The 108,501-nt window shown below is 41.8% G+C and overlaps 2 protein-coding genes across 9 annotated transcripts in view; one reads left to right on the top strand and one right to left on the bottom strand.

Annotated features, from left to right (window-relative positions):
* mocs1 (molybdenum cofactor synthesis 1) overlaps window positions 1-5,848 on the top strand; it is an 11,333-nt gene extending 5,485 nt beyond the window's left edge. Inside the window, exons 5-11 of one of the 2 annotated variants that reach the window (XM_020085180.2) lie at window positions 277-338; window positions 1,884-1,995; window positions 2,278-2,390; window positions 2,569-2,679; window positions 2,777-2,897; window positions 2,996-3,058; window positions 3,352-5,848. In XM_020085180.2, the coding sequence (XP_019940739.2) occupies window positions 277-338; window positions 1,884-1,995; window positions 2,278-2,390; window positions 2,569-2,679; window positions 2,777-2,897; window positions 2,996-3,051 (575 nt within the window). In that variant the 3' untranslated portion in view covers window positions 3,052-3,058; window positions 3,352-5,848. The remainder of the gene's footprint in view (window positions 1-276; window positions 339-1,883; window positions 1,996-2,277; window positions 2,391-2,568; window positions 2,680-2,776; window positions 2,898-2,995; window positions 3,059-3,351) is intronic. The other variant, XM_020085178.2, reaches the window with a different exon arrangement.
* Window positions 5,849-7,194: 1,346 nt separating this feature from the next.
* daam2 (dishevelled associated activator of morphogenesis 2) lies at window positions 7,195-106,364 on the bottom strand. 7 transcript variants are annotated; one of them, XM_069535310.1, is made up of 27 exons: window positions 106,199-106,348; window positions 67,988-68,273; window positions 58,215-58,304; window positions 48,974-49,048; window positions 44,991-45,085; window positions 37,163-37,496; window positions 36,483-36,593; window positions 35,951-36,054; window positions 35,203-35,269; window positions 34,928-35,045; window positions 34,657-34,795; window positions 31,978-32,001; window positions 31,425-31,483; window positions 31,067-31,251; window positions 30,349-30,648; window positions 29,975-30,082; window positions 27,860-27,889; window positions 25,908-26,014; window positions 24,145-24,229; window positions 23,523-23,629; window positions 22,244-22,332; window positions 19,726-19,894; window positions 18,796-18,903; window positions 18,520-18,580; window positions 18,137-18,268; window positions 12,033-12,203; window positions 7,195-11,785 (listed from the first exon to the last, which is right to left on the bottom strand). In XM_069535310.1, the coding sequence occupies exons 2-27, from the start codon at window positions 68,153-68,155 to the stop codon at window positions 11,573-11,575; spliced, it is 3,249 nt and encodes a 1,082-aa protein (XP_069391411.1). In that variant the 5' UTR covers window positions 68,156-68,273; window positions 106,199-106,348; the 3' UTR covers window positions 7,195-11,572. The 7 variants fall into 7 exon arrangements, with proteins under 7 accessions (XP_069391411.1, XP_019940663.1, XP_019940664.1 ...); XM_020085104.2 differs by lacking the exon at window positions 106,199-106,348 and adding an exon at window positions 81,824-82,092; XM_020085105.2 differs by lacking the exon at window positions 31,978-32,001 and having other exon boundaries at window positions 106,199-106,333.
* Between the last annotated feature and the right edge of the window lie 2,137 nt (window positions 106,365-108,501).

Genomic DNA, 108,501 nt, shown 5'->3' with positions numbered 1-108,501 from the left:
GCAAATCACTTTTTCACCTATGATGTGATAAGATGGGTAAACTGACACCACTCTTGTTTCAAATGATAGAATTTCACAACTCTTTATTGACCTTTCAAAAGCTTTTGTTGTAGTTGATAATCTATTGCTCTTAAGAAACCTTCACACATTTGCATACTTGTATATAATTCTTTCCAGTTTTTTTTTTTCAAATTTGAAGAGGCTAAAGTATAATAATATGTTGGGTGCGTAGTGTTGATTTCTTGTCTGAGATAATTTCTGTTTTTTCCCCCTCAGGGTTCCACAAGGTTATGGAGGGCATTGATAAGGCCATTGAAATGGGCTACAACCCTGTCAAGGTATCTCATTTATCTTTGCAGCTTTGCTGATACCTGTTTACTTTTTACCCCCCCACAGTATTAACTTTTACTAATGATTTCACTAAATCTTCCTTGCTCGTCTATTCTGATGACATGATCCAGAACTGATGTGAATCCTCACATCGTCTGAGCTCCTGATTTCTTCTCTGTAACATCTGTCCAGTCAGGAGTCACAATAAACAACAAACATAATGAACTCAGAGTAACAATATCACAATATCATCATCACAACTAAATACAAGTATATACGTTTTTTCAACCCCCCGACTTCAGTCCTGTTTATTTTAGTTTAATTTTCAGTTAAATCTGTTTTGTTATTTCCTGTGATTAGGTGATGATAACAAATAAATGTTTCCTCTGTATGAAATGAAACCATCTTAGGACGTGCCGTTCTGTTGTAGACAGGAAACTTTATTAGAACTGTCAACACACAGCCTACAGCACAGAGTACCATTCCCATTCATAGTCACACACACAGGAGGGAGGGGAAACCATGACAATCTGTCCTCTCTTTTCTTAGTTCTGTTTTTAACTGATCCTTTTTAATGTCAGTTTGTATATTTTGTTTTTAATGATTTTTAAAAAAGATTTACAACATGAACAAATGTTTTAGGATCACAGAAGCTCAATTGAAAAAAGAAAATGTGAGCAAGTACTATTTTTACTGAAAAGTTAATACTGTCTCGATAATTCTCAGAAGCTACAGTGAAGCTCTTTATTATCCGAATTATAGTTTTTATAATTTATTATTTGTCTTGAGGAAAAAATGGCTGTTACTTCTCCTTGATTGTAAACTGCTGTGGCAGCAGTATGGTTAAAAGAATGCTGGTGTAACATTTTATCCATGTCCTTGACACTTTGCCCACAAACCTTGGAGTCACTTGGCTGCTTTCTGATTTACTGTCTGTCACAAATCATATCTTGACAATATTGCACCGTGCATTAAAGAAATGTTAAGACAAACAAACTAATGAACAAACTTACATCTAAACAGACTTGAGCATTGGAGAAAACATTCAGCGAGCATCTTCTCATTTTTAACCAGGACTGAGCGTCACTTTCACCAGTTAAAACAGACAGTGGTGTGCTTCACTCATGTTAAGTCCGTCAGTAAGACTGGCCTTAAAGTAAACTTTGTGTTTGTGTGGTCTCATCTCGCCACTGTCAGAGTTTGCAAATTGTTTGTGAGGGAAGATTCTTTACGCTGTAACATCACTGTACCACCACAGGTATTTCTCTATGTCTAACAAATCAAGTCTTATTTAAGGCTGCGGAAAGGAAAGACAATGAGATATCAGTGACATCATTCAGCTCTCTGGTGTATTTTGGTAAAATCTTGTAACAACTACAGGCCATTTTAAGTAATTGATACTTTAATTTCAATGAAGTCATTTTACTTGTGCAGGTGCTAAAATATCTCGGCACTGTGGGATTTGACCTTGCAGCTGAGACACAACAGGTTTCTAAGGACTGGCTGAGCAGCTGAGTGATATGTGGCTTATTGTTGTGTGCTGCCCTCTGCAGGTCAACTGCGTGGTCATGCGAGGCGTCAATGAGGACGAGCTGCTAGATTTTGTGGCGCTGACAGAAAAGAAGCCTCTGGAGGTGCGCTTCATCGAGTACATGCCCTTCGATGGTGGGTGCTTACTTCATACTGTTTTACTCCACAGGTCACAATATGTACAGGCTTCTATTACTGGGCTGAACATGATTTATATTTACTGCTTTGACATTCAAGGGAATTTGAATATGGGAATTTTGCAACGATAAATATAGAATAATTCTGCCTACAGAGCTGCTACAACAGATTTGTTCACAGTGTGTGTTCTATGCTGGCTGTAAAGTTATTGTAAGATATTGCAGCTTGTGCTATGCTACACGCTACACTGACCCCCACTGCCTCGTCCCCTCTCTGCAGGCAACAAGTGGAACTTTAAGAAGATGGTGAGTTATCAGGAGATGCTGGACCGCATTAAGCAGCAGTGGCCCAAACTGGAAATGCTTCAAACTGGACACACAGACACTGCCAAGGTCAGTGAATACAACTGTTTTGCAGATTAGTAGGAATTTAGTTCATCATGGCATGAATTCCACAAGTTAGAAATAATTACTTTTGAGATTCTGCCTTCAGATTTCTGAAAATATTCTGTGGTATTTTATCAGCTGACATAAGAATGATTGTTAACCATGTTTCTATGTCTTGTATCAGACATTTAAAGTAGAAGGCTTCAAAGGCCAAGTGGGCTTCATCACCTCCATGTCTGAACATTTCTGTGGCTCCTGCAACCGCCTGCGCATCACTGCAGATGGGAACCTCAAGGTAAAGCTGAAGTGCTTCTCCATTGAGCTGATGGTAAAGTTTGTTTTTCTGTTCAAGCGTCTTATAGCTACACTCATCGCTGTTTGTCTTCTCTAAGGTGTGTTTGTTTGGCAACTCTGAGGTGTCTCTTAGAGATGTCCTGCGTTCTGGAGCCTCACATGAGGAGCTACTGCAAATCATCGGAGCAGCAGTGGGCAGGAAGAAGAAACAGCACGCAGGTAGATTTGTGTAAAGTTCATTGATACATAGCACATCAATAGTGTACCTACAGATTACTGAAGAGTGTGAAGTCATCTCTTCCTGTTTGTCTTTTTAGGCATGTTCAGTATCTCCCAGATGAAGAACAGGCCTATGATCCTCATTGGTGGGTGACATGGCTGTACGTACAAATGTCACACACTCACTCTGTTCTCTCCCTACTCACTTATCATTACAGTTGGGTATCATTCGGGTGATTGACAATTAAACAGTTAACAAATTCAAGTGTACTTAAAGGTACAGTGTGTAGAATTTAGTGACATCTAGTGGTGAAATTGCATGTTGCAGCTGAATACCTCACCTCCCCCTCCCCCTATTTTATCATTGACATGCCAGCACCACTGTACATTTATTTAAATATGAATGTTGTTTGTTGTTTAGCAGTTTCCTTGACTGATGCTCTTTTTCCAACAGAGACTTTGACAGAGTCTCTGACGAACTCACATGACAGTCAGAGGGCGTCCTCCATTGTTCTCCAGCTCGCAAACGACACACTCCCCTCTCAAGCAACGGCTCCTCACAAAGCTCTTCCAGGCAGCAGAGTCCTGAGTAGAGAGCGGTTTTTGTGCCTTTCAGATCGCATCGCTTCAACACCAGCAGACAATGTTGGCTGCTCTAGAACCTTAACAAGTGGGGGAACCCATTTGTGGAGAGAGAAAGAAAAACCTAATGTGACAGACAACCTCCACAGTGTAGCACCGCACCACCGCACCACACGCACAACTGTCACAGGCAACATTGATGAAGACTGTCTCAGGTACGCACAAGCCAGGGGTCCTAAAGCTTTGAAGAGCCACGTACACAGGACCACAGGAATATCGATTTTTTGCACATTGATGAATCCCAAAATAAATCTTAACCATCGCAGTGTTCGACTGTGCCTCAATCACAACTCCAGCCAAGACCCCAGCGCCAAACTCAGACAATCTGTGAGTGGTCAGAACAACACTCACCTGGATGGAACCACAGAGGCCCAGCTGACGCACACAGACGCCCAGGGCCGAGCCACCATGGTGAACGTTGGGGGGAAACTTCCCACACGTCGAACAGCCACGGCACGCGCCACTGTCGTCTTAGGTCCCACTGCTTTCCGGCTGCTTCAAGATAACCAGCTGGCGAAGGGTGACGCCTTGTCTGTGGCGCAGTTGGCCGGCATCATGGCTTCCAAGCAGACGTCAGCCCTCATCCCGCTCTGCCACCCGCTCCCTTTAGACCACACCTCTGTCACCTTTGACCTGAAGGAGCTGCAGAACGCCGCGGTCATCACAGCAATGTGTAGCACCACAGGCAGGACCGGAGTCGAGATGGAGGCTTTGACGGCTGTGTCCGTGGCTGCGCTGACCATCTATGACATGTGCAAGGCAGTCAGCCATGACATCATCATCACAGATGTGAAACTGGTCAGTAAGACGGGCGGGAAGAGGGACTTTCATCGACAGCCTTGACCACCTCCTCCAACAGTGAATCTGACGCAGGAAAGAAGCTTCAAAACGATTGAATTTTCACTGGGATCATAATAGCTTTATAAGAAATAAAATGAATGCCATGAAAATTATTTGAAATAGTCTCAAAGAAATGCCACATTCAATATTTTTGCCTCCATCTGCTAAACTCTGCCTATAGCTCACTGGAGAACCAGTCATATTGGACCAGTTTAGTTATTAGATCTTACACTTACCATGGACTGTGTCTAAAGAGGGACATCGCGTCACCACTTCTTCCCACTAAGCAGAAATAAAGTTAAAACATCCCAAATACGAACATCACCATGTTGCACATTTGTAGTCGGGATGGTAGCAAGGTCTTGCTGATACACAAACTCCACCAATCACGAGTCAGTCCCAGCTGTCAGTCATGATGTTGGCCTGTTTTCATAATAACTAAGTCAAACCAAACTTAGCAAAAGAAAATGCACTTGAACAAACATCAGTGTAATTAGAACTTAACTTTGACTTCAGTTTGGTTCACACCCCATCCACTAACATGGAGGAGGCATGGTTTATCACTTATACTGCAGACAGCCACTAGAGGGCGATGAAGATGCTTTGGCTTCACTTTTGGGGAGCTGTGATGTCGTCCGCCTTTATACACAGTCCATGCTCTTCTCACACTAAATGACTCATGTTATTCAAACAGTATTACTTTTATCATGTATCTAACAGTGTTAAGCTAATAATTCCAGTGTCATACATGAGATAATATTTATTTTAATACATTAACTGTGCAACAGGTGGAGGGTTTAGAATAGATGTAGGGCTGCAATGTTTCTGTTTGACTCTAGAGGGCAGTGTAGTATCGCTTTAAAAAGCCTCTGGGAGGTTTTCAGTGAAGAAAAACGACATGAATGTTGAAGATGATTTAATTATGGAGGTCGACAAAGAATGAAGTAACAACAGAGTTATGAGAGATGTTTCTGTGTCCTGGCTGTTTTTCTCAGGTTTGTGTCAAACATGTCTTCCTCTCAGTAGCTGCTGGAATTAACAGAATGTTTTTGTGACTTAATTAATTTGTATACGTGACATGAATCTTCTCAGTTTTTGTCCGTGACACTAATCCGTAAAGAAATTGTCTCAACTTGAGCATTTAATCAAATGTCATTCTATTTCTTTGTGTCATTCTACCTCTGTAGTAAAATGTTAATGACTAATATGACAAATAACCAATTACACTGCCTAAGAGAGAGTGTAATTAATGTTGTTTGTTGATTTAATATTGGCTCAGCATGTATAGTATAATGATATGAAAATGAGTGAACAGCCTGATGCAGCATGTCACTTTCATTTTGTCACAGTTACTGTAGAAAGTGCAGAACTCAATATTGCAATTTTTGTATTATAGCTTTATTGCTTCCAGCTCACTTAAATAGACCGCTCTGTTTTGAAAGAATTAAATACAAACTGTAAGCCACTGACTGCTTGTTGAGCATTTATGTAGCATCTTCTAACATCAATTATTCTACTGTTTCCTATATGATGACTTTACTTCGAACACTGCATCTTTAAGATGAGAATTGTGTGACCCCACGAGTGTCCAGCATGTCCAACACTCACCTGAAAGTAACCACAGCAGCACACTCAGTTTATCAACAAATGAAATCATTAAGTCTTTAGATATTTATTTCAGTTGAAAACTCATTGTTTTAGTTTAAATATATATTTGAAGACTTGTTGATTTATCTAAAACTAGTTAGATAGAAAACCTCCTGAATCACTGACTGGTTGCTATCATAGGTGAAGTCACCTGGCTGGAGGAGAAAGACAGCGGTGATCTGATGTCCTCTCTGGTGATTCTTTATTTTAACACTCAGGCTTGAATGATAGTGTTGAAAGGTCAATTTATGTTAAACTAACCTGTCTAAATGTTGCTGCTTGTTCTCACTTTCCTGGGATTATACCCCTTTTATATATATATATATATAAATTATTCAGTAACTTCTCATACTGTCCATCCCTCTGTTGTCCATGGTGGAGGTTTATTCAACCATCTCTTACAGTACACATGTAAAACAGTTTGTCATTCTCTGAAATATCAAATTCTTAACCTGACTATAGGTATGATTAAATTACATCTGGAGTAAGTTTTTGTCAGTGTTGAACTCCATGACAACATCTTTACCTCAGGGGACATATAGGTAAAATAAAAATACATAAATAGGCACATATGGTGTTTTAGATTATCCATTTAAAGTTGACAGCAGAAAAAAAGTCACACCATATTTTACTCGAACCTCAGGTTCAAGAAAGACGTGTCCGATGTTGCATACTACATCCAATAACCTACAGTTTATTCTCCATTATATGTAAGGTCATTTACATTAGCATATATTAAAACATATTTATAATATAACCGAATGTTCAGTATGATCATATTGTATGATCAAATCATCAAACACATTGTAGTGCCACAATGTCTCACAATATTTTTAATTCCAGTACATGTATTATTGTGTAATATAAAATATATAATAAACATTTTTGATAATAATATAATTTACTTTAACCAATGTTATCAAAATAATTGAATTATTTCTGTTGATGAACTCATCAATTAATCAACCATAGTTCCAGCACCATTATAGATTAGACTGGGCCATCACTACACTGAACTCAACACATCATATCAATGCTATTTGTTTCCATAGCACAGAATATCTAAGTTTATACTTTAGTATATTTTTATATATTGTTTTTTATTAAGTGTTATATATACACATATCATTGAGTTGTGGTGATAGTGAATGAAAAAATAAACGATCACTTGTAAGGGACAAAACTTTATTGTAACCCTACAAAAAGACACAGGGTGAGAAAAAAATACAAAACAAAAATAAAATTATGGAAATGAATAAAAAAAAAAAAGATTCTCATTCTTATACAAGTCTCAAAACTATCCATCATACACGGACCACAGTTTAATTATTCATATTCATATTTTTAATATAACATTTTGTTGTAATGCTGTGTGTACATACAAAATATAGCAAACTAAATAAGGCAAATAAATAGAGGTACAATATACAGGAAAATGGAACATTCCTCAACGTTTTAATATCTTTTTTTTTTTTTTTTTAATCAATCGTATATCAAACATCAAGCATGGTGTACAAAATGTTTTTTTCCAACTGTACATCTTTCTGTGTAGGATACTTTTTTTCCCAACCATAAAAATACTGACTCCTCACAATTATACAACCTCTAAAAAGTGGGTGCAACTTTTTTCTCAGGCAGAACAGATTGTGTAACGGGTGCGTTCCATGTCGTAGGCAATCCTCGATCAAAGTCAACACGCCACATCACGTTTCCTCAGGCATGCAGGTCAATGCCAAGTGTCGGATTGGACAGAAATGTGGTGGTGACAGAGACCAACGCCCGAACCCACCATTTTGTCTTAATTCTACAAAGTGGGTGACAGACAGGCGAGGATTTTAAACTTAACGGAGGAGTGTCACCTCTTCCCACAAATCCCATCTCTGCCATCCGACAGACTACTGATGTGTTTCCAGCGGCCCAGCCGGGGTCCCCTACACCTCACGTGCCCTTTTTCTTTTTTCTCTACCTCCACTCTTCAGTTGCACCCCTCATTCTTTCCGAGGTGTCTCAGCCCTCAACATGGCGCTGCTAATGGAAATGTCCCATAATAAAAAAGTGCATTGAACAAGCTACTAATTTCATTCCTCTGATTTCCATCTTTACACTCCAAAAAAAAAAAAAAAAATCAGCCAGTCAATGGCCAAATAAAACATCCAAACATGTAACAACACAAACATGTAATAATACTGACAATGTTGCGATACCCCTCAGTAAATAGTCTGCACTAGGATACGGGTTAAAGCTCTGGATTAGGGAGTTTAAAGGGCCTGGGATACCAACTCTGATTAATTTGAAAAGACAAAGGAGCAGAGGTTAGAAAATAGAAGAGCTCAAATATACATGAGATGCTGGTTAAAGAATAAGCATTCAAACGACATTTCCCCCCTGTTCATACTCTACAGGGGCTTTTCTGATTTCCGTTTAAAGTGTCAGAGGTTTTAGTCTTTTTGGTTTCCTGGTTAATCTCTGAAGTTTGTGGAGGACATGGCAGCTCAAAGATCCTCTACACAGTGCCTCACATCATCTTTACAGCCTCACACCATCGTCTCTCTCCTGCAGTTTGACTAAATGTGTAGAATAAACTTGAGATGGGAGATAACTGCTGATGCTGCATCTCTGGGACAGGACTCAGTTAAAGCTTTAGTGCAGTGAGAGGGGTTTTCTCTGAACAGGTTCTGGATGAAATGGCAGCCATACTGAAGAACACCAGATGGGTTATTACGGACACATGGGAGTTTTAGTTTCCTAGAGTCGGGTAGTGTCGCACTCGATGGAAGCCACAAGATGGCACCAGTTCATAAATGTTTTTTAAAAGCCACTGGCACTAAAACAAGAGTGGGAATGAACATGTGAAACAGCGTCAGAGGCACTTAAAGGTGAAACAGTTACAAAGAACAGAAAATAACTGGGATAGTCATTATGAGAGATACATATAAATACATAAGGAAAGTGGGTGATAAGGATGATGTCAGTTAATGAGAAATGCTACAAATTAAAAAAACAGCTCCATTTCTTTGGAAATGTCTCGTTCTTGTGTCTTGTAACTTCTGAAAATGCAAAATATGATTGTGGTATTAAGTGCAATGGGAAAAATGTCTATTTTAAGATGGTGGTGAGTGGGTTTTACTCGAATTTTTCAAAGCCTATGACAATAAAATATATTTTTAGCATTCAAATAAACTGAACCAAGGGTTGTTCTTCAAATCATTTTAAATGAATCTATATGACAAACAGGGACAAGCCAAAACATGAAGAAACATGAGGATTTAAACATGTTATCAATTATTATATCACACGTGTGACAGGCCACCAGAGGAGACTCTTGAACATCTCATGTTTAGCCCTATAGTGAACTACATTAAACATACATGTCAGCATGAGGAGGAAATGACTAGAATAGTCCATCTAAGATTAAAAAGGGTGATAATCACTATATTTCATTTGATCTTAAACCCTTTAACTGCTAACATGTAGATGTAGGTTCATACGTGGTGTATGTTTCTGGTTTTAAACTGATCCTTCCTTTCATTCCATGTCCCTTAATGCAGTCTGAGCCCATCAGCTTACTTATCCTCCTAAGCACCGGGAGCAGGAAGACGTCCGACCCACATCAGAGGGCTCGCCCCACGGTTTAGACGCTTCCAGCCCTTCTCTGCAGCACGTTACTCTTATGTCCATTTAAATATTTTTCTGAGGTAACCACATACATTCCAGCCTCCTTCATGCCTACTGCTAAAGTCTTACTGCTGTATATAAACATTAAGCTGGAAGTAGCATGTGAGGCTTTTCCTCAGTTGTTGTAGAAATGAACCCATGCTAGAAAGAGCGTCTAACCAGATGTACACAAACGTGAAAGAAGCTGGAAGGACAGATGTTGCGTGTGAATTTCTCTGAGGCTGAAGAACCCTGAACACTGCCACGAGCCACAATGAAGAATGTCTACAGGCTGTAAGTGCTTCTGTTGTTCCCTGACTTTGCAGTAACAGACTGAATACGCGGGGCGGTCTGATATCACAACGTCAACTCAAATACAAACACAGATACTGTGTGATGGTGACTGAGCGATCATGCTCTCCTTAAAAGTGAGGGTGACAATCCTGAACTGGACTCATGGCTCTGTGCAGGACCACACGTTTTAGCACCAGTGAAACAGATCCCACACACACTGTACACGAGAGCTGCTGTGTACACACAGTCAATGTGAACCAGACAGAGGCGCAAGCAGAGAGCATTGTGATCTAACTGCAGATTGATCCTGTGAGTTCCTTCATGAACTTTGTTGTCGATAAAGTAAATGTGAGTACAGAGGGGACACGGAGGGTCGGCACGTGGAAAAGCTACAGTGCAAACAAAACGTACGTGTGAAAAGGACGAGCGATTATCTTTCTGTTTTTTTACATAAAGCGCAAAATGTATAGAAATTCACTTCAACAGCAATGTGAACTTGCAACACCAACAAATAATGCATCGTGTGTACAAAACCCCAGAAAATGCCATGAAAAACATAAAAAACCTCTACATCTTTGCAATTAGCTTGTCTGCATCTAAATATAAATATATATATCAAGGTCTAATTGCAGTATGTGTTCGTATTAATACATTTACACGTGCTTTTTCTCTTTGCTTTGGCACTGCATCATGCCAGAACAAACGTTGAAATCACTGAAGAGTGTTGGGTGAGACTCGACCCTCGTGGCACAGTCATGTTTTTTATTTTTCGGGTGGATCGGGCGGAGAAGAGTCGTCTCCTCTGAAGTTGCAACTTGGGGATGATTCGTGCAGTACATCCTGCCTGGGAATGTGCTGGGTTGAATTCTCTGTTTTAGAGCCATCACCTCACCACCTCATGTCCATTCTCCACTCTTTCAGAAGCCTATGAAGCATTCTGGCATTTGGAGACCTCCATGTCCTTCTTTGTAGAAAATGAAGTCCATGAAAATCCGTTCTGTGGCAAAAACTCTCTTTTCCGGGGGACACTTGAAGCAGCCATGACTGTGGAGGTTTATTCCCCCTTTCTTCCACCTTCTTGGTCTGTCTTTTTTTCTGACAGTCCTTTTCTCTTTGTCTCGTATCTATGTACAGTGTGACTAGCGGATCCCAATGTTTAAGAGCTAGGAAGCAAAAAGACGGGGCAGCTCCAAAGATGTTACTGAGGAACACTGCAGGGTTTGCCAAGGGAAAAGAAAAAGAGTGTGTGAGAAACAGAGTGAAGGACACAGTGTTAAAAGGACATGGTCATGAGACGTGGGATAATGTGTCACAGTGGTCTGTCCGTCCATTCCATCCAAGTCCATTGTCCGTCGTCCAGCTCAGGAGATCACACAACTTCCAGGACTAACAGGTTAGAAATAGCTTTACAAGACCAATCAGAGGAGATCCTTCAAAAAATGGCGTGGCCGTCCATACACGTCCAGTCCAGCCATTATTTACATCCTCTCCAGCGTCACTGTTCAGAGGACCTGGACTAAAGGTGCTAACAGATCTACGCCACGGCAGAATTTAGGTGTCTAGTGTTTTTTTTTTTTTGTCCCCTTCTTTTTCCCAGCCTAGTAGTTGACCTTGGTGACGGCTCGCTCACGGCCACCTCCCTCCACCAGCTGGTTTACTGAGCGCTTGCGGTTGCGCTTGAACTTGTTCAGGTCCTTGTCGAAGACCTCGCCAGAACGCAAGGCCGAGACCAGGTCGTCGAACTCGCCGCCGACCTCGTCTGAGGCTCCGGACTTCTTTGCCCGTCGTTCCCGCTCCCTCTGCTCTTTGAGCTGGAAAAGATAAACACGTGTCACACGTTTCCGTTTTGGGTTTCAGCACCAAAGGCTATCATAAAAACTTAACAACAACCTGACGTACAATAACAGCACGCAAAAATGATGATGCAAAACAATGTGACGCACATCAACGCAACGTACAACAAGCCGAGATACAACAATACACCGTACAACAACGCAACTACAACGTGACGTACAATGCAACGTACAACAAGGTCTAGCATTTGTATGCGTATCTCACCATGGCCTCCATCCGTGCCCGCCGCTCCTCCTCGTCCTTGCGTCGCTGCATGTTCTCCAGGTCTTGCCGTGCTTCACCAAATGACTGTAGGAAAGTGTCGAAGATCCCGAAGAACTCATCAGGCTGCATCCTCCCCTCATCCTCCCCAAAGTGCTTCAGAGATTTGGTGAACTAAGCAGAACAAACAACAACATGCATTTTATTATTATATTTTGATACGAGGTGACCTGTACACATCTATCGATAGAGAAACATTCACATGGCTAAAACATGCACAACAACTTTTATTGTATTTGACTCTGTGTTTTTTAGATTTTTCTTGAGGTGTGCACTGCATAAGTGTGTCTTTGCGCAAATTCATATGCTGGCAAGCATACTTGACGTTCCCCCCCACAATACAGAGAGACAGTAGAGACACACGCACGCACACACACAAGGTAAAAAACTGACTGCATGATTTGACCACCGTATGTCCACCCTCTTCTCTTCAAGCTGTTCAGTGTTATGTGCCAGGACGACGCCTGCAGCCAAACCTCCTCTACATTCCAACACACCAAGCTTTGTACTGCAGTATACAGCACAACACACATGGACCCAGTCAATATCCTCACATATAACACAATACTGTATAACATTGTTATTTAAATCAAAGGTCCAAGTTAGTTTCACTGTCTCATTAAAAGACTCCAGCAGGACATGAGGACAGATTAGCAACTCAGGTGACAGAACAATTCTGCCCTTTTCAAAGTGCATGATTATTAATGCTGATTATAGAGCTTTACTTATTATTTCTATTAGAAGCAGCACCGTCATTACTTTTCTCCTTATTGCAGCTTGTATATTCGAATGCATATGTTGCATATATATTGGCATTTTAGTTGATATGGTGACATGGTGTTAGTGAACAATCCAGCAGACCCACAAGAACATGAGCTTTCATGTGATGGATGTAAATCCATTTTTACTTTTGCTCTGTCTTGTTCTCCACCAAAGACTAAGTTCAACAGATACTTAATAACAATTGTCAACTGTTCAGTGCTGTGCAGGTAACAAACAGTGGGTTCACTGACTAACTGGTGATAGCAGGGGTGGATCCAGGGGCCAGGCCAGGGAGGGCACTGGCCCCTAATTGAAAGTTGATTGGGCCCCTGAAGTGCCCCTGTCCTGTCTCAAGAATCTGATGTGTGTCTTTGCTCAATGTTATAGAGCTAGCAGTAAACAAGCAATGACTTGAATATGTGCCTTACTAAATCAGGAAGTGTCCATGGAGGTTGGACATATAATTAGCCCCTCTGTGTAAATTGTGTCCCCCTCTATGGCCTCTCATTTAGAAAAATCCTAAATCTGCCCTGTAATTGTGATTCTCTATTAACCACTGTAAAATAAAACTTTCAGTAGAGCTGAAAATATCACAAGTGAAACAAGCAGTGAATAAAAATGAAAATGTGATGACCCTTCACATGTACATTAATGTGCCCTGCAATCCAAGAATTATTGTTGACATGAAAACAAGTCTTCCAGTGAGCAGGCTGCAGCGTCTGCTCTGTTCTCATCGTATGTGGGCGTAAGTGACAGAAAACATCATATCACTCCAGTTTATATGAGGAGAGTAAACTGTATGTGGTCCTAGTGTTGTGATATGAAGGACTTGGGGTTCGCTCTTTTCTGAGGAATCAAAACCATCCTGTTATTATGGGCTGGTCACCCCGGCAACCTCCACCATCATCATCCCTCTATCTCTCTCCTGTAATTATGTGTCTGGTCAAATCTGTTTCCTCTCGTCCCCTCGGGTCTGTGCTATATGAGTAAAAACACACACACAGACACACAAACATACACAAAAAATTGGAACGGGAAAGTCACACACACATCAACCTCACCTCACACAGACACACAAACACCTCAATGCTCTCTGAGAGGCTAATGATATTTTCTCTTATTTCTCATATTTTTTAATCCTGACAGTTGAGGTGAGACATTTTCTGAAGATTTAAAGTTGTCAGAAATCTACAGATTTTTACAAACTGTTTGAGATTCTCAGAACTCATCGTGAAACACGGACTCACTCAGCATATATGTTCAGTTTAATCATCATCGTTTCACCGAACTAGCCGATAATTTGTACAACTTTAGGTCTCCTTTAAATCATATTACTTACTTTGCAGAATAATTGTGTCTGGTCCGAATGTGAAATCTTATTATTGTAATTTTTAAATTGCATAAAAAATTTAAATTTACATTTATTAAACTAAATTGCATCTTTATATTAACAAAATGGAGCTCGTTCTTTTTTTATCCAGTAGAAAGTATAGAGACCAGCTGTCCTCAGACAATCACTGTGTTTTTTCATTTAATGTGATCCCTCATCATCCATAGACACTAATCCAGTGAAGAGCAGAAAAAATATATTAAGCTCTTCTTAGCCCCACACCTGTGAGGTGAAAGGTTCAATGGAAGTGGGAAATCACTCTTTTGCTGCTGAGCTACAAATAAACACATGAACATTTCATATTTGAAGACAATTTCTGTGCAGACTTGCTCAGATGCTGATGTAGAAAAGAATGTAATAATCAACTGAGACTCCATGTGTTGGGTTAAGGTAAAAATCAGATATTCAATTGAGGTGAACAAACTTTTTAGCAGATTTAATTAAAGTTTCTGCACACTGCCCATTTGCTATAATTATGATTAGTTCCATAAAGTGTTTCCAAAAGCAAAACCACAGCAGTGGGCAAGACACTGAACCCCAGTTTGCTGTGGTAGGTAGATCTAGAGAAGTACAATATAAAGCTGTCATGTCATTTACCATGTTTTCAGCCTAAATGTGCCCTGATATCCTTCTCTTGAGTGTGTGGATCACAGTGGACATTTAGGATAAAAACATGTTGTGTGGATGAGGCCATATCGAGCTGCATTTGAATGTCGGGGCTTACAGACACTTGGATGACACCACAGGAGCAGTATGGAGGCATTTTATGTTGTTTTTCTGTTTGAAGGACACAAACACTTCACCCACCCCCACTTGGATTCGCTACAAGGAGTTCTTGACATGCACACTGTTAGTTTTGTCCTTGTCACTCATCTTGCTGCTACCTTGCAGTTGCTGTTGCCAGGATGCTGTGATTGTGTGGTACTTGTGCAGTATGCGAAAAGATAACCTTTAATTGTAGCTCTATTTGCAGTAAGAACCAAATAACCCCCGCATTCCAAACACACAGAACCCACACACGTGTGTCTATTTATCACCTGCCTTGTGTTATATGACCAATCACCAACATTTTACTGGCCCCTTGTGGCGTGGCATAGCAATATAGAAATAATATAACCCACAAAATAAACAGTCTTAACAAAACTAAAACAAACCCATATTGGCTCCAACAGTGACCAATGTCAATGTCCCCATTCTGATATTTATTACCTCGTCTGCTCTCTGAAAAAAGTACCAGTCAGACTCATGATTTAACTTTCTAGCACTTCAGTTTTTATTTCCTGGAATCAGACAATGCGTTCTTGTCAAATGACATCACTGCTGGGGCACCCACTCGTCCCTCATCCGGAGACTGGAGCCCTCCTGCAGCGACCACCCTTTGCTCTTTACCAATTTCACTACCCTGTCAGTAAAGACAAACAGCCCACAAAAATATGTTTATAAGAAAAGTCAATCCCTGTTTTTTGATAGATTCAAATGCACTCAAATCAGGCTGCATTTACAACTGCATAATCCTGCAATGATTACATTACTTTGACGATAATAAAAGCTGAAGTGGATTAACTCTGGTATCAGGGGCGGAATAGTATCTGTAACTCACAGATCAAATAAAAGTAACTCTGCTACATGCCTGTTTAAACTATATATATATATATATATATAAGGCCTCGTAAATAAGCGGTTAACTTACTCAAACAAATATTGTCATCGTAATTAAAGTAAAATAATGGGTCTGTAAGGAGGGAAAACACAAACAATACCACAGTGATGTGACGTGAACGCAGCAAAACACGCAGCGACACTTGTCTGACTGATGAAAGTGCACAGGCAGATTGATGATACACTATTTGAAGATGTTCTATATTTAAATTATTGACTAGATCTGGATTTTTTCTTATGCAGCATTTACCACTGCTGCTCATAACTCTCCCTCTCATCTTCATCTTTCTCCTTGATCAGCACATGTGGGACGGTGAAGCGCTCCCTGTTCTGTGTGGAACTCAGCTGTGTTGCTCATGGATAGAGAAAAGATTAAATCCTGTGTTGTCTGTGAACATGTTGATGTGAGGATTGTGTGCGAATGTGTTGTGAAGAATAAATCCAACCAATCTCTCTGGATGAAAGAAAAAAAAATCCCCTCACGCCTCTGGAAATCGCTGTCCCAATAACCCACATGACCGCGGACAACTGTAATCCTTTGTAATGTATGTAGTAGTGTCTGGCAAGGGTGTGTGTCTCTCTTACACGCACACACACAGATTTGTTGCCATGGAGCTTCATGAGCCTCAGCGGAGTGCCTGCTCTGTTTAGTCATCCTCCTCCTGCACACCCACACTTCCATATTTGTATTCCACTGGAAACCTAACAGAGCGTCAAAGAGCCTCGACAAGCACTGAGTTAATGCGTCACGCTGCCCATTTACCAACCACACACACACACACACACACACACACACACACACACACACACACACACACACACACACACACACACACACACACACACACACACACACACACATAGTTGTGCTAAAGAAAAGTGTTTGTTCGGCGTCTGGGCCGGCGAACACAGGTTCTTTTGTTTTACAGCAGTAACCGGTGCCCTGCTCCTCCAGCTCTTTTTCCTGTGACGTCCCGACTGACCTGTTTTCCCTCCGATTTTTCACCGACCTCCTCCTTGAACAAATAATTAAGAAGAGGGGAGGCGCTGCACAGTAAACCAGTGGCCCTGTCCTCCCTTCTCTCTTTCTCACAATCTGTTTATCCTTTAGAAGCAGTTTGGGTGTGCAGCATCGTTATGTCAATTATTTTGGAAACACGACATGCCTCATTATAAAGTATTAAAATATAATAGTGCAACTATTGAACACAGTCTGCAGGATTCAATAGCTTCTACTGCTTCAGCACCACAATACTAAATGTGCAACAGAGCACTGAAGACTTGGATATTCAATAACATGTTTGCATAAATCTTTTCATCGCTGTCTTACTTTGGGATTCCCACAGTCCCAATGATGTCTTCAGCTGACATGCTTCCTATAATACATCATTACACGAGCCAGCAGGGTTCAAAGGTTTTGTCCCAGTTGTGCAAAAAAGTAGAGCGCAGATTTAAAACCGTAACTTCTAAAACACAAAAAGTATATGTGGGGGGGGGGGATCCAGGGTCATCTGTCAGTGCTGTGTTTCACCAGCGCTGCTGAACTCATCACAACATGCGAAGAAGAACGTCCAGAGGTTTCACAGGGTTCCCCTTCAGTACTTTGTCACTTCTCTGTGTCAGTCCGACATGAAGGTTTGGCAGGGACTATGCATTAGAGCCACCCACATGGACATATGATTTTCTCTCAGGCTACATCCATACGTTTCATATGATGACAGCATTTTGGCTCCAAATGAGTTTTAATCCCTGTCAGTGCAAACACGCCTGAAAACGCATATCACATTATTTCACATACACTGGACATGCACGTGCAGCTTGTCTCCTTCACGAAACAGTTGTATCGTTGTAAGATACAGAATTTAGCTGCAGAACAGCTGTTAACAAAGACAACAGGGTCAGCTATGCTTGTAATTGATTATGCATGTTGCGTTCTACACTGGAAGCCCAGGCTGAAGGGATGTCATGTGATAGGAGCCTGACAAATCAGGGAAGACTACACATCATGAACGAAAAGACCCAATCAGTAAGTAGTTGTGTCATCATTGTTTTTAAATATCTTTATTTCTGCCCTTCCAGAGTTAAACCGTGTGTTAGAATTTTCAAAGTGGCTCTAAAACTCGAGCAGAGTAGTGTGGACACAAGTTGTATCCATAACAGATTTAATGCATTCTCAACACATAGTGGTATGAATGCAGCCTCGTGTTCACACTTGAGAGGTCACACTGGAACCTACCTTGTCCTTAGCTTCACTCAGCTGGTCCTCCAGTTCAGAGAAACTGAAGCCTGCCACCGTGATGAAGTCACCGATCACAGCCACAAACTTATCCCCACGTTCCCTTGTCCGGCTCTGCTGGTAGTGCAGCTCCTGGAGGTGGACAAGCGGACAAGGGTGTTATTCATTTCAGTGTTCCGTGAAGTGCAATGCGTGCACATTTGTTTCTGTGTGTGGCGGCAAAGCCAATGTGACATTTGCTGTTCCATGTCACGCTGCGTGGAACGATACCAGCGTTTAAAACACTTCACCCTGCCGTCTGTCTCTGCCCAGCTCCAAAACATAATGACAGACGAGAGAAGAGCCACAGGGAGGGAACATGACACAAACACACAACAACTCACCGCCTCCAGAGCCTTTAGTCCACTTCTAATATTGTGCACTTCTTTTTCCAACTCCGCCAAACTAAGAGAAAGACAGAAAAAGGTATTTACTATATTTACTGAACTTTATTATATTCTAATGCACTTCCCTTTGAGTGCTGTGATATATACATCTTTATATAGGTCTAATCATGTGTGAACTATTGCCAATACAGCAGAGGGCTGAGAGATACACAGGAGTAGTGAAAGTTTATTGTGACCTCATCCCTACAGTGGAATGCTGTGCACTGCACTCACTTGACTTTGGCAGCCTCTGATAAGCTGCTGAGGTCCTGCTGGATGTGCAGCGTGTCCGGGTAGTTCTTCTCAAAGATCATGATCAGGTAGTGCAACATGGTGATGTTCCTGGTCAATCACAAGTAAAGACGTCAATGCAGAGTCAAGCAAACTTTACCTAGAAAGTTAGCGAGGGAACATTATTCATGAAGAGGGGCAAAAACACATTTCAACAGGGCTCTTTCTCAAAATCTGCTGGTTTTGATTTGTAGTTGTTGTGTGTCTCTTTATTTATGGGCTTATGACAAAGACACTACATGTCACACCAGTGAATTGCAGTAACTCCAGTAACAGTTTAAATAACACTGATCGAGTTGCAGCCCGTTTCATTATTCACATGCTGGCAAATTTGAGCAGAAAGTAATCCTGCAACATCAGCTGCTCGGAGTACTGAACCCATGAATGTATAGACTGCAATTAATTGGATTTAGGATACTTTAATACAGAAAAAAATATATATTTCCTAATTTTGATGTAAGATTTTGAGAATCATGAGTCATGAGACAAAAAGGGGAGTTTTTAGGTTTTAGATTATCTGTGAATTAGAGGGATTAAGCAAAAACTACTGAATGGATTGACAGGAAACTTTGTGGAAAGGATTTGGTATGGGTCAGGGAAAAAACATTAGATGATGATGTGGATTTGGATCAGGGAGTAGATCCACCTTTATTTAACATTGCAAGATTTCTCAGAGAATATATCATATCAAAAACTTTAAGGAGAGGAGAAGATATGCTCTGTACTGAGTGACTAGTTCTAGTTTTTTATGTTTTCAAATGTACTGGCAGCTGCTGTCTACAACAGAGATTAAATAAACTGAGAATATAGCACTGTAAATAGTATCTGCTTATTTTTATAGTACAGAATATATTGAGTCCCCCTGTGACCTACCTGTCTATGCTGGACTTTGTGTCTGCGATCTTGTTGAGGCTGGAGATCTTGAAGCCGAAGGCATTGCCTCTCTGGCCCTTGTTCATGAAGTTGCCGAAGGCCAGCACCACCTCCAGGATCTGAGTCAGGCGCTTGCTCTGAACCACCTCCTTGGATGCGTTCAGGATGGCTGGAGAAAAATATTTGGAGAGTGTGAAACAGCTGGAAAGATCATATAGTTGGTGTGGGATATGTATGCACTTTGAGAAGCCTGTCACTTAAACTTTCATCTTGCATAACAAGCTGGCCTTTCTCCACTCCTTGTCATGGTTTCAACCCATCATGGACTCACATGAAACTTAAGGCTCAGTGGTCTGTGGCCTTAAAGTTCTCATCCCATCCTTCATTTTTAAAACACCCCTGTGATGATTGATCAATATTCCCCACAACGACTGGGCAGCTCAGTGGGGAAACCCATCAAGTTCTTCCATCTACCCATAAAACAGCAGGGGGAGGGCAATATTCCAAACGCAATCCCCCGCTGTCCACTCCTTCACCCCCTGAGAACGCACTGGTCTGGCAGAGAGCAGGTGCTTCCCGCTCTCCGTGGAGGAAATCGCGGCGTGAATGTGAAAATCATTAACAGAATCCATATTGTTATTGTTACAGTCCTTTCTGCTGTAATAAAACATGGGAACTAGTCTCCTGGCTCTGCTGGTCGTATTCTGTTGGATGCGGACAGGCTTGGCCAGACCATCTACTGAAATACGTCTTTTGAACATATTGGGTGGTCCAGAGAAACGTACGCTCATCCAAAGTATATTTCAAAGTAAGATGAATAATAGATGAAGATGAGAACTCTACTGTATTATGGGCACTGATGAAGAGTCTGGGAACATTTTGGATCCAACAACACGTTTTCTGGAATCAATACTCAAACTCAATGGATTACGCTGGCACAAAACAAAAAAAGTTGTGCTCATCAGTGCCCAGAAAGACATTAACCCACAAGAGACGTGACTTTCAAGTAGCTGTGGCTCAGACAGACACTTCGACAGCTCGGGGGAACACAAGTGTAATGCACACATGTCTCACTGGAAGCATTTTCCCCTCAGACTTTGAAGTGAGCAGCAGTGTTTACGAGAGAGGCTCTCCCCCTCTCAACATGGGCCAGCTTTCCAAAACAGCCTCCCTGGTAACCTGGAAGCTGCGCTGGCGGGGGAAAAACTGCAGAAGGCCAATATACAGTTGGCCACCAGCTCTCACTGTGCACACACACATATACACGTGCACGCTTCACACACAGAAGGGATTTCACGAGGCACTGGGAAAAGCATTGGTCAGAGTGTTCGAAGGTGATGACATTTTTAGTGTTTGAGCCTTCTTCTTTTTGTTTGTTTGTTATTCTTGTTTCTTGGAGTGTAACTCTGTGCAGAATTGATCTGGTCTGACCTCCTAACATGTTCTTATCTTCTTTCTCCAACTGCGTGTATAACTGCTTTGAGACATGTGCCGAAGTCAGGACATTTTCCTGAAAATTTCCAGAGGCTGAACAACAACTGCACAAGTGAGCTGCTCCGGACGTGTTCCAGAACTTTTCCTAAAATGTGAGACCATATCAGAATAAAGCAGAAAAATGTCTGGGAAATTCAGTGGGTGGGTGAACGTGTTGATGGTGTTTCTGACACAAGTATACAAATATCTCAGGATGGAAACGAGGAGCCATACATAGAAGACAACGACGAAGATGACAGCTCATGAAGCCAACAAGATTTAAAAGCTTTCGATGTGCCTTAAACAAAAACATGTGATTTCCACAGCGGAATCCATAAGTCACGTCCTGCCTCCTGCATGCTCTACTCAGATGCCATCCCTCACCTGAATGTTCCGGACATTTTTCTGTTGTTGTGAACACATCATGACTTGGACAATCTCCTGCTGCGTTCTTCATATGCGAAACACAAATCCAATTTTCTGGACATTTTCTGGAGTTCACGTCAGAAAGTTTATGCAGTATTTAAGAACAGTTCTGATCTGAGAGCTAATATTTATTGACTTTTCTGCCCACTAAAAAGAAAAGCACTTCTTAATCACGACAAATTCCACAAATACACCCAAACCAACGCTTCCTTTTTTTCAAAACATGCTGTTTGCTCCACCATTATCCACTCAATCATTTTCCCATTGGCTCATACTCAAGATCCTTTTTAGCCATTGGTCACAAAGGTACAGCTTCATCTTGTGAAAAGGGGAAATATATATGTATCAACACCTTTTGTTCATAAGTGAGTCTTTCCTGCAGCAAGACACTAGATGTGGAGTCAAAATAAAAGATAGTGGGTGTGTTCATGATATGTATTTAGCAGTTCTTGGACAAAAATAAAGCTCTATGTCACAGGGATGTAAGCTATATCAGGCTTTGGCATAAAATACTTGTTATTATGATAGTTGTTGGTTTTGGTCTTTTCCTGGATTTGTTGACATTGAAATCACAGAGAGTTCACCTCTGCTTCCTCTGTCTTTCAGTGTTTGTCCTTACCTTCAACTTTAGGCTTTGTTTCACCCAGACGTTCTGCAAACTTCTTCTTAAAGAACAGAGCCTGCAGTCTCTGCTGGTAGTGGTCAATTCTGATGAAGAGAAGAAAGGAAGCAAGAGGAAGGAGAAAGTGGGGGGAAACATGAAGGGAGGTGAGTTACATGTGTCCCCAGGGGAGTGTCGGTTCAAAGCTCCAAGTCAATCAGTCGTACAAAACTCCCTCTTTCTGTTTTCACAGGCCTGTTGTCATCCAATAGGCTGCCATCAAGCTGGGCAGTTAACAAATGGGTTTGTTAAACTTGTTCAGAAGTTCACCAAAGAGGAAGTGGGTAGTTCAAAGAGGGACCAGGGATATTAAATGGAGTTAAAAAAAGAAGGAAACAACTAATTCTCAAATGCATTACCTCAGACCAAAGGATATGTGGTCAAAAGGAAAGGAAGGGGACAGGGTCATATTTAAGAGGAGGAAATGAAAAGGTTCAATTATCTTGCAGAAACAGCAGATTCTCAAAGATGGTTTGATTTAAAATGTCTCTGCTCTCTGATGTGACTGCAGCCACAACTTCTTTTCTCAGCTTAATGATGAATCACCCTGAAGTTCAAGGCCTGTTCTTGAGTCCAAACTCCCCTCGCTGCTTCAAAAGCTCAATCTTATCGAACAGACGTCACACTCTTCAACATTTCAGGATCTATTTGTGCTCGACTGGTTGATGTCCTGATTTGGCAGGACCATCAAAATTCTCAGTGTTGGACTCGTTCATTTTAACTACACGCCACAAGATTGCTGGACACTGATGCAGACACTGACTTTATGAAACCGATCATTTTTATTCATCACCATGTCCCCCTTTCTTACAAATCCAACACCATAAGAGTTTGTGTAGTTTCTGAGCAGCTTCATAGACCATCAGTGTTTCCAATTAATTATTTAGACTGTTGTGGCCGACTTTATTCTGATTTTCCTGCCACAGTTTCATAATGTTTCATAAGTGTTTTGCTCTATTGATTCCTTATAGAGCTTTCCGCAAGCTAGTTGCCTAACGCTCAAGTTTTTACCGTCCACACAGACAGTCAGACCTCATAGTTTTAGCCACAGCTGTGTATGAACCCGCAGGTGGCATCAATGCAGTTCTCTCATTCACTCTCTAGTCTATATACCTGACACTCTGGCTCTGTCAGAGCAAACTTCATGTGTGTGCATGTGCATCCATGCTACTGCCGAAGACTGAATCAATCCTGTGGGAAACTCTGGATCATCACACAGTAATGTAGTCCTGCATACCTGCTCATTTCAAAGAGGAAGCGATCAGCCCGGGCCATGCGCTCCAACTCATGTTTGTGCTCCTCCAGCAAGTCTATGTCGCTTTTCTCAGGGATAAACTTCAGCAGCTGCAAATAGACAAAGATACTGTTAATACAAATGTTAAAACTGTTTTTTTCCAGGACAAACAAAAATAAATTCAAAAGATTCCAAACCCTGAAAATGTTTTCTGTTTCCTTGTCAGGAATTATGGCACCTAAACTGGACCTGCTGTAAATTGCATCAAAACCCATTAAAGATATTTTGGGGTATTTTAGATTTTATTGATAGGACAGCATAAGTGTGAAATGGGGAGAGAGAGTGGGGAGGACATGTAGGTCGGATCCGAACCTGCAGCAGCTGCAGGAGTGCTCAAGTCTCCGCATATGGGATGCCCACTAGCTCATCTGGTAGAGCAGATGCCCCATATACGAAGGCCTGAGCCCTCATGCAGCATTTTTATAAATACAAAATTTAGTTTCTTGTCCTTTATCAAATCAAATCCATACACACCGTCAGCCAGTAATAATCGACCTGTTCCTGCCTGCTGCTACACTGCTACCTCACAAATGTCCACTATCATCCATCAAACACAGAACAGTACCTGCTCCAGCATATCTTTGGCCAGCTCCTCTCTCTCATCCATCTCCAGGATTGCCCTCTTAATCTCTTCATTGCTCATTTTTAACCTGCAAAAGGGAAAAACATGTTTATTTAAAGTTGTTTTAATTACAATCGTTGTTTTAATGTGAATAAACACCACACAACAGATTCTAAATCACCATTGAGTAGGAGTCTAATGCTCTGATTAGCTGCTCTGGCCCATTGTCAGCCCCAGGAGCACTGCCAGCTGGTATCAATGCATCTGATCAGTTTTAAGTGTGCTGGGTTGTGATCAATAACAACATTGTTAGTCTGTGCATGAGTCTTATTGACCCACCACTGACCCCATTAGGGTCTGGTGTGTACCCCGGGGTCATTTTCTATTGATTGGAAAGTGAGTTGAGGGACCACGTATCAGAGAGGTCTCAGGACGCCTCTTTATTGATTTATAATGAGGGGGAGCCTCTTTGGACCATCAGCTAGTGGGAGATGGTTTGTTCTCGAGTAAATGGAACAATTGATTCCACTTCAGATATAGTGGAACTCTGCGTCCCTCTGGAAAGGGGTCAATTTTATGCATCTTAATTGATTTCATATGGCTTCATGTGAAACTTCTAAAACAGACAAAAGCCTTGTTGAAATCCGAGCACTGAACTTCCTGAGATGCATTCTCTCCTGGGCCATGTTTTCTGTCTGTTATAAAACAGACAGGATGGTAATTCACTTACAAAGACAGATGTCCTAGTGTGTCTATTAAAAACACACTTCCTGTACCAGACGCGCTGAACACCTGCCTCAAGCTGCTCCACATCCAGCTACCACTCAGCCTCCTGATCATAACACTGCAGTGCCACATATTTCATAACAGCCTGTGCTGGGGCAGTTTCACCAGAGTTATACTCTAAGTAGTGCAGTGTTCAATCTGAACCTGCCTGTTTGGAATGGGCTGTGTCAATGCTGTGGAGCTACTTCAGAATTATTCCTTGTAATTAATGATTCCTCCTCAAACAGTTCTACAAAATACTGTCACCGTTGATTGTTTGTGTGCAGGATGTTGTTTGCAGAGCTTTTTATAAACTGGTGCAGACCTTTGTGTTCATCCTACCTGGTTTAGTTGAAGTGAAGTTTTAGAGTCAATTAATTTGCTTTATCACCAGTGTGGCTCATACATAAGTTTGAATTATTTACTGCACTTCTGTTATTCTTTCATAGCAATTGACACAATCTTCAGACCCGAGTTCACAGCTTTTCAAAATAAAAGCTTTGTAATTCAGCTAAATCGAAAACATTGCATTAATGTTTCAGTAACATTATGGTTTTACTTTGAATATTCTACAGAGACAGGGGTTCCATGAATGTTTTCCCATGATGGAGATCATGACCATCAACCCTTGTGAATGTCTGTGTCAGTCCGATGAAATAAAAACAATGTGGCGGCTATGTTGAGGTTGTGGTTCAACAACAGTTGCTGATCACTGCTGTAGTCTATCCAAGGATATAGAAGAAGACATGTTCAAGTCGGTCCACAGACTGAAGGCACACTGCACCGCCCCCCAATAACTGCTACAGAGAACTGGTTGCCTGTTTATTTACGCTTCGTAATTGCATCAAATTCAGCACTGCACTTCCCACATGTCAAGATTGCGCGATGTGTTTTAACATGTGGAATAAGTAAGTAGATGGACAGGATCACATCCCCACAGCTGTTGCGCTGCACTGTGCGTACAATACAGCATCATCAATCTTCCTGACTGGGAGCCTTACTTCGAAAGCAGGATGACACAATTCTGTGCACGTCTCCCGTCGATGACTGACAGCTCCTTGACCTTCCGTGTGCTGACGTATATGTCGTCCATAGAGCCCGTCTCCTTCTGCAGAGAAATAAAAAAGACAGAGACACATTAACTTTGTGACACAGCTGCATTTATGTGCTCATATAAAATGCAAAGCCAGCACAGCAAGACCTATCCTCCTCACATCTGTTTGTCATCTTTACCTCGATGACATGACCGCCTTCTAAGCATTTAACATTGTGTTAATTTGGAGCATATTACATAAAAAAACTCAAACAGAACCATGGCCAGTACTTATAGTTTGATCGCTGCCTCACAGTTGATATAAAGTGCAGACAAAAAGCCTTCGATGCAGCCAAATACCTCACTTGGCCTCAGGGCAAGTTCCCTGACCTGTTTTTGCACTGAATGCGACTGTCAAGTGTTATGCATCAATTCTCAGAGGCTGCAATGCACGTCTCATTAAAAGTTATAAACCCTGGACTGGGTTTATAGGAAAACACATTTTATAAATTTGTGGAAATTAGAAAAAAAAAACGATGCAAGAAGATCTAAAGCAGGTCTTCAGTCTTTTGGTCAGTCATCCCAGCAAACACAATGCAGACATACAGACAGGCAAGCTGCACACAAATGTAGTAAATTATAAATCCACAAGGGGAAAGAATACACGTCTGAGAAAAAAAAAATGGCTGGAGCTGCACGTTAAACACATTCTATTAATGGTGCGAGCCAGACTGCTGCCTGCCAGAAAATGTCCATTTTGAGGTTGCTGGGTATGACGTATGTAAAACAGATGCGGCTTGTAAAGAAAGTGTCCTTTTTCCGTGCCAGTGTTGGCCAACAGTACCTGGCGGCAGACTGGGGTTGGCACTGGGTAAGGGGGTGCAACTCCCATTCACTGTAACAGCCAAGGCCCTACTTGCCCACATGCTAAAGGCAACTTTGCCAACTTGTGTGTCGCATGTGAACTTAGTTCAATATAACCAAAGACAAGCACTTTCATCCTCAGTTACACTGTGCCCAACTGCTTTTTTCTCTCAGGAGACGACATGAATGTAAGATACATTTAAATTCAGCATCGTCCTGCTTCGTTCATCATGATCAATTATGACAATTAAAAGCAATGAAAGATAATGATGGTAATCATCACCATATCTAAGTTGGAAATGAAGATGAAAATGAACGATGAGGAAATTATGATGATTAATGCTCCATTTACATTTGGATTGTGTGAACCTAAACAAAGGCAAAGTGTCTAAGCTCTAAGGCTTTGTTCATTTGCTTTATATTTTACACTGTTAGTTTATTAAGTGGTGAAAATGACCATTATGTTTTCATTACCATCTGTTAACAGAATTACACAAAAATACACAACTGACTTGGGTTGGAAGGGTTGAGTATTGGCTAAGAAAGAACCCATTCAATTTTGGAGCTGATCTGATTGAGGCATATTCAGGATTTTTTATTTAATTTCTTGACCACTGCAGGAAGATAAGGCAGAGATCTTGATGAAAAAAGTCAGGCACACTTAGATGAATGATATCTTCTATCTCTAAGTTGCTTATGTAAATGATAGAACAGAGCAACTTTAGTTTTCATTTGGAGTCTAAACCAATGTTCACATTTGTACTTTAACTCATCACCAGCTTGTCATTAGGTTTGTCTGGTGTTGGGCTGGTTGTGAAATGAAGGTTCATCTGAGCTTTTTTGCAGAAAACAGCCGCCTGCTGCTGGAAGCAGTGAGACTGAAGAGTTTTTAGATTTAAAACCAGGAAACATTGAGCTGAAAGATGTTGAGATGCTCTGCAGAGCTGAGGAGGAACTGCTGATGGATAAAGAAATAAAGAACTGAACTGCTGGCTGACATTACAGAGGAGAAGATGATAGACCATGAGAAACGTTGCCAGAAGACCTTTAACTTACCTGTTTGAAGGATTGGTTAGTGAGCAGGTCCTACCAGGGCAGTCGGAGCGAGCGAAGAGACACAAGAAAAAAAATCCAAAACACATGCAAAGATTAGCACTTCAAGCAGAAAAAGGTGGTGGCTATAGAGCAAAGAAGAATAACTATGCATACTACAAGCTGAGGCTGGGAAGCCCACAGTGAGAAAAACAATAATCATGTGCCGTCCAAGTCATCAGGAGCTCATGAAACTTACACTCAAATATCTCTGTGTTGCAGAGGTGAAAAAGCTTTCTGCCCTGTTATGATTTATTTTGCTGATTACATCTACATCTGTCTTGACATGCAAAAACAAGAGCATGAAAAATGAGCGATGTAACTAATCCTACAGAGGCCGAATGTAAACAAAAGCCTATTTTTTGAGAGAAAGACCAATGACATGCTTTAAAAAAAAGGGGGGGGGGGGGGGCATGACATGTATAAACAATACTGTCCGGTTTAACTGAATGTCGCTCTTGCCAAATGGAACTGACATGTCAAAGCCAGGAAGATCTTGGGTTTTTATGTGGCGACATCCACAAAGATCTGCATTTAACCGCTTGGCCAGTGCCAATAAAAACCTGCCCCATATAAATAAATAGCTGCAGTATATCACTGTCGGCAACTGCCTCAAATGACCCATTACTCTTAAATAAAAGCCTGCAAAGAATAGTTGTTCTTTCAGCTGTCAGGGGACTTTTAAGCAAGGCAGTTAATGCTTTACACAGGAACAGGTACAATGCTTTTACAGGGATTGTATATTACTCATCAAACGGCGATTACTAGGAATAAATTAGGGTGCATCAAGATTCCACTTATGCAATCGCACCCAATATATAATCATATGACAAGTGGTGTGTAATTAATTTGTAGCACAGAGAGAAGTAATTGCTATGTGCTGTATGGTGTTGCCCCAAAGGCATTCATACCGCAATTATCCTATTAATGCACACGCTTCAGGACAAGGTTTCCTGTATCAACGCTGCTTGTGACTTTCAGCAGTGTTGTTGCTTTGACTCATGAGCCCCATGAAGACCCGCTCAGTCCACCAGTTCACACACAAAGCTGTGCAGATACAAGGGCAAAGCTTGAGCTCTGTGGCATCTCTACAGTAAAGCACTCAGCAGTGAACAGCTGCCCGTGTTAGCCCAGAGCTGGACCCCCTGGCATTCCACATCCCCATCTGCCCACACATACACACTCACTCACTCACTCACTCACTCACTCACTCACTGCATTTACATGAGCACTACTATCCTGGATATGAGGCTTATCCTGGTTTTGATCATATTCAGAATATGGTGTTATGGTTATTCATATCCCTGTGTACATGATAAATACAAGTATCCCAGTTACATATTACTGTCTGTTATTTGAGCAGGTGCCTATGATGTTTAATATTACCATCAACGTAAACACAAGGCAGCACGGTGGTGCAGTGGTGAGCCATAAACGAAAAGGTTTTCATTCAAATTCCAGATTGGATGTAGCCTTTCAGTGTGGAATTTGCATGTTCTCCCCATGTCTGCCTGGGTTATCTCTAGATACCCTAGCTTCCTCACACCGCCTGCAGACATGCAGGTTGGGGTTAGGTTAATTGGGTTCATTTTAGTGTTAAGTAACAGCAAATGGTGATAAAATGTGTGAGTAGTGCATCCTTTAACCAGATGTGTGTCACAGTTGACCCGTTCATGAGCCTGAAGGAAAGCAACAGTATGAGCACCAGTTCCGTTACTGTGTGGCAACAGTGTTGGACAAACTGGACAGTTTAGCTGTAGTCAGGCCTGTGCAGATAGTTGGCAGTATTCAGAAATCAGGATAAGATGTATACATGCACAAGAACCCCATTTACTTACAGATACTTAAAATCTGGTTTCTCATATCATGATAAAACAAAAGAACGGGATACTTCAAAAACCAGGATAATAAACAGGATACTTGTGAGCATGTAAACCCAGTCACTTACACATACACACACATTAAAATAATTCAAATAAAAAACATATTCAAACTTGAAACTTAAAATGCAGCTCTAACAGTTATTCAAACAGCCATTATAATGGATTTCTGTTTCTAGTGTTTCTAACAAATCCGAACCTGCTGTCTCTGATAGGCTGAAAACATCTTCTCTATGTCCTTGAGGTCGAGAATCTTGAAAGCTCTCACGTCATCAATGTCATTCCAGATGGTGCCATTGATCATGTTCTGGAAACAGGTTAAAGGGACAAAAGAGAATTACATTCAAACACTGATTAACACTGACGAAGAAACGTCTCAGTTCCCATATTTATACACATCAGGGATGAACAGATGATTTTGTTGGGTAATCAATAACATTTCTATATATAACCATGCCACCATAACATCTGTAAAGTCCTCATAAAGTAGTTTTTTTAAATTTAATTATTTTATGTTTTGTACAGTCAAGTCTTTCATACAGAAATAATTGTAATATAGATGTTCCATCTCACCTCTCCTAGTTTGGACCAGTTGAAGGACTTCAGCGGGTGAGAAGGCTGAGGGATGGACTTGGAGTGCAGTGTGGACGCTGAGTTGAAGGAGGAAGGAATAGGAGGAGGTGGGATCCCAAACATAGGAGGGGCTCCCGGTGGTGGAGGTGGGGCACCAGGTGGCGGCGGAGGCGGTGGAGGAGGCGGGCAACTGAACGGTAGAGGAGGAGGTGGCGGAGGGAAGCCACCAGTCATAGGTGGTGGAGGGGGTGGGACGGGCCCGCCGGGAGGGGGGGGAGCCGGGAAAGACACGCTGCCACCCTGTCGCAGGGGAGACGGACAAAAAAAGATATTATAGTCATTACAAATGTATGTTTTAAATAAAAATACATGACATTTTTGTACAGTGCAACTTTCAACAAGTGCATTAGGAAAACAGGAAGATGGCATCAAAAATAAGTTTATCCATCCTATATCAACAGCTAAAAGCAAGTACAGATTACTGGGAGTTAGGTAAAAAGACGGATTCTCTTTGGGTAACTCTGCAGAAGTGGAAAAATTCTAAATATAATAATAATATATTTAATCAATTAAATTCAATATCAATGGTTATTATTAAAATATAATACAATAAAATACTTAAAAATGAGCATATATATGATTACAGAGCAGAATAATACTTGGTTGTAAATGGTTTTGTGTCATATTGTAAGACAGTATAAAAAGCAGCACTGCTCACAGATATGTCATTGATGCGTGACGATAGATCCAGAACTTGTTCCTTGGCTGAGCGCAGCTCCACACCCTCACGCAGTAGCTTGTCCTTCATCTTGTTCAAAGTCTTCATCATATCCTCCTTTTCTTGGGTCTTGGTATCACACTCCCGCTCCTTCTTCTCTAATTTAGCCAGCAGCTCTACATGATCTGAAAGGAAACAATGGCACAGAAATGTGTTCATGCAGATTCATATCGGTACTGTACATACAGAAAAGCAGGTAATGATTTGGAGGCAAAATGTATTTGAGATACTGACTAACGGAGATACAATGCATTTTCTCTCTTAACCTGCAGAGTGCAGTGTATCAAACAGGTTTTACCTTTCCTGAACTTTTCTGCCTGGTCTCGCCACTGTTTCACCTCATTCTCATTGACCAACCTGTGGAGCAGGCAGACAAAAATAAGAAGCAAGAACAGATAAACAGAGCACAGCCTTGCACAAAATGCTTGCAACTGCAGTCCAACCAAGTCAAGCCTCCACATTTTGAGGAAATTGAATCATTGGATTTGAAAACCATTTGTCTTTATTTTGGTAAGAGAGGGTCAGATTCATGCGCAACATTGACTGGGTTGATACAGTTTGTTCTTTTAAGCCGCACAGTGTAACATTAGTGCTAAAATAAATCCTGCGTGGCTGAAATCAATTCAGTTATGAAGGCTGGCTTTTAGTTCTGCCAGAGTATTGAAGTTAAACAGGGTTACGCTGACGTTGTGTTATTGCTGAAATGTAGTAGTGACAAATGAGTGTTTTAGATAATGAAGTAATCAGAAAGGGAAAACCATGAAGACCATATACAAGCTGAATGAAAGAACAGTGAAAAATGGGATGTTTTTGAGAAATTAATTTAGATGAATACAGTGGAAAGTGAAAACCTTGTGCATCGGTGGTTGCCATAGCTGGAGTGGAGAGAATAGACATGTTTCAGTGTCACTAAGCAGAGAGTATAAACAAACAATAGGAAAGAGAGTGAGAGGAGGAACTACAAAGACGGAATAGAGCTCAGTAGGATGCCAATGAGGATCAAGTTACACGGGGAAATCCACCAGGCCATTTAAAGGTAAATTGGTCATTAATCAGTTGCTCTAAGTGCTTGCGTTAGTGAACAGGACAGTTTGAACTTGATTACAAAGTCAGAACTGTTTTAATTACAGCTCCAGCAACGATCAATGGATGCATCTCATTCAAACTAAAAGACACAATGACTTTATTGTTGAGAAGTCAAATAAATACCTTCACATAGCTGTGGAAAGAATATGATTTGTACAAGAGTGTTAATTTTGGGTCAAGCACACGTGTGAATGGTCAGAGTCGTCATGGTAACCGCAGATGATGAATGACTTTGTCTCCCAGTTGTTTTAACAGTTGTTTTAGGGCCCCACCCCCCACCCAACTACATTCTCTCTCCCTATGAACTGCGGCACGAGACTGTACGTTTTCACCCGTGAACAGTCTGGGCCTCCGGCACAGAGCCAACACAATGAGGAAATCTCAGTTTATGCACTATTTTTCCAGGCACAATATAGTCAAGGAGAGTTTATGGAAACACAACCATTCTTTGGCAGTAATGTAAAGCGAGGGCTAGGTTTTGACCGCTGTGATGGATCTGCGATGGACACTAATGGACGTCCAGGCGGGCGTAGATGCAGGTTCGTTTTCTGCACACTGTGGAAAGAATTATGCTGGAGTGTGCTGATTGCACAAACAATGGAGGCTGAATTAGCGAACAAAGTAGTAGTATGCTGGGGCCAAGTTTTACCAGGCTACATATTTTATGGTGATTTCACCACTGAGACTAAACACATTTATCACTGATCTGCAAAGTTGAGCAGAAATAACAAGAATGAGCAGAGTGGAAGAGAAAGGAGATGGTGAAAGAATGAAGAATGACAGCATGTTGACAAAAAGAAACTGAGTTCCATTGGTTGAAGAAACACTAACTGTGGTTTATGGACAAAGCTCTGGATACCATCCTTTAACACTACCTAATATCTTTAAATATTCATATATATATTCATAGAGAATCTGTCGGCAAGAAACAACATTTTGGGGCTGGAATCCTTCTGGTTTCCATTTATAGTTTGACAAATCAGGTTTGAGCAGTCTGTGGTCGCCCAAAGGGAAACAGTGTGTGGTGGGAAGCAAAAGAGGTGGAACATATTGACCAAAATGCATCAGCTATCTGACTTTTTTCTTTTATCTGCATTCATATGAAGATAGCTGTTAATCTAAACCCAAGTCACTTAAGTTTAATGCAGAGAAACATTTGCCTCAGACTGTAAACAGTGTACAGTGCGTACAGACACTAGAACAATACAGGTACTTAGAACAATATCCTTTTGATTTCCTGCTTCCGCTCTCACGCCATTTCACATTGCATCATTGCCTACTCAGATTCTGCACACGACTCCTTGCTGCCACCTTCACCAAACCTCCACCTTGCTGCACACTCCCTGCCTCCACCTCTGTCATGGATAAAACAGCTCGAAAATCAAGTCTTATTACAAATGATTACTGGTTTACTGTAAATGTTTCCTGACAACGAAGCTCTGAAGCATCACTCATTTATTCCACTGCCTCTTTGCCCTCGAGCAGAGCCTCAATCATTCTGACATAAAAGTGCATAATGCTGCTATCAGGCTTGTGCTTGATCCAAGTTAGAAATTATGCTGATTGGACGCATTAACCACAGGATCTTTCCATGAATGAGAGTGTGTTTACAGCTTCAAAAGGATAATGAGAGACTGTAAAAAAGATATGGAGGGGAGCACCGGAACTCTGGTGAATAACAGTAAAATGTTTGGCCTGGAATTCCATTAACAGCACTGAGTTATCATACAGTAACGATTATTGACAGTTGTCATGTGAATGTGTCAGACTGGTGTGTGACCATCTTCATCTATCAAGCTGTGTGGTCATTTTGTTCACTGCTGTATAGAGCTCAACAGTGGGGTTCCAGAAGTAAAAATATTATACATTTTCTGAAAAGAGATTATCAGCCATAATATTTTAACCGTCCAAGGTAGACTCACCACAAACTGAGATTGTGGAACAATGTTATAAGCTCCTGTAGAAGCTACAAGTCCAATTAAAACAACTGTGATTTTAGAAAGACATGTTTTGTCCGTGATGTACCACACTACCCACAATCCAATAAGGTGTTAGACTAACGTCTATGCTTGGTGGAGCTCTCTGTTACCATGGAAATGTTTACTACAAACACGAAAATGATGTCCCATACAATTAAATCATTCAGCATTACATTATGTTAGCCACAGAGCAATTGTGATTTCCCTTTCTAAAATGCTGTCGTCTTTTAGAGAGAAATCACAGCAAGTTTCATTTGAAGAAGAAGCACTCTTGAAAGGAATAATTCGCAATGGTTTATGGGATGTTTCCTCACTCTGTTCTAACTGTTCTAGTTAGAACAGAGCTGAGCTGTTCCAACAGTGGACAGTCACAGTGGACAGTCACTGTGATGCTCTATACTGTACACTGTCTGTTTTTGTGTGTAAAGTATGTCCTTTGGTCGCGTATTACAAGATTCCACTTACAGGCGAATGATGTTCTTAACACTGAAGTTGTCCAGGGGGGAGATGTCAGGATCCTCTCCCTTCTCGTCCTGTAGAACAATCTGCTGGAGGATCCTGTCTAAGAGCTGCCAGTGCTGCAGGCTGCCACCACCACGCTTATCTGGATGTCAGGTCACAGGCAGAACCAGTAATGAAGGGCCAATTAAGCGGTATAAGTTTATTATCAAAAGTTGATGTGATGAGCATGTTTTTGAAAATTCGGATACATGAAAACCTATAAACAGCTACTCACATGGCATCTGCAGGCAGTGTTGTAGGATGGAGATGAGGTGGGGATAGGAGTCTGTGTGGCTCAGCTTCTTCTTGATCAGCTCAAACATGGCACCGGCACTCTTGGTATCTATATGGGTCTGTAAAAAGGAATAGAAGATAACCACTTGTAAATGGGTTATAAATCTGATATCTATTCTGGCAGATTGAGTCACACAGGTAAAACAGTGCCCTCTCTGACAGGATAACCTGACAACACAATAGACTGTTGTCTAAGAGTAATTGTAGATTACTCACCATATCAAATCGTTTGGCCAGCTCTGAGTCATCCTCATTCCGCACCATCTCAAAGAAGTCCAAATGCCTGGGGAGAGAGAAGTAACAGCCTGTGATTAAAGAATTTACAAGGCCTTCGTTTAACCCTAATGCTGCATTTGAGGGCCAAGAGACCTGAAGCAGTCAGCCCAAGCCTGCACTTCACTTTATTTTATCATCTTAATACTTGTTAATCCTCAACTTTTTCCAAGTTACTAATGCTTGGAGTCTCAGAAACTCCATATCTATAACTTTGTTAAATACAATGATGATTGATAGAACCTCCCTTCAAACCATCCCTTCAAATTCTCCAGTAAGTCTATTCAAAAACAGACTTTAAATATAGCTCTAATTAAAGTTTGACCTCTAAGATATATGTGCCATCATTAAAAAAAGGATAATTTGTAAATAAATAATATATACAGTGCAAATGCTGATGTGTAACCCAGAAACCTAAGGGATATTGTGCAATAACAATGCTATTATGGTTACTTATTCTGTCACTTTCATGTGTGAGTCAAAGACAAGGGTTACCAATAGAACACAGAACCTTTGTATTGTGAGGCAACAGTAATAACCACTGCACCATCATCATTTTAAAACGTAAATCAGTGAGGTGCATGGGAAACAGTACAGAGGTAAAGCTTAAACAAAACACAAGGGTGAAAAGATTTAATCTGGTCGCTGATGATGCTTTATTGGTTCTTGCTCATTAGGGTCTAATTCTCACCTATCCAGGGTGGCGTTTTCATGTTCTCTGAGCTTGTCGATGACCGGCTGGATGCCCAACATCAGGAACTCGTACCTTAGGTGGAGGCGAAACTCCAGGTTGTCCTGAAAAGAGTTAACAACAAGACAGGAGATTGTTATGAATCTTAACTGTAAAATTACTGAGGAAAGTTTGACAGAAAAATACAGTCTGTTCAGAAGTAAGATAAATTAGTGGAGGACCAACAATGGCAGTGGAAAACAGGCAGTTGGAACGTTTATCATCAGCACAATAGGATTAAAATAATTTATGCAAATATATAATATTACAGTCACACAACAACTCATAATGAATTCAAACTAACAGATAGCTGGGCTGATAGCTGTTGCTTCACCATTACTGTACAAACAAAAAGAGTGGATATACCTTTTGCAGAAAATCTTATCTGATCTAAAAATGTACCATGGCTTATTTTACTGCTACATTCAGGTAAGTTGTCTCTATGTTTACTGATAGTGTGTATTTAGGAAGACGTAAAGGTGTTTACACTGACCTCCCCTGCTCCAGCGTTCAGCACAGCATTGATGAAGGACATGATGGCTGTCTTCAGGTTGACCTCATCTCTGTAGCGGCCTGTGCTCTTGTCCAGCTCATTCAGCAGAGTCTGAATGGTGAAGATTGATGGGAATATTAGTTAATTAACTGCTGTGACACAATACGCAAGAGAAGCAGGTAGCTTCTTACACCCTTGGCTCGCTCTGCCCCCCCGCATACTTCGGCAGCTTAATCATAACTCAAATTACAATTAAAAGGCCTCTTAGGTTTGGGATGACTCAGCTCCTGTGGTGTTAGCTTAGCACGAGGTGGCGTGATTTACCACAAAGCCCTGGGGACGTGTTAGATGTGGTTTGTTGACTCAGTCCTGCTAGTTACTAAAGCATCACACATTCCCTGACCTCCATAACTCTGCATGTCCTCACATCATTTAAATATGGCCTGTGTGTTGACTTAACCTGAGGCCAACAGTCTGAGGCACTACAGCACAAGTCTCCAACTAATCAAAAGGACTACAGCTTGATTTATTTAAGCATTGCTCTCAAATATTTTGTCTGCCCTTTCTCATAGTCCTCGTCTGCCCCATGTCTCCGGCAAAGGCTCCCCAACTATTCATGGAACGTTACAGCTGTTTTCACCTCTGACACTTTCGATAAAGATTGCCGCAGTTCCTCTCACCTGGAACCGAGTCCTCTCAGCAGCGTATTTCTGGTAGTGTGCCATGGCCTGCAGCACCTTCTTGTGTCCATCAGGCACCAGGCACACTGCCCCGAGAATCTCCAGCACCGCCACTTTGGTCTTGATGTTCTCCGTCCGCAGGCTCTGTGAGATGGTGTTGATGCTCTGCGGGTGGGCCAGGACGTGAGCTCGGCCCTGCGAGTTGTTCATCAGGGCCTTGATGCAGCCAATGACGGAGGTGTGGACGCGGCTCTCTGACGTCTCGTAGTCCATGCTGCGCAGGAAGTTGAGGAGGCAGGTGAGGCCATCCAGTTCGATAAAACGTGTGACAAACCTGATGAAGACATGGAGAACAAAGAGTGTATTTTAGTTTAATAGTTTGAAGGTATGGTGTGAATATCACATTCAAAAGATTGGGGATTTGACAATAATTGTATTCATTATGGATAATGTGAGAACACAAGTCATTAAAATGTATAACAAAAGTTAAGGCATTTTAAGACATTTTAATAAAGATTAGTTACATATTATATATGTAAACTTTAAACATGTCACACACAAAGGTTTTCCAAATTCCTGCTGAAAACCCTTATTAGCTGAACCAATTAGACGTCCATGGCCTCTCTGGGAAAGAAGCAGATCTGCTGAATGACAGACGGGACATGTAAACATTGAGGGATGACACATCTACTGAGCACACCGTGGGCTGACCTTCCCACTTGCTAAGATTCCAGATAGGCCTCATGAATTATTTCAAACAAATGAGGGCTTGTAAGAAAAAATGAGAAAGAGGAGACAAGGACAAAGAGAGGAAGAGAAAAGGACGGAGACGGTCTGAGAGCAGAGATTTATCACCACTCATGGTAAAAGATATGTTGTTTTGATGTCAAAAGCTTCATCTCCTCCCACTGCAGTCTTTGCTCAGACAAGCGTTCATAAAAAATAAAAAAACATGAACAAAAATGTAAATCATCCAATTATTTTCCTATACTCCCCACCACACATGATCAATCCCAGATTTCCAGCACTCACGTAAGCGCTCACACATACACACAGGCGTTACCTGACATGACCAGTAAATCTCACAGAGATAATCCACTCATTCCCGGAGGCGCATGGATGAGATCAAGAAGATCATACTACATGCATGCATGCATATAGACAGCCGTCCTTGACAGAGAAGTGAAATCATAGAGAACACACACAGCCTTTCAGCAGACAGTGGGCTTCTTGTTTTAGAAGAAGTCTTGGCCTCCACTCGACACCAAGGTGACAAAAAATACATTTCCAATATATAAGATATGGCTTTATTCAGATGTAAAACAGACATTGGAATCAAAGCAAGGTGAGGCCGATCCAGCTGTTAAAAGATAGTCATCTCGTAGCGGTGACAAGTCTTTGGCATGTCAGACGAGTCAGGGGATAGTCATACGCCTGTCCGTGAATTACGGGGCCAGTGCAAGAGAAATTTTGCCGAATATCCTTGTGATTGATGTATGGAAACATACATGTGAGGCTCCAATGATATTCAACAGTGACTAATGCTCTGCACTGTTAACTAAACCCAAGAAGCTGACATTCAGCCACTCTCCCTCCTCCTTGTCTTTTATTCTCCCTCCAGTGAGCACTTCAATCAATGGATCCCATCTCCTCCGACTTTGGAGTCTCCTCTTGTCTCCTCCGATCCGCTGACATTCACGCTCAGTCGACTGGCGTGCAGGCCTCCTCTTTTTTTCCTTTTCTTTTCTCCCTCTCTCTTTTTTTTGTTTTTGGAACAACCACTGCATTCTTGAAAACCCGCTGGGGTTGCGTTCAAGACAACTGCTGCATACAATATGAGCTTAGGCAGAGCTGAACAATACGCAGGCCGAGCCAACTACACGCAAACACACACACACATGCACACAGAGTTCTCCAGACAGACAAAAGAAAGAAGCGAGGACTAAAACTTGGAATGAGACAAGACTAAACACAAGTGAACAAAAAATGACTGCTATGTGCATTGAGCCAGGGCCAAGGCTGGTCGCAGGTAATGTAAGGTTAGCTGCAGATCAAACTTCTGATGGAACCCAGAGATATTTACTTTTTATTTTATTATTAAATAACTACCAATGTCGTATGTGATCCATCTTTATAGAGACCATTAATCTCTATTTATCAGTAAAGCGTAAAACCCCCTTAACCAGAGGCAGAGAAATATCAAAATGAATAGGACAATGTTGAAAACTAATCCAGATGCTCAAACTTAAGTTCAGAAATTCATTCCAACAAAATGGCATGTTTGGGCTTTCAGCTACACAGACAAAACAGTCTAAGGTTGACAACTGTGTGGCAGACAGTCGGTCAAGAGTTCAACCTGCGCCGTCAAATCCTGACCACACACCTCCAAACACACAAACTCAAGTGACCATGTGCTCTCATGCCTCTCCTCTGTCCTTCATGTAATCACCATGTTCATGTTCACACACACACTTAACGTCTCCTTCAAACATCCACTTACCTAACCCAAGCACACACGCACACACATACACTTTTATTCTACTATAAAAGGGTCAGAATGTGGACAAGAGCCCAGGAAATTCTTCAGAGGTGCCGGTAAACACTAGATGACCGAGTCACACAATATCACCACCACTCTCACTCAAATAAATGTTACTTGATGTGAAGCCCAGTGCGTAACTGTGGTAAAACAAAAGGGCAGAACAAAAGGTAATAAACAGAAAACTGACAGACATGTGTGGAGATAACAATAAAACCCCTGGACACCATGCACATCTGTAATGTCTACTTAAGTTGCATGGCATAGACTAGATGTTTTAATGGACTGGGTTTATCACTAAATCCTCAAGGAGCAGTTTATATATGTTTATACTGTATATGTGTAGCACGCAAGCTCTGGCTTCTGTAACTTAACAAAGCCAAGAGCATACACACAGAGCCATTAATCAAACACTTAAATACACACTTAACCACTGATTTACTATTGCACTCTTATAACAATAGCATAAGGCTGTTGGACTCTAAATGGACAGTAAAAATACAGATTTATGCTGCAAAACTAAAGAAATCAACTTTTTGTACCACATATTCTTTTTTCTTATAAAAACCTGCCATACTTCTTACCCACAATGCAATGTGAATGCATTGCCGACAGTTCATATGGAGATTTGGGTGTGCTATGGTAGTAATGGCTAGCGTTTCCTGAGTTGCTGGTGTCAAACAACATTTTTGAACTCAAACTTTCATAATTTATTTCATTTCAAACTTCAGCCACAGATAACGTTGAATCTAGTGACATCACTTGGGTTCTCTATTTAAGCTTCAAAGATTTTCCATCTCTCCCTTTGCTTTAAAATGCTTGTCCATTCAGCCCCTTCACCACCCCAGCCTCCACCTGTAGGCTCCAACAGGGGTTGAATAGAGTTAAAAATATTCGCTCATCACTTTGCATTTCATAAGGGGTGATGAAGTCGGAGCCTTGGCGCCAAACTACTATGATCTGCTGCTACAGTAGTTGCCTGAAATGCAGTACAACTCACCGACACCTGTAAACAGACTTCTGTGGATTTTCACTTCATCAAACATAAGCTGAGAAAGTAGATAAACAGTTTACCTCCCTGTAACTCTAGTGCTTTGACTGTATGCCCTTAACAGGGGCAAAGAGGACGTATGTTATTACATGAACAGCCAAATGTGGGGGATTACAGTGAAGGCGGATTATAACCCCTGTGCTTCACGCCACAATTTTCCCCCACTCTCCATCTGTAGACACAAACCTCCCTCAGCAGCAGGATCAGTCTCTTCAAATCTGCCTATATCTACCCACCTGGCCCTCTCTTCTCTCCACTTCCCCCCTAAGGAGCAAAGGGTGAGAAATCTGCGCTCTGAGAGAAGCAAAAACATGGTTCCATCCAAGATCCTTTAAAGGTGCGATATTCCACTCCCCCGCTAATGTAACCAGTAATATGTATAAACAGATATAAAGTTCACCCTCTTCTAACAGAACCTTTGAGAGATCCGGCGGCAAAATGTTTTGAGGGATAATATTTGCATGTGGTGGTAGCGAATCGTCCAAAGGGTTATTGACACAGGAGTGAGGGGAACGGCTGCAGTCGACTCGAGTCAATATTCTTGCTGGAAGAGATCTGCGGACACAATGTGCATGAGAGCCGTTCTGGGAAGCATCGCAATGCTCCGCTGACGTGAGCCTGGGACTGCAGTGCATCCTGGGCCAGTGCAGCCTCTGTGACCCCATGAAAATCGTCACAGTCCTTGTGAAGTTATTCCACCAACGAAATGACAGTGATTGAGGGGCATGATGTTTTGGATAGGAGAATGCCCACACAGCACGCTCAGCAAAGCAGACATAGAGGAGATGTGCAGATGACTCAGTAGGTCAACAGTGCTCATGTAAGTGCACTTAACAGCGTAGTTAAAAACCCACTGAGCTCCTATGTATTTCAATATCTGGAAGCTAAAGTGAAATGTACACCAGGGCATGCAGATGTGATTTGACTACGCAGCTGGCTGTGGCAGTTTGTCTTCACACACTGGCCCTCACATGCACACTCAGTCTTCTGTGAGTAAACATACATTCCCATTGTGAGCGTTCAAGCTCCATTTGACAGCTGATAAACAAAGCAATAACTGCTGGCAGGGAAAATGTTCAGCTGTAAATTCAAGTGGAAGAATAATTCAGCCAATTTTCCAAGTGTCTAATTTTTTATGGCTGTTTATAACATCTGAGCCATTAAATTAGATGGACAATTATAGCTATTAAAAGCTAATTTCTGGTAAATGGTAAAGTATAGCATCACTCACAGTAGGAATAAGATCTGCCTGCTTACATACAGGTTTCTCTGAAATAGGGATGTGATTTCAGTTGCATTGTAACAAGGTACCCTGCCCTTGTCAGTTCACAGTTCCTGCATTAGTTGCTGTGCTTCTGACATTTTAAAACACAAAAGGGGCCGATACAAGTAGGGAAAGCAGGCCCACATCTCAAAGCACAATTCTAAGTGGAATACTCGACTTGTCATTTAAGCGGACAAATAACTTTTTTTAGTTTTGTTTATTCCTGCTTGTGGAATACTTAATGATTTACTGCTCACCTCTTAAAGCCTCTATTGACCTTTATAATGAAACAACCTGAGAAGAAGACCAAAAAGATTTTGGTTGAGCTCCTCCAGAACACTACAGCCACACAGTAACATGGGATGAGGAGGCCATGAAGTTAAAGCATAACAAATCAAAAAGGTTGAGTACCACCTCAGTTAAAATTAGTTTACGCAAAACTGAAATTTGAACATAAAGGGGATCTAATGAGGTTTGGGTGCTGGAAATGAACATGCACACTTTTAAATAACTTTGTAGTCTGTGTTCATATCACATTCCATGTACGTTAACCATGTCACCTTGTCATTTCAATGGGTTATTATCTGCCTGTGAGTGAAAGTGACATCAGTGGGTAGCTTGTTGACAATGTGTTGCTTTTGTGCGCTCCGCCTGGCACCCTGCATGCCCATGATGTGCTTGGGTCCTGTGGCCCTGCAGAGCGGGCTGAGGGCACAAGGACACCGCTTCACAACCAGACCCAGCTGCCTCTGTGAAATGCCAGAAAGAAGGAGGGTGGGGGCTGTTTCAGGCAGTCATCCAAAAGCAGGCATGAATCAAGGCTCAATACGGGTTGGACACAACCATGTCTAACAAAATGCCGCCTTAAAGACAATATGCGTACACAAAGGGGATACAGAAGTGTCCCTTTCCCACAAAAGGGACACACTGTGTCTCTTTGTGTGTGATACATAAAGAGGATTCTTAGGTGAGGTGCTCAGATGTCACCCAGACATCTTTTCACCCAAAGCTGAGACTTGGCGGGACATGAACACACTGCCCAGACTTTCCCTGAACACCCATATACTGTGGGACACACCTGCTACCCACATCACTGCTCCAGTACTTAAAAACATCTGCATGCTAATGAGCTATAACTCACTTGGTGAACACAATGGGTGCAAATGCATTTCTGAATGGTGCTGACCGAGTCATTTCAGCCACCACTGATGAGGTAGATTAACTACAGTTGAATAAAATACAGGGAGTGAATAAGTGAAAGAGAAAAAAAGAATCTGGAAACAAGGATGGGCTAGTTATTCTCCTTTCTGATTCACTGTCATGTTTGTCATAAGCAAACAGTCTTTGACCACACACCATATTATCAGTTTGAATTGTCCATTACACCTTGATATGCATAAAAAGTAAGTGTTCACAACTCTCCCTTTTTACATTATGACTGTAAACACTGTAGACAGTATTCCAACATTGGGCTTATCGTTTGTCTTGTTTGAGCTGTTTTAGAGGAATTATGTTTTCAGGTTGTCCATCCATCCCATTCTTGGGAACACGATATCTGAAGAACATCTAGAGGGATTTTTAAAGACTCAAGGATGAAGTGAATAGATTTTTGTGGTCGAAGGTGAAAGGTAAAGGTTGTGGTGAACTCAGAAGGCACAAGTTTGCCTTGTGAGCTCAACACCTAGAGAGAACTTCTTCAATTTTGGTAAAAACGTTCATATCACATGGATGAGCCAATTGGATTTTGGTGGTGGAAGGTCAAAGGTTAAGGTCACGATGACCTTTCAAAAGAAGTTTTTGGTCATGTGACTGTGACGGCTAGGAAACATGTTGAGGGAATTTCTTTTGAAGGTCAAAGGTCAAGTGTCCACACAAAACATGTGTTTGGCCTCTTGAACATTTTATCTCGAGTCTGTTCAAATTTCACTCGGACTCAAAGATTACCTGATAGCATCTCATTGGTCTGAGGTCAATGTCACAGTGACCTCATATGAGTCTGTAAAAGATACTTATGCAGACTGAAACTGCACTGGTTGGCAGCGACATACAACCACAGTGCAGTATTTCTAGTTTGTGATGGATAATGTTGTAACATAGCTTTTGTGCGTGGTGTAAACATATTAACTATAGCTAAAGCAACTAGTGTGAGCTTTTCCATACCCATATTCAACTGTTGGGACTTTTTGTTAATGATTTGAACAAGTATAAATAATACTTTATTATATTCTTCTATTTGTATCCATGATGAAAGCATATGCTGCAACATCAGTAAGAGGTGATTACTTTCCACAGTATAGAATACATTCAAAGATCACCTTTATGTACAATTATCTTTAAAAATGGTTTACTGTGAAGGGCCAGAAGCAGCAACCTTTCTAATGACGCTAGAAGCAGCTTCTTTCCAACCTTGTTTCCATAGATAAACACAATTATGGTTACAGACGTGTTCTAAAACACACACAGCCCAGACATGACCCAGACACTTAAACTGTCCTGGGTCTTTTGTCATTCTGCACATTAGGTCTGTCACTTAATAGCTCCCCTTAAGAAAACTCAACACCCCTTGTTTGGTCCAGACCACTGAATCACACAACTGGCACAGGCATGATTGACAGCACCAAAGAAGCTGCTGACTGAGGCAGTTTGTATTAGTGGACTGTCCAATGTCCTTGAATATGTCTTTTTGGTGATGAGTGAGCCTATAACAGCTGCAGTGTATGGGAGAGTCTAGATGTAAAAATATATTTAATTGCTGGTATTTCAGTTGTAAGTATGTAGGACCCTTTGCCATGACAACAGACAGTGATATCTTTCTTGTAGCATGTTACATTATTAACTGGATTTAATATGTGTGGAACTTCCTCAACAAGTCAAGTAGTAGGAGTGCATGACTGATAAGGCTCGCACCAATTCTCAGAATGGTCTGCAGCAGAGGAAAAGTGCAGAGTGTTGGTAAAGTGGGAGATTCACTTACCTCATTGGCTGAGTCCGAAGTGCTGTCTTCAGATCTTCCACCACCTTGTTCCTCATTTCCATTTCCTCCTCATCAAAAGCAAACAGGGTCTGCATCTGCAAAAAAAACCAACTGATTCATATTCCTGAATTCTAGTTTTACCATAGCCCCCACTGGATACATTACTTATTGGCATACATTCTGAATTTTTCACTTTACATTAAGCTTTTCTTTGTTTCAACTAGGTCAACCTTAATCATAACTTGGCAGCAATATGACAGCACCAGTACATGCTACCTCCTCTTCATAAGTAAATGTGCTTGTTTCAATTAGCCCGAGCAGCACATAATCAGAGCCTCATTAGTAAGCTGAAGTTTCAGGCACCACAAATCAAACAGATCAAGTGTATTCCCCCTATACTTTTATTTTTCTTTGAAAGAACTGTTTGAAGTTATAGACACGCCAAAACAAGTCATGCAGACAATTAGCTCCAATCAAGCTTTCAATGAATAGGGTGATTAATAAAAAAACACTTAGACCAGCGGTATAGCGTTAATGCATTTCTACATCACTTATAGGCTTCCCTCAATAACATTTAAGCGCTACTGTGCTCCCATTAGTCAGGGCCATAGGGCTTCTGTTTAGCCTCTCCAGGCTTTTTTCCATGTCAGTCCACTGCCAAGTGCTAAGGTTCAAACAATGAGTGGTTCAGCAGTGGAGAGATCTAGTCACAGTGGCCGCCCATTGATTTGCTTAAATGTCCCTGTTTTCCAGCCTTTAAACCCTTAATAAAAAAGACTTGCGGGTCAAAAACAGGGTGGAAATATTCTCAGTATGACTGCTTTGGACAAACAGCACCCACATGGCAAACTGAAGCCACCCCATGTTTGACTACCTAACAACAGCTCTGGTCTGTCCAGTGAGCGAGAGTGTTTAATCTAGAAACAGCGCAGTCAAAACATCCATCGTGTCAACTTAGCCTCAACTCCAGATGGTTGAAGGACCCTGTGCCAAGAAGTAAAAGCTCTGGCTCCGGTTTCTCTCAACGAATATGCTAGTAGTCAATGGGAAGTTGGACACAACAAGTGTTGGAGAGAGTGAATGATTTGGTCGTGCTGCGAGCCAGTTCACCATGTCAATGAGTCTGGCCAAATGGCTCCTTCCTACATCTGTTATTTGTAAGCTTGATCTAACCTGTGGCCAACATGCACATAAGGATATTATTATAGCTGGTTGGTAAACCAGCAGAAGGTACTTTCCTAAATCCTTATTATGGGAAGTGCCCCCTAGAGCCAGAACTGCACCTTCAAGCTAGTCGTCAGTGGGTCGTTAACTGAGTGAGTGATGAGTGAAGCTCATCAAAACCTTAATTTCATCCATGTGCGTTACTAATGCGTCCAGTAAAATTTGTTCAAAATAAATTAAGGCAAACAACATTGTTTTTTTTAACTAAAATAGCTTTGCAAAGTCAGACATAGGCAGAAAACCTAATTAAGCTAACAAAATACTGGCTGTAACCGAACTAATATCCTGTTGTTCCCCTGTGGCTAAAAAAACTAACAACTGAAATTGAGGGGAATGATGTGACTGGAAACCATTTAACCATCCTGTTGAAAGACGGTTAATTATAATGTGGTAAAATTACCAATATCTTTTCTCCTTCAAAGCCGTTTTTGTGACATCTTTTGTCGAAACACTTGAATTTTCATTTCAAGTGAAAGAAAATTGTTTGACTACGTGCATAAGTTTAACTAAAGTGTTGAAAAAAGGGTGTTATTTTAATGAATAGCATCAAATTTACTTGTGTAAATATGATGAATGCGGTTTTTCGTCACTACCTAACTGACTATTCAACGGCTCCATGGTTGTTTTTGCATTTACAATGCTGGTATGATTCCCTTTTTAAACATTGTGAGGTGCAATCTTAATGTTTGTGGATTTCTTCACATCACTGCTAAATAACAGGCCTTTCTCCTTGTTCCCCTTGTTTTGGATCTCCCTTTCTGTCCATCTTCAGAAAAGCCCATCCAGGTGGGAGTTGTGAGGCCCTGCACACGAGCGTGGACACAGCAGGGTTACAGAGTCATGGGGACATTTATCACTCAGTGGCTAACATGGGGGGGGCTCTGACATGCTTTTATGAATGAACATCCAAGATGCTGGTTGTACACTAATCTCTTTGGGCGGCACAGCGAAAATGAACTCATCCAGTAACTCGGCTACTGTGGAAGGGGCTGTCCCTGGTGAATGAGCTTATATCTGTGAGCCAAGCTATGAAGTCATGGACAAGCGGAGCACCTCCAAATTTGAAAAATGCTCTCTTGTCAAGATTCTGTCTGGAGCACAGTGGCGGAGCAAATGGAGGACTGTTATTGGGGGTGAAAAAGTGACTCAGGAAGGGGAGGAAATTGGTTGTAGTTATGGTAAATAAAGGAGACGCTGCTGAAGTGGCGCTTGAACAAGAGACTTCTTGTGCAACAAAAGGGAATAGGGACAGCCAAAAATACCTTCTTCAACAATTTATTTCATTTATTATAGAGTCGTACAATTTGAATCGTCTTTTCGCAAGAAAAAAGGATATAATTCCAGTTGTTTCCAATGTAAATCAACTTGTTTTACTTTCTTTTTCTTCAAACAAGTATCCCCCACCTCCTCTACAGTATTATTGCAATTACTTATACTGACACTTTTTTTTAAACCAGTGGAATAAAATGGAAATATCTTATACTGGCTAAATTGTACACTAGCTTTAAAGCAATGCCAACATTTTAAAGCTCTACACATTCCATACAGCAGACTATAAACAAATGATTTGCAGAGTGCAAAGACCTGCTTTACAGTAGTATGGCAAAAAAAAAGAAAGGCTGAAACATAACTCTGAGAGCGTGTCTGACATCTAATAGCACAGAGGCACCGCTACAGCCTCTGCAGATTTTAAGTTCTTGGCAACTTATAAATCAGTGCTTTCTCTTAACTTCACTGCAAATAAAGTGTATGTCTATGTGAGTCTGCATGTGTATGTGCAGTCTAGGCTTAAATAAATGACAGAAAAATACTTTCTCCAGAGCTCAGGTACTTGTGCTCCATTCAGAGGTAGCTCCTTCTCATCCCATAAACAAAAACAGCTGTAAAAATAGCAATGTTCAACGTGGATTGTTGGCCCAGGCGTGTTTGCCAAAACAGCAAACAAAATAGCAATAAACAGATATTAGATGTCATTACATTTTGGCCCTGAGTTTAAGGTAGTCTATATAAGTTATTGTGGAACAATTTATTTGACCCATGGCCTGGAAAGACTAGTAAATACTAGACTGCATTAAGTGGCATAAAGGAAAAACAACAAAATCAACCAACTGAAATGCTGAACATTTTTTTTACTGATACAAGAGGCTCCTGCTCGACTGTCTTCACTATTAACTTGTAAGTCTCTGAATTTCATGACTACGTGTCATCTTTTAAGAGCCACTCTAAAAAATGTCATGTTTTACGATTTCCAAACATTTGGGAGCCAACTCGTCGTCCACATAAGATCTCAGGGTCAGAGGCCACTGGCACGAACCAGTCAATGGTCAAATAAGAGAATCTTATACAACAGCAGTAATTGTATAAAGTATAACTGAGATCATGACAGAAGACAGTTTTTTAAGTGGTATCGTGTTGTTTATATTGGCAGTGACATAGGCCAGAAATAATGAATCTGGTCATCCTGGCTTTGCTCCGTGTCTTTGACAGTCATTCCCACTGACTCGACTGCTGAGTTTCTAAATAGCCTGTTTGTCATCACAGTGTGTGTGAATGCTGGGGTCACAGCAAAGGAATGTGGTCATGCACTTATAACAAGCAGTCAGCGGGGAGATGATAAAAAGCGAGCCAAGAGAGAAATCTGAGAAAGAATGGAGTGAACAGTGACCTCTCCGGAGTGCAAGTCAGAAGCCTGAAGTACAGTTAAACACACTCACTTTAAATAGAGGGAGACAGACATTCAGACAATGAGTTGGACTTACAGCAGCCATGGAGTTGATGCGGTCAATGTAGTAGTCGGGCCAGCTGGTGGCCAGCTTGTTGGGGTCCTCTTGCTCCTGCGAGTGGACACAAAGACAGACTCAGAGTCAAACACAGCAGCATTAATTCAGTTGTTGACTTACTCAACTTTTACACTCATCCACACTGATCAACATTTCTCGGTTGCCATTTGAATGAAGATTATATAGATACCTAAAGATGTATAATTCCTATCCAATCCTACCATCTGATCGTTTTTCTAACGGGGAGAAGAAGCTGTCATTGAATACGTCTACATGGACACCAATATTCTGACTTCTGACCATATTCTGAATAAGATATTTATTTCCATTATGATGTTTATATGAGTTGCTAATAGAATATTCCATTCATATTACTGGTAACATGCTACAGAGCAAAGTCTCATAATGACTCACGTCAACATTAAGTCCTACAAGTTCTTGACACTCAAACCCAGGGAATGAGTTGTCAAGCAGTTGGTAACTGCAGGATGTAGATGTTGCAAAATGCTGTAAATATCCAATAGGACATTACAATGCTATTAAGATGTATACATGTCTACATAAGAGCGGAATACTCCACGTCTTAATTTGATTATTAATTATTCTGAATATGACCTCAGGGGATCTGTTAATCAGAAAACGCTCTTTACATGACAGTGTTTTATTCAGACTATTGTCTTAATGGGAAGATTTGTGACCATGTAGACGTGTCTGATGAGCACAAACATATTAGACATTCAGTATCTGAATGCTTGAACACATTTGACAAAGACAGAAACAGTCTCTTGCCAACAAGATAATTCCTAATGATTATGATGATGCCCTGACCATTGGAAAAACTTTAGTCCATGGCAAGGTCAGAATGATGAAGTTACATGAAATTTGATATGATATTCATGTAACTCAGTGACTTTTTCCATAAGATGCATCAGCACAAAATGACTTCTTGTGCACAAGACACTTGGGCCAACTTGACTTATTCTGTTCCAAGATTATACATTTTGATCCATGCAACATACGTGTTGACTGTGAGTAGCACCGCAGCCTCTATGGCTTGCAGTGTGCACTACTACTTTGATGTCATGCTATTTCACTTTCTGCTTTCTACCTTAACTCCATACATCAATATCAGTATGAAGCCTAAATGGACCGGCCAGTGCAGCTCATAATACTGCTCACTTGTCTTAGCTTAGGGAAAGGGAATATCTGCCTTGATGAACAAAGTGCACTCCACAATCATTTTCAAAAAGCCCGTCAGAGATCAGTTTGTTCAGATGAATCCGAGGAAGCGGGATGCCACGAGCAAACCAAGGCACAGGGGAATACAGAGACCACGTCCCTTGGTCACATCTGGTCTTGTTTAGCTTGGAGCGCTGGTGGAGCTTTCTTGTTGCTCTGTGTGCATGTCAGCAAGAGTTTGAAAGTCATAGTATGCCACATTCGTGTTAAACTGGTTTTATAATATACAAGAGTAATCCTATACCATTGCTTTAAGTGCATGTTTCTTCAAAAGCATTCAGTGGGAATGCAGGGTCCTGGCTGTCTTCAGGGTTCAGAAGACTTTCTTGCTATGTCATGTATTGAGTGTGAAAGCCATATCACAGACGTTTAGATCCACCTCCTACATAAAGCTGCAGGAGCAGAAAGCTTAAGTTCAACTTAAGTTACTTTATGTAAGGCCATATTAAAAGAAACAACCATTCAATGGCAGTACATCTGTTTAGAGTAACAAGCATACTATAAAAGTTTTAATTATGCCGTTCCACCAACAGATTATTCTTGAGTTTGTTATTAAACTAAAGTATGCAGCAGCCATCAGGGACATATTAGGCTCTTCAAGGGCAACCATGTTGGAGCAAGAGTTCATCATGTCCTTTTGTGTTCCCTCTTTATATGGAAAATCAATATTTTATGCCAAAAAATCCCTTAATTTTTAAAACGTTCCTTCAATATTTGCATTGTGGCACGACACAGCCAAAAGAAAATGACCTTTTCTGTTGATTAAAGCAGGTGAAGTCTTTGATTGTGCCAGGACATAAAATCCAATTATCCAGTAACCCAAATAAACTAATTTGAGCAGCCTAACAGTAAATGTAAATGTATATAGCTGGGTTGGTCGATGTGGCTTTCAGTCCTCGCAATGACCACTGTTTCGGATCTGCATCGTTCTGTGCCAGAATTTGAGCTCAAACTAAATCGCTCAACTGAAACAAAAACAATAGGGCTCACTGTACCACTCAGCTTGTGTTTTCCACCATGCTGCTGACACACTCAGTACATAATGCCAGACAGATCCTGACGCTGAGATTAACAACTTAACTGCCTCACTCTCTGGCCCTTCAGCCAAATTACAGCCGCCGACACACCCTCAAAAACATGTCGAGTCCAATGCAACATTTACTCTGGCAGTTTCACGAGCCGAAATGAAAAGCAAAATACTGTAATTATCGTCTCCTTTTGGGGCAAATGAAAAAATCCAGACAACGTGAGGTTTGTTTTGGGGGTCCTAGTCACATCAATAAGACATATTTCCGAAATATTTGCCCTTTAAATGGAAATTCCAGGAGCTGCAGTGATGCTAAGTTTATTCTCGTGCACTGCTTGCATGATCAAACCCTTCTGGGAGTTAATCACAGTTGATGACTGGCATTAAAATCTTCTGATAAGAAGCCAGTTTCCATAGAATGGAGCCTGAATTAAAACAAAAGTGCAAACAGCAGACATTGGATGTGGATGAAGAGTTTGTGCTGTAAGTGCACACATTTGAATGAAAAGTGCTGAACACTCATGTTCAGAGAGCTGTTCTGCTTTTGGTTTTCTGGGTGAAAACATCCCCGTCGCGTGCTCTACTGCGACAGTTTAAGGTCAAGCCCATCATTCTATTACAGCAATTACACACTTTCACTACACCGTACATTCCTTGTGTCTGGTGACATTAAATGTGATTTACAGGAGGACGGGAATCCCCAACAGTGTATCAGCTATATTTCCTTAAGGTGCTCCTCTTGTTACGAGCATCTATTGAGGGATTTTTTTTTTTTTTTTTCTATGAAGGCTCAAACACTTGACTAAAATACACAGTTCAAGAATATGTCCCTGTGTATTTGGCAGACGGTTATGTTTGGGGGGCACCTGTTGAAAGAGCAGATGGAATTACATATTTCAGCACCCCTGCTGTCTTGTAACAAGCTGCCAAAATATCTCAAACTTCCTCAAATGTTTCCACTGACAACAATAACTGAGCTCAGAGGCTTTAAGAGTCCTGCACACATAGAGAATATATTTCAAGTCACGACTTTAGAGGGACAGGGGGTAGAAAGCCGAAATCTTCCAATGGCCAGAGCTGCCCTAAAGAATTTTGGAGTGTCGTCAGAGGTTTTCACTTGTTTAACTCTAAAACTTTCAGTCACTTACACTTTCAATAATGAGCAAAAGGTTGGCACTGTGGTGCAGTGGATAGCACTGTCGCAACAAGAAGGTTCCTGGTTTGAATTCTGATTGGAGTTTCTGCTTGTTCTCATTCATGTTCGCCCCATAGGTTTTGTCTGGGTACTCTGGCATCCTCCTGCAGTCCAATTAACCAAACACCCACTCTAAATCAGCCGTCGGTGTGAATGCGAGTGTCAATAATTAATGGTCTCTGTATGTTGGCCCTGGGATACTTTGGCAACCTGTACAGGGTGTAACCCGCCTTTCACCCAATGTCAGCAGGGATTGGCTCGAGCTCTCCTAGCAACCCTCAAAGGAATAAGCGGTATAGATAATGGATGGATGGTGTGCAGGAGTATGTGACTGATGACTCCACTTTCCTGCTAACACCAACATGTGCTTTGTCATAACCACCATTTACATCCATGTAAACATGTTCTGCACATCAGCACATTTTCACCTTCACGTCTTCCAGTCTCTGTGCTTTGGCAGCCCAACTTGTTCTCATCCCTCCTCCTAAAGCATGTGAACTGCTCTGGGTCTAAGACAGGCTTCTAATCTATACATTGGCTATCAGCGAAATGTTTCCACAAGGTCTCCAGTTTCTCTGGCAATGGGAGTTCTCATCGGGCTTCAAACACTCTGTTCCCATGTGCTCAGAGAGGCCCGGGGGGACCCTGGCTGCGAAGTGGGGACTTTCATGAGCCGTCCAAAATCATGACAGCAAAGGCAAGCAGCACAATACAGAGTGAAATACCCTATATTCAAAGAGCACTTCATGGACAAAAGGAGAGAACTGCAAAAGCCTGCATTTAAAGGAGGAAAAAAGACCCTGCAAAAATAATTTGTCTTTGGCAAGAAATAAAAAAGACCTGAATGTTGCGTAGTCACTGCTTAAATACAACACAGAGGTTAATTTGTAGAGCAAAACAAAGACATACATAGGTTTTTTTTTCAGGTTCTCCAGCTTCCTCCCACAGTCCAAAGACATGCAAGTAAGGTTAATTGGAGACTCTCAGTGTTCTGACTGTGTAATACATTGTTTGTCTCAATATGTTGGCCCTGTTACACGCTGGCAATCTGTCCAGGGTCCACCTGCCTCTCGCTCAATGTCAGCTGGGATTGGTTCTAGATCCCCCTGCAACCCTCACAGGAGAAGTGGTATAAACCCTGTAATCCAGCCCTAATTCTGCTAACTATTCCATTCATTTATGCGGCATTCATTTATGTACAAAGAGTTTAAGGCATTAAAAGTAAAGTGAGGATGCTTTAAACAATAATGCCATGCCATTTTTTTTATTAATCACTTAACTTTTGTTCCAGGCATCTCGGAGAACTTTGAGTACTGCAGATAACTTAATATTCTAACACGGAGACTGAATACTGAAAATGTAATCATCTACTGCAGGACTTTGTTACAGCAAGTCATTGGGATGCATTAGCTGTCATTTAAGTCAATATTTTCCTCATATTCTCTGCTGCAGCTGTCACCACAAATATTCCTGTCTGCGCAACGAGGGGGATTGTCCAACATACCAAAGAGCCAATCCCTCTGCAGGGAATATTTATCTACGGAAGCCGGGATATAAAGTCTCACCTAGAGAGGCAGGAAATGGACAGGATATTGAATTCTGGAAGATTATGTAACACTCGCCATTTCTTACAGGTAGCTTTACTTTAACATTACGCAAGTTATAGCACGCGCACAAGCGGACATCTTCGCCCAGGGTCACATTAGTTTAGGTGATGGGCATAAAGCACATGTGGCTGATAATTGAAGAAATGTGCTTTGGCTTCTTTTGGAGGGGCGAGTGTTTGAGTGTACGAAGCATCAGCCAGCTTGTATTAAGCAATGGCATTCCCCTTCAGCATATGAGTTGAAGCCAACGTGTGGTTGGATGATTTTGAAAAATCCTATTTAAGGTAAATTTAGGACATTAGATAATAGATCTGTGCTTGTTTTTTCAGTGTTTAGACGCTGATGAAGAATCGTGTTGTGTGTTCATGGGCTGAAAACAGTGTGTGTGTGTGTATGTATGTCTCTCTCTCTTTGTGTGTGTGTGGTCAGTGGAGCGCTACAAATATGAGTCAGGAGACCCTGTTTGGCTCCCGGCACTGAACGATTATCAGAAGTTATTAGATGTTACATCATGTTCTCTACCTGGCGGCTGCTGGATAAGAGTCACGCTAGCAAAAACAAGTACACACACACACACACACACACACACACACACACAAGGCATGTGAGTAAAACATTTAACTTTTCTATCTCTGTTTAAGTTGTACGCTGCATATGTACTGTATATAACCATCTCGTTCTTACAATGAATGAGGTCCACTCTCTCTCCTTCTCACACGTAACTTGCGTAACACACGCAAGCACGCACGCACTCCCAGCTGGCTGTGTCTGACTGGGTGGCTAAGATCAGAGGTGCAGATACGATTGGGTTATGTATAGTCTGAAGGCCTCCACAAGATGTTTGACTTAGTCATGGTACACAGAGACCATATTCACTCTAATTCTCTTAAAGCTCTGCTGACTGGTATTGGCTAGACACCCTAAAAGGACCTGTATCTAAAAAACTAAACAAACAAAAACACAAGTTTAAACTTAAATGGTAAAACTCATATCTTCTACAGGCATCCAACATCTGAAATCACTGACTGGTAAATATCGCCTGGTCATGAGGGGGTTAAGAAATATGAAACTTGAAAATTAGAACAATCAATACGTCTAAAATTGCCACATGCAGCTGCCTATTGCATTTAAGAGCAAAATGAACCCTCAGTCCTGCTCTGAGGAGGACAAGCAGTGCGATATTAGACTGTAGAATATTACAGCAGACAGGTTACACTTTCAGATGTTATAACAGAGGAGGATACTGGACAGTGGCCTGTGTAAAAGACCCTGAAGCAGCTGTCAGAGTGAGAGAACTGCTGAAAGGTAGATGTTGCTTGTTAAAAAGGCTAAAACCTGGACCCCGGCTAGCTATAAGGGTGATGATGATATAGTGGAGAGCAAGTTTGTTTAATTGTATCAATTTTGGTGAACTCCAATTAATCAATCTTATTTGTTTACCTACAAGAAAATTCTAAGTCAAAGAAATTTAGGGATTTTGCCACAAACAATTCTTTAAGTGCTTGCATATACCTTAAGAATGAATATGTTTGTAAGAGGCCTATTGACCTGTATGATTCTGTGTTGTCAAAAATGTCTCTTGAAGTTCTAAATTCAAGTTCTAAAGTTATAAATGCAGCTCGTTGTTTTGGTTCTAGCGAAACACTAATGTTACCTAATGTGTGATTCTGTCTTCTCATCAACCTTGTGCCAAGCAGCAGCAGGACAAGTTTTTCAGCAAACAAGGCCTGAAAAAAACCTATGTCCAGAAGCGAACAGCAGTCAGACAAAATTAGTAAGTAGCTAGAGATGAAAGTCTAAAGACCCCCAAGATATTCTTCTCAGAACTTCAAAGAGACCAAACCACTTGTAAAAACAGAGTTTAGATGTTTTATTCATCAGATGGCCAAAACCCCAACTCCAATTCAATAACAATGCTGCTCTGTGTCTGTGTATGTAGCATGTGATAGCTATGTTAGCCACAAAAACTAAGAGTACAATGTTGTGTGTGTGTGATTTTCTAAGTCTAATTGAATAAAAAAAATACAATTGTGCTTAAGCAGTTTCTAGACTAACATTAAAAAGCTTGGAAGCCATTTTGGGTTACACCAACCAAACATACAAAAAAACTGTGTCTGAAATGCCAAAAAGTAAATAAGGGCAGTTTAAGTTTTTTTATTAGCCTAAGAAGTAAGAGAACTTTCTCATGACTCAAAGAAGCATTTAGTCTTTACTTGAGGTGAAGACTAAATATGCAGTTTTCACTGGACTGAAACAGATTGGCCATTGGCAACTGTTTAGCAGTAAATGTGTTGGACGGTGTGTTTTGCAGGTGAACAAAAACTTAGTTTGTCCCTTTGTCGTGCATTCAGTGGCACCCTCCAAGTGTTATCTAACCCTAACAACTGGAGCAGTCGCTTGGCTGGAGGAAACAAGGGGACCAGTGTTTGTCGCCGACAGGACCGGCGGAGGGAAATTCTGCTGTCGTCGGCTCTCCATCATGCTGTAATTCTAGGGAACACAGTGCAAGTACTGTTGATGTGAATCTGAATAACCTGCATGTCCGCACTTTCCTGAGTATACGTTGCTCATGTCTGTGTGGGTATTTGCATATGAGGACAGTATTCATGCCTTTTTATCTCCATATTCACACGAAGGAATATATTATAATCCGATATTGCACACCAGTTGTTTCCCTCATTCTCTATTATATTTATCTATGAATAGGGAGTTTGTTTGGTTTTTCCTCCGGCTTTCCGCTGTGCACTATTACCCCAGTTTTGCTCTTCATTTCCTTGGCTGGGCACACGTCTGTTTTTTTTTTTCCACCTCAGTCTTAGAGGAAATGATTTGTGACTAAGAGATGGGGAGGAACAACAACTTTCTATCCTACCTCTGAACCCAGCTTGTGTGCACAGTGCAACCCAGTTTGGTTCCCATATGCCCAAGTCATAGCCAAAACTCTGTTTCCGCTACCTTCCACGACGGCACGCAGAGTCCTCATAACAATGTCTGTGGTTGCTTTAGTGAGATATTCAATAAGCAATATTTGAGTATTATTGAACTTGAGACTTTTATGTGGGCTCACATGTGCAAATGTTGATTCTGCCAACAATTCAGTCCCCTTTGATACAAAGTAATGTATTCAAGGGGCAAAGCCCATTGCAAGGCCAATGGTTATCATAGTGTATTAAAAGAAAGACTATATCTCCCTCCTCTATTATTTTTACCCGTATTCAGTTTCATTGTAAACTGTTGTGGTGCTCCAGCTTCCATCCTCGCCTTGACATCCCTCTAAACACCACGACGCTGCTCGTCTTTTTCCTCGTAACTCAATACTGGCCTGAGTACAAGTACAAACTTTTACACATGCAGGTGTGCACACACAAGACCGCACACACACACACACACACACACACACGAAGCAGCATGCATTTTCTCCTTCTTTAAAAAGGTTGTCAGAGCATATCACATCAGCTTGGCCGAGCCTGCATGCCTTGGAAAGTGGAAGGAGGGTTAGGGTTAGATACCCGTCCTCCTTTCAAAACAAAACATTCAGCCAAATAAACAAATTAGCAAAGGGACACAAGGGGGGTTTATGACTATCTGTCTATCTGTCTATAGAAAAAGAGATAGAGAGAGAGAAGGAAAGAAAGAAAGAGAAGGAAGTAAGAGGGGGGTCTGAAATCCCCCTTTTCTCCAAGTACAATGTCATTTCCTGGTGGATATTCGACCACAAAGACCAGAGACCGGAGTTGTTGTGGAGCTACACGCCAAAGGGTACGAAGACGGAGAGAGACATTTTGGCGAGTGGAGAGGGGTGAAAGAGAGGGCTAACCAGAATGTTCTAGTGCTCCCATGGTATGTTGACAATTCCTTAAGCAGCGTGAGGAAATTGCTTTCTCTGACGTGAGGAGGTGATTTGATAATTGGGGGCTTGCAGCAAGAAACAGGAGCTTTATGAGTGCATTTTATACACTGAGTTGTTTGTATGTATGTAGTGTAAATTCATTTAGAGTGTCCCACATATCAGAGTCTTGTAAATGGGTTCTGGAAAGAGGCTGCCCTTCAATAACATTCACCGCTGACAGCTATGAACTGTGGGTTGAGGCAGCCAGTCAACAAAGGGCCAGCCAGAGCTTGTATGGTAAAGCATAGCAGAGGCCAACTCACCTTCTTCTTGCTGCAGTAGATTTGCCATTTCTTCTCATCTGGCAGAGCGAACATGGCCTCCCTGTTCTTATCCGTCAGGTCCAGTTCATCCTACAACAACAAGGGAGGTTTTTTTATCGACACAGTAAAACCATTAAGTTAAAACCAGAATTTTAAAATCATACATTCAATAGAAAAAACAAAAAACATGATAGCACCATTTTAAGAAATTACTATAGCAGTTTCCAGCCGTAATCTGTTTCAGACATGTGTTTTAGAAGAAAGATTTACAGGGGTCAGACAACTGACAGACATAAAATATGGATGAAAAAGAGACTCATACACATAGAAGATGCTGATGAAGATGTCAACTTAGAAAGACAACCTGTCGGGTGAATTTTCCAGACATTGTCCTGCTATATTTTCAAAAATTGTTTCACCCGGACATAACGGGACTGGCAGGAAAGGTTCTGGAAAATGTTGGATGCAACTAACTCAGATATTTGCATTCTTACATACAGCCCCTCTGGAAAATTTCAGGAAAATGCCCATAGGTCAGAGTATGTCTAAGAACAGCTTATGAGAGAAGAGAATACTATCTATTCATCCCTCAGTCCATGTTGTTTTCTTGCCCCTGTAGTAATACATAGCAATAAATCACTACAGATGACCAGGGGAGTCAAGTTTACACAGTGTCATTTGATTGTCCCACTGCCTAACCAGGGACTGGTCTCCGGCAACTACGGAGGAGTGTTTTGATATTCACCCCGCTGCTCGTCTCATTTCTTCAACTTGGTACAAGGAGCCTCCTGCACCTTTTGAAATGCATATGAACCCAGGAAATGAGTCTCTGTGTACCAGGGAGGAAAGTAAAGTATTGGGAGAGAGAAATGGATAAACCAGGGTAGAAGAAAGAGAGATGCATTGAAAGAAAAAGAGGAAGGTGTTGAATAAAGAGACGAAAAGAAGCTATGAGGTTCTGGAAATGGATATGCACAAAAACATAGTAGAGAGGGTGAGATGGTAGAGCACCCGGGCATTGTGTACAAGCTCACACTAATCTCATCATAATGGTTTTGCTACCATGACGTCAGCCAGAAGTGCTGGGCCCCCAGGGCCCCCCAGAGTGAAGATGGCTACTGGTGCCAGAGCTGGGGCCCCTCAAAGCCGGCCAGTAGATTCACAGGATTTGTTTTCAGCCATTGAGCTGGACAGGGAGGGCTGAGGTGGCCCACATTCCAAGTGTCTGACACTACACTGTGAAGAATGACATCATCTCTCACCCAGTCCCTTCAATGGGATGGCCAGCAGCAGCTTTACAGTGGTTTGGAAAAAAAAAAGGCTAAAATTCCAAGGGTGTGAACTTCAAGGAGGCTGATGCTAACAGAAACCACAATAAAGCCTTGGACTCTTTGATTTAACAACTTTTCATCTCAACTCCTTTTTTCACCTATTGTCTGTGACTCACGCTCAGACCCGATCATCCAGAGTCTACTCTCCTAAAGTGAAGCCAAAGCATCGTGATCGCCCTCTAGGCTGGCTGCAGTGCAGCTTATGAATACCACCTTTTTCCATGCTAGTGGATTGGACATGGACCAAAAGCACAAATCAAATGAATTTTTCTCAAAGATGGTGTCAGTCATTTTAGCTAGTTCTTATCAAAGTATTCATTTATTTCATGGAGTTTAGTGTTAATTATTTGATGCAGTAAAAATGGGATGAAACCTCATGATAGTCAGCTGAGACTGACACATCATTGGTTGTGTGTTTGTGTGTATAGGCAGGCACTCTCAACTCTATCCCCCAATTGCTACTGCACAGTCTGGCTCCAAATGCACAAGATGGCAGCGTTAGTATCTGGGATATTTTGTCTTCATTTCTGGATAGTGGGAGGAAGTGGAGAGACGTTGTTCATCTTTATATACAGTTTATGTTCTTGACTGTCAGGAAGGAAATGTGCCAACTGAACATCATCACTCTCTGCACTTTAATCATTACAGATTTCTGCTTTGGCTTGGGTCTCAATCCTTTCTCCACATCCTCCAGCTAGGAAACAGAGGACTCGAAGCGAGCTCGTCTCTGGCCTGTGGCCTCTTCGCCAGGTCATAGCCATGCTGTATAAGCTGCTGCTGTTTGGAGGAGATGATACTGAGAGCTGGTGGGGAAATCAGTGAGATTGAGACCTTCTGGATTTGAACCAGATGGGAGCTGAGCCTGGTAGCTGATCTCCACGCTTCACATTCTCTCTGCCCCCCCCAATGAAATGAGAATTTAAAATGTTTACTTTTTTAAGAATTTCATTTAGAAATGAATAGATAATTACATAAGTTGAATACATAGAATGTTGTCACAATCAAGTACATGAGCAAGAAGGAGAAAACAGGAAATGAGTGGCAGGGTGGACTATGGCATAATGCATGCTGAGGGCTTAAAATGAGGACTGCATGTTTCACTTAGTTATTTTCAGAAAGAAGAGGCACCAGTTTGCATTTGAATCAGAGAAAATGGAAAAGAGAGATGAAGTCGGGGATGAGGACATTGGGTGGGTGGAGGAATGTTCCTGTCATGCCAGCCAGAGGACTTTTCACTTTTCCAGTTATGCAATATCTTCCACCTTCTATCCTTGCCTCCCCCCCAACGCCTTCAAAACCTTGCTCCAATACCACATCCGCATCACATGGCCTTTCCTCATGATCGTAGTAACACCCAAAAAAACACCCGCTCCCTCTCGGTTTTCCAAAACAAAACAAAACCACTTTGCTGCGTAAAATCCTCCTCTTGATGTGCCCCCGTCCTCCTACAGCAGCACGCTCCAGTTGGGAATTCACATAAACCAAAGCTAATATTGTTACACCTGCTGCTTGAGAGATGGGGGGAAACACACATACCTAAGGCTTTTGAACCCTTTCTTTCAAATTTCATACAGCACTGCCTATCGAATAATATTACAAATTAAAAAGGGTGTTGTGGCTGTGAGTCTTTGACTGTCACGTCCACTGCAGACTGACTGACCTTCTCTGTCACTCAATTTCCTGTTTCTGAAGACGGGCGGGCTCCGTCAGCTGTGCTGGGATCATAGAAAAGATGTGGCAGAGAGAGATGGAGCTCGGAAAGCAATATTTATTGATTTAGTCTCCAGTTTTAATTTCGAGTGACAAGCTCTGATGAATTTACACAATATGAAAGACACCAAATTAGAATTTATTGTCATTCTCTCCATAAATTGGTACATATTGAAACAGTGTTTGATTTATTATATTGATAATAACTAAATTATTATTTATTGTAACATTTGTATGTATTTATTCCTATTTGCCCCCTCCTGCTCGATAGGATATTTGTGTACTTTGCATTTATATGCCAATTTAACTACTCATCCATGAACTGTAACTTAATTTAATAACAAACAACTTGATACCCAACCATTAATTTCCTCTAGTCTCGCCTGTTTGCCATCATCTCTGTTTGTTAAATAGATTCCTAAATTCCAAGTAAAAGCCCAGATTCTGAATTTGGGCCCACTTGAGTTCTTTCCATTGACTTTATATGAATTCCTGACATCTCTACACTACACTACATCTGTAATTCATGCACAAACAAGAAACTGATCCATCTTCTTTAGTTGCTCTTGGAATCACAGAAAATATGTGTATTGGCAAAAGTGATATATTAATCCACCACATGCCAACATTTATCTTTGACCTGAGATCTTATAGGTAAAAGTTAGCAGAGTTAAAAAAGACATGTTGAACATAATGGACATTATTACCCCTATGGGAACATGCTATGAATCATAGCTTACATAGCTAAAAAGATTCACTTGACATAACAGGAGTCAGATGACAAAACATCTCAGTGGGTGAATTTAACCTGTATCTACACCATATATAAAGATTGTTGTATTGGTCATAACAAGATACTTGCACTCAAGACCGATGGGGTCATTTTTTACTTTTTACAATTTTACTTCGGAGGCAGACAAAAATATGCACAAGATAAACAGGGGGATCCCAAATGACTAAAGGTGTGATTGCTGGGCATCACCATCACTGAACAAAGTGAATGAGAATAGAGAGTAGTCGTAGATTTTTCCAAGTAAATGGGGAATGGGAAATGTGTGGTCCATGAATGACAGCCTTTAGCATGCATGTGCAACTATGATGTGGCATTTCCACACAGGATATGAATCTCTATGACTTATGTGAAGTGTCACAGCCCTAGCTGAGAGGGTCAGTCTGGCTCACACACACACACACACACACAAATATATATATATATATACAAACGTGCATACATACAAATGGAGACAGACAGGAAGGCAGAGGAAAGACAGGCAAGATGGTAGGAAGTCATATGAGGCCTCCAGGGAACCCACAGGAAGCTGTAGCTGCCATTATTGACCCAAACAAGATTCAATCTCTGTGTGTGTGTGTGTGTGTGTGTGTGTGTGTGTGTGTGTGTGTGTGTGTGTGTGTGTGTTGCCAAAGTCAGGCTCTGAATCACTGACCGCAACCAAAAAAGGACCAAGATCAACTTCTTATTCTAACGATATGGTGAGAACAGATTTAGCAATCACCTGACAAATCTCAACCAAACACACAGTGGCTGCTCTCACACCACTTCGTAGCGTTCAGATGAGTCAATGTAACTTCTCTTTGATGAGTCAGCCAGTAGCCGTTGCTAACCTACTGCCTCTTCCTCCCCCTTCAAATAAGGCTTGACTGTAAGTTTGATTCAGGACAGAGAGAGCTGGCTTCACCGCAGAGGTGGGACAAGAATACAACAAATGGGAAGGAGGGAGGTGGGAAAAAGAAAGAGAGGGAGCACCCCATGGCGTACACTGGAGGAAACCCACTCCAATGAGGCAGAGGGTGGAACAATTCCATTCCCTCTTGTTACGCAACACATTGATTTGCGTCCGGCATGAGAGTCACACTGGAGGGAACATTAGTATGAGATTTATGTTTTAAAGAGTCCAGTTTTCCTGGAAACACAAGTTGAGGTTTCAAATGAGCAAGGATAATTTTACCATCGCTGCTTTGAGATCGTAATTTACATGCTTCTAAAAACAGCGACTGGGAGTTGTATGGAGTGGATGCTATGAGAGTTTGTGGAGCACAGATGCAGTCCCTGACACTGGACAGCTGGACCACGGCCTAGAGTGGTCGGATTAAAACTGTCCCAAATAACGGAACTGAGAAAAGAAGAATGAGGCTCCCACACAGAGAAATAGATAAAGCCGATAGAAAAAGATGGCAGAGAGAACACACATTAATATGATGTCTGCCAGTACTGTACTTGCCAATTGTTGGCTCAAGACCCGACTCAGTTGTGCCAATTTGGCTTCATATGCTGTACATTATAACTTCTCTCCTTTCAACCTGCTGCAGAGGGTAAAGACCAGGTCTTCCGTTTTACTAATAAGAGAAACACTTGGATTTATTAGATTTGCTGCATTTTATTGTATACAAACAAATAATTTCAATAAGCTAACCTGAGCCACTGAACCTTTTCATCTGTTACATTTTGTAAAAAATATCATTAAAATATGTGTGCCGTAGTTCAGGGGCACTGTTTAGTTGAGTTCGGACCCCTGTGTCAAATATGTTGACAACACACACTTTATATAAACACCTCTCCACTTCCTCCCAGATTCCAGAAATGATGCCAATGTCCTGGATAGGAAAGCTAGAGCCTGTAGAGTAGTGATCAGGTGAGGGATCTGTGATATTACGTTGTCTCAGCTGTCAATCATTACATCTCTCCCTGTTTACTCAGCATCAACTGACTACACTTATCAGAAAAATAAATACACAAACAGTAAGACGCTTTGGCTTTACTTTTTGGGAGCTTGTCCTTTCTATACAGTGGTTAACACAGACATTTTTTTATTCGACAGTATGTCGGACTTTCCATGGTAGCGTGTTTATTGTTATGAGTTGAAACTAGTAAATACTCATCTAGTTGTCCCCAAACAACCTCAAGCTTTGGTTTCTCAAAGAGAAACAAATACTGCATTTGGTTTACCAAACTGCCACCAGTGCAAAACGTCCCCAAGTAACTGAACAGAACCCATTTTTAATTACCAACATATGAGAGCAACTCCACATGATGATGAAATGTTATTAGCAGGGAATTGCCTCGACTAACAAGATAAAGCTGTCATTGTTCTTGAAGCACGGCCAAACTTCACACATGGTGTATATATTTATATCAACTGTGCGTGCAAGCTTTGAAACACGGATGGAAAGAAACTGCTGCACCCAGATCTAAGGAGCAGACTCCCGAACTGCAGCACATTTGCTATCACGAAAATCTGCGGTCAGATGCAAATGTGTAGTTTAATTGATGCGATCCATTAGCCCCTCTAATGTGGTGTTCCTCCATTGCGTCCAAATCAGGGGCGATTGCTTCCAGGTTCATTTCCATGGGTTTGTCGAGTTCATTACTAGGCAGGAGGCATTCATGTGGTTTCTGACAGACTTGGAAGCGTGTTTATTCTTCAGATTTTGTTTAGGATGGGTCGTTGGCAGGGAAACAAAGGATAGGTCACATATATTGCTAATACTGGAATATTAGGTTATATATGCAAGTTAAAGACCAAGGACAACAAGGAATCTCTTTTGCATTATGACATTCATTACATAATGCTTATATATTCATCGCCATGGCAATATGCCTGTGTTTTGTTCACCTCTATATCATCCAAAGTAGTTTATCCGCCTAACAGGCGCAAGGGAGAGACGCATCAAATCACATGTTCCATTTACTATTCCAAGCAACAGCAAAGAGCAGGGAGGCAAGTTACAGTTAAGGATTTTCTGGCTAACAACTTTACATATAATATTCCTGAGACAAGTCTTTCCTCCACAAACAGTGTAAGATGAGTGGGCTCTGTGGAGTCTCTAGACACAGTGGAAGACCCCATTATGGACATGAGGACACGTGGAGGTGGTTTACTCCTCCGTCTGGCCCAGATCTGTCGCTCCCACAACAGAGGCTCCATTGAGTCTCATTCTCCTCCTCAGAAAAGGCTTTCATAACAATAATCCCCATTTGCCATTTCCATGGAAACAAACCATGTTATATTATTTTCTATTTTTTTCTTAATTTCCTCCCCTGTGGTGCAGGTCCTTGCCTCCCTTCATCAACTCTGCATTACAAGCAGCGTGTCCAGACTAAGTGACTGTGCGAGGTCTGCATGTACAGATACTTGGACACATGGTCAAATATGTCAGCATGTCGACTAGAGGATCAATAAAACAGATGTGGAGGACCAATGGCTTGGCCAGATGACCATCGTTAGGTAGAAGTTGTTCAGTCGTCCAATCAAAGCAGACATGAATCAAACTGTCACAGGTTGAGTGATCATCTTACTGGAACATCACAATTTCTTTTTCCAACTTTCTAGCATGAGATTTTAACTAGAGCCTGACCAATACTGGATTTTTGGGGTGTAATAAAAATCACATATTTTCTTCCAAGTATATAGGTTGTTGGTCTATTTAAGTGGAAGAGAATAGGTTTTGATGTAATGTATTTTTAACTATTTCAAATGTGACCCCAAGCATATTTTATCCAACCTGTCCAGGGTGTACCCAGCCTCTCGCCCAAAGTCAGCTGGGATTGGCTTCAGCTCAATGATAGACAACTATCTGCCAATAAAACTGGTCAAAGTTATAATGGTCAGGCCCCTTTTTTAACCTTTAAATGTTACATTTAATGCAGAAATTCTACAGTCAAGCAAACTCTCTAAGCTTGAGAGCGACGCTGTCAGATGCAGCCGTCCAACAGCCATCTTCAGAATAATCTATTCACAACATGTGGAAGGGCCTAGATCCAGCAAGAAAATGCCAAATCCTCTTTCTCTCCAGGGCTGAAAAGCTGCAAGTCAAGACGTTTTGAAATCAGGGACGAATCCTTTCTGCTCTGCTTCTTCCTTAGCTCATGCATCTGTGTAAACTCCATCGCATGCTCAGATATTTACCTCAGAATAAGCTGTGGGTCATTTGGTCCTCTCAACCGTGAGGACTGCCGTAATTTGTCTAAGCGCTCCCATATGAAAAACATGTTTCTGTTTATTCCAGCAATACACTGTGTGTGCTTTCTGAAAGTTTTCTCCATGTCAAAACCAGATTCATGTAAGCTCATCTCTGCACAGACACAAAAAGGCATCAAGTGTGTCAAATAGCAACCGGCTGGTCCTTCAGAACTAAGCTATTAAACAGCTGAAGGAGCATTATGTCATTCCACTCGAATAGTACTGATTGAAGCAATCAATGTTTGATTACAATCCTACCTTTTAATTTTCTCTAATCAAGCCATAAATATGCTGGAACTTCCTATGTTTAATGGATTGTGTGTTACCAGCGAGTATACAAAGAATGCAAACAGTTAATTAAGGGTCAAATTGGGTTATTTAGCTGGAAAGGAGGGAATGCTCATTGGGGAAAAATCTGCATTCATAAGAATAATTAATTTCCTATTATGAATGGAATTTCACTTAATCTCCTGAGTTGATTTTGACAGTTGGATAAGTGATATATCCTGCAGGCACTGAAATTTAGCATCCGCAGAGACTTAAACTCAAATGCGTCAGAGGCTGTCCTTTTACAGTGCTGCTGAAAATAATGTTGAGAGAGACGGAGACAGAAGGAAGCTGGAAATCTGAGAATGAGGGAGAACGACAGACACACTGGGATGGAGACAGAAACTGAAAAACACCAAGAGACAGACACTGAAAAAACAGAGACAGAAACAGCGAAGCCCTGTTCTTCCAGCAAACCCAGAACCAGCTTGCATGGCAGCTGAAACCCACAGAGTACTTCTCCGTTCTGACAGCTGTGCCCTGATTCTTCAGCACACCATGGACACATGCCAACACAGACAAGCCAGTTTGGCACTGCTACAGACCAACAACCTTTGCTAACAAGTGTGATCTGTGCACGAGATGGGAACCGTATGAAAAGGGATGGGCTGCTTGTAGTGGGATAGATGAGCTCCTGAATTTGTTTAATGGAGTGTTAGTGGTGGGGTTAGGGGGGATTGGCCTCACCCAACCATCAAGACGCTGTCTGCACAACCGAATCCCTTCCAATTCCTGTCGCTAATCCTGTTTGGTCAGGACAATGAGTGACACGCAAAGGAAAAGAGTTGGGCTACCATGCATTAGTGTAAAGGGAAACTCCAGGAAGTATAATACACTGCTTTGATCCAACTTCATATATTTTCCTCATGTTTTCACTTTGATGAAATGAGTCACCTAAACTAGTTTGGTAAATACAAGGATCATTGAAATTCCAATGGTGACAGGCACACTACATATAGAGATAATACAATCTAAGAATTGTACCTGGTTACCTGTTTACATTGAAGTTGCACAATTATGCAAAAAAAACATTGAACTGATTTTCTTAAAACTTGGTGAAGGCTGGGTTATAGGCCAAGGAAGAACCCATTAACTGTTGGAGTGCATCCAATGGGGGGGCAGGCAGGAATATTTATTTCCACCCTTTATGTTTGCGAGATAGGGTGTTAGCCTTGGCGGAGGGATCTGTCTCTGGTTTCTATGGCATTCAATGAAGAGGGTGCCTGGTTGTTTGAAAAGTGATGCGTTTGTTTGATGTGATTCTGATCCATTACTGAAATAAGTGACAGGTTTATGGGTCCAAGCTTAAAACCAATAAGACACCACATCATTACAAATGAATTCTGAAATGTTTTTAGTTTAAGACCAATATAGTCCAGGACTAGCGGTTTCAGCTATGCATTTAGATCACATCGTGTCTACTCACCACCAATTCGGAGAAACGTGCATGCAGCTCCTCAGCGAGTGGCATGGGTGCACTGAACTCCAGCAGCTGCAAGGGAACAGTGTCCTTCAAGTTGATCTCTGGGGGCTCGCTGCTGCCAAAGCAGCACAGGAAGCCCAGGCCCGGCCGCGTCCTCTTCCTGGGGGGCATGATGGCTGTGGTGACACACGTGGCAGTGGTGGTGCTGGACCAGGATGGTAGAGGAAGGGGCCAAGGGCAGGGATGGGGAGTGGAGAGGAGGACGAGGCTGCTATCTAGGGGGCATGATCTGGAACAGAGAGGAGAAACAGAGAAAATGTTCAACAGAGGGAATGCAATCTGACCTATGATTGATTTGCCAAGTATTATTAAGAATTGCTTGCAATGATTTAGACATGAATATTTAATGGCACAATGCATTGCACTTCCATGTGCAGCACAACAGAGATTCAAAGTCAGTATCCGGTCGATGATTCCTTAAAAATAATTATTTGTAGTGCACAGGAAGCAAAGCAATTTATGTTTCCAGCACCCACAGTTTGTTTGGAAGAAATACAGGAACATGAGCAGCAACAGCCACCAAGGCCAAACAAAGGAAAACAGCTCCCTCAAGAATCTTCATCAACAGAAAATAACAAGCAGCAAGACATTGCAGTACTGGAAATGGAAATTGCGCAACAGAAATCCTTTGCCAATGATGGCCTACCAATACAAATGCCACTGAATTCCACAGGAAGGAAGTAGCAAGTGCAAGACTGTTAACACCTGCTCGTTTTTGGTCCTTTGTCCCCTTCAATGTGTCCATAAAAACAAGTGCCAGGGTAGAGGTGTTCTTGCTGTGAGACAAGAGAGCACAGAGGCGGCAGGGGCTGCCATCATATCCTTGTCTTGACATTGGTCGCTCTTGTGCCTCGACAAAGAAACCTCTTGTCCGTGAGGTACAATGGTGCCCCTGCAGTGTCTGTGTGTGTTGTTTATGCAGAAACACTATGAGAGCTGCCCCAGCACTGTCCTCACTACTTGAATGGTGCAGAAACTGTATATGTGTTTGTGTAATGAATGACACCCACTGCAACAGCTGAATGGGCCAAGACACCCAGGAGGATTTCCTCAGTGCTACGAAAGGGATATGGGTGGTCTTCACTGTATGAACAATACACCCTTTACACTATATTGCATCCTATCAGGCATACACACACATACAGAATGTGAGCGTACACCCACAATGGCTGGCACAGATGCCAAAGCTCTTCTTTATGCAACAAATTTCCGCATTTGTGAATGAATGGACTTCAAGCCTGTTATGCAAATCCCATGGACCTGGAACATCCAGCAGAAATATTTCACAGAGAAAAAGATTTATGTTTAATACATTGATTAAAGAACAACACTTACAGATTTTAAAACAGCAAATGCAAGTTGCTATGCCTTGTTTGATATTTGGACATAATCAAACAAGCATTAAGTAATGGCTGGAGCTTTGCACCCGTCAGTTTAATGAGACTGCGAAGGTTTACGACTTCAGTTTCCACATGAAGCCACAATCTACTACATCTTGACTGAGCACAGCTCTCCACCATCGCTCTGTCACACGCTTGTTCAGCGTAGGAGTTCTCACTACGCCATCTAAAAATAGCTGGATGTTAAATTCTTTATGAAAGAGCTGGGACCTCAACAGCAGCTTAAAGGGGGGAAAAAGTGAAGAGAGAAAACACCACATTTCCATTTTGCCCTCTCTTCTTTTGCTCATTTGCTTTTTCCGCTTCCTTGAATCTGCCATCCCACTTACGGCGGTATAGAAGCAGATCGGTGCACAGCTACAAACCAACTGGAGGCTATGTTAAATGAAAAGAAACTGCAGTTTTCTTTGCAACTACTAGTACTTATTTTGTATTTGTAACTTAAATGAGTCTGAATAATCACCTTCAAGACTGTTTCATAGGCATTGCATCAGTATGCTGAATGTCAATTATAGCTTGTGAGGCATCTTGTAAATGTGTGTGGCGGTTACTCGATACTGCACCAGCGTGAGTCTTAATAGCCGAGGTGACAATCCCTGGATACAGCCAACCCCCCCATCATCATGACGGGATGAAAAAAAGAGCTGTGCGCCCTCATTGCCTGTGAATAGTCTGAGTCTCCAATTGGCTGCATTAGACCTCATATTAGTTTTGGATGAACATAGGAATGTATTTTTGTTCAGACTGAGGACTGTTAATATAATCCACTATCTGCTGCATTAGAATTACTGTAGGAAAAGCAGTATTTGTACATATGAACGTGTGTGTACGCGGTGTACAGGAAAATGTGATGTGTTATAATGTGTGTGTGGTTATCTTACCCAACAAGTATGCACTTGTTTCTTATTTGTAATACAATTATTTCCAGGTAGGTATAACCTAGTCAGTCACCAGTGCTTGGCTGTAAAACTGTTTCCACACTGAGGAAGGACGTCTGCCTGCATGAAGACCCATATCATGCTTTCTATATTTTCTGTCATATATATGATGTTTGCAGAAATGCACATTAAGGTTCAAATAATGTAAACAGTCCAAGCAAGACTTAAGACTCAACCTGCTTTGGACAATAAGTTCCTTGTAATGGATTTATTTATACTGTCACCTGCTTCAAGCATAGGTCCTTCTCCCAAGCCAGTCTGCTGGAGTATTATTATAGACATTTAAGGCTCTCCATATAAATAACCAACACAACAGGTTTACTATACAGCCGTTTGGTCCCAGAAGAACAATATTAGCTTTTGTATTTCCTGACAGCAGACATTTTCCACTTCGGTCTGCAGTTAAATGCAGTTCTCATAATCTGGCACTTTATAGAAAATCCTATATACGCGTTGTGATTGTAAAACTAAATCCACTGTTATGTCACACAATAAACAGGTAATGTGCATAATATTTACCAAACAGTCTGTACATGGATTTGAGATGTTGCCAATTCCAACATATTGCTCTCATACTAAGATTTACAGTTTGCTTCCAGATCTAGATCCTGGACAAGGGGTTGCCAACAAGTGCACTACAGAAAGTCAAGGTAATATTGTCTGTTTCAGTCAAAGGCTCATTCAAGTGGCTGCATAACAGGCAGGCTGAGATAAATAAGGACTTTTCTGTACTGTGAATCATTCAGAGCTTCTCTAGTGGAGTCCCAGAATAAAAATGTAGAGCTGAGTCACTTTTATATAAATAATTTAAATACTCCTTTATTCCTTTTTTCTAAAATCCTTTGCTTGGGGTAAAAAGAAGGTACTGAAATGAATGAATTCATCTGAATCTATCAAAACAGCAATCAACCACTGCGAGCTGCCCACTTTGCTCAGGTAATCTAGATTTATACTCAAAACTTATCGTCTCTCATCTATTCCCACAGAAACAACCTTCAACAGCGAGTCTCATTTTTTTAACCAGCAATCTTGAAATTGCAGCAAAGTCACAGTCTTCAAGATTTTTAATATCCCTTTTCAGTAGCCTATCCAGTTTGTTCCCAAACAAAGACATACAGTGCTAACAATCAGAGATGACTCTCCCGAGGTGTATAGGGGTGTTGTGCTCAACAAGCTGCAGAGATTCTGCTTTAACTTCTATCAAACCAGATGTGCCCGAGCATAGCACGCTGACCAAAATTGCATGGATATACTATAAAGGCCGGAATGAAAATTCACTGTGGTGAGTCAGTAGGAGAGAAGAAACAGTAAAGCACTTTAAAACAATGAGATGACAGAATAGATGAAGCACACTTCATAGGGAGGTAAATTATGAAGTTTTCCCCCCATACATTTACACTTGAAAAAAGCTCTGTACTCGTGCCATTAACAGTGACAGTGTTTCATCATTTTTATTGCTATAAGATAAAGTATGAGCTGGTGCCAAATCTTTATGGTGGTGATTTTGCTGTGGACAGCTGGTAGAGCCTAATGGAAAAGAGGCCTCTCTGCAGGGTTTTAAAGCTATTCAGCAGAATATACAATCTAAACCTCCTGTCTAGTGTCTGTGTGTGTGTGTGTGTGTGTGTGTGTGTGTGTGTGTGTGTGTGTGTGTGTGTGTGTGTGTGTGAGCTTCTATCTTCACTCTCCCACAGAGCCCCACGTGCGGCCAGTCCTCACTCAACACCACCTCTGCTGGCCTGCGTCCAGTCAATGCCAATGGAAAGTAGGCCAAAGAACTGAGAAGTATAAACACTGAAATATAGTAATATAGTGTATACAGTGAAATAAGAGGAAGCAAGATCAGTATTAAGTTTGTACATGTGTAACTTTTATCATGGTCTGTGTGGTGGAGTCACTTAACAACCCCAAAGGACCACGTCCCCTTCAATATGTGGCCACTCTTGTCTGCCATCATTTCATCCCCCCTCTCTCTCTGACTCACTGTCATCCCTCATTATTCCCCTTTCTTTTCTCCATCAACCCCCCTCTGACAGTAACATCTGTCATTCTCTTTGCCACTTACTGCAATCCCCCTATCAGATTAATTCCCCATTTTCTATTTATCCTCTCCCTTCCCTCACCACATTCATGGTTATCCAGGTCAAGAAATTGCAAGAATCATTTCTTAGCTGGCAATGGCCTGGCCTAGTGACTGAGCACATCTTCGTTCTTGTCATCAGAGTGAGTGCCAGGTTAACTGCAATCTTGCAAATAAAGAGAACAAATCCAAAAGCTCAACAGTCCATCACTAAATTAGCACTAGAGCTATAAATCCTACACTTAAATACTGGGCGAATGCAACACAATGACTATGTTTACATGGACACTAATATTCTGATATTAAACCAATTAAGGCATGATGTGAAAAGACACTGCCATGTAAATAACATGTTCTGATTGCCTTAATCAAAACGAGGTAATACCTGGAATACACTTTAAGATGTGGAGAATTCGTACCTTAGTTGCATTATGTAGAAAATGTATACATCGTAACTGCATTATAATGTCCTATTGCAGTTGTTAACTGTCCTATTTCGATAAATGCTGCGACACATGGGTGGAAAAAAGATGGAAAATTATAAAGGAGTTGTAGCTTTTGCAATATTAGAAAGAAAACATGGTATCATATGGTAAAACATCAGGCGTCTTAGTATAGTTGACAAAATTGCAGCAGTTATACTTGGGCTATGAATTAAGATACATATATAAAAACCAGACTGCATCTTTTTAGTCAACAGGATTCCCTTATTTCCCCTGCTCATCACTGGGAAACAGATGTACGTATGATTACGTTATCAGCCGCAAGAGAGGGGACCATCACTGAAAGAGTGAGAATTTGCAGACTTCTATAGGCTAGTGCTTATTAAAACCATCCTCGTGTGTCACACTGGGAGATACAAGGGGAAGTGGGTAGACATTTGTCACTGCTAACTGCTTATGATGACAGACGGGAATCTCTGTGAACACACACATTCAGATTAGTCCCCGCTTACATGCAGTCGCCACAAACACACTGCATTGTGTGTGCACAGTCACACAGTCACATGTTCACAGGTTTTAAGATTCAGACACACCCACACTCAGATGTGAGCACATGCACACATGCAGTGTTTTAATACTCACACACACTCAAGAGCCCCGAAGCAGAGAGAGGAGCCTGCTGGCTGCTCTGTGTTTTGAAGGCTGTGCAGAGCAGCCGAGCACAGAAAGAGAGACAGAGAAATGAGAAGGGGGCGAGGGAGGGAGGCAGGGATAAAAGGAGATACTGCTGCCACTTCTCATTCAGCCCACTACCTCATCGCCTCATCCCCAGCGCCGGGAAGTAGGTCAGTGGAGGAGGAGGAGGTTGGGGCGGCAGTGAGGAGGGAAAGGCTGCTGCTGCTGATGTGTGTATGTGAGTGTGTACAGGCAAAAGACAGCAGAATAGAATAAAGGAATAACACAGCAATGTGCAGATCAGTCTCTCAAACATCTGTGCCTGTGTAATTTCAATACTCTCTCCAACATCTGCCACAACAACGCAATGCTTTTAGAAACAAATACAGAATCGGATAGAAATTGAGCGCCTGTGTTTCCCCAATCCCTCCTGAATACACACACTACACATAAAACACAATACCCACACATGGGATAAAAATAAAACCCACATCATCCATCCACCATCTCTCCACCACTTTTTTATCCTGCAAAATATCCTCCTTTTTTCTCCTCAAACTACAGCTCCTACAATCAAAATGCATCTTGCTTTCTGCTCTAACCCACCTTTCAATCCCTCCTCCCTGCCTTACCTCCACCATTCACACTACTCCATTCTGGATTCTGGCACTTTTGGACCAAATGCTGCCAGCTGGATACAGACATGGAAAGAAAGAAAGTCAAGGAAAACAGGAAGCGATAATAAAAACTGTAAAAACCAACAGACAAGAGGCACCAGATAAAAGATTAGATCCTTCAGGACCATTCCTCAATGGTGCGGGTCATGGAGGAGGGCACAGGCAGGCTTACACAACTATCTGGCAACGGAGATTGGGCAGCAATGCTACACTGAATGCCAGAGTGTATATTTGGGGGTTTGGCATAGTTTTGGCAAACTCTTGGTATGCAAATGGTGAGGGGGGGCACACAACCAGTTGAGCCAATACCAGTGTCAAATGTGAAAACAAGCACCAGACAACAATAATCATTACGATATCAGTCTTTGTTGATATGGTAACACCTATGAATACATTGGAACAGCAGGTGCATTTTAATTATAGCGTTCCCAGTATAATTAAAAATACATATCAACTACTGGGGAAACAGAAAACATTGCCTAAAGAGATTCTCTGTTAGACAGAAGAGCAAATTGCAAATCTGTTTATTGTGTGCCTCCTCAAATAAACTCTCCATTTAGGCAATTTGAAATACAATTTATAGAATACCTATTGTAATAAAAATGAAAGAAATAAAAACGAAACACTCCTCCTTCTGAATGCCTCATAATTTCTATTTGAGATTAAATGGATTCTTTCCTCAAACTGACACAGGTAACACCAGGGGATGAAAATCACAATATCATAGTAATATCCTGACTGTCTTTTGGACTAAAAACCTCCTTTACTGGCAAACATGAGTCCAGGTACATGATTTCTGGGAACTGAAGATCAAAAGTTTGACTAAAGTCCTATGGAGATGCCAACATTCAGGATAAACTTGCTCCAAAAAGATCTCAACTGTATTGTTTTGGCACATCTCCACATATTTGTGGGTAGCCATGGTTGTGTACTGGTATGTAAAGATCTCAAGTGTCCTTTGACAGGGAAGTGAACTACTCACACTCATTAATTTGACATAAAGCTGCTATTCAATCCAGCCATTGGACACACTGGAGACATGCCAGCCTTTGGATATTGTTGCCCCAGACATGCCCTCTCCAACATGCCCTGCCCTCCCTTTCTACTGTCTGCCTGTCTGTCCAATGAATAATGGACATACTCTTCAATTCTTTTTCCTCCCTGCAAAACCACTGGCTCTGGGCCAAATCACCTGGGACCCTGAAAAACCCATTCTCTCATGGATCCCATAGGATCCTTGGCCCACCCACAGCCATGCTTCTTCCTTGGGGAGGACATGTACACATCATACATCTTACCCTGTTAGGGTCAGAGGCCACACTGGAGCTAATCAGTTACGTTCGTGCAAAATACCCACACTCTGACACACACAGTCATACAAACACACACGTAATTGTTTGTCTCACACTAATTAAATGATTGAATTCATGCATAACTTCCTCAGTCACACAAGGCTAGCACCATGGGCGGTCGTTTTACAAGATTGATGTGAATAAATTACAATATATGATTGGTCTGAAACAACTGACATGACTAATAGATGAATTACATCCACAATCATATTGATATAAACACGATAAACACACTGTGCAACAGAAACACGCAGTAGAGTGCACCACACACACTGACATGGAATCCTAACCTATGACATCACCCATCTATTCCAGCACAGGTCTCCATGGTTAGCAGTGAGTTACAACCTTAACTGACAAATGACCAGAGCTGATATTATTTCACGCTACATTTGCATGTGATGCATTCCTGCACTCCTTCTAAAGCACACACACTCCGGTCGGGATATTTCATGAGAAATCGTCTGCCTTCCCAACATGGCGTAGTGGCTTTCTTGTGCAGACCTGGACAATGGCCCAGAGGATTTGGCTTCGAGAATTCTGCTGGGGCCTGAAAGGGTCGGCAAATGCAGGCTAGGATAGGTTATTTCCGCCCCTGCAATGCTGTAGCTCTTCCCTCAGCACTGGACACCATGTGCATCTCATCTTCAAGGGGACAGTTATTTTTAGCTATGACAGCATTGGCACTCCAAAATATTCATGGCTTATTTGATTGTCACAGCACACAATTTCAATAAGCTGGAGTAGAATGATTTTAGAGACAAAGAAAGAATTATTTCAATAGTGTGCAATTTCTACAATATTTATGTCTACTCACAAGTTATGGGTGAGATAAAGACTCCAATGGTCGTCTGTGCTCTTATACCTACATGCATCTTCCAGGAAATGAGTGAAAAGAGCCCAGAATCAGATAATCAGAAACCCACCCTTCCCTTTCTATGATTCAGCCAGTCCTCCCTCATTCCTTTGCTTGTGTTCTCCCTCAATTACTTTCTTGCTTCCCTGAAATCAGAGAGGGGAAGCTGTGAAGAGGAAACAGCCAAAAAGTAATTAAGTGGTGGTCTAGGAGCATGTCTTTAGTTGATATGATTAGGGGCAAGCTTATTACGACCCATAGTTGCATTTTATTTTTAGGTAATCTCTAGAGGCTGTAATAACTGATGTTATCAAAGAAGAAAATAAAGTGTCCTCATTTAGAGGAGGTGGAAGGATGGTTCCACGAAGCACAAGACTATCACAAGAGAGACCACACTCTGTCTCTGTCTGAAACCAATAGTTGTCATTGTTTCTTTGACCGCTCCATAAACTTAACTGTTTGTAATCCTGTAACCATGCCAACATGGTCCTCTAACTATTAGGAAGAACTTATTTTAATGTCTGTGAAGATTCTCAGTCAACCTTCCCAAGCTGAATGATGAGAAACAAGACCTTTCCCCTCTCATTCAAAAGACTTCTTCTGTTCAAAACCATGACTGCTACATAAGCCTAAACATGTGTCAACTATTGTTAAAACCAAGTTTGAATGAATCTGACACGTAATTTGTTTGAATATATTTGACAGCCACCTTTTTTGTAGCAATACAACAAGACATTACAGGATTTCTTTAGCAATAGGTCAAGAGGGCAATGCAATTGGTCAAGCTGATAGTAAGTGTCCTCTGCAGGATCAAAATACAAACTACTACTAGACTGCATAATATTAATTCAAACAGGTCATTACACCAACAAACACTTTTGAATGTTTAAATGTTCAAACAGGTGACACCCCTAATGATGACAAAGGTCTACTGCCACATATAAAACTGTGGGCTCCCATAGAGTCACTATTTTAGCGAACGTTGCTATGGGATAGACAATCTATATGTCCATTCAGACTCCTGCTGAGTCAGTCAAACATACGATAGGAAACCTGTTTTTAAAACATGAAAATGACTTTCAAGCACATGTTTTAAAAATAACCTCACATTTCTTGTTGCTGTATATAACAAGCTTTAAATAATGCACCAGAACAATGTGCAAGATGTGTTGCTGAGTTGGTTCCATTAGGCTGTCATATAATATAGATCCAGCACTGTTCATAGCATAAGAAAGAAATGAGTAAGTCAGAGTACCTCAATTAAAATGACCACAGCAATAATTACTATTAATTACTGTAATAGTTCAAGGTTAATACTCCTGCTTAAATATTTCCAGACTGTCTCCGAGGCAAATGCAATCACATTTGGACAAAGAAGCAATTTTCATTTTCTTTTGTTTACAAACAGCTTAGTAAATGCAGGGACAAGGTAATTACATGAAGCTGCCCTGGGTTTGCACCATGGTTACTGATCTAGCACATGAAGAACACAGATATTCTCTCCAGAACAAAAACGGCTCAGGTTGTTAAATGCTCTTCATATCCGTCTACCGTCTGTTGTTATTCCATCACTGGGGACTCACTTGCTATGCGTCGGTAATTCTAGACAATCTCTTCAAACTGTCTCAGATGTCCACATTGTGTAAATTCTTACAAATCAACTTTTGTTTAAATAACACAGAGCAGCCAAATCTCTACCCACTATAAATGTCAGTCTCTCAATATCACATTAAAACCTTTTAAACTGTCAACTCTCTCACAGCCAACATTTGAGAATTCTCAGAAATCTTATAGGCTTATTGCTTCATTCAAAGCAAACATATAAGCACTATTGGTTTTAATGGGACCATGAGGCACAGAAACCCACCTCACCCATAAAGGGGGAAATGCCTTGACTAAACCACTGGAAAAAGAGGAGGGGGGTGTGTGTTTCCAATCCTCTGGGGAAGGCATTAATAGCCATTTCATTTAGTTTGATTCATTACAATAAGCCACTTCCTGATGCGAGGAACATTCATAATGGCACAGTCCATATGAGGAACCCAGGGGTTGTTACAACTGTGCTTTTAGACTGAGTGTTTTTTGCCCTGATCAAACACATGTAGCAGTTCCACACGGCAGTGAAAGCCCTAAGTAGCCATCCATGCACAGCTGCAGTTTGAAGCAAACTATTATAAACATGTTAAACCCCTTCATACAAGCCACGGACCACAGACACGAGTTGCATGAACAATGGTTGAAATAAGAACCCGAGCAGAAGCAGACGACTTGGGTGAAGGGATTAGCAAAAGTTTGCAGAGAAACTTTTGGAGACCTAGCGCAGTAAAAAGCTGTTTGTGAGACACTTTTCTGTGTTGTTTTTAAAAAGTGCATTTCATTTCTTTTTCTTGCCAAAGCTTCGGCATGTGTAGCAGTACTCAGTATAGGTCATCCACATGTTTCTGTGTGGGAGCTCAACAATAAAGATGTTAATGTTGGCTCAGGAAGGAGGTTGTATCAAGTAGAGAGACTATAACGTCAGAAGCACAGACCCACTGCTGACCCACTTTTCCACTGGCCAACAGGCGCATCTCCACGAGTCACATCTCGGCTCATCAAACAGACCGGATCACTGGGATAACTACGCTATTAATACTGGGAATAAGAAGAAAGTCGGCCATGCCACATTCCACAGGCCCCAGAATTCCCACATATTAACAGGGCTCGGAATGAAATCCAATACTTGGCATCCCTTTCCCTCGAACCCCAAAACGCTACCCTGCCGTGTCAAATCTTGTTCTTATTTCATATGGGAGGGTCGTGCCAGAGTCGCAAGATCCCAGTCTAACGAAAGACATGTTATTATATGTGTGGAAAAAAACTTTTGGCAGGAGTACAACCTCAGAGCTGCATACAATGACTCTCGAGAGGGAAGGGATGCTGGCCTTCCCAGAGACTCCACATTCTTTTAAACACCTTTGAAAACTGTGCTGTGGAGAGGATAGACCCTCTCCAATAGTGCAGTTTACTTACACTGATGCTGGAAAAGATCTAGCTCTTCTGAGTGGTGAAAGTGGCAACTTTTGCACTTCTGCAACAAAAAAAATACACCGACTCACCACTGCACTTCCACACTTGCACTCACAACAACAACACTCACTGGTTAGCTCAGCAGTTCAGCGGGAGACTTGTTTGTCAGCTTGCTTTTGTTTGGCTTCTCATGCTTTGCACCAGGGTTTGAATATGTCCATCAATGTCAGCAAGCCGACCCAGGCGCTCCATATTGTACATTGTTAAGCTATTAATCTTGCCTGGGTGAGAGGTCAACAGCTGCAGCAGAGAGGACAGAGGGCTTCTGGGTAATGTCTGGAATGCTCTTCTGGGACAGTTATAGCAACTCAGATAGGGACAGCCCTATGACGTGACCAACGTTTTTTTTTAAATAGCCTCCAGTAATACTGCATTGAACTGAGGCACTGTAAAAAAAAAAAAGATATGCTTACACATCATAAGCCCAGAAAGTGTGTCACTGGCACAAATACAATGGCGCCATTTGTCACGCATTCAGTGTGGGGACTTCCAGTAAAGGGGAGTGACAGCAGCTTCTCGCTCACAGTCTCCCTGAGTTTTGTCCGTCAGACACTGTAACTACACTACTGCAAATACTACATGATGATAATCCCATCAAAAAGATCAGATAGTAGAATTTAAGCAGCTTTACAGACCTCCTCTCTTTTTTCCCTCTCTGTCCCTATTCTAATGAGGAGGCATTTGAGCTGCCAGTCAGCAGCAGGGCTGAAGCGATAAAAGGCCGACCGTCACTCACCAACTCTGCCTCGCACTCCCTCTAATCCTGAGAGAGCAGTTCATGCATCCGTAATGGTCGATAAAATATGAAAAGCCCTGAGAGCGCTGACGGCAGCAGAGGGTGGGTGTGTGTGGAGTGTGTGAGTCCACAACTTTTGTTGATGCCTTCCCAGCACACTGAATCTTTTAGCAATGTCACTCTGCTTGACCCCTAGTGCACATGAATGTTTGAGGATTTCCAGCAGACCGGAGGGTAAGCCTTTAATGTGGCGGAAATGGATACTATCTTGTTCACATCACAAAAAGACATCAAAAGAAACTACACAGCACTATGACCAAGGGAAATTTTTCACAAACACTGATGCATCCGTTTGAAACGTTTCCGCCCATAAACCATCAGGCAAACCCTTAAGTAGGCACCCAAAACCAATTTCACAGGTGGAAATTTGGAGGGGTGGCGCTTGAACTTTCGCAGCCATGGTTTCAACACACGCAAAGGATTTACAGTTCAGATGACAGCCTCTCAACCAGGATATAGGCAATGCTTCCACACAGGAAAGGAGGGCTTCATGATTTCTTCAAATGAGGAAGCCAAGGAGATAAGAACAGGGTGTTTATGTTGGTCTGAGCTGCTGCTGAGTATTTGCTTCCCTTGAGGAAAATATGGAAGGTCTATTTAAAAAACAGTGCTGCCAACATCCCAAGCAAAAGCAGACTGCATTTAGGGGTAAGTTTAAGTCTGCTTTCTCCAGTTCCATATAGGGTTTAGTTGCTGCTGGGAGGAAATGTACAGCATATATGGAATGTCTGGCTGCCGGACCACTACTTAGACCAGAGGATCGACTGTGTGATTGATGAACATGATTGGCCCATGACGATGAAACGAAATAGGCCTGATGCCTTCAATTCCTGACATGCCATACATTTCCTGAAGGTTTAGTCCAAGACATCACAAGTTTTTTTGGGTATGAACCAAAGGTGGATTTCACTCGCCTCGAACTCCCTCCTCTAGCACTGCCAAACCCTGATCCATCCTTGAACTCATGGATGGATCATGAAATCACAATCTCTTCCAAAGAAAATGAACCTCTGAACAGCCTCAGCTAAAACCAAATCCAAAACTAGCACCAATATGCTAAAAAGCTCTGCTCATATAATGCACCAGCACACTCAGGGGTAAAGCAAGGCGTGCTGTCAACACCGCTGGAGCAACAGCCCAAATATAAAGACTGCACACATTCTGTTTATTACCTATAAAGCCACTGTAGTAAAATACTGCCGTTCACATCAATTACAACAGCTGAAAATATGGAAACTTTATCATTTTAGTGGGAATAGTATCCTCTGTTGCCCACCAGCTCCTCTCTTGCACAGCTTTTTACTGAGTCTACTGACTAATGTTTATTTTATTGGCTGCAGTAGTCTGTGTTTTCCTGGCTGAGCTGAGCAGGAGGACGCGGCGCATGGACAAACTGCGTTCACACATCTGTAGCCTGTCATGTGGGGTGAGCTCCTGCAAGGTGAACAGTGCTATGCCGTATCAGTATCAAGATCAAATATCTCTCTACTTACCCACTTCAGACGGGTTGCCCTGAGAGATGGATTGTCCCAAAGAAACGTCACCAGCAATGGAAAAATAAGGATTCTCTCAGTAAAGCAGGGTTAAAAGATTTCAAAGCGTTCCTACATCTTCTGGATTTTAACCTCTCACTTGGCCATTGAAAATTTGAGGTAAATGGATGGATTGCACCAAACACAAATCTTATGTTTCCCAGCTAAAGCAGCTGCGTTTTGTCTGCTTCCCTTCTCTGAGCTTCTGAGCTGTGCGCTGGATTTCAGCTGACTGTGCTGGGAGCTGAGCTGTTGACACTGTCCCTGCTCTCCCTCTCTCTCTCTCTCTCTCTCCCTCTCTTACCCCGTCCCTCTCTTGTTCGCTCTCCCTCTCTCGTGTTCTGTCTTTAGATCACTCGCCTGCCCACCCTCCCCTTCTGGATTCCAGCTCCAGCATTTGACTGCATCCATGTGGATGCCGACGAGAGAGTGATGGACTTTCTGTGGAAATACACACATTTGTACAGTATATATGTGTGTCTGCTTGCTGCGTCAGGGAAGAGGGCAAGATGTAAGGAAGTGACCCTTAGCAGCCTGTGCCTCCCGCCTCTGTCTGCAATCCCAACTCCACCCAATGCATTCCCTCCCTGGGCAGACTGTTCATGAACGCCCAAAAGGAAACACCTTTTCCTGTCATGCCTTTTCATCGCCAACATGCATAAAAGCACACACGCCCATGCAAGTACACACACACACCAAATATTGGATTCTCCATTAGGAATCACCCTGTGACCCACACAGGAAAAGGATTTCCCTGAAGTCCGATCAGTTTTCATTGAGAAGAGGTTGATGACGGGATGCTCGATTGTGTAAAGCTATGATGGCCTTGTCAACTTCACACCATTAGCTCAGCTGCATGAATTGTGTGTGTGTTGTGGGTGGGGGGTGGTCAGCTGAAAAGGCCACACCACAGGATCTGTGAAGTGGAATTCAAGTATGTTACCATGATATAATGAGGGGTCTTCAAGTGCAAACATCAAAATGTCAAAGGTCCTGCTGCACTGACCTGGATACAGATATGACCCCTGACCCCACACAGCTCCAAACAGATGAGAAAATCAACACAGTGAAATGAAAAACAAGACGTAGTGAAGAAACAAAAGGGCGACATTTCCAAGCACTGCAATACCCCAAAGTTATTGAGGGATAAGGGATATATACACCTGCAGCTTTTTAAACTTACATCACTGTGTGGACGAATGTCTACACTTCAAACACAGACACCTTAAGACATCACTGGCAAACTCCAAAGCTGATGGATCAATGTAAATTCTATGACATTTCACTTTTACCTTTACTGCCCAACACTTTGAAGACAAGGGTCAAATGTGAATTGATTTCATACAGAGGGGTCTTATCTGTCTCTAGACACAGGTTGGCCGACAGGTGACAGCTCATCTAATGGTGACTCCATGCTACACTATTGATTCTGGCTTTGCTTGTATAATGTGCATATGTTGTAGATAAGGAACTTAGCATAGGAATTTAACCTGAAGGACGACATCAGGGTATCACAATACATTTATAAATGTTTCTCCCTACCATTACAAGACTTGGGCACAGAGCCTACACATTTTTGTGTAGCACAAAAAAAATTAATGGACATTAACTATCTTAAGATAGGACACCTAATATAAGTCAATAAACATGGGTGTGGTCTTATATTTCAGGACTAAACTTATTGTTTAGTGTTTACTGATTATGGAAGTGAAGCCAATGCAGAATTGGCTGAGACCTGTATTTTCTCAAATGACCAACAGAGGGCAACTCCCCTCAAGTCTCCACAAGTCAGTTTCTATAGAAGTCTATGAGAAAATGACAATGAAAATTAATATTTTCCTAGCTTTATGGTGTTCATCATTAGATTAAAGTCTTCTATAATACGGCATGATTTTAATTGAGTAAATAATGGTCCCATCAAGAGTAAAATAGACAATAAAGAATGGCATTAATTATTATATTTTTATTATTATTGTTATTATTATTATTATTATTAATATTTCGGAGCACAGATACCATGTGATTGCAGGTTGCAGATGTAGGTGGGCTGGTAGTGTCCTCAAGCTCACCCCTCCTTCTTCCAAATATGTTTTCTTCTTGTTTCAAAAATCAAAGATGGTACTGAACAAAATGCCAAACTTTAAAACAGCAGTTCACAAACCAACGTCACAGTTGCCACTTGGTGTAACTCTACATCTTCTAGAGTATGTTGCATGATAGGTTTTTCTGAAGTCTTGTAAGTGTTTTCAAGTCTGTCTCTAGAGAGACTTTCAAAGTTAATCAGCCTGAGTAGTGTTTGGTTAGTCCAGCTTAACCTGCAGGAGCTTCTGAAGTTCTGCAGTAACATGTTCTGCTTTCCGAGGAAATAAATTCATGACGAGTGAAAACAAGTTCTACGCTTCTCCCGATGATTCAGAATCTTTAGAGGAAATCTGCCAGACAGCCAAGAATGATGCCTGTCACAGATGATGAGCTCAAGAATACTAAAGTGTGAGGACTGTTGATTGTCAAAGAAAATAATTAGGAATGAGAGTGACAGATTGATCGACTCAATGCAGGGACTCAGTCAGCTGTCTATGGGCCACCGGGAGAGTGAGCTGTCGACAGACGTCCGACTCCAACAATGTTTTTGGAATACAGCCAAATGCTGTTACACTGTCACTGATGTTATGAGAGAAGGAGAAATCAGTGTGATCACTCACAAAAAGCACATAATTCATCAGTGAGTAAATGTGCTTCACTTTTCCTGAGCATTTCTGTGAAAAACAACATGAGTTGTGTTTTTATAAATATGTAATGATTGTGGTTCAAAATTATGTCTTAATGCATATTTAATGCATACTTTCCACAATGCATAATGACCAAACTCTCCACTCTCCCCACTCTCCTCTGGTAGAGCTGGAGCTACACTCTCTGTTATTTGCGCCAACACTTTTGTATTAATATAGCTGCTGTAAAACTGAAATTACATTTATACAGAAAGCTGACACAAACACAACCTCTCTTCTGCAGGCATTGGTTTAACTAATATGGTCAGGAATAGACCACCTCACATTTTTTGATGGATACATTAGTGACACCATCTATCATAAACAAATTGGTAGGGGGCAAAGGCAATCTTTACCCAGAGGCAGCCTTATATCACTCCCTTATACTGTGCAACTGTAGTGTTGCATCAGAGTTGCGTCACAGTGATACATCAGTCCTTGCAGGTTTTAAATTTGGTACAGACGTTGTGGGTCACATGTTTAGTTGCCTGCAGAGGACAGATCACATTACCTACTATACACACACACAACCTAGCTTTTCCTTTGCACTGACACTACAGGTGCTGTGTTAGCTAATGTAACAAACAGTACAAGGCAATTTTTTTTCCTTCTTCACTGCTTAAAAGTCAGTGGTTCCTCAGTTGTATGTGACCTTGACCTCTTACTGGCTTTCCCTCTCCACCAGTCTCCTGCTCTGCCTCCTCTTTTCTTTTTGAATCGTGTAAATGGGTATAGACAGCTTTGGGAGATGGTAGCAGCTAAACTTACTGTTTCACAAGTGTCATGTGCACATGAAAGGTGCAGGTATGGAGAGACCAACTGAGCCATTTCAACCACATTGGCGAACTGAGTACCCATGCCAAAAGTGCACCAAAACAGCATAATGATCTTCATGCACTCACAGGCATGCGACCATCGGAAATTGTACCTAACACAATTTCAAAAAATGGTTGTATGGGCACTTTTGAATGGAGCTTGATGTCCATAGAAATACCAAATACCTAAAAGGGCCCAAACCATCATCCATTCTCAGGCATTTAAACTCACATACACAAAAATGCAGCCACTGATATCACAAAGAGTGGAGAAAGGTGGAATCATAATTACATTTGTCATTATTCTCTCGGGACAGAAGACACGGTCCCAAATCCCTGACAGTAATGCCTGGGAGCATTCCTGAGCGAGCCCTGGGGACACTTACATTAGCCTGGAACCACCTTATCTCCTTACATCCTTCTTCTTTCTCTTTCTGTGCAGCATCACAGTAAAGTTTACATCACTTCTCCAGTGTAATGTCTTCATCCCTAAAACAAAAGGATGGATTCCTGAGGAATGGGCTGAGCTCATGCTCCAGTGAATCAAAGTGCTCTTCAGCTACCCCTGTATCTTCCATCACAGCCTGGTAATTACGGCTAACTGACGCAAATTGAGTGGGCTAGGCTAGTTTGCGATAAACATCATGCCTCCTTTTAAAAAGGGGAGGGGGGGGGGATGAGCCCATCTGTTCTCCTTCTCTGTTTTCAGACGGTATGTTTGTTTTCACTTGTCTTGGACAACATGCATTTTTACTGAGAGAAAGCAAGGAAGAGGTTAGACACTCATTTGCAACTCCACATTATCACTCAGCATGCCAAGGAGAGGACCAGGGATCACAGCCTTTACAGTCTTGTTTGGGTGAACTTGCACTGACCTCGGGTAATTCCTTTAAAATAGTAAGGCTGGTATTTACCCACAGTGAATCATGCTGGATGGCAAATGTCATGTCAGCTGCAGAGTACGTTAAGTGAGGTTGACACTCTAGGTAGGGTGCTTTCCCTTTTTCAGCAGAGCTGTGCACGATAGAATGACATGAGGCTTCAGACCACCTCCCAGTCACTTGTCAGTCAGCTAGGTGAATTTTACTGAGCAGCTCTCCAAACCCTCCTTTATCCACAGTGGAAGCAGATTAAAGAATCTGTTGAGAACTCCTGGCAGTCATCTTTAAAAAACAAAAAAAATTCACCTCCACAGGAACAAGTGCAGGAACAACAGCGTGGATAACAAGGGCTAAGTTTAGTCAAGGGAGAGCAGCAGAAAGGAACTTGGCACTTGGTGCAGAGTTGGACAAAAGGTGAATGGAATACTGGACCAGAAGAAGTGGGACAACTAAGGTGGTCTCCTTCAGGTTCATGAAGCAGACTTTCTCCTTCAGACCTCTCATATACAGTCGACTTGATAGCAGACAGAGAAACAGCTGTAGGAGAGGCTGTAAAGAAGGGTTTAAAACTCCAGATATTGGCATCTAAATCTGTCTTTCCAGTGTTGTGACTGAAGAGAAGTCCTCCTCTGAACCAGCGGCTGCCAGAGCTACATGGCAAACAGTCATGTTTTACGACATGTTGTTCCATACTGTATTATTTAGGGTTTCTTTTGACCAGGCAGCTCTCATTTAAGTTTGTTTTGTTTAAGTGAGGAATTCCTTGTGACAGCACTTTGCACACAAGCATTTCTTTCACGCCCGCACTGAGATAAATTGCCACTGAGAAAAACACCACCACCATACAAAGCCAGAACTCTTGACAGTATAAACAAGAGGGCAAATTTTTTTATACATGGTCTAATTGTATGTTAGCTATATATCATGATGGCAGGGAATACCATACTATCTATTTTTCAGAGGCGTGCAGCAGAAAAATAACCCAATGACAGTAAAGCCATGAACCATAAATCTAGTTCTTATCGGGTTCCAGTCTCTTATGTGCTCACTTCCTTTATAGTTTCTACTTTCTACGTCTAGAATCCACTATTTTATTTCGGTGCGATAAAACACTTTGTATATTTCCCAGATTATCCAGATATATCGGTACATTATCGGTATGTAATCTATAGTACTTATTCTGTACAGTTTGCAGTTCTCCAAATATGCATATCATCTGCATGTATCGGTACATTATCGGTACAATTCTTCTTCTTTGTAAAGTACATCCACTTCATTATATGTCTTCAATGTTTGTTTAGTGGTTGTGTCTTGTGTCTTGTTAATTGTATGTTTGGCATCGAGGAGGAGGACGTTGTGCTGGTGTACAAAGTACGACCGTGCAATGACAATAAAGTCTTTTGAATTGAATATTACTTCAATTATTGTTCCTGTTCTCTTCTATTACAAATGTGTCGACCCAACAGTGTTTTCGTAAACAAGTGTTTTAACAGGATTACCAGTCATTTGTGCTGAGTGGGGAGTGCTTTTGGGGTGTGTTGCAAATGTACTGGGTATCTGAATGGCTCTTTTGTCCTCAAGGCAGACTGGGCAGGGTCAGAGGTCACCCAGCAGCCTGCTCCCACAGTACCTCTGCTGTCTGTCTGGATATATGCCAGCTAAATGCTGTCATGTTTGGACAATGGTCCAACTTTCTGCTGACTGACTCATGACAGCTTCATCATGTTGACCAATGATGTAATGGCCTTGATCTTTGGGCATGAACGCTGACACTATTTGGACTTTGAATAATGTCTGAATAACTTTGCGCTCAGCTTTGCCCTGAGAACAGACACCTTTGGTTTTTAGAAATATGAAATGCAAAGTAAAGAAAAGGGCCTAGATGAAAAACATGCTTTCATTACAATACGTCACTTCTCAGGTCTGTTTTTAGGCTACAGTGAGTCCAGGTGTATAAACTGTAAAAGGGAGAACAGAGACTGACAGAGAATACTCCTGGGAAAAAAAAGAAAACTGAAAAAGAAGGGGATTGCTCTTTCCCAAACGCTCCCATTCAAAAGCGAGGTCTATGTATTCCAGTTGTTATTACACTGACGACATGTGGACTGCTCTCCACAGAGTGCAACTTCAGCTGTACAACTGACGGTACAATTTATCACCACTTCTATCCTGCCATTCAAAAAAACTGCTCACAAGCACCTGGACTGACTTTTCGCAGCGTGATACCGTCTTTGCTGAATGCAAACTCAACCTTAGACCAAGTTCTCCAGCTGAGCTTTTTCCAGGTGTAAGAATGTACCTTCTTAAAATCCATTCATAACAATGTAAATCAAACTTTTATGCCCTCAGAAGCATTGCACATTCCCATGTATGGTGGAGCATGTCAGGAAAGTGTGATTGAAAGGTTTAGTCCCATTCTAAACAGTGCAGTTGCAGGGGGTACGCTGTACATGTATCATCACGCCACACACACATGGTCGTAGTGGTCTTGGTGTCTCTATGAAAACATCTGGGAGTCATCTGTTATGCTAAAGGAGGCACCCCGTGAACAGGTGCGTGTCTGCATCCATGGCCTTATGGCCCTTTGTCTTGACCTGTGACCTCTTGCTATGGTTGGGGAACTCTTTGAACCCAGTGACTCCATTGGACACAGACAGTGCTTTCTGAACAGCCAAGGTCATGTTACCTTAAACTGATGGTGGCGGTCATCAGGGGGTGTATTCGCTGCTCACCACTGCTCCCTAATTACAGCTTCAAACAAACATGCTCCAATTTTTGATCAGCTAATGATAGGCCGTGGCCATGGAGCTACGAGGATTAGCTGATGTCATGATGTGCAGAAATAAACAAAACACAGTTATAATTATGTATTTATATTGCTGTGACAGCAAAAGGCAAGCAAACCTTTGAAACCAGTGTAACAAAAAAAACTATTCTGTCCTCTCTCAAAAGATTTTATCATAAACCAGAGGAAGTGGATTGTCTAAAAATAGACCACCAATTTTGCTCACAAATGCTTTGCTGCAGCTTGACCATAATGGGTCCAACCGCCCGAGCTCAAGCCACACTTTACTCCGAGCTCCGCTGCTGAAAATATATCTCAAACGGCCATTTTTGACCAGTTTTTTCTTAATCCCTCTATTTCTATTTCTTGGTACATGTAATGCTTGGAATGATGACCTCGCTGGGTGTTGCACTGTGCTGCACTGAAACCGTCTTATGAGCTCTCCAGAGATGACAGAATAATAACAAACGCTTCCTGTTTATCTCAACAGTGGGTCAGAACAGTCTGTCCAGAGCTGCTGTTCATTCCAATCCAAATTCCAGTGGTTATCAAGTCTTTAACGTTGTAAGGAGCATGCACCAATTCTGACAGCAAAAGGGACAAACTGCTAATTTAAGCAACACCCAAGTAACAGTCGACCTTTGACCCAACAGCATTGCTAAGCACACGTGATTTGTCCCGTCCAACCACACAGCGAGTTTGTTTGTCTGTCCAGCTGCCTCTTGTTTGGTGGGAAGAGCCAGACACGCTGTTACACTGATTTACTATCACCATAAGTTAATTGCCCTTTGCCACATCCTGTTCCCCAGCTGAGAGGGGGGGATCCCTAAAAGTTATACTACAGTAGACAGTTACGCGGACTATGCTGCTGTCTGTTAGGTCAACATGCCCCCTCAGTAGCTTGAGAGGAACATACTGACACAAAAGGGTCCTTGAAATGCAGAGCTTCAGGGCTGATAAGCAACACTCAGCTCTGTTTGCAGGAAGCTGCAAAAACATACGTACACACACTTAGTGAGGGGAGATTACACCCAAATATTGATAAGAACCCAATCTTAATTTGTCACTTCATTCTTTCCCATCTATCTCAGAGTGCACAAGAGATATCACTGCAGAAAAACCTGTCCTTCACATCTGCTCCTGTTCTGCACTCTCAGGAAAAACTACTACTATTAGATACTTGGATACTTATGTCTCCTCCATGTTAGTGGATGGGATATGGCCCAAACTTAGAATTCAAAGTACAAATATGGTTTCTGTCAATTTAGATAGTTCTAATCACTCTGATGTTTGTTCAAGGGCTAATTCTTATCACTATGAAAATGAACATGAGTGGTAATAAACTTTTATTAACCTTTAATTTGCAGTGGGACTTCAACATGCTATAAGGTTTGTGTTTATGTGTCAGTGAGTGAGTGAATGTTGTGACTGTGGGAGCACATTTGTATCATTTCAACCGTGTGTGCTCTGAGTGACAGTGTGAATACATATAGATCCACGCTGTGTGGAGGCGTGCAGGGCCAGCAGAGGTGGAGGGGGGCACTGCTGAGGGCGGCCATTGTGCGCTGATTACCCACAAGAGGGGTAAATGATGGCGTTGATTAAATCCAGCTGAGCCTAGAGCAGGCTCCTGGAGCGGCAGGCACACGTGCCGCTGAAATGCATCTGGCCTCTCGATGACACACGCTGACAGGCCGCTCCTGCATACTTCATTCTTCCAGCATTTTCTGCTGATAAGCACACAGCTATAAAGCTTGTGAAACCAGGCTCACAAACACGTCTCTCCTCGGGTTATTCTAATGCTCATTAATTGAAATCTGACCTCTCTAACACATACTCACTACACTACATACTTTCCATTGACTAAAATCATTCCTGTAAACCAGAGGTCGATCCTTTGACGCTTGAAAAAGTAAAGCTGCAAAAACTCAGATGATTGACCATTTGACTTTTTAGGACCCAGCGGAAAAACCATGATAGGATAGTTTTCATTCTGAATCTCAGCTGAAGGGATGAATGCTTATGGATGGAGATCATTTCTAAAAATGGATCTGAAACAGTCATCTTCTAAAAATGCAACTTTAAATTAAGACGTGTTAGGGATGCAGCCAGAGACAAGGGTTCACATCCACAGTCCCGTCTGTTGTTGTAGGGCAATAAACTTAGTCTGGTTGAGGTAAGGTAAGGATTGTGAATATAAAAACATTAAGAACGTTTTCTCCATCAAACCAGACCACAACCTTTCCCAAACATTAACCACGTGCTGTGAGAGCCTAAACATGAACATTAAAACATGCGGATAATGTATTGGACGATCAGCTATTTTGGCAGAAAATAAGTACTCTGTGAATGTTTCACTGATGCATTTGGCATCAACATATTTGCAACTTGCCAAATGCATAAATATGTGCTGTTGCGAATTAGTTGTAGGCAGGGACGCCTCCTAACACTTTTTGACTTCAGACGTGGTCAGACCACACTTTATGCAACATACCCCAGCCTAAGGCCCTTAAGGAGTAACAACACATCTTCAGTTTTAGCTCTGCGTTAATGTGGTCCTCACAACTAGAATACAAACACACACATATTTGTATTGGCAGGCAATCAGGAGTACTCATAGTACAACCTCTGTTGACCTCAATGAGCACTGTATCCTCAAGGACTTTTTAACTGCAGTCATGTGTAGCATCCAGCATCGTCCAAGCCAATCCTATAGATATCATGTAGTCACTATATACTGTATTCATTTAAATGCAGTGCAGATGTTTCCTTACCCATGCTTCAAAAATGCAGCGCAGTGCAGAAATACGAGTGCAGGTTATGGGCGAAGAATCGCTGTCACACTATGAGCAGCTGTCCCATTTGTAAATCCTAAACAGGATGAAAACCTGCCCGGAAAACATGAACAAAATATAAAGCCTTGACCTCCGTAGTACAAATCTGGGTTAATCACATCTGCTCTGGCGATGCACAATCAACACACATTGTTCTGATTACATGCTATTTAAGTTAAATGGTCAGGTTGGGCCTCTAAATTGTTGTCCCATTGCACGCTGCAACAAAAATGTGGGTCAGCAATTTTTTTCCCCCTCTGTTGCTTTTCCTCTCCCTGCATCTTAATTTCCTTCATAGAACAATGAGTCTGACATTTTTTTTTTACCTCCAGAGACTGAAAGAGCTGTTGTGAGAGCTGGCATTATTATGACCACAATGGTAACTGTGGTGCGGGCAGTCAGTTAACACACCCGCCCTCCAAGATGTATGGTGTGATATGAAGTATAGAACTCACTGACCTTGCTTCATAACCCCCATCTCTGCCTTTTATACACTGCTCAAAGCAGCAATTTCAATAACCATGAGCATTGATTGGAAGGAAGCAGGAAGTGGATCGATGAGGATAAGGAAAAAGGGAAACTGCAAGCTCTTCTGTCATCAACTGCCTCTGCTTTTGAGTGGCACTGTTCTTTAGGGGAGACAAACCGGCTTGCTCAGCCTTGGCCTAGTGTTCTACTTTCATCTGAGGCAACTGTGAAGAAAAAGGAAGCAAAGCCGAGCTGGGGAGGTGTCTGCAACTGTTCGTCCAAACTCCAACACCGCAGCTAAAAATACACTACAATAGAAGCTCTGACAGTTGATATGCCATTACTTTTGAAGATTTTAAGTAGAAGTGAAATCTAATGAGAAATGGGAACCGAAGATAAGTCTGGGAAATGTACCGCGCATTGCTGACCAGTGGCCAAAAGCAAGAGACAGATTTATGACCGGCATCTGTTTTAATACTTTGTCAACTGTGTTCTAAGTGAGTTTGTGTTGTACGTGTGAGTTCAAATGTATGCAAGACACAAATGAATCACAGCAGGGGTTTCTTTGCTTCCTCTATTCTTTCATAGGCCGGGCCTCTGATCAGCACAGCGATTTCCTCTTCCTCAGGATCCTGGATGGAATGTCAGGAAGGCAAGGTGTGTGTGTGTGTGTGTGTGTGTGTGTGTGTGTGTGTGTGTGTGTGTGTGTGTGTGTGTGTGTGTGTGTGTGTGTGTGAGACTCTTTTCATTCATGTGTGCTATACGTGAGTGTGTGCATACATACTGGGGTTCAAAAGTCTGACACCAGTTGGAAGCCAGTGTCAGACATGAGGAAGCGGAGGGCGTGTGTTCATGTAACAGTGAATTATTGTCTTAGAACAATGTAAGATGTTTTGCTGAAGATGATTCAGCCAATGTTGAAAAAATTCCTTGAAATACATTAGATCTCAGTGTTTCCGTAGCATTACTGCTCCATATTTCTGCTTTACTTCTTCCCTCATTTCTTTTTTCGAACCAACACTTGTGTGGGTTACTCATAGACCTCAACGACTTTGTTTATCTCTGGCTGGAAAGGTGGAAAAATGGACCGGATAGAAAAATACGACTCCCGCTTGCTTATGTGGCTCCTGCGCCCTACTGAGGAACTGTGGGAGCGGCATCCAAAGGGTGAGAGATAAAGAATGCACAAGATTTCCTGCCTCGCGGCACAGCACTCCCAGAGCATCGCCCGGTTTATGTACTGCGGCCTGTCGCCAAGGTAACCTGGCAGCGAATCGGGGCACAGCGCAAGAGTGGTGGCGATCCAAGAGAGAGAGAGAGAGACAGAGAAGGAGCCGAGGCAGTTTTAAAAACAGACCTGGAGCAATTTTTAAAAAAAGGCGATTTTTGAAGGAAAATGATTCATGACACTTTGAAACATATTAATTATCCTCGTGTTTTCATCTTTGTATTTGGAGCTGCATCATTCTTTCCCTGTGTTTGGTCTCAATCACGGTGATACTGAACTGCTGTTTAGGTCCAAGCTTTGTCTTTTAATTGAATTAACAGGAGCCTACCCGCTTGAGTCTTTTGGAAAATCTCATTTAATTCTCATTGACTAATTGGATTTGAGTCATCATTCCACCAATATTTCACCGAGGCCTTTACGTTTACATAAACAAATTAACTTCTGTTACTCCCTCTGACTCCTGACATTCCAGAACAACTATAAAAACACTGTAAATAATAAAGCTGATCTCATGTGTGGATAATAGCCCAGATCACTCAAGCAGTTAATTGTGCATTTTAGGGATTTTGTGGGTGGGTGATGAGTGGACAGGGAAGTGTGCATCAGTTGATATAGCAGCATTAATGTCTGCACCAAGGGTCCAGTCTCTCTGTCTAATACCTCTAATCCACCCCCTGCTGCTTGTGTAGATGTGGTCAAGAGCATGGTTACACTCTGCCACTGTTGTTGTTCCCCTTCCCCGGATGATCGGTCTCCTACATGGCACAGCTAATTCCTCTGGCTGCTGGACAATGGGACAGTAGGGGGTAAAGAACGAGGGGGTGAACTGTGATGATGGAGGTAGACAGGACATTAAGAAGCCATTTCTGAGATGGATCACTGCCTGAAGGCTCTGATACGGCATGGAAATGGGCTGTTGAAGACAATGAGGATGTCATTCCCTGCCTGAAAGAGTCAGATGATTTTGGCACACGGGTCAATGGCCTTTAGTTTCTCTCTCCATCACGCCATTGCTGACAGGAATATTTTGCAGAGATTCTTGTTTCCTACATTCTGTCATTTCCTCTTGAGAACTGTTTTGAAAACGAAAAAAAAACACCCTGAACTTTGAGTTGCACAACAGTAATGTAAATACAGGTCACAGAAACCAGTGCAAACATCATATTAGTTCATCCATCCATTATCTAAACTGCTTATCCTTTGAGGGTAACTGGGGTCAATCCCAACTGGCATTGGGCTAGAGGCGGGGTACACCAGAATCTCACAGGGTGAACATACAGAAGCCAAATCATTCACGCTCACACTTATGGTTAATTAACCTAACCCCAAGGAAACTGGAGTTCCCAGAGAAAATCCATTGGGAGAACATGTAAACAGAGAAAGTCCCCTTCCAAACTGGGATTTGAACCAGAAACCTTGTTTTGAGGAGACAGTGCTGACCACTGCAGCACCGTACAGCCCCAGCACATTAGTGCTACATCTAACTCTGAATGACTAATTTGTCAAAGGCACAATTAGAGTGCAGTTAGTGATTATGTGGCGCTTAAAATTAAAAGGAAGATGAGGCCTTGCTTTATTTTTTCAAACAATGCAATCTCACATTTTGTACAAGCAAGTCTGCTCTAACACACAAATATAAATCATCATCATAAACACAATGCTTGACTTATACAGACACCACCCAAAAATAACCTGCTCTCTATGGTTGCTAGGAAATGCTCGGGTCATCTGAGTTTCTCTGCTGGCTTCTGTGATTTGTTTACCCCCACACTTCCTGAATGCTGATGGCAGATAGTCCTCTGGTTTATACAAGCTGAAGGAGAAGGAAAACAGCACAGTGCTCCAAGTGACTACTGTACAATGCGAAGGATGGAGGATGAAGCTGATGAAGAGGAGGAGGAGGATTGGAAGCAGGGCAGTATTTTGGTAACCAAGGGAACAGTACAAAGAGGGTCACCTGATGTCCACATGTGATATACGCCACGAGGGAGTGATGGAGCACATGTTGGAGGAGGATGACGACTATTTTAGCAGGCTTCCTCCCCACCCCCTCTCCAAAGGAAAGCTTGACTCTACATGAGTACCTGTGTTTCACATCAGTATTGATCGTGGCATGCACACACGGAAAACACCAAAGAGCAGGTCAAGAGGGAAAGTGGGGGCTACTGTTGAAGATGAATGTAAGAATAACAGACTTAGAGAGGAGGAGAGGGGGGCTGGTAGAGGTTACATATGATGGAGAGCATTAACAGAGGCTAAATCTGGAAAAAGGACACAGTTTATAATGCAGCACAAATAAACGCCTCGCCTTTCAACAGGCCATTTGAAGTTCACTGCCAGTGCAAACCTGCACGAGATCAATCTGCCTCTCCGGAGGGATAAAAGCAAAAGGCCCCATTTCAACAAACCTCTCCAGGGACAGACCCCTATTCATACGACCATTGAATGCTTTAGTTGTTGCCAACCATGCGGACTGTCACTCTGTGAAAAGGGAGTTTTTGAAAAGAAGTTGCCAGGGATGAAGGATCTATGGCTTGACTCCACTGTACGGATGGTGTTCGTCTGTTTAGCCACTTGATAGCAAAGAGACAAAACTGTTCCTCATCATTCCTGGATCCTTAACTGCAGCTCACTCATCCATCTCAGAGCACAAACAGAATGAGATGGCCGTTAGCTCAGATGATGCATTAGAGCCCTGCAGAGTACAGTAAAAGTGCCTGTCACAGCTTTCTGTTCTACCTATGAGCACCATAAAGTCATGACATGATTGCAAAGAAATGCAAGAGAAGCTACAGATGCCAAACTTTGTAATCCCAATGTCTGGAAAAGAATTATGATGGTGTTTATCTCACAAAATGTTTTACTGTTAAATAATGGCCTTTGGTTTTAAACAAAGAAAGATCACTAGGGAGGTTTTGTATGATACTATATGTTTAAACAATTCTTTATTCTTCAGGTCATATAATTTATGGTCCAATGGTTTCCAACCCTGCAGGTGAGGATAGAATAACATTATGATGGATTACTGGTGAAAACAAGGTCCATTATATTCAAGAATATTCAGACCACTTCATGTTTGCACAGTGACTGTAAATAGATAAATTGTCATTTTGACTATCAATTTGCACTTAATGGGCCATACTGATAAGTGAAAATGTATAGAATAGAATAGATATACTTTGGCTGGTAAAGTCTCTGCAAGCTTTGCACACCTGGATTCGAGCAGTTTATTCCGTTCTTCCTGGCAGATCCTCCTAAATGCAGATGATGGGAAGAGTTTGTGAACTGCTGTCTGGTGTTGTCTTGGCTCCATGCATTGAATCACTGTCATACTGTCTCAGGTTGCATGCAAGCTGGAGCAGGTTTTATTCAAGGACCTCACTTGAGTACATTCATCTTTTCCTCAATTCTGATCAGTCTCTGATGAGAAGCCCCCTCAACACAGTTCAGTTTTTGTCACCAGACCAGAGGATCCTTCTTCTCCTCATGATCTCAAGATTCCTTTAAATGCCATTTGGAAACCACCAAGCACCCTGTCATATAACTTTCACTCAAAATGGCAATCTACCATAAAGGCCTGATTGATGCAGTGCTGCTGAGATGGTTGTACTTTTGGCAAGTTCTCCCATTTCTGCAGAGGACTGCTGAAACAGACAGTGAAAGAGAAGGACCTGGTTGTTCCAAACTTGTTCCATGTCAAATGATTGAGGCCACTGTGCTCCAGAATTTTTTTTAAGCTTTAGAAATGGTTCTTTACATTTAACCTGATGTTTGCCTTCTAACTATGTTTATCAAATAGGTTCACTTTTTCAAAGGATATCCAATAAATACATTTTTTTTTTACATGTGGACTGCAATCAAGAATGATGATCAGAGCTAAGAGAATGCATGTGTTTTCATTTTGGAATGCCACAGCAAATCAGATTTTTTATTTTTTATTTCAAATAAATTTACAGTATGATAATGTGCGCCAAAAAGTCAAGGGGTCTGAATAGTAAACCACGCACATTTGTCATACAACTAAAATGAATTACAGTTGCATAAATTGATTTGAGGGTGGTGCGGGGAGGCTTAGTTATCTGACAGTCTGAACTACTGTATATTTAGTATGAGATTACAAACAGAACAGTCAAAAACAAAGTGGATCACACACTGAACTGTTGACTGTGCTGTAGGAATGACACCAAACCTGTATTTCTGGGAAATCCCATGAAACAAATGTGAAACACTAGCTGCTCGTATCCAAATGTGGAAATGGTGACAAATCAATGCAGTGGAAACCAAATGCATTAAAGGGAAAACTGGAATCCAAACCCTAATACACAAAGCCACAAGCTTAGTGTAATGAAGTAATTTCCTCCAGAACCAGAACAAGTTTCATTTACATAACAGCATACTCAAAGTTATAAACTTTACGTATGTCAGGTTCAATATCCAGCTTTGCCGTCAAAACATATTCTTCAGTAGCTAGTAAGTAAACACACACCCCATTTTCAAAAGTCTGTCTCAAATCAAGATCCATATCTCAATCTCATCTGGTCTGAGGTGACTTATTGGTGGGGGTGGGTTTTTTTGCCAGGCTTTTTAATCAGTGTACGAAAAAGCCTGAGGATGTCCTTTCTCTATACAGATCAACTGTATTACTGAGCCTATTAAAGAAGGGACACGAATGGCTTACACAAATGGTTTTGGGAGTCAAAGACACAGCAGAGGAATTCTGCTACCACTAGGGGTTGCTGTCACGAGAGGTGGGCCCAGTGGAGTGGTGGGGCTCAGCCTCTGTGAGCCTGGAGGACCCCCAGGGAAAAGCCAGTCCAGAGAGCGGGGGACTCTCACGGACAGTCGAGAAACTTTCCCACAATCAAACACACAAACAGAGTCACATAGGGCAGCGAAAAGGAACCCTGTCCACCACGGAGACAGAGGGAGGGAGGGAAAGAGGAGGAAGATCTGATAGTTACAATAACACAGCGAAAGAAGTAAATGTTGCCATATCTCTCTTGTGAGAGATATGCACTGTATTGACAAACACTGCTCTTTAAAATGGTCCAGGTTAGGGCGCAACATTCTTCCATGTTTATCCTGTAAACAACCTAAAGTTAATTTTTAGAAACCCAGGAGGATGTTGTCGGCCTCCACCAAATCATTTGACCAGACCAACATAGTTCAGTGGTATATGACCTCATTAAGGTAATCTGTTTTCAGCACAATCCACCACTACTAATACCATCTGCTGGGAATTAAACAGGGTGTCAAGCCACAGAGGACATCTGGACTGATAGCGTAGAAGAGGTTAGCCTAATTTACTGAGGACTTGATCATTTTGGAGACCAAAGTGATTTGGCATCAGTTTGGAAATGGGGACAAATTCTACTCTGTCTGCAAGCAAGAGAGATTCTCAGGTTAAAGAGAAGCTGGGTGAACTTTGTCAAAGCAAAGCCCCATGACTCGAGACATAGCTATTGAAAGCCATTACCTACCCAACCCAACATGTCAAGATAATTAAATCTAAAGCACATAATGACGAGCTCTTTGAAAACACAATCTATTTCCTGGAGGGTCAGTGGGGCAGTTGAATACGGTCACAGGTCAAAGGTCACCTTTCACCACAGTTAACGATATGTGAGTCTAATCCCAACAAAAGCATATGTCTGATACAGAGCTGTATCTATTAAGCTGCTTTCAGACATGCACTGAAGTCCGGACACTCTCCTGAACATTTCTGGGGGGCTGTATTTGAGAACGCAAATGTTAGTGAGCCCATGTGAGAATGCAGCAGGAAAATGTAAGAAAAGTAAAAAAAAAAGAATACACATAGAAGATGCCAACAAAGACCTTAACATGGAAAGACAAAGAGGTTTTAGAGCTTTTGTGATGAGGGAAGAAACTGTTAAAGTAAATAAAAACACTGCTTTTAGCAGCAGCTTTTCTACATTAATTCCTGCCTCCTGAATGCACGACCCAGGTGCCACCCCTCACCTGAATGTTTTGGACAATTTCCTGTTGTTTTGAACACGTCTGACTCAATCTCCTGCTGTGTTCTTCATATGTGAAGGGCAAACTCTGGACCCCATTTTCCACACATTCTCCAGTTTGAATATGGCTTTACATTTTACACAGCTCCTTTTCGAAATTGAAAAACCAAAAACTTCATACACTAGGACCCTCAAATCTTTAACACACCTGGTTGATCCAAAAGCAGAATCCCACAGAGGGATCTGATGGCTTCCCATTTGGATTGTGCCGTGTCTGCAGTCAAGTGTTCAATCACATATTTCACTGTCTTCAACCCGAGCCAAAATCGCTCAGTGTTTTGCTGTGTGATTGATGTCCCTCCACTGGAAATCTAAAGGTTACATCTTGAGAAAATGTGGCATGCGAGCCTCCTTTCGAGTGGGTCGGCAAAAGTCTTCAAACTTCCTTTTATAGAAGTAACCCCCTCTAAGCTGGATATCTTAGCCATTATAAATAAGAAGCTGGAATGCAGAAGGGGAAAAAAATAAACATCCGAGCTGCTCCTTTATCTGCACCCAGCTGTGCAGTTCAGGGGCCAATCCTTGGAGATGATGTCATGCTGGCATTGTTTTACTGTTAAAATAGTTTTCCTATAATTTCTGTAATTCATTCAGAGGATGGCAAGCAGACTCTAGTAAATACAGCTTTTGAATAAGGTCACATAACCTTCAAAGCAGTAAATGCAATGAATGCCAACTGGCCTGTGGTGAGAGTATCAGTGAATCCATTGCAAACTCAACTGGCCCACTGTGACTGCAGGCATCACCAGGGAATGATCTACCTACATAGACGTGTCTAGCTGGTAATTTGAGGTTCAGTCACAGTGGTCAGTCATGTCCACTGGAATGGTGTAGACAGGCCACAAGGTCCAAACAGAACATCAAAGAAATTGACAGACATTTTCAAGGGTACTTAAATGAGTAGACCTCAAGGTTTATTTATGGTTTGAGCAGTGCCGTTGAGCGAGGACTGACGGAGGAACATCTCCAGGTTCAGCTTTCCAGCATCAAGTCAGAAGCAAAGTGAATCTGAGATGCGGAGGTGAGAGGGAAACCTGCAGCCGAGAGAACACAGGGGACTGACGCACTGGAGATTTGATAAACGATTCCATATGCGCTCTACATCCCAAGTGAAAGAGCCGCTTTGTGCTCAGCGAGGTAGCACACTCCCAAGTCCCCAGTGCACCCCCTCTTTCCCTTTCCCTTCCATCTATTAACAAAACCTATCTGGCCTTTTCTCGGTAGCTCAGGGTAATACTCGCCAAGTGCAGGGGGCAAGAGTAAGGGGTTTGGATGCCCGAGTCCCAACCCTCCGTCCTGCAGCCTATTTTGACAGGAGCTAATTGCCTGTGACTACATGGAGACGTGGGACTGAAACAACCATTGCATTGAGTTAGATGTCTGGAGGTTGGCAGAGGGAAGAGGGTGAAAGGGACAAGATCGGGAAAAAGCAGGGTGAGGTAGGGGGAGCGAGCTGTCAGGAGGTGAAGACATATTGTGATACTCTCAACCTCCATTAACCCCCTTTGTGCAACAATCACTTGCACTGATGGGGAAATAATTCCTCAAGACATTAAAGAGGAAATCTCTGATCATCTGCTCCCTGTGTGTTTACCCCTGATATGACTGGAGAACCTAATCAACCAGCCATCATACACACACTCAATGCAAACACCACCAACTTCCCTAATACAATCAGAACAATGCAGGGTGAAATTACTTCCTAATTCATACCAGTGGTGGAAACACGCAAGCCTAATCAGGTAGTGAAGGCATGAAGCTACTGTTTCCAACAGCACTAGAATGGCATGGAGCCACTGTCAAAGCCCACTTAACAATGATATATTGTACAGAACTGAACTTGAGGTGTCTATTCTATGATAAAGTATCTGAGGTTTATGAGCTTTTAATTAACCAAATTACTGTGTGGTTTTTCAAACACGTGTTCGGAGTGAGTGTGTGGTGAGAGGACATTTGACAGGAGAGGGAAAAGAAGGGGGGTGGATGAATGCAAAGTGTCTTGCACTGTACAATCACCACACTAAAATAGTGTGCTACTACTAGGGGTTCTAGTCTCATGCATGTATATGCTTCTATCCATCTGTCCAGATGTCCACACAGGCCAAGCAAAGGTTGACATTTTACTCAAAGTATACATCTGTAATTGCTTTTGCAACAGGTGAACTACAACTGTGTCTGAACTCGTTCTGTGTAAACACAAATGGAGCTCCAGAGATGCTGCTGCTGCTACGGCTCTGCGAACGTGTTGCCCACACCAAACATCCTTCGGTCACGGCGTACGATGCAAGAGGGACGTAAAACGGCAGAGAGAAAATAAAAAACTTGCAGATTGATAGGATGAAGTGCCAGCACATGTACACACAGATTATATCAGTGACTGCTTCACACCTGGGTAAAGCCCATGCTGATCTGATGAAAATGAGTTCTGGCAAACCTGCGCATTCCTGCCACACTGCACTTCCTCTCCAACTCAGGTTCTTCACGGCAGAGAACAACCTCACGTCTATAAAAAAGAAACCAACCATAACCATTGCAACCACGCATCCGCAGGTCCTGCACACTGAACTCCTGCAGCCAGGACGTGTTCTACAGAAGGTGACTTCAGGCCACTGTCTGGGGTTAAAAAAATGTAAAAAATTATAGATTCTTTTTTTACTTTCTGACAAAATAGAATAAATGTTAAATCTTGGAGGTATTTTGACTAAACCTAAAAAAAGCATGGCCAAATCTGTCTATAACCATGGTTCCATAAAATCAACCATATCATACTCTCCAAGAATGTTACAGAGAGGAGAACATGCGGTGCAGTATTAAGATCTTTGTGTATTTTTCAACTTTAGCGTCCAAACTTTAAAACCTTTCCATTCTTCTACAAAAAGCAATACAAGTTATTCAAATATATAAATCAGGTTTACGATCCAAGTTGTTTCACAGTGACTCTTTTCAGGCATTGGATGTGCACCTAACTATCCTTGCAGTTTTTTAGGGTGCTTTTGTGCACATGTACAGTTTATAGATTCAGAATACGACAGGCAGCAGTAAACACACTGTTTATGTTCCATTTAAACCTTTCTTTTCTGAGATATGGCTCTGCATATGCATGGAGCGTAAGTGCAATTCATGGCGTAAAAATACAGTTGCCTCCTGCTGCAAAAACAGATCTGCACACCACACTGGTTTCACTTCTTTTGACATACTGTACTCATAAATGAAAGTGCTATTAAAGTGCTGCGTGACCACTTGTGACTGAGGACTGGGATGCAAGGAGGAGGAGGGGGACTTTTAACAGATGCAACACTGTGTCTGGTATAGGATTATACCCTCACACAGCTAATTACTCCCAGACGCCTTCGCTCTGTGCCAGAAACTCTGCACAGATACAGTAAGTCAGCACGCTGCCTGCCTATCCACCGCACGAAGGGAAGAGTGGGCTGCAGCGGAGACAGGCGGGAGGCAGTGTGCCTGTGCTGTGGCCACTCTGCATGTTAGTGATGGCTTCAGAGAAGAAAGAAGAAACAGAAGAGCCAGCAGCTGGCAAACTAAGCACATTTTATTAGGTGAGACTGGGACAAGGCCATTGACTTGGAATGTTGTTAGGTGAGCTGTAAGGGTGCAAGTGCTGCACACTGTGTTGTCAAGACGATGTGATGATTACTTGGGTATGGTTTTAAAAGTCACATTTGGACCACATGAAATGTAAATCTGAATCCAAAGAGCTTCTGGCAAATCATACACAGAATCAGGGAATTGGCTGCAGATATGCATTAATAATAAAGGCTGCACAAAAGAACAACTGAGCAACATGTCTTCCCTGCAGCAAACACATGCCTCCGGCCCACCTCAGCTCCTGCCCAGTACTGCCCACCACATTCTCACCTTGTGGCCCCAGCAGACAGAGGCCACTGCCAACCAAAACATCTGAACTTGCTGGAAGTCAGTAAACCTCTACGTCGGTGACTGGTCAAGAACAATGGCTCCCGTCTTTCCCCCACTGGCAACCCCTCTTAAAGCTTTGACTGGGCACAGACCAAAACCATGTGTGGCCACTCAGCTACCTGGTCTCACACACGCAGCTACCATGAGCTGAGCAGGGCTTCCAGTCATCCTTCCGCCCACGGGCACACAACCAGCGGTTCTTTACCTTCCGCCCAGTCAGCAGGGCCACGGCCAGGAGCCGAACACCTCAGCCCAGTGGCCTTGTTACTCTTGGATACCAGACTTATTTTTTTTCCCTTCCTCCCCTCTGAAAACACACAGGTAGCTGGACAAGGATTATGCACTATAATCAAAACAGGGGGCCTAAAAATACTCCAGCCAAATTGCTGGAGCAGCTGCTCTGGTCAGACTTGAGAGTAAACAGACAAATACCCTGTTTTATATTTATGATTTTACATGCTACAAGCTGAGTCTGTGAAAAAGCTTAAAGCATATTAAAAGCTCTGTGGAGTGCAGCTCTGCTTAGAGACATACAGCCGACTATAGTGGGGGGCTTTTCAATAAATCCATCCAACGCTGACATCCATTAACACCAGTCTGGGGTTCAGTGGGCAGCATGTAAAGTATGTGCATTACACATTGTTCAAAATTCCCCCATCGGCCTTACATGGACAAATCCTGCAAGCCACTTACTCCCAATGGATTAGCATGATTAAAGTGTCATTTCTATTCCATTCCAATCCTTTCACCCATAATCGTCGCTTTTATTTTTTCTTATTTCTCTGAACCGCGGCCAAACAGTCCAGGATCACTGTGGCTTTACTTGATGCTCCCAAGCAGCACAGTCCAGTAGGAGGAATGTAGCAGATGCTGAGTCCTCCTTTGGGCAAAGCTGTGTGGGTGAGGAGGAGGGGATGATTTTGTGCTTAGCATGGTGCTGTGCTTGTAAAGCCTCAACAACTGGCCAAGAGAACCCAATATCGCATCCCTGCCAGATGTTGGGCTAAATAGCTCTTGATGCCTTCCCAGCAGCGTGGGTTTTAAGAGCTATAGATGCCCTGAAGACTACAAGCATTTACCTCAATTCTCCTGATTAGAAATGCAGAATATTGTGTTTTATGTGGAACAGAACAATTTGGGAAACTGACGTGAGAGCTCAGCCTTCACCAGGCAGCACTGTCCACATTTTTCTGTGGTGTTTAGAAAGCAGAGTTGTGAAGAGACATGCTTTACTGTTACACAGAGAAAAGATTGTGACATGTTGATGTCTGGATGCAAAGGACAACCTGTAAAGTTGTTCCAGCCAGATTTAGCACAAGAGAATAGGAATATCTGCCCACTGCAAATAGTATCTACCATCATGAGTAGTTTATTTTAATGCTGTGCTTATACTGTAATATTCTGTATTGATATAGCACTTTTCTAGTCTTGATGACCATTTCAAGCACTTTACAGCACAGTTTTTGCCATTCACTCATTGACACAGTGCATCAATGTGCAACACTTTCTCTATCACACATTACTCACCCACTGCCGGCACAGCTGTCAGGGGCACTTTGGGGTTTTGCCCAAGGACATTTCAGCATGTGAAAGTGGGGAGATTGGGATAGCACCAACCTAATGGCTTCTGTACAACCCAATCTACCTCCTGAGCCACAGCCGCCCAAGCATTATGAACTTAACATGTGTATAGGTTATTTTGAACATATATACAAGAGATCATACAATTCCACAAATCCAATTCATCCTGATTGTACTATTTATTTGATAAATATAATGTTGTAACTTTAACTCCAAAAACATGAAATCAGGAAAAACCATACTACTGAAAAGCAGCTCAATAAAACTGAACAAACTTTGACTTGATTTGAGCAAAACTTAGTTGTAAAACTACACAGCTTTTTCCTTCTCTCTCATTTTTTGCAGTGTGCGTAAAGCAGCCACTGAAGACAGGGCTGTGGAGGTGACGCAGCGCCCTCTTTGGACAACTACAGGAATTACTGTCCTTTCCTTCAGCCCAACACCGAGGTCAAATGCATTGCGCACCATGTGAAGGCAGAACACGGTCCGTCAACATCATAAAAAATACTAACGCAAATAACAAAAACCTAGATTTCTCTTGTCATCAAGCGTCGAATCCACATAACAGATGGAGGCACGCCGACATGCGCACATATCTATCTGTTTAAACCACCTCACATGGATCAAATGTCGGTCAATAACACGTTATATTGATGATATTGAGTCGCTGATCATTTACTCCTTTGATACGAATACATTCAGAGCACTGTCAGGCTCCATCTCAGGTGCTGGGTGTTAATTGGCTCGCTGAGGGGAAAAACGCAGTAGCCACACTAATCACAGTTTCGCCTAAAATGTGTTATTTTTAAATTGACCATTATCAAACGCAGCCAACGCCACCGGCCCTTACATTCATTTCAATAATGAATTCTGAATTTGTTTCTAATTTCACAGTTATAACATTCAGTCGCATCCACGCTTTAGTGAAGGAGAAACCTGGTGAGCACCATCACACGGCACCGCTCACTCCTGACCTGATCTGCTGCAGACACGCTGTGGACTTACCTCGCGGCTTCGTCACAGAGAAACAGCTCAACGCACGGCGGTGACAATGATAATGATGATGGTAATAATCCCGTGTCGCTGTCACCAGGCGAATGTGAGCGGAGTCGGTGAATAAACTGAGCCGATGGCCCGCGTTGGCTGCGCGAGGCTGTTCATTCAGCTGAGTGATAGTGGAGAGAGGAGGAACTGACAAGTCGGTCACAACAGCAGCACCACGCCTCCACTCTTAAAGCTACCGCACTCACTCACTGTGTGCGTGTGTGTGTGCACGTGTGCGTGTGCGTGTGTGTGTGTCTGACTGCCTATGAGGTGAGGTTGACCACCCCACAATCAGATTCATTTATACCTGAGACATGACAGGCCCCATTTCATGACAGCTATTATCGTAGAAATATGTAAAACAAAATTATGTATTGATCTATTTATCCATCCATGTACCTATCTGTCCATCTATCTACCTATCTATTCATCTATCTATCCATCTATCTATCCATCTATCTATCTATCTATCTAATGCAGTCACTGCATGACAATTGAACAAACATAGTGATAGGGACGAGAACATAACCTCCTAGAAAACATGACATGTCTAAACTTGCAGAGTAGGGGCAGAATATTATTGTGCAATTACATTTTTGATTAGTATTGTAATATCACTGTAAACAACCATGTCAAATAATGGCCACAAATCCTGCTACAGCCATACATGTATATTAGAGTGTTTAGTGTGTCTAGTTTGTTTCATGTTAAATGAACTGCAGGTTTCACGTTTGCTTCTAAAATAAGGTCCAATAAAGTTTTCTCAAACATAAAGTGAAGGTCTGGAACGCCCAGCTGCTTAGCATTTAATCCTCTGAAATATGAAGAAACAGTATGACTGGCTGTGTTTTGATCTCTCCGCAGCCCATAATCCTTCATTAATTGCAAATTCTGGGCATCCACTTTGACCTGGGCTCAAACATGGACATCAATACTAATCACATGTGTTTGAGAGTGAAACAAGCCCTGCTGTGATGTTTTGGGCATGAGTGCGCGAGATAATTTCTCAGCAAGAAATTGTTTTGCCAAAGGTCAGTAAACAGGACATTAAGTGTTGAAGGAGTGAATTTGGTGGCCTGAGCTGAACCCTTCACAATCCTTTACTCGAACCGAGAAGGTACAGAATCATTCCCACCCAGGAGACGTCCACTGTAAATGTAATGGTGCCACAGATTGTAAAACTGATGTCTGTCAGTTAAACGTGTTAACGTCACTAAATAATAATGTTTAGAGCGTGGCAGGTCACCAAGGCATAAACGCATCAATGTTTTCTATCAACAGAAGAAAATGATGACTTCATAATTTATTTTAACAACAAGCAACAACAACCTAAACTGGCAACAGAAGCCTTTCAAGCACACTTCCCTTTATTTCACAGCCTGTGAAAACAGTTGATAACATCTTCTGTGCTTCTGGAGCGGCCAGTATTTTTGGAGCTTGTTTCATAAATATTAGAGACTCCTGTAGAAAAACGGGCCAAGAGGTCATCACTGCTCAGGTTGTTTTAAAAGAAATTACCACGGTAGCAAGGTTCTGCCAGTACACACACCGGACCAAACACAAGTAAATCCAAGCTGTCATTTAGGATGTTCCACCCTGTTTTTATAACATCAAATAACTATAAAACAACATTTACAGGAAAAATGACACTTGAACAAACATCAGTGTGATAATAACTACCAAACATTTCACAAACCATCTTTAAGAAAAATGTATAGTTCCATTGTTTGTCAGGTGACCTCCTGTAGCTGTATTAATGATGACAAGCAGGAGAAAGTAACTTGATAAATATGTATATATGCTTTAGTATAGTAGAATATGAAGTGAGGAGGGAGGCTGGCTTACCCACATGGTCCACGCTTATGGGTGTGTCCCAGGGCAGGGACAAACCTATATTGTGGTTTAGGTTTAAAAGTCTTTTCTCAGCTTCTTTTGTTCTCTACTGCATCACGTCTGATTTTTACCAAAAATCGTATTTCTACATTTCCATGTCTACTGTCTTATTGAAGCACAATAATAAATAAATGACGCAGCCCTTTAAATCCAACATTGTTGATGATACCAACATGGGCACAATGATTATAATGGTCTTTAATATCTATAAACATTATTTTCCATTAAATTGTAGTTCCAGTACATTGGCATTCTAAGCAGACAGATTAAAAAAGGGACAGATAATAATACTTACTTGCACATTGTCCATGTCATTAAAATGTAATTGAATAAAAATTTGTGGGGAGCAATTTTAGATGTTAATTTTAGAT

This window comes from Paralichthys olivaceus, chromosome 12 (assembly GCF_024713975.1).
Source record: "Paralichthys olivaceus isolate ysfri-2021 chromosome 12, ASM2471397v2, whole genome shotgun sequence".
NCBI lineage: Eukaryota > Metazoa > Chordata > Actinopteri > Pleuronectiformes > Paralichthyidae > Paralichthys > Paralichthys olivaceus.
This window is presented reverse-complemented; position numbering and strand designations above follow the sequence as displayed.

Excerpts from the sequence above, each read along its gene's own strand:
- daam2 (XM_069535310.1), bottom strand. The coding sequence starts at position 68,155 with ATGCCCCCCAGGAAGAGGACGCGGCCGGGCCTGGGCTTCCTGTGCTGC. Across the intron at positions 36,055-36,482 it reads TGAACGCTGGAGCAGGGGAG|GACAACCTGGAGTTTCGCCT; the intron begins GTCAGTGTAAAC and ends AACTCTTTTCAG. Across the intron at positions 24,230-25,907 it reads TGTGTCATCCTGCTTTCGAA|GTTAAAAATGAGCAATGAAG; the intron begins GTAAGGCTCCCA and ends TCCCTTTTGCAG.